This window comes from Leopardus geoffroyi, chromosome B1 (genome assembly GCF_018350155.1).
Source record: "Leopardus geoffroyi isolate Oge1 chromosome B1, O.geoffroyi_Oge1_pat1.0, whole genome shotgun sequence".
Classification (NCBI taxonomy): domain Eukaryota; kingdom Metazoa; phylum Chordata; class Mammalia; order Carnivora; family Felidae; genus Leopardus; species Leopardus geoffroyi.
In genome coordinates, this window is record NC_059327.1 from 149379705 (window position 1) to 149523883 (window position 144179).

At 36.5% G+C, this 144179-nt stretch overlaps 2 protein-coding genes across 13 annotated transcripts; both read right to left on the bottom strand.

Annotated features, from left to right (window-relative positions):
- Positions 1-21542: 21542 nt before the first annotated feature.
- LOC123595905 (UDP-glucuronosyltransferase 2A1-like) lies at positions 21543-71803 on the bottom strand. Of its 5 annotated transcripts, XM_045473846.1 has the most exons (7): positions 47295-47313; positions 46730-46759; positions 40156-40304; positions 35085-35216; positions 26355-26442; positions 24348-24567; positions 21543-22170 (listed from the first exon to the last, which is right to left on the bottom strand). In XM_045473846.1, exons 3-7 carry the CDS (start codon positions 40276-40278, stop codon positions 21891-21893), a joined length of 843 nt encoding a protein of 280 aa, XP_045329802.1. In that variant the 5' UTR covers positions 40279-40304; positions 46730-46759; positions 47295-47313; the 3' UTR covers positions 21543-21890. The 5 variants fall into 5 exon arrangements, with proteins under 5 accessions (XP_045329802.1, XP_045329804.1, XP_045329800.1 ...); XM_045473848.1 differs by lacking the exons at positions 46730-46759; positions 47295-47313 and adding an exon at positions 71655-71803; XM_045473844.1 differs by having other exon boundaries at positions 46730-47529.
- An 11644-nt stretch (positions 71804-83447) lies between these two features.
- YTHDC1 (YTH domain containing 1) lies at positions 83448-119338 on the bottom strand. Of its 8 annotated transcripts, none has more exons than XM_045473849.1 (18): positions 118949-119338; positions 114238-114273; positions 109349-109450; positions 108402-108730; positions 107851-108280; positions 103570-103659; positions 103049-103102; positions 102394-102488; positions 100795-100903; positions 100599-100716; positions 93833-93917; positions 92720-92886; positions 90119-90201; positions 88845-88881; positions 88709-88772; positions 88537-88599; positions 86780-86914; positions 83448-84445 (listed from the first exon to the last, which is right to left on the bottom strand). In XM_045473849.1, the coding sequence occupies exons 1-18, from the start codon at positions 118974-118976 to the stop codon at positions 84221-84223; spliced, it is 2250 nt and encodes a 749-aa protein (XP_045329805.1). In that variant the 5' UTR covers positions 118977-119338; the 3' UTR covers positions 83448-84220. The 8 variants fall into 8 exon arrangements, with proteins under 8 accessions (XP_045329805.1, XP_045329806.1, XP_045329810.1 ...); XM_045473850.1 differs by having other exon boundaries at positions 88709-88748; positions 118949-119337; XM_045473854.1 differs by lacking the exon at positions 114238-114273 and having other exon boundaries at positions 88709-88748.
- Positions 119339-144179: the final 24841 nt, after the last annotated feature.

Consider the following 144179-nt stretch of genomic DNA (forward strand, 5'->3'; position numbering starts at 1 on the left):
ATAAAATATACTAGGAAAGGGACACTTGTTTATAGTCTGTAATGAAACAACAAGGCAGAGTATGGCCTTATTCAGCCTCAACGGGGAACATGCCTATTGGGTGAATCTATGTTTGTTGCTGCTCTGTGCATATCTGTGAGTGACCATGAAAGTGCTACAAGTATTGGTTTGGGGGTTACCAATAAACTTTAGTGAGTAGACAAGTTTGAAAACATGTCATCTGCAAATAATGAAAAATGTCATAGAGCTTTTTATTCTCACACCGATCCAATAAGGTAGGTATGCAAAACCTTTTTTTTTTTTTCCTTCCCATTTTTCTCTCTTTTTTTTTTCTTGTACAACCATATTTTATGGAAAAGGTATTAGTGTCAGGATTGGGGTCTTTGTATATTTTCTGGCTATCATAATACAATGTATCAAAACACTAGACTCTATCTTATCTTGATTTCATGAGCAGTAAGATTATGACCTGAGCTGAAATCAGGAGACAGGTGTTTGATTGAGCCACCCAGGTGCCCCAACATCTGTAGTTTTCATAGATGCTTATTCTATAAGTTTCCCAAGAGCAGTGACTGCATTTATGTCATTCACTCTCCTTCAGTGCAGAGGGTGGAATCTAGCATCTAGCGGATGCAGCACACACATTTGTGGAAAAAGTTATCCTTTCTTACATGTTGGACAGTGAAAGACTGTTTTATAGTGGCTATATCCACATGATCTTACACTTCTTTCACACTTTTCACAACTGTTATGTAGCCCGGAATCTTCGGTGATAGGTGAACTATGAAACACTGTCATGTGAGGGACTGGTGTGAAGAAATTTTACACATTGCCCCATGTCTTTTCGGTAAGATGTCTGAATGTCGGATGGAAGACTCTTTCTAAGGGATTAAAGTTTTACATTAGGCAATATTTTGGCAAGTTTTCAGTAGAGTCCTCCAATGAATGCAAAATTAGTTAATGGGGGTGGGATGGGGAGGAGGGGGTGAGGAAATTCAAAATTCCAATATTTTGTATCAGCCACATGCCAGATTTTCCCATCATTTCACATAATGTAGTGGATCTTCCTGAAAAAGAAAATAGAGAAACAAAGATATATTAGTTTGTGAATTTTTGTTTATATTTCTTAGAAGATATAGTAATACAGTTTCAGATCTCTGTGGGGCAGGACGTTCAACGTATGCCCGTGTTCAAAGTTTAAACAAACATTTAAACAACAAAAATGAAAAGAAGACCCTGTGCGTTAAAAGGTTACGTATTTAATAAAATACTCCCACTTCTGCAGGCTTTCTAGGTTCAAATATTCAATAAAAAGTCATTTTCTTTCATGTGTTACAAATTCAAGATGACTGATATGTTTGTAAGTGAGTATTTCTCTGTGAGCATTTATATGATTTATATTACATTCTAAATGGCTATCTTGTTTTCCATCTCCGTATCATTTGGCTTGTGTCTCTTTTATGATATTTGTGGTATTTTTACTTAACCTTATGGCATTTTAAGTGTGCTTTATTTTCCGTGCTAATGATCCTCATCATTTGACAAAGACACATGTGACTGAGTTTCACGTGGCACCTGGGCCAGCTCAGAACTCACTTTACTCCCCACTGAAAATGGAGAAATGCCCCAAGGTTGATGTGAGTGACTGAATAAGAAGTTGTTTTCTTTTTCTTTTTTTTACTGATTTTTTTAATGTTTATTTATTTATTTATTTATGTCTCATTTATTAACTCGTTTTATTTTTTATTTTTTTAAATTTACATCCAAATTAGCATATAGTGCAACAATGATTTCAGGAGTAGATTCTTTAGTGCCCCTTACCCATTTAGCCCATCCTCACTCCCACAACCCCTCCAGCAACCCTCAGTTTGTTCTCCATATTTATGAGTCTCTTCTGTTTTGTCTCCCTCCCTGTTTTGATATTATTTTTGTTTACCTTCCTTTACGTTCATCGTTTGTCTCTTAAAGTCCTCATATGAGTGAAGTCATATGTTTTTTGTCTTTCTCGACCAACTAAATTTGCTTAGCACAATACCCTCTAGTTCCACCCACATAGTTGCACAAGGCAAGATTTCATTCTTTTTGATTGCCGAGTAATACTCCTTTGTATATATATACCACCTCTTCTTTATCCATTCATCCATCGATGGACATTTGGGCTCTTTCCATATTTTGGCTATTGTTGATAGTGCTACTATAAACATGGGGGCGCATGTGCCCCTTCAAAACAACACACCTGTATCCTGTGGATAAATGCCTAGTAGTACAATTGCTGGGTCGCAGGGTAGTTCTATTTTTAGTTTTTTGAGGAACCTCCATACTATTTTCCAGAGTGGCTGCACCAGCTTGCATTCCCACCAACAATGCAAAAGAGATCCTCTTTCTCTGCAACCTTGCCAACGTCTGTTGTTGCCTGAGTTGTTAATGTTAGCCATTCTGACACGTGTGAGGTGGTATCTCATTGTAGTTTTGATTTGTATTTCCCTGATGATGAGTGATGTGGAGCATTTGTTCATGTGTCACTTGGCCATCTGGATGTCTTCTTTGGAGAAGTGTCTATTCATGTCTTTTGCCCATTTCTTCACTGGATTGTTTTCTGGGTGTTGAGATTGATCAGTTCTTTATAGATTTTGGATACTAACCCTTTCTCTGATATGTCATTTGCAAATATCTTCTCCCATTCTGTCAGTTGCCTTTTAGTTTTGCTGATTGTTTCCTTCGCTGTGCAGAAGGTTTTATTTTGATGAAGTCCCAGTAGTTATTTTTTGCTTTTGTTTCCCTTGCCTCCAGAGACGTGTTGAGTGAGAAATTGCTGCAGGCAAGATCAAAGAGGTTTTTGCCTGCTTTCTCCTGAAGGATTTTGATGGCTTCCTGTCTTACATTGAGGTCTTTCATTCACTTTGAGTTCATTTTTGTGTATGGTGTAAGAAAGTGGTCCCGGTTCATTCTTCTGCATGTCGCTGTCCAGTTTTCCCAGCACCACTTGCTGAAGAGACTGTCTTTATTCCATTGGATATTCTTTCCTGCTTTGTCAAAGATTAGTTGGCCATACATTTGTGGGTCCAGTTCTGGGTTCTCTATTCTGTTCCATTGAGATGAGTGTCTGTTCTTGTGCCAGTACCATACTGTCTTGATGAATACAGCTTTGTAGTATAGCTTGAAGTCTGGGATTGTGATGCCTCCTGCTTTGGTTTTCTTTTTTAAGATTGCTTTGGCTATTCGGGGTCTTTTCTAGTTCCATACAAATTTTAGGATTATTTGTTCTAGCTCTGTGAAGAATGCTGGTGTTATTTTGATAGGGATTGCACTGAATATGTAGATTGCTTTGGGTAGTATCGACATTTTAACAATATTTGTTCTTCCTATCCAGGAGCATGGAATCTTTTTCCATTTCTGTGTGTCTTCTTCAATTTCTTTCATAAGGTTTCTATAGTTTTCAGTGTATAGATTTTTTACCTCTTTGGTTAGATTTATTCCTAGGTATTTTATGGTTTTTTTGTGTTGTCTAAATCTCACCCTGATCTTCCATATTAAATATGGGTCTGCAGCATGAAAAATTTGCATTGATCACACTTCTCTCAATCTGGTCTTCAGTTGCACTCAGCCAGCCACCACAGCAAAGACAGGAAGCTGATTATCCTTTAGAAGTATAAGGAAAGGCAAGCAGAGAAACCCCAGTGGCTCAAAGGTCCTCCCTGATGATGCAGACCTCACCAGGAATCAACATGCCTCCCTTTCCATAGCTTTGCAGACTCATCCTTTCCTGTATATTTTACAAAAGTTATTGCAGGACCAAATTTCTGGACTTTCTATAATCAGTAAAGTGCATCATGAATGAGATGCACTACATAAAATGATGTCTTTCACCTCCACATCCATATCATGTATTTTTATCTGTTCGAGGAAACTTGAAACATTCTGACATGTATTAATTATTATGATTTAATGTAAAGGGAAGGCTGCTTGATAACTGCCTGGAAAGAATGGGAGCCAAAGAACTGTTCCATGATTCAGTCCATTAAGTGTTTTCCTGGATCTAAATTTGTGTCTCTGGTCTCCAGAAAAATAATAAAATGAAAAAACTGAAGATAAATATTACTAAGCATGTGGGAGTGGGTGGTAAGAGAGATTCACTTTCAAAGTGTTGTAAATTTTCCTTTTTATATATTTGTAATTTAACCAAGCGATCTCTTTTGTCACTTTCTAGGCCTAGAATAAATCAGCAGTGCTGTGATTGGTGCCTGTTCAAGAAAAGGCAAACAACTTCTGGAGAACTAAGCTGGAAAACTCTTGTTGTACATGTTTATTTGCATCAGTCTTTTGCATCTTTGCCCCCTTATTTACCCAAAATAAGGGTTCCTTTGCTTCTTTATGACTTTGGATTATTTATTTAGTTTTTTATTCCCACAGACCCATCAACTCAACCGCCCATTCCACTCACCATCCGATTTTCTACTTTGGTTGTTTGCCTCTTGATGCCCTGTTTCTTTCGTATTACCGTGCAAGTCCGTATATTGCATCATCTAAAAGATTATTCTCTATGGCCTATGATTCTTGGTTAATTTTTAGCAGATTTATCTTAGAAACTTTGGTCTTTGTATTATCTCTTTAGTGTTTTTTGTGTTTCAGTTTGGTTTTTGATCATGGATCTGCCCACCTTCTCACTTCATTTACCATCCAGCTTTCTACTTTAGTTGTCATTCAATGCCCTGTTTTCCTTCACATTACCTTTCATGAACTTGCAATGGAATCTCAGAGAGTCAAAAAAGTCCCCAATGTTCTAGGTTTACCTAAAAGAAGAGTTTCTTTTCTATGACCTGTGATTCTTTAATTTTTAGCAGATTTATTTTAGAGACTTTAGTCTTATTTGTATTCTCTAACCCACTGCCTCCAGTAACCTCATACAAAATATATAGTCACAGGTTAATGTTTTAATAACTAAGAGCTTTATTTTCTCAGTAACCTTAATCTGACATACCTTTTAGCTCCTAAGAATAATTATGACATTTACGCGAGGGTAGTTAACTTCCATTTGAAAGGGATATTTTTCTTAGGTTTCCAAAATGTTTATAATACTGCTCAACAAAAAGATGTTCTTTCTATTGAGTCAATTGTCATAAGAGAACACTTTTTTTGGTAAAGTTAAGTTTGGGTAGTTGGTGACATATGCTGGCAATGGAAAGCATCTGTTAAAAAGACCACTCAGGGGATGCCTGGGTGGCTCAGTTGGTTAAGCATCTGACTCTTGATTTTGGCTCAGGTTATGATCTCATGGTCATGAGATCAAGCCCCATATCAGGCCACATGCTGGGTGTGGAGGTTGCTTAAGATTCTCTTGTTCCCTCTCCCTCAGCCCCTCCCCCACTCTTGCTCTCTCTCTCTCTCTCTCTTTCTCTCTATCTCAAAAAAAGAAAAAAAAAAAGACCACTCAGATTAAGAAAAACTAACTTTCTTGGTCTTCTATATAATAGTATACTTGGTACTTAGTACAGTGTCTCTCCCAGTAACAGGTTTTGAAGTTAGGGTCTCTCTCTTTTCTTTCAGTTATTGCAATATGCAAATTTGTTAGGTCCAGGGGCCAGACTGCTGTGTTTCAATTCCATCCCAACATTTCTTACCTATGAGAACTTGAGTAAGTTACCTGAACTTTCTGTACTTCAGTTTTCACATCTGTAAAATGAGAAGAATAATAGAGCCTATAAAAAGAATTTCTATCTGTGTCTTCCACGAGTGAATAAATATGAAGGACATAGAAGATCTCCCGGGAGAGAGTAAGTTCTCAACAAATATTTATCAATTTCCCCTTTAAACAGGAAACATAGGTGAAGCTCAATAAACTTCTTTATTGAATGAATCTGCTCACAGAATCATGACTAGAAATCATTCAGATATGAGAAATATACTGGACCCTCACATTTTGCTTTATTTTTCAAGCGGAAAAAACTGAGAGTAAGTAGTTAATCTAGCATTAGAAAACAGATATTGATAATTCTAATGTAATCCCCAACGTTTTAGATTTACCTAGCAGATGATTTTTAATCCATTGAGAAGGAAAGAGTAATATAAATAATGCCCAGAGACAACTTATCCACAATGAAGCAATTTTCCTTTCTAATGGAGATATTAGATGATTAGATGAAAGAATTAGAACAGATATAATAGTAAAAAAAATTGAATCTAGAAGAGAGATATAAGAACTTTGATTTTGTTTTTTTGTTTTTTTTTTTTACATTTATTTATTTTTGAGAGACAGAGAGAGACAGAGAATGAGCAGGGGAGGGGCAGAGAGAGATGGAGACACAGAATCAGAAGCAGGCTCCAGGCTCCGAGCTGTCAGCACAGAGTCCGACTGGGGGCTCAAACCCACGAACCGCAAGATCATGACCTGAGCCGAAGTCGGAAGTTCAACCGACTGAGCCACCCAGGCGCTCCAGGACTTTGATTTTGAAAGCTGAAAGGTACCTTAGCTATAAGCACATAGTAATTTTTAATTGTAAAGGCAAGCAAATGTAAAGTTCACACAAAATAGTCATTATTTCTTATATACGAAGAATATTTTAAAACATAAAGAGGCTTGGAAAATATGTTTCCTCATAACTGACCTTCATTGATTTTATAAGTATATTTAATGAAGTTTCTTGCTGTAGTGCATTGAAAATAGCTACATATTCTTTGCAAGTTCTTCTATCAAGAGGTGGAGGCTATTTCTCCAATCTTTGGATTGGATTTGCCTCATGACTTGTTTTACCAATAGCAGTGGCAAAAGTGACATAGTATGACTTTTAAGCCTAGGCCTAGAACTTTCATGTGAGCTCTTGTGGACTTCTATCACTGGAAAAAGCACATGCTTGTCTTTGGATAGGCCATATGAAGTGAGAATAAAAGTGTCCTGCTAATTTAGCAAACCCTAGCCATGTGAGTGACACTTTTTTGGACCATTCCTCCTTAGCTGGGGCCTAATGAGTGAGTCCAGGAAAGCCCCAAAAGAGAAACATTCCCTTGAGCCCAGCCTAAATTGCTGGTCTGTAGGATCAGCAAATAATGTTTGGTTTAAACCCTGAGTTTTAAGATGGTGGGTTACACAGCAATAAATAACAGAGACATCAGGATTTATGAAAAACACAGTGCTCTTTAAATAATTAAAACCTTAAGAATATTAATATAGTAGATCAATGTCAAGTGGGGGGACATCTCTAGTGTCACAGAGTTCTAGATTACACAAGTTCTCTTGAATGGTTGATAAATTTTGATCGAGAAACTATTATATATCCATTTCAACACTAAACCTAAGAAAATATAAATTCTCTTTAGTTTAAAAAAAAATATATATATATATATAAACTCTACATCTATATCATCTATGTCTATGTATCTATGTGTAGTATATCTATGTACAGTATATATAAAATAAGGTTTCTTTCCACTTACTTTAGATAAAATGTAATAAATATACTACTGACTTATCTTTCACTGTAAAGCTTATCCCAATTCTTATTAAAGGTCTCAAATACAAAGTCAAAATATAGGAGTAATACAACATATTTGTCACCCTCTTCATACTTATCACTTTGTCATTAAGTTCTGAGATGACAGCAGGTACAAAGGAAGATCACGTAAGCCTTCCACAGTTTTGCATACATATTGCTAGTGGTAAAGACGGTAGACCAAAAGTAGGTTAAATGATTCAGACAGTAACTCACCACAAGGAGAAATGGCATCTCCAAAAATAATAGCAAAGTTATATTCTTGCAGTTTCTTCATAAGTTCCTTGTTCAAAACTGCATCCCTCACAGAGCTTTGGAAAAGTATCAGAATATTTATTTTTTTGCATTTTTGAATCATACGTCCACATTTTACTCTTTGGTAATTCATATACCCACATCTTGAACTTTTCATGACAAGCAAATCAAATTCATTCTTAGTAAATGATGTAGGATACACTTCAAATTTCAGAACAGATGGTGTGGTGGAATCTGCAAGGATGAAACAGTCACCTCATGACCCCTCTGAGCAAATTCAGATAGTATTGTCTTTAACTTGATTTAATGATTATTCCAATCACCACATTAGCACCTTGCCACAGGTCCCACAGCTGAGATAAAAATACAGCAAGGAAAGATAAGTCCATTTCTTAGACATTCTGGTAAAATGAATCCTTTTTTATAAACCTCTCTTAACTTCTGATGCGGCTGTCATTCACACACAGGAATGAATGAATTAAGTAGTTAAAATATAACTGGTACGAACTAACAGTAGAGGTTTCAGTAAGCAAATAAATAAGGAAAAGGGTAGATGATCTTGTATTTGTATGTGCCTCTAATTAATCCCAGTATCACTGGAAATACTGTTATCGCTGGGCTAGAAAGAAACTACCTTGCATATAGGGAATCTTCAGATAAGAAAGCAGCATTGTGTTAGAGCAAATCTATTTTGATTTGAGCATTTCCAAATCAGCTTTCTGAATTTCCTCTTCCATATTTTACACGTTATATTTAGCTCTATTTCATTTCTTTGCCTTTGTTTTTCTGACTGTAGATACTACTACTACTTTTTTTTCTTTTTATCCATACTTGGGTGCCCTTTGAGTCCCACTTAAATTACTTTCATTCATTTGAAAATGCTACCTCCCAATTATGATATTTTCCTTTTCTGAACATTTGCAAAATTCTTATGTTAGTTTTACTTCCTCAACGCTTTGACAAAGTATTTATCCTCTAGGTATCTTCTGAACTTTGTTTTGCAGTCTACCTTCGTAATCCATGTAAATTGTATTTTTTTTTTAATTTTTTTTTTCAACGTTTATTTATTTTTGGGACAGAGAGAGACAGAGCATGAACGGGGGAGGGGCAGAGAGAGAGGGAGACACAGAATCGGAAACAGGCTCCAGGCTCCGAGCCATCAGCCCAGAGCCCGACGCGGGGCTCGAACTCACGGACCGCGAGATCGTGACCTGGCTGAAGTCGGACGCTTAACCGACTGCGCCACCCAGGCGCCCCGTAAATTGTATTTTTAAAATCTTATCAGGAAGTCTCTTCAAATTAGAAGTAGAAAGGGGAAGACTCATGTCACGGAATAGGTTTGTTTTCTTGCTATCAATAATCTGTTGACTTGAAATGAGAGGAGATGCTCTCTTAAAAAGGATTTGGACAGAAGATTCTAAGCAAAGCATTGTCCACAGAGTTGCAACATCCTTTAATATGGCAATGCCCTTTGGTGGATGTTTGATGTGTTACCCAGATTCTCCTTTTGGGAATATAGAAGTTATTCCTCCGCTGATGAGAAGATTGACAGCTCTCGTCTATCAGCTTCCTGTAAGAGCTGCTTCTGCTGAACAGAACTATGTAGTCTAAAGTGATGTCTTTTTCCTGGGGCAGCCCATATCCAATGCCTGCCTCTTCATTTCAATTTGGGGAAACTCTTAAAGGTGATCTTACTTTCAGATTGGGTTGGTTGAGACCTAGCTGAAGCTTCATTGCAGTAGTCTCCCCACCCCTTATCTGCAAGGATATGTTCCAAGAACCTAAGTGGATGCCTGAAATAACAGATAGTACCAAACCCTGTATATGCTATGTTTCCATATCCATACATACCTAAGCTAAAGTTTTAACTTATAAATTAGGCAACAGTAACTAAATAACAGATAGAAAAATTAAAGCAATATACTATAATAAAAGTTCTGTGAGTGTGGTCTTTTTCTCAAAATATTTTACTGTACTGTGCTCACCCTTCTTCTTGCGATAACATGAGATGATAAAATGCCTATGTGATGAGATGAAGTGAAGTGAATGATGTAAGCATGGCGATATAGCACTAGACTACCTTTGATTTTCTGATGATATGTCAGAAGAATCATCTGCCTCTGAACTGCAGTTGACCAGGGGTAACTGAAACCACAGAAAACAAAACTGTGGATAAGGGGAGGGATACTGTAAGTCTCTTTTTTTTCTTTTTTCTTTCCATCTTTTTAAATTTTTTAAAGTGTTTATTTTTGAGAGAGAGAGCACGAAAAGCGGAGGGGCAGAGAGAGAGAGAGAGGAAGACACAGAATCCAATGCAGGATCCAGGCTCTGAGTTGTCAGTACAGAGCCCATTGCAGGGCTCAAACTCACAAACTGTGAGATCATGACCTGAGCCAAAGTCAGATGCTTAACCAACTGAGCCACCCAGGTGCCCTGTCTCTGTTTTTTCCACTGTTCAATCTTTCTTCAAATCCTTCATTTTCACAGACTTTGTTTCCAAGATCACTCTTTAATAATCTCCCTGCAAGCTTATCTTCAGCTTGATAATGGAATCAAGAATGGAATCAGAGTAGACACTGAGATTGGATTTTGGAGCTGGATCATTCACCGCCAGTTGTAACGAGGAAGATATTACTCAAACTCAAAAGAAGTGGAGGACATAGCCAATATCTCCTAGTAGGAACTGGGAAATTATATAGAGAACTATATGCTGAGGGACTGGATTTAGGAAAGTGGAATATAAGCTTGCAGAAGGAAGCATAGTTTTATTTTGGAGCACTCTCTCTCAGGACATAGAATTCAATACCTTTGTTCACACTTCAGGAAGCGGTGGTAATGGCCCACACAAAGTGAAACTGACATGCTGGAAGTGCCATGGGAAACAGTGGAAGAAGGAATCAAAGGGCTTGGAGAAGTGCATATATTAAGATAGAGATGCTACATAAATCTGGAAAATCTGACAATGATTGTATACTGCCTGAAGTTATAAAGAATGCTCAGTGTGGTGTCCTCTGATGGCCAGGTCTGTTTGTAGTTACAAAACAGCTCAAAAACAAGTTGATAGCACTCAATTGTTAGAAGCCAAGTGGTCACAATGATCACAATGAGCAGTAAGGTCAGAGTGGCAACCAGGCAGTCCTAACCCATGTAAAGCTATGGATATGGTTATATACAGCAGGCAGAGCTAAGGGTAAAATATATACGCAGCCAAAAAGGCTTTGAACATTCTATACGTGCGGAATCTGTGGCAAGCCTAGGAGAATAATGGCACAGCCAGACGATGCCATCTGGACTGAAGAATTACATGCATTTGAAAAAAAGAAATCCTGGTATGTTTCAGGACCCTGTTAGAACCCTTGACCATGAGATGCCATGTTAATGCCCACCAGAGAACATCCATCATGGAATAGGTGCTAAACACTAAAGTAGGCAAAATCACTCAGCCAGTCTCTATAAACAACCATTCTAGTGCTGGCCCCAGTAACAAATTAATGAAGTGACCATCGTAGCAGACAGTAAGGCCATGTTTAGGCCTGCACGTATAGACTTCTATTACCAAAGCTGATTTAACTACTATTTAAACTGAGTGTCAAGAATATCAAATCCGCTAGCTATAGAGTCGAACACTGTATCCCTGATATGGAATAGTTGAGGGTGCCAGTTTCCCAAATTGGATCTTTTCCACTCTGGCTATTTTCCCTGACAGCAATAGCCACGTATACCGAGAATTACTTTATCTTTCTTATCTGCATGGGCTCTGTGGAAAGGTCACATTCCATTAACCTGGAATTTTAGCATTTAAAACAGTTGATAAGGCTGAGAGATATAAATTGGTATTAAAATCAAGATAGTTTAAGGTCATGTGTGAAAACTGACTTTTGCGTGTCAAAACAAAGCCCTTTCTCAGTATCTTAATTTTCAGTAGAAAATAGTGTGGGCTAATTTGAATTTGCAAATTACATAGTGGCTATAGTCAGAAAACTGGAGAGACCTTAAGATTCACTTCATTAGTTTACCTTCTTTTAGTTATCATCTTCCTGTGATGCCTAATATTCAATGTCTGAAAATAATTGTTACATATAATTTTCACATTTTCTATTTATTTACAGTAGAGGTCTAGTCTGCCCACAGTAACACCATAAGGACCAGAAATGGAAGTCCAAACCTATTTTTAAGCAGTGCAGACAACTAGGAATAGTCTCAAGTAGACAAATTAAAGCAGAAACTGAAGAAGCTTTGTGGCAAGGGAATATTCTTTTTTTTTAATATTTTTAATGTATATTTATTTTGCAGAGAGAGAGACAGAGCAAGTGGGGAAGGGGCAGAGAGAGCAGGAGACACAGAATCCGAAGCCCACTCCAGGCTCTGAGCTGTCATGAACCATGAACTGACTACATGAACCATGAACTCACCAACCATGAAATCATGACCTGAGCCGAAGTCGGATGTTCAACCTACTGAGCCACCCAGGCACCCCAGGAATATTCTTAATATAGATGTTTGGTGACTTACTGAACTGAGAGAGTGTACACCCTCTTATTTTTCCAGACTTCCTAAGATTAAGAAAACAAAATAAGCACCCTTTTCCCCTAATAAAGAACAAAATAGTTTACACTCATGCCAGGATGCACTTATTAACATTGCACAAATAATACTGATAACAGATAAGTTCACTGGCTGTAGATCAGTGGTTTTTAGTAATTCTGTGGTGAATAACAGATATAATCAAAAGAATGTCTGATTTAGGGAATTAAAAAAAAATGAACCAAAGCATAAAGTTAGAAAATAAAATATGTGATTTGAAATGCCTCACTTTATTATTTGAGTAATGATTTCTTCACATTTTTAGCCCCAATTTCAGAAAAAAGTGCTATGGTATGTTAGCTGGGGGCTGGTGATTTAGATACATGGTCATTTCCTCTAGAGCTCTCCAGATTATCTGAGGAAAAGAAAGAAAAATGTGTGTGTGTGTGTGCGCGCGCGTGCGCATGTGTGGTTGAAAAAGCTAATTAAAGTGTTTTATTTTTCTATTTTATGCTTATTTGGTTGTCTCCTTGTTTAAGGAAACTCATGTCAGATGTCTTCAAGTGTAAGTATATTTTTCATTAAATATGCTGGTTCCTTTGAGTTGGGAGTTTATATTCTTAAACGGGATACATACTTTTCCATATATTTCTCATTCAAAACTATTTTTTAAAGCATGGAATTAGAATTCCACTGAATGCCTAATTACTTTAAGAAAGATAAGAAATGGGAAAGGACGTTTGGTTAAGAAATAATGACAAATTTGTAATTAGGAGATATTCTTTTTTTTTTTTTTTAATTTTTTTTTTTCAACGTTTATTTATTTTTGGGACAGAGAGAGACAGAGCATGAACGGGGGAGGGGCAGAGAGAGAGGGAGACACAGAATCGGAAACAGGCTCCAGGCTCGGAGCCATCAGCCCAGAGCCCGACGCGGGGCTCGAACTCACGGACCGCGAGATGGTGACCTGGCTGAAGTCGGACGCTTAACCGACTGCGCCACCCAGGCGCCCAGGAGATATTCTTAAGGTCAATCATTGGAAAGATCTTTAATGATCTGAATTGCAAAGAAAATACTAAGTAACTGTAATCCTAAGGTTTTGTTATAGTTTAAGTTGGAGTGAGATAATTTTTACTGATAATTTTAATTAGGAAATATACCACACTTATATGTACCAGTTTAAAAATGTTATTTTTTCCCTAAAATTACCTCATACTTTTTATATGAACTTAAAAAAAATCCTGTTGTAAACTTTCCTGGCAGGAACATATCATTAAAGTTTTATGAATTCATTAGAATTCATATCATTAGAGTTTAAATGAATTTAGGCTGTGAGATTAAGACTATTTTGTTATTATAGATCTTAGATCATGAACTTCTTGATCAACTGAGATATTTACACGTCTCTCCTTATAGAAAACTCATCATGAAATAATTTTTGTGAGGAATTGTTAAATCTTTGTGAATTAGTTTCTAATTTTTCCCAATATCTTTATAATTTTTTATTTTGTCATTTATTATTTATGTTACTTAAAACACAGAGAAGGAGTTATTTTTTTTTTTTAATTTTTTTTTTCAACGTTTATTTATTTTTAGGACAGAGAGAGACAGAGCATGAATGGGGGAGGGGCAGAGAGAGAGGGAGACACAGAATCGGAAACAGGCTCCAGGCTCTGAGCCATCAGCCCAGAGCCCGACGCGGGGCTCGAACTCACGGACCGCGAGATCGTGACCTGGCTGAAGTCGGACGCTTAACCGACTGCGCCACCCAGGCGCCCCGAGAAGGAGTTATTTTTAATATCACCTCTGCTGAAAGACTCAGTGCTTATATGTTAAAGAGATGAGATGAAAGAAAGAGCTTTGAGAAAACATAGAAAGAATGAGAAAAGAGAACCTAAATTTTGTTTACAGGGAAAATAGCTTTATATACAACTTATTCATAAAAACACTTTCAATAACACAATATAGCCTACAATTTTGAAAGAATAATTATTCAAAGACTTTAACTTCATTAGATGAATTGCATTTGAGAACTTTCACTATTGAAGGATATGTATAGAGGGAGAAGATCTAAGTAAAATATCTTTAAAGCCACGAGGAAAAATTACTGTAAGTTGTGAAAGAAACAACTTTCCTAAATAGCTCCATATACCATAATAAAATTTAAAATCTAATGTAAATTTCTTTTTGAGGTGATTTATTTTTGAAACACAAAATTCTGGCCATTCCCTTTGAAGGAATTTGCCTGCATAAGGAGGGATTCTAAGGATGGATGTAGCACTATTGATCTCTCCAAACCTGATCAAAGCTGAACTCTAAGATTCAAATCTAGAATTTCTGTTTTCAGTGAGTGATGAAGCTGTAGGAAGTAAATCACATTTAATTAAAATATGGTGAGCATTTGCCAACAAATATTCTTTAAACTAGTTTGAGCACTTACACTTCAATAATCAAAGTACGTTTAGCACTTGAAATGATTTTTATTTATTTTTAATTTTTTTTCAGTGCTCAAAGGCCAAACTCACACTTCCCCCAACTCTGTGAATGGCTACTTGGACATACATCTGAGATTGGCAGTAAAAGTAAGCTCTGTTAGAAACGGATTGTGCACAGAAAATTAGCCAAGGTCTATGGGCAAGGAAGAAACCACAAACTTGAACTGTAGTGTCTCTTTAGGAAAACAAAAGCAAAGTTTCAAGCAACTGGCCTGATGAGTTTTAAGATCTGGAAAAGACATAAGAAGCTTAAGTTTTCTGCCACAAAAGCGGGCAAGAAGCATGAAACAAGTGTATCCATACAACACTGAGAAAGCCCCAGATATAAGCAAAACCAATGTAATGTATCTCTCAGTTGTTAGCAGTTGTAAAAATTGGAGGTGACCGATAACCTCAAATGCAAAACTCCAAGGAACATCAAAAATCAATGAAACATGGCATCACCAAAAGGTCACAAAATTGTCCAGTAACTATCACAAAGACTCAAAATTCTGCAACTTACCCAATCAAGAATTCAAAATAGCCATTTTAAGGAAACTTTATTGTCTCAAAAAAAAAAACATAAATAATTCAATAAAATCAGAAAAATGATACATGAAGAAAATAACACATTTAACAAAAAGATGGAAATAAAAAAGAATCAAATAGAAACTGTAGATCTGGAGAATACAGTGGATGAAATAAAATATATATATATATATATATATATATATATATATATTTAATAGAGACCATCAACAGCAGAATCGACCAAACAGAAGATAGAATTAGTGAGTTAGAAGATAGGAATTTGGACATAAGCCAATCAGAGGAGAATTAAAAAAAAAAAAAATACAGTGGAAAAAATCTATAGAACATCAGTAAAAAGAAAACTTATCTGGGGTGCCTGGGTGGCGCAGTCGGTTAAGCGTCCGACTTCAGCCAGGTCACGATCTCGCGGTCCGTGAGTTCGAGCCCCACATCAGGCTCTGGGCTGATGGCTCCGAGCCTGGAGCCTGTTTCCGATTCTGTCTCCCCCTCTCTCTCTGCCCCTCCCCCGTTCATGCTCTGTCTCTCTCTGTCCCAAAAAAAATAAATAAAAACGTTGAAAAAAAATTTTTAAATAGTTTAAAAAAAAAAAAAAGAAAAAAAAAAAGAAAACTTATCTACATATAAATGAATCATTGGAATTCCAGAAAGAGAAGAGTGGGAGAAGGAGGCAGAAAGTTCATTTAAAGAAATACTAGCTGAGACCTGCTCAAACCAGAGAGAGACTTGGATATCCAACTTAACAAAACTAATAGATCACCCATAACTACAATTCAAAATAATCTTCTCAAAGACATATTATAATGAAGCTGTCAAAAATCAAAGACAAAGAGAGAATCCTGAAAGCAAGGGAAAAGAAGATTGTAATCTATAAAGGAACCTCCATTAGGCTACCAGCAAAATTTTTTCAGCAAAACCCTTTCAGGCCAGGAGGAAGTGAAAGGATATATTGAAAGTGGTAGAAGAAAAAACTGCCAGCCAAGAATCCCCTATCGGGCAACGTTATCCTTCAGAAATGAAGAAGAAATAAAGACTTTACCAGACAAATAAAAGCTGAGGGAGTTCATTATTCCATATTTGCATTGTAAGAAATGCTGAGAGGAGTTCTTTAGCTGAAATGAAAGGAGTTCTTTAAAATAAAAATTACTACACATCCACATTACAAGAAACAGTGAAAAGGAGTACTTTAGCTGAAATTAAATGAAAAAGTCCTTTACCCGACATGTTTTCAATGAAAACATATGAAAATATACAACACAGTAGTCAAATAGTAAATATACATATAAAGGTTAAAGGAAAAGAGAATTAAAAATAAATATGACAACTATAATTTGTTAATGAATACACAATATAAAGAGGTAAATTGTGACATCAAAATAAAAGGGGTGAGTAAAGGGAAGAACTTTTTATGCAATTGACTTTAAGTTGTTATCAGTTTAAATAAATTGTTTTTATTTATAAGATGTTTTATGTAAGCCTAATAGTAACAACAAGGCAGAAACCTATAGTAGATTCACAAAAGATAAAGAGAAGTGAATCAGAGCACACAACCATGGAAAATCACCTATCCACAAAGGTAGGCAGAAAGAAAGCAGTAGGCAGAAAGAAAGTAAAAGGAGGACAATAAAACTACAGAACAGCCAGAAAGCAATTAATAACATGGCATTACCAAATCATTACAAATTAATGATTATAATAAATATAAATGGATTGTTCTCCAATCAAAACACACAGGGTGGCCTGATGGATTAAAAAAAAAAAAAAAAGACCCAGCTAACTATACGGTGCCTAAAAGCTTCTTACTTCCACTTTAAGGATACACATGGGTTCAAAGTGAAGGGATAGAAAAAGATATTCCATGCAAGTAGAAACCAAAATAATAATAATAATAATAATAATAATAATTTAAAAAGAGAGAGGGGGGACAACTACACTTATATTAGACAAAATACACTTTAAACCAAAACTGATAACAAGAGGCAAAGAAGGTCATTATATAATGATAAACGGGTGAGCTCATCAAGAAGATATCACCGTTCTATACACATATGCACCCGAGAGAGAGAGAGAGAGAGAGAGAGAGAGAGATGGAACGCTGGCAGAGAAGGCCAGAGACAGAGGGAGACACAGAATCTGAAGCAGGCTCCAGGCTCTGAGCTGTCAGCAGAGCCCGATGCGGGGTTCGAACCCACTAAGGGCGAGATCATGACCTGAGCTGAAGTTGACGCTTAATCGACTGAGCTACTCCGGTGCCCCTAGGGCATTTTTTGAAATTACAAGTTGTTATGTACTATATGCTAGGTCATTTCTAAAATAACACTGTGATAAAAGTAGTGTAGGTTTCTTGGAAGGAGTTTAGATCAGGCATGAGCCTGGCATGTAGTTCAAAAACAATGAGAAAGCTGATCTTATAATTTTAGAAAAACACTAAGATTGCAGAGGGAGAAGAGTGTTTGTTTCTTTTTCCTAGGTTAGACATAATTCTGCCCACTTATTTTTTAACCAAGTGTTTATCTGTACACTCTTACCCCAGCTGAGAATGTTCGAGTTGTTAACCTTATTTTTTAGAAGAAATTGGATTGATTGGCTTGATCACATTCTGGATGGGCAAGTGAGGAAACATTAAATTCAGGAACCTACGTCCCAACATTTTTGTTGCCATTTCCCACCTGAAACTAGAAAAAGGACTAGCGATTTTGGACTGGCTTTTGGTTTTTCTCCTCTACTCCACAGAGTTTTAGTGGACTCATCATGGCCTATGAATCTCTCTCAGGAGATAAAATAAGTATGCTATTCCCAAATTTTACACTGCATTTGGTTTGGCAAAAGAGGGAATATGAGCAAAGGCAGGAGTTAGAGGTCATTTTAATCTAGAGTCAGAGCTTGTAAACTCAACACTTTGCCAATTCTACACTGGTTAGCAGGTAGTGGGAGTAACATGACTCCCTCTGAAACTTCTTGCAGGTTTCACACTTTATCTAGAAACCGCCCCACCCCCTCCAATGGGAATAAAGCCTGCCTGATGGATGAATTTAGAAATTCTTTTGCTCCTAGCCATACTGCCCAAATTTTATCTTTAATTTATAACATATAACTTCCTGAAAGCAATCCAAAGCAAGACTTGCAGAATTTAAGCAAATGAGTAAAAATATATCTGGTTACACGTGCATTTTGAAATATTACCTCCTTTTGTAGAAAGCAATGTATAGTATGATAGAGTTTAAAGTTTATCTAACTTTCCATAAGATCTGGGCAAGGGCCACTGATTATGTTTGTGTTTTCTTCTGTGAGATTTTTGATTACTGATCTCAATGAAAGCATTGCAATACCATCTTCCCCAGAGCTCTGGGCAAATTCTTCCATTTCCTATAAAGAAAGAATTTCCTCATCTATGATAGAAAGTCAACATGGGATTTTTTCAAAAAAGAAATGGGAGCATATACTTGGAAATAAAGTGTTAATACAAACTCTTATGTCTAGGAGTTCTTGGAAAGGAGACAGGAACTAAAATGAGGCATGCTAGTCAGCATAAAGGATCCCCAGGACAGAGTGGGTAGCTTCCCTTAATCAAAGAATCATGATTTGATAATCTGACAATCACTTTAAAAGTAAAAAGTAAGTGTCTGCATTTCATGGTATCATACGGATTGCTGGTATCATATGTGAAGGGAGTTCAACTGAGCGGATGAAAGGACCGTCTCTGGGAAAAATAATTGACAGGAATTAAAGTGAGAGATTAAGATTTCAGTCTCTCTAGCTGTGTTTAGAGCCAGAATCAGAACAATGGCAGAACTGAAGTGGGATTGAGAAGCAAAGAACCCGGGGAGAAAATAAAAGTGAGATTAGAAGGCACGTAGTGATTCAGTGTAAATTGTGGAACTTACATTTTTCTGTTCCATAGGCACCAGACACATTTTAGTCTCAACTATAACAGTTTAAAATATCATAAATATAGAGGTGCCTAGGTGGCTCAGTCAGTTAAGCCTCTGACTTCAGCTCAGGTCATGATCTTATGCTTCCTGAGTTCAAGCCCAGCCTCAGGCTCTGTACTGACAGCTCAGAGCCTGGAGTCTGCTTTGAATTTTGTGTCTGCCTCTCTTTCTGCCCCTCCCCTGCTTGTGCTCTCTCTCTCTCACTCTTTCTCTCTCAAAAAGAAGCATTAATTTCTTTAAAAAATAAAACACCACAAATACAAAAAAGAAATTCACAAATACTATTCCCTTTAATGTAGGGAGTATGGTAGATCTGAGCCTGCAGGTGAATCATTACTTTTGGTAAAATATGTAGAATATAACAGAAACAAATCCCTCATTGAAAAAGCCAAACAAGTTTAAAGATCAAAACATACAATATGAATGAATGTTTATTCACAACATGTAGAACATTCTTTGTGTTAACATATGTGCTCATGTACAAAACAATTACATCTACCTATTAGCATTTTCAATTAAATTATGATCTACGTTTTAATTGACTAGAAAAGCCAGAAGTCATTCAACTCCTGAAAAATGTGTTCTTATTAAAACTTAAACTGGAAAAAATATAATGCTTCACTGGTTTTATTTAGCCTTTGTATACCTAAAATTATTATCAGAGTTTATATATTTAATATTATGCTTTATAGATTATTTAAATAGGCAAATATTTCTTTTTAAGAAAAGCTTTCATCTCCACAAGGTAGAATATATTCCTTTAATTGTTAAGGTAGTTGTTTTGAATAAACTCGGGAATTGCTAACAAGGTATGCAAATCTTTACTTTAACTCCTTTATATTATGTCATTTTATAACAAAGAAGAAAAGGAATATCTTTAAACTATGATTTTAAAGACTATTATAGGAAAGCACATTATCTAATTGCCAGATAAAATAATTCAGCACTATGATACATTGCTTTGATAGATCTTAAACCAAGCAGCATTAGGGTTTACATTTTGAAACTTTATTCTTCAAAGCATCATAATTATTTTCAAACCTCATCAAATTGAGAAAATATGTTGTTTCTTTATATTTCTTTATTGTTAATTTAACACCTAAGAATTGTTTGCCTTGCTGTTATTTAGGCCACTATTCCTGTAAAACACAGATAATCCTCCAAATGATTTATATTGTTCTAAGATGCAGCTATAATTTTAGGTCTATTAAACTTGGATTATAAATATCAAACTGTGGTAAATCATTTACTGAGCTTGTTTAATACATAATTCCAGTTGGATTAAATAATTCTTCAACCTCAAGGGTAAAGAATTGGCAGATGTACTGGAAGATAGTTTTTTTAGAAAAGAAAGGGAAAGAGAATCCTTACTTCTATTGAAATTCAATTTATTTATTTTTTTTTTTTTTAATTTTTTTTTTTTTCAACGTTTATTTATTTTTGGGACAGAGAGAGACAGAGCATGAACGGGGGAGGGGCAGAGAGAGAGGGAGACACAGAATCGGAAACAGGCTCCAGGCTCTGAGCCATCAGCCCAGAGCCTGACGCGGGGCTCGAACTCAAGGACCGCGAGATCGTGACCTGGCTGAAGTCGGACGCTTAACCGACTGCGCCACCCAGGCGCCCCTGAAATTCAATTTATATCCTCATGCTTACTGCAGATTTCTGGCGAATGCTAGTTATCAAGAAGCCTAAGTATTTGTGCTTGGTATAGTGGTCACAGTACAGTTTTTGAGAGGACCAGGAGAAGTGCTGGGGTAAGGGAAAGGATGAAATGGGAAAACCCACTGCATTTCTGTTAGATGGAGAAATCATCCCCACAGCAGACAGAATTCTGAGAAATGCATATCCCCCCCCCTCAAATTATCTGCAGTGCAGTTAAAGAGTTATAGTTTTGTCTCTTCTTTCCAAACATGGATATTATAAGTAAAATTGGTGGGAAGAGTAAAGGGCAGGTATTAAATTATAATTGTTTGGTTTTGTTCCACCATACCATCTATAATTCTAAGTAATCAAAATCAACTAGTTCTCTAAAGTCACAAAGTATTACGGTACAAATCTGGTACTATTATTATTAATTTTTAAATCAAGGGCAATCTTCAAATCAAAGACAAAAAATAGTGTTTTGTACTCCAAGGGGAACAAAGACTGATGTGTCATATGAAATGAAATTAATGGTTTTAAAACATGATTCACAGCAGTAGAAACTTTGAATCTCCTAATATTTCTATTAGAAGGGAACCTCTGGCTATAGCATGCTTTTTTCTACTTTGTCTAGTTTAGAGAATATGCAATAATTATAACATACTGGATGCAAAATGATGTTAAGTATTTAGAAAACGTTTAATATGATTGGTACTGAAAACAGAATTTATTATTGCATTCCTGAGTTCTCAAACACCATCCTAATTTGTTGAGCTAAAACAAGTGAATGAAGTACTAGCATTTTAGTAGTAGGAACCTCCATGTGTTTATCTTCTCTTTTTAAAGAATAAGGTATTATACATCTTAACTCCAAATCATGTGGTGAAATCCTTGGGTGATTCTTTGATCTTTGACTTCATAAGCTGAGGAATGGACAAGAACTGGGAAAACTAGGAAAGGAATCTGTTCAAATCACTGGCTGGTTAATTCAGATGGGCCCTGTTTTCTATCTAAACTATTAAAGAAAACTATTCTCTCTTGTTCTTCTTCCCTGTCTTACCACATTTCCAGCAACAAAACAGGCAACATTTTGTGACCAGGAATATAGTAGTAGCCACACAGGCCAGCAGGAACCCAATCACATCCAACGAGTGGTACTGGACCCAGGTGAGGTCATGGGAGGTTGGCCGAAGGTGTTTGGCTCCTTTGTGGCGCATGACAAACTCGATCCAGAAGACTGCTCGATCCAAGGGCTTTGTAGGCTGATCATGGTGAATTCTTGATAACCTCATAGCGTTCTCTTTATAGCTAAAGATTGGATACATAGATAGCAATGTGAAAAAATTCATTAAGAACATGAGATACCTAAAATTATGTTTCTATCATTAAAAGGATATTACATAATTATATAAGAAATTGTCATAAATGATATCGAGTACAGAATGCCTATGACAATTTATTTCCTCTTGAGAGATTTCTAGATACGCTGGCCCTATAAGCAGAATTGTTTGTAGTTTAAGTAATAATTGGAAGTAAGGGAGAAAAGACTTGCTAATTGGAAATACCATTAAAAAGTTTAGAAATAGGAATGTAGAGGTACACCTGGTTGGCTCAGTGGGTTAAGCCTCTGGCTCCTGGTTTTGGCTCAGGTCATGATCTCACGGTTTGTGAGTTCAACCCTGAATGGGGCTCCTTGCTGACAGTGTGGAGCCTGCTTGGATTCTCTCTCCCTCCCTCTCTCTGCCCCTCCCCTATTCATGTGCAGTCACAAGCTATCTCTCACTCTCTCAAAATAAATGAAACTTAAAAAAAAAAAAAGAAATATAGAATATGTAGGTTGAGAATACAGACTTTTTTTTTTTTTTTAATTTTTTTTTTTTCAACGTTTATTTATTTTTGGGACAGAGAGAGACAGAGCATGAACGGGGGAGGGGCAGAGAGAGAGGGAGACACAGAATCGGAAACAGGCTCCAGGCTCTGAGCCATCAGCCCAGAGCCTGATGCGGGGCTCGAACTCACGGACCGCGAGATCGTGACCTGGCTGAAGTCGGACGCTTAACCGACTGCGCCACCCAGGCGCCCCGAGAATACAGACTTTTGATCTCATTTGCTAAGCAAGGTATTAGGAATGAGCTAGTGATAGGAAGCAGTATTGAGGGGCAGGCCAAGGATAAGGGGCCCCCTCTCCCCCTGCCTGAGTTTGAGCTGGAGTGTTAGTGGGATGATGCAAGCAAAATGAATCTGTGTTCCTTTTCTTCTTGGGATGTTATTTTCAGTTTGTTGTTGTTGTTGTCGTTGTTGTTGTTGTTCTGATGTGTTGCTAAAATTTGCTAAGTGGACTCTAGTTCTTTTCTGGAGCTGTTTTCTTTCCTGGAGGGCTCTATAAGGTTGACCTTTGCCAGGCAACAGACAGGCTAGGGTCTTCCATCTTGCTGTTTGGACCTCTCAATTGTATTGTATCTTCTTTCTCTTGTTTTAAGTTAGTATATACCAATATAGGATTTAAAAAATGTTTTAATGTTTATTTATTTTTGAGAGAGACAGAATGCGAATGTGGGAAGGGCAGAGAGAGAGGGAGCCACAGAATCTGAAGCAGGCTCCAGGCTCTGAGCTGTCAGCACAGAGCCGGACACAGGGCTCAAACTCACAAACTGTGAGATCATGACCTGCGCTGAAGTCAAGACGCTTAACTTACTGAGCTACCCAGGCACCCCAATATAGAATTTTTTTAATCAAAAAGTAGCATGATCCAATTTTTATAAAATTATTTCTTTTTCTTCCCTATTTATAGATTAGCAAAAGGAAATATCTGAAGTAATATTTCTCTACTGCTAGTTATATCTGCATCAGGAAAGTTATTTTTTATTTTTATTTCTCTATTTTTTGTTATATTGCCTAATTCTTTATACTGGTAATATTTGCAATTTTTAAGAAATAAACAATAAAATTGTTAGTAAAAAATAAAGATCTGCGTCTCTTCAACAATAACTTATTTTCTTTAAATAAACAGTATTTCTTTGAGGTTGTAATCTATTACCTATTAACAGTAGGTGAATCAAAAGGCCTACATAAAATTTGAGAAGTATAAAACAATTGAATCTGATATTAGTTATTTGCCGTTGATTACCTAAAAGTGTCAGCTTAGGGCACCTGGGTGACTCAGTCATTAAGCATCTGACTTCGGCTTAGGTCACGATCTCACGGTGAGTTTGAGTCCCACATCCGGTGAGCTCCAGCCCCACTTTCGGTGAACACGAGCCCTGTTTCAGGTGAGCCCTGCTTCTCTCTCTCTCTCTCTCTGTCTCTCTCTCACCCCCTCCTTTCTCTCCCTCTTTCCTTCCTGAGATTCTCTCTCTCCCTGCCCCCTGCTCACTTGCACCCTCTCTCTCCATCTCAAAAAAGTGTCAATTTAAAAATTGAATGAAACAATTTACTCCTTTTAAAACACCAGATGCTTCTCAGAAAAGAATATATTCTATACTCACGAAGGGTTGTTAATAACTGCCTTCAAAGCGTTAAGTAGATCGGAACTTGTCATTGTATGTAAGTCTACTTTAAGAGCTGCCCCTTTGGCTTTCATACGAACAATATTATCATACTGATCACCAAACATGGGAATTCCCACCATAGGGACCCCATGGTAAATAGCTTCATAGATCCCATTGGTTCCACAGTGAGTGATAAAAGCTCTGGTCTTGGGATGACCTAAGAGGAAAAAACATATCATTATTCAAAGTTGTGAGAGTTTCAGAAACAGAAAATCGTGACACCTATAAACCATTGATTCAATTAGGTAACATATACTTAAATTCAAGTTAGTTAACATGCCATGTAGTATTGGTTTCAGGAGTAGAATCCAGTTATTCATCACTTTCATATAAAACCCAGTGCTCATCCCACAAGCATCCTCCTTAATGCCCATCACTCATTTAGCCCCATCCCTCCTTCCCTCCCTCCCTCCAGCAACCCTCAGTTTGTTCCATTTTTTTATGGTTATTTATTTTTGAGAGAGAGAGAGAGAGAGAAAGAGAGAGCATGAGCTGGGGAGGGACAGAGAGAGAGGGAAACACAGGATCCGAAGAAGGCTCCAGGCTCCAAGCTGTCAGCACAGACCCCTACATGGGGCTTGAACTCACCAAGCGTGAGAACATGACCTGAGCCAAAGTCGGATGCTTAACTGACTGAACCACCTAGGCACCCATTCTATGTCTTTAAAAGTCTCTTATGATTTAGGCAGCATCTTCTACACAATTCTGTGCCATGAGACTATATATAAATTCCTATAAGATCTAAAGAAAGCAGCAATTCGTTATTCCAGGCTAAGCAGCAATTACTTACTCTAGCAAGTAAGTCATTTCACAAACCTCTAAGAAGGTCTGTGTGGACTTTAAATGATGGAGAGTAGTTGCCAGTTGGACAAATTGGGGTGAGGAATTAATAAAAAAAGGATGGAGGGATTTAAAAAATGAAATTCTTGTATGGATAAGGGAAGGAGTGGTGGGAGGTACAGGGTTTCAGTGGGAGAATGTTGGCATAACAGTCTAGGAAGATAAATTAGGGAAAGTTCATGAAGCACTCTGTTTAATAAAATGGGATTTTACATTTGATTTTATAGTAGTATAGAGACATTTATAATATTAGAGATGGTGAATAGGATTCTCACTTTTTTTTTTTTTTTCAAACAGAGGAGGAAAGAAGAGAGGTGGGAGTAAGTGGATATAGAGAACCAGGAGGCTGCTGCAGTATTTTATGCAAGAGTTAATGAGAGCCTGATCTAAAAGTGTGTTGACTCTGACTCTGAGGAGTCATAAATGGGAGAATTATATCTTGATTGTAATTTAGAGCTCGGGAAAGATTTGCTCCTTGACCAAACTCTAGTCAAATTTCTTTGAGCTCTCTTCTCAACTAGGCTCTGATTTTGGAGCTTCTGAATTTCTCTCTGCATTGCCCAATTTTAGCAAGAATCCTACTAAATCAGTTTAGCTAGACTCCCCCAGTTTGGTATCTGATCACCCATATTTATATCTGATTGGTTTCCTCATCCTTCACTTTCCCCAGGTGGTGTCTGATGACCCTGGTCTGTTTTCGGCAAGAATCTGCTTAGGTTGGTGTAGCCAGAATCCCTCCCTTGCCCTGATGTTTCCTCTTAGTATTTTTCTACCCAGTGACCCCCACTCTGCTCCTTGGCTATAAGATCCCCACTTTTTCTTACTGTATTCAGAGTTGAGTCCAGTCTCTCTGCTTCACTGCAAAAGTCCATGAACTAGTATCTATATTTATCATAATGGTCTTGAATAAAGTGTGCCTCACAGTTTTTAACAAGTATCATGAAGAATTTTTTCTTTAACAAGTTCCAGAAGAAATGCGAAGAAGAAATTAAAGAGTTTTTTGCTTGTTTTTAACACAAATTTGTTGGATTGATACGTTACTAAATTATCATTCAGAGGATCCCTCATTCAGCTCTGTTGAGTTTTGCTTCTCTTTGGTCTTACCAAGAAGATCATTCTGGGGAATCCATTCATATAGCCGGGTATTGGGTCCTAATGTGTCTGGTTTCTTTCCTGTGTATCTCCACAGAACCTGTTAAAATAAATACCTTTAATCTATTAGAAGATTTTCAGAAGCACATCCTTTCAAAATGAGACACTTACTGAGAATTAGCCTAGTTCAATGCCTCCCTGTAACAAATGAACAAAATAAGGCCTTAAATGATTAAGTAACGAATGTTTAAAGCACTGAAATGGCAACTATGTTTTCAAATGCTTGCAATAATCCTAATAGACTGTCATCATCAGGGCCATTCTCAGTAGGTGAAGAAACAAAAACAGACAATCTGTATATGGAATAACTACATATTGGTGTTATTAGGCCTTTGTGGTTAAGGGAATTTTTTTAAACAACGTTTCCAGAGGCAAAGGAGAAGGATGTTATTACATTCCCTTTAGGAATTTGTAAGTGTTTTGAACTTTTGTTATAAACTTGACAGTGACATACAAGCAAGTATTGTTGGGGTGCCTGGGTGGCTTAGTTGGTTAACCGTCTGACATCAGCTCAGGTCATGATCTCATGGTTCGTGAGACTGAGCCCCACGATGGGCTCTGTGCTGACACCTTGGAGCCTGGGGCCTTCTTCGGATCCTGTGCTTCCCTCTCTCTCTCTGCCCCTCCTCTGCTTGTGCTCTCTCTCTCTCAAAAATAAATAAATAAAACATTTTTTAAAAAAGAAGCAATGTCTTTTTTATTGTGGTCGAATATATGTAATGATATTTAGCATTTTAGTGTATTATAAGTATACAATACAGTGGAATTAATGTATTATAAGTATACAATACAGTGACATTCACAATATTGTAGAACCATTACTACTATTTTTAACTCAAATGTGTCTGTCCATCATCTCCAACATGAACTCTGTATCATTAAACAATTAACTGCCTATTCCTCCCACTTGGCAGACTTTGGTTACCTTTATTCTACTTTCTGTCTCTATGAATTTGACTGCTCTAGGTACCTCATCTAAGTGTAATCATACAGTATTTGTCTTTTTCTGACTGCCTTATTTCACTTAGCATTATGTCCTCAAGGTTCATTCATGTTATATCATATCAGAATTTCCTTCCTTTTTAAGGCTGAATAATACTCCATTGTGTGTATATGCCACATTTTGTTTATCCATTTATTTGGTGGTTGTGAATAATGCTGCTATGACCATTGGTGCACAAATATCTCGTTGAGTCCCTGATTTCATTTGTTTGGGTTTTTTTTTTTTTGGATATGTAGGTAGGATTGTAAACACTGGGTCATATGAGAGTTTTATGTTTAATTCTTTGAAAAACAAAACTGTTTTTTATAGCTACTACATTATTTTGCACTCCTACCAACAATGTGCAAGAGTTCCAATTTCTCCACATTCTAACACTTGTTATTTCCCAATTTTTAAATAATAGCTATACTCATGGATTTGAAGTGTTATATCTTTTGTGCTTTTGATTGCAATTTCCTTAATGATTAATGATGTTGAGCACCTTTTCATGTACTTATTGGCTATTGTATACATTCTTTGGAGAAATATATATTCAAGTCCTTTTCCATTTTTGAATTGGGTTTTTGTTGTTGAGTTTTAGGTGTCCTTTATGTATTGTGGACATTGATCCCTTATCAGATACATGATTTACAAAGCTTTTCTCCAAATCTGTATGTTGTGTTACTTTCTTGGTAGTATCTTTTGATGCACAAAAGTTCTTAATTTGATGAAGTCCATTTTTTTCTTTTGTTGCCTATGCTTCTGGTGTCATATCTGTGAAATCAAAGCCAAATCCAATGTGATGAAGTTTTCCTCCAATATTGTCTTCTATAAGTTTTATAGTTTTTCTTCTAAAGTTTAGGTTTCTGATCCATTTTGAGTTAGTTTTTGTATACGGTGTAAGATAGGGTTTTAACGTCATTCTTTGGCATGTAGATATCAGGATTTTACCAGCACTTTTTCAGAGACTCTCCTTTCCCTACTGGTCTTGTACCTTTGTTGAAAATCAACTGATCATATCTGTGAGGGTTAACTTTTATTCTGTCTTTCATGCCACTGGTTTATATGTCTCTTCTGCCAGTTCCACATTGTTTAATTTACTGTGGTTTTATAGCAAATTTCAAATTTCAGAGTTGAAAAATGGGAGTCCTCTAACCTTAGCCTTTTTCTTAGATTGTTTTGTCAATTTATGGCTCTTGCAGTTCCATATGAAATTGAGGATTGGATTTTCATTTGTACAAAAAAGTCTGTTAGAATTTTGATAGGCATTGCATTAAATCTGTACATTGCTTTCGATCATATTGACAACTTAACCATGTTAAGTTTTTCTATCCATGCACATGGTATGACTTTACTCATTTAGATATTCTCTGGTTTCTTGAAGAAACGATGTTTTGTTGTTTTCAACATACAAATATTTCACCTCCTTGGTTAGATTTATTCCTAAGTATTTGATTTGTTTGGTTGCTCTTGGGAATGGAATTGTTTTCTTAATTTTATGCTCAGATTGTTCAAATATGTGTGTAAAAACACAGCTGATTTTTGTGTATTGATTCCACAATTTTGTTGAGTTTGATTATTAGCTCTATTAGCTCTTTGTGGATTCTTGGGGATTTTCTATGTATAGGATGATGTCATCTGCAAATAAACATTATTTTACTCTTTTGTTCCAATTTGGATGCTTTTTCATTTCTTTTTCTAGTGTAATATGCCCAGACCATAACTTCTGGTACAATGCTAAATAGCAGCAATGAGATTAGGCATCCTTGTATTGTTCTTGATTTTAGGGAGAAAACTTTTAGTTTCTGCCATTAAGTGTGATGTTAGCTATGGGTTTTCCGAGTTTACTCTTTATCATATATTGAGGAATTTACCCTCTATTCCTAGATTTCTGAGATTTTTTTAATATGAAAGAATGTTGGATTTTATCAAATTCCATTTTTGGGTAAGTTGAAATAATCATGTGATTTTTTTTTTTTCCTTCATAAGTATTAATGTGATGTATTGCACTGATTAATTTACTTCGGCTGAACTACTCTGGCATTCCTGGGATAAATCCCATTTATGGTGAAACACCTTTCAATATTATAGTGGATATCATTTTTTTAAATAATTAATTTTTTTCTAGTGGATTTTATTTGCAAATATTTTATTGAGTATTTTTACATCTATATTTACAAGGGATCTTGGTCTGTAACTTTATTTTCTTTTACTGTCTTTATCTGGCTTTTGTATAAGGGCAGATTTGGCCTCAGAATCATTTAGGAAGTGATCCCTCCTCTTCAATTTTTTTGAAGAATTTGAAAAGCATTAGTTTATTTAATTATTTCTTAACTGTTTGGTAGTATTTACCAGTAAAGCTATATGTCCAGGACCTTTTGTCATTGAGAGGTTTTTGATTACCAATTCAATATTTTGAGTTGGTACAGGTTTGTTGAAATATTTGTTTCTTTTTTAAAGTAAATTGTGTTTTTCAAAGAATTTATCCATTTCTTTTAGGTTGTCTAATTAGTTGATATACAATTGTTCCTAATAAAGCTCTTATAATCCTTTTTATCTCTGTGAAGTCAGTAATCTGCCCAGGTTCATATTAATTATTTGCATCTTCTTTTTCTTTTTTTAATTCCTCTTTGCCAGCCTGGCTAGAAGTTTCAGAAATTTGTTGATATTTTCAAAGAACCAACTTTTGGTTTCATTGATTTTCTTTATTATTTTTCTATTCTGTCTTATTTCTGCTCTAATGTTATTTCATTCCTTCTGGTAACTTTGGGTTTAGTTAGCTTTCTTTTTAGGTGTTCTTTTTAGGTGGTTCTTTAAGGTGTAAAATTAGGTGTTGACTTTAGATCTTGCCTCTTTTTCAATGTAGACATTTATAGCTATAAACTTTCCTCTGAGCACTGCTTTCATTGCATCTCATAAATTTTGGTGTATTGTCTTCATTCATTTTCAAAGTATTTGTAATTACTCTTGGGATTTATTTTTTGGCTTATAAGTTGTAAAGTACAATAGGATATGTTAACTCTGCTCCTTCATAGCTACATCCCCCACTCTCTGTTCCTGATGACACAAGATACACATTTATACATTATGTTTATAAAAATAGATTAGATTAATAATGGCTATGCATTTTTAAAAAATCTTTGAGAAGGTTTTAAAAAGTAGAATACAATTAAATTTTTGAGAAGATTTTAAAAAGAGGAATACAGTGGCACAAAAACAGACACTCAGATCAATGGAACAGAATACAGAACCCAGAACTGGACCCACAAACGTATGGGCAACTAATCTTTGACAAAGTAGGAAAGAATGTACAATGGAATAAAGACAGTCTCTTCAGCAAATGGTGCTGGGAAAAACTGGACAGTGACATGCAAAAAAATGAACTTGGACTGCTTTCTTACACCATACAGAAATATAAACTCAAAATGGATGAAAGACCTAAATGTGACAGGAAGCCATCAAAATCCTCAAGAAGAAAGCAGGCAAAAACCTCTTTGACCTTGGCCGCGGCAACTTCTTACTCAACACATCGTCTCCCGAGGCAAGGGAAACAAAAGCAAAAATGAACTATTGGTACCTCATCAAAATAAAAAGCTTATGCACAGGGAAGGAAACAATCATCAAAACTAAAAGGCAACTGACCAGAATCAGAGAAGATATTTGCAAACGACATATCAGATAAAAAGTATCCAAAATAGTATCCAAAATCTATAAAGAACTAATCAAACTCAACACCCAAAAAACAAATAATCCAGTGAAGAAATGGGCAAAAGACATGAATAGACACTTCTCCAAAGAAGACATCCAGATGGCCAACAGACACATGAACAAATGCTCCACATCACTCATCATCAGGGAAATACAAATCAAAACCACAATGAGATACCACCTCACACCAGTCAGAATGGCTAACATTAATAACTCAGGCAACAACAGATGTTGGCAAGGATGCGGAGAAACAGGATCTCTTTTGCATTGTTGGTAGGAATGCAAACTGGTGCAGCCACTCTGGAAAACAGTGTGGAGGTTCCTCAAAAAACTAAAAATAGAACTACCCTATGACTCAGCAATTGCACTACTAGGCATTTATCCAAGGGATACAGGTGTGCTGTTTCAAAGGGACATATGCACCCCAATGTTCACAGCAGCACTATCAACAATAGCCAAAGTATGCAAAGAGCCCAAATGTCCATCAATGGATGAATGGATAAAGAAGAGGTGGTATATATATATATATATATATATATATATATATATATATACACAATGAAGCATTATTTGGCAATCAAAAAGAATGAAATATTGCCATCTGCAACTATGTGGGTGGAATTAGAGGGTATGGTGCTAAGCGAATTTAGTTGGTCAGAGAAAGACAAAAATCATATGACTTCACTCATATGAGGACTTTAAGAGACAAAACAGATGAACATAAGGGAAGGGAAGCAAAAATAATATAAAAACAGGGAGGGGGACAAAAGATAAGAGATTCTTAAATATGGAGATCAAACAAAGGGTTACTGGAGGGATTGTGGGAGGGGGGATGGGCTAAATGGGTAAGGGACTTTGAGGAATCTACTCCTGAAATCATTGTTGCACTATATGCTGACTAACTTGGATGTAAATTTAAAAAATGAATTAAATTTAAAAAAATAAATAAGAAAAAAAGTAGAAAGTCGAATACAATTACAACTACAATAATACTAGCTTTTGTAATTGCCTTAGTTTTTACCTTTGCTGCACATCTTTATTTTTTCATGATTTTGTGTTCCAGTCTAGTAGCCTTTCATTTCCACCATAAAGACCTTTCATTTCTTGCAGGGGAGGTCTAGTGGTAATGATCTCCCTTGCTTTTGTTTATTTGTTAATGTTTTAATTTCTGACCTCATATATGAAAGAAATGTGCCTGAAATGAAATTCTCAGTTGGCAATTTTTTCTTTCAGCACTTTGAATATATCAACCCATTACCTTTTGGCCTCAAGGTTTCTGTTGAGAAATCGTCTAGTCACCTTTTATGTGTTGAGTTGCTTCCCAAGATTCTCTCATTGTCTTTGTCTTTCAACAACTTGATTATGTATCTTAGTGTGGATCCCTTTGAGTTTATTCTACTTTAAATTCATTAAGCTTCTGGGATTCTTAGATTTGTGTCTTTCATTGAATTTGGGACCTTTTAAGCCATTATTTCCTCAAATTATTTTTGCCCATTACTCTCAGGTACTCTCAGAGTGTGTTTGTTCTTCCACTTTATACTATCCCATAAGTCCTTTAGGCTTTGTTCACTTTTGTTTTTCTTTTTGTCCTTTTGTCTTGATAATTTCAATTATTCTTTCTTCAAGTTTGTTGATTCTTCTGCTGGCTCATATCTGATTTTGAATCCCTGAAGTGAATTTTTTATTTCAGTTATTGTAATTTTTAGCTGTAGAATTTCTTTTTGGTCATTCTTATGATATCCTTCTCTTTACTGATATTCTTATTTTGTTCCTACATCATTTTCTTCTCTTTATCAGGGTCTTCCTTTAACTATTTGAGCATCTTTAGGGCAATTGTTTTCTTTATCTAGTACTTCCAACAGCTAGGCTTCTTCAGGAATGGTTTCTCTCAGGGTGCCTGAGTGGCTCAGTTGGTTAAACATCTGATTGGGCTCAGGTCATGTTCTCACGGTTCATAGGTTTGAGCTCTGTGTTGGGCTCCACAGTGCTGGTGTGGAGACTGCTTAGGATTCTCTCTCTCTCTCTCTGTCTCAAAATAAGTAAATAAACTTAAAAAAAAAGGAACGGTTTCTCTCAATATATTTTGGTCCTTCAGATAGGCCATAGTTTTACATACCTTTGTATGCCTTGTCACTTTTTTTGTTGATGAGAACTGGACAAACGATTTTTGTAATCAATATAATAACTCTGGAAATCAGACTTTTTTAGGCAATTTTTTTTTTAATTTTAGAGAGAGAGCATACAGGCAGGGTATTGGGCAGAGGGGGAGAGAGGGAGAGGAAGAGAGAGAGAGAGAGAGAGAGAGAGAGAGAGAGAGAGAATCTTAAACAGGCTCCATGTTCAGCATGGAGCACAATGCAGGGCTTGATTCCATGACCTTGGAACACGACCTGACCTGAAATCAAGAGTGGGATGCTCAACCAACTGAACCACCCAGTGCCCCTGGAAATAGGATTCTCTCTTTCCTTAGGGTTTGAGGCTTATTTATTTTCATTATTGAAAAGTGTCTCTTTGCTAGGAATCAGACTGAGGTGAATGCTTTAGATCTTCTATATCTAAAGCATTTTTTTTGAACCTGTATCTTTCCCTTGACATGGATATTGCTTTCTAAATTCCATTGTATGTCAGGTTGTTTTGAATGGCCTCATTCCTTAATGTCTGGCTCACAGGCAGAGAAAAGAGGGAAAAAGAAAAAAAAAACAAAAAACAACAGTGCTGCTTCAACTAATGGGTGTTGAAATAATTATGACCAACTTTTGTTTCTACATATCAGTGGATGGAAGGCAGTAGTTAGCAATCAGAATGCAGAATCATAATATTTAGAGGATAAGATCCTTTTTGTTCATCTTGGCTCCACCAAATCACACAGTAATACAGGCAGGTTAGCTGCCATGAGGCTGGGTGATACAGGATCTGAAGCTCCTGCAATCCTGCAATGCCAAAATTAACTACAATTGACCAAAATTAATTACAATTGATCAGCCAATATTTCTCCGCAAATTGCAAGTGCTCAGATAGACTGCAGAGTTCTAATACAGTTACTTCAGAGTTTTTGCTAGTATAATTGCTGTTTAGGTGCTTCCTTGGTGCTTCCTACTTTACCTTGATGTCACCTCTAAACATATTTCAATACAATTAAAAATTTAATACTTTTATGAAGATTTTTAAAAATTAAATATTTAAATGGGTACTGCTTCCACAAACAATTTTCCAAAGGAATTTAGTTATGAATTTAAGCACTGTCATGATTGTTTGGAACTTAAAAATACATGTAATTGTCTATTTTGACTAAAGCTAGAAAACAAAAAAATATCCCTGGTAGTTTAAGAACATTATTAAGTTATAACCTAGAATGTTATTAACTTAAAAGTCAGATTTTGCTAGGAACATCATAGAGTGAACTGCACAAATTTTTTACTGTATTACTAAAATTTTTAACTGTTTAAGAGAATCCTTATTTAGGAGTATTCTAGGAAGCTAAGCTGTCAGTTCCAGGCTAAACCAGGACCTGGTTCAAAACCATCAATTAAAAGTCCCAATTATATATAGTCCCAATTATGTCCCAATTATGAATTAAGTTCATATTTTTAAAATATCTTTTCCTTTACTATCATATTCATTATAACTGGCATGTGTGCCTCAGACTTAAAAATAAACAAGAACAAAATAAGATTAGATTACATAGAAGCCTTAAATCCTAGACATAGAGCCAACAGATTGCTTCAGATTAGTGAATGATTTATTTTATCCTATTAGTAAAAATAAAAATACTACAATATGTGTTCCTGATAGTAATGCCAAGTTTAAAGCAAGATAATAATCAAATGTTTTTAGTGGCCCTCTCTAGCATTTAATACTTTTTCCTCAAAGTTCAGTTAAATTGATATTAACAATACTAATAGCTTTTCTTAACATTCGTTAAGTAGATTTTTAAGGAGAACTTCATGGATCTTAAAATGGCTGCCCCTCAAAAAAAGATAAGATTATCCAACCTTCTGTGGAATCTGGGCAAGGGCTGATGCAATTAGATTAGACTTTTCTTCTGTCAGGTTTTTGATCATTGAACCCAGAGTAAATACCACAACTCCATCCTTTCCAGAGCTTTGGACAAACTCTTCTAACTCCTGTAAAGAAAACAGTCTTTGTAATAATGAAAATTTAGAGCTTACAAGAACAAGAAAGCCATGTAACTTTAGCACTGTGTTTGAAGTATTGAACAGTTCTGTCTTTCCATGTTAACCATTTTGGAGTATGAAGTATGATCACTGGTTATCAGGCAAATAAAAATAATTTACTTTGGAGGTTCCCTTCCAATGTGTTCTAAACACTTTTGAGGTATGTTTGTGTGTGCCTGTGTTTACAAATTATTGACTAGGTGTTATCTCCTGCCATGTGCTGAGGTCTTTGGATGCATTATTTAACTTAGATATATGGTGAACTTAAGAGATACGTATACATTTCCACATGGGAGAGCTGTTTCAGAGAGGTTAAGTAATTTGTCCAACGCTACACAGCAGTAGCCGGCAGAACCAAATTTCTATGTGAAGCTTGTTGACTGTACAGCCAGTGACCATACTTAGTACTCTCTACTGCCTCTAACATCCTCTCCATAATGCCCCAAATGTGGCATTTGATTACTGCTTTAAGTTAAATTCTTCTGGTACTTCACTTTATATTTAGCCTTGGATGCTAAGAAGATTATCATGAACTTTTATGTTCATTCACAGCCAGAATAATGATATGCTAATGGCATACTTACTTTTTTTCTGTTTCTAAATTTAAATTTTCTTTTGATTACATTTGTGCTTTATATAAGCTTCCAGTACCACATTTAGAAATCAGGTAGCCATACAACTTATCAGATAAGTAACACAGAAATACCTATAATACCTGTAAGTGACAATAATATTATGGAAATATATGGCTTTGCATTAAAGAAAAAAATGGCATATTTAATCATGTTGAAGTCAAAAGCAATCTTTTTATCCCATTTTTAAGTACTAAATAAACTAAGCCAATCAAGTAAGACAAGAAAAAAAAAAATGTATGATGATTGAAAGGGGAAGACAGGAAAGAGATTCATTTTAAGGAATTGGATCACATGATTATGGAGGCCGACAGGTCCAAAATCTGCAGGATAGGCTATCAGTCTGGAGACTCAGAGAAAAGCCAATACTGTCTTTCAGGTCTGAAGGCTGTCTGCTGTCAGAATTCTTTTTTGCTTCAGAATGGTCAGACTTTTGTTTCATTCAAGCCTTCAGAGGTTCACCAACATAATGGAGAGCAATTTGCTTTACTCAAAATCCACCTATTTAAATGTTAATTTTATCCAAAAATTACCTTGCAGAAACACCCAGAATAATATTTGACAAAATATTTAAGTATTTGGCCCAGGCAAGCTGACACATAAAACTAACTATCACACTGTGATGATAGATGGATTGACTTAATATGTAAACCCAACAGTCTCTTTAATTTTCGATTACAGCAAAATCTTCCTGAGAAATCGGCAAATATTTTATAATGTATGTAGAAGAATATCTTTCATAAATAATTAATGAACTTTGGAAAATAAAAGGAAATACTTGGGAGTACCTCAGATAATAATATGTAATATGTAACATGAAATATGTAAAATGATTGTTCTGATCTCCTAGTAGATGATGTGAACAATAGAACAAAAGTAGTAAGACCAGAAAAAGAACTGAGTATATGAAAGCCTGCCATGGGATAAGAGTGATGTCGGAAGTTAGTGAGACAATCAGTGAGGAAAAAAATCACACTGAGTAGATTATTAGGAGTGGTGTAATAATATACAAATTATTGAGACAAAAAAGGGAAGTGAATATTTATCTCCTACATATATTTATATGATATTGTAATAATAATTTAAAATCTAAATAAGCCTGTTCAAGCCTTTAACTGACTGGATCACCCACATGATGGAGATCCACCTATTTGTTAATTCTTTAATATGCAAGCATTTTCACAAAATTTCATTCCCTGGATAATTTAGGTGTTTAGTTTTGGTATTAGAATATTGCAGGATTTTCAGTAATATCCCTAATTATAAAAAGCAGATTAAGGACACTAAATGTATGATACCTACAAATAGAAGAGTCTATGTGAATGTACAAAGCAACCCATAATGAGGATGAAAAGTGAAATAATCATGAGGTTTGAGGCTCTAACAGAAAGAAACATGATGACAAAATCTGATAAAACTTGATTCTTTCCACAAATAATAACCACATTTGTGTGCTGTTTTTGAGTTAGTGTTTGTACACTTTTGTAGTGTCCCTGGGGTCCTACTATGCTCTGGTGGGAAGAGATAGGGGAAATAAGATTGCATTGGAGAAACATATATTATTGGTGAAATAAATAATTATGTAAATACACACAAACATAGATTATGTAAACACATATGGTATGTTATGGTATCAGTAATAAGGCAATAGGAGGGTTCTGAATAGTACTGAATTATTAAGATATAGCAAATACGCCTATAAGTAAATCTTACACTATCCTCACAGTTTTTTCTTTGTCTTTAGAATTGAATCTATACAGCGCATGGATATTTTACCAAAAACTATGAAATAACATAAAGAAGGCTCAGAATATTTAAGTGATATCTTATTTTTTAATGTTTGTTTATTTTGAGAGAGCAAGTAGGGGAGGGACGGAGAGAAAGGAAGAAAGAAAATCCCAAGCAGATTCCATAAGGTCAGCACAGAGCCCAAAATGGACCTTGATCTCATAAACTGTGAGATCATGACCTGAGATAAAATCAATAGTTGGAGCTTAATAGGCTGAGCCACCCAGATGCCCCTAAGTGATTACTTTCTAAGCAAAAGCAATAGTTTAGAATAATATAGAATGGATTTCCAATATTATTTAAGTTGTCAAAATATTAATTTATATAATAAAATAAAGTAAAACTTCCTGTTACATGGTTTAAAAATTCCCAAATATTCTCAGTCTCTTCGATGAGTATTCCACATACTTTCTGATCTTACTGAAAATTGGATTTTGCCCTATAATCCTTTCAGTATACTCTATTCATTCTACCATACTTATATCAGTCAGGGTCCAGATAGACACTTGATCTGTGTTCTCCTCTCTTCTGACTGTATTTCCAACTGTTTCCTTTACTATGCCTTAAAAAAGTATCTTCATCTTTATGTTTTTAATCTGTGCTATCAATAACCCATGATTCCTAATGCCAATTGTCAATCTTTTAGGAACAGCCCCCGTTCACAGAGGCATCTAGTTCATAGTCTTATGCTCCACCGCAACTTCTGTTTTTACTCTGGGTAACTTAATGTTCACGATAAGCACCCAATATGAAATCATGTTTTTTTTTATCCCTTGACATCCCTAATCTAAGACCATTGCTTATTTAAAAGGCAAAACCATGGAGGCAGTAAAAAAGTGGTGATCCCAGGGATTTAGGGATAGGGATAGATGAATAAGTGGAGAATAGGAGATTTTTAGGGCAGTGAAACTGTTCCGTATGATACTATAAGGGCCGATACATGACATTATACATGTATCAAAACCTATAATATATATAACATAAAGAGTTAACTTTAAGTTATGGAAATTGGTTGATATTGATTGTAACAACTGTGCCCCACTAGTGTGGGATATTTATGGTGGAAGAAGCTGTGTGTAGGAAAGAGGCAGGAAAGGGTGGGAATTCTCTATATTTGCTGCTAAATTTTGCTGTGAATGTAAACGGCTCTAAAAACAGTGTATTAAAATTAAAAGAAGAAAAACACAAATACTGCCTATCCCCTGAGATTAAGACACTGTATTCAACAGCTGCTTACTTAACATCGCATTGGTACCTCAAATTTAGCATGCCCAAATATGAACACATTATTTTCCCTCACAGCTGCTCCCCTTTAATTCTTCACTTTAGTAAATGCCACTATTCTCTGCTAAATTGCCTGTAAGAAACCAACAAAGACATATACACAGAAACAACAAGCCAAGGATTCATTCTCAAACTCTCTCCCTTAATCCCCACCTCCAGCCAATCACCAAATCATAATGATTTTTTTTTGTAAGTACTTCTTAAATCTCTCTACTTCTACTTAAAAATTACTATCATATTATAGTTTGGATCTCTATAATCTCTTGCAGGAATTATTGCAACTGTATCTCAGCTCATTTCCCTGTGTTAAATCTTGCTTCATTCCAAACAATTCAATAGTCAATGTTTATGAAAAGGTAAGCTGTATCACATTGCTGTTTAAAAATTATACACTGACCTTTCATTGATCTTAAATTTGAAGAATACTTAGTATTGCCCATTTGTTGTTTTTTTGTGTTGTTTTTTTTTTTTTTTAATAAACTGTCTCCTGATAACCTTTTCAGTCTAATTTCTCTTCTTTGTTAAAACCAAACAGTTCATCATTGTTGAACTTTTGCCAGGTTTTTTGGATGGGCCATTATATCTCTATTTGAAATATTCTCAAAGTATTATAATTTCCCCACTATTATCCATTTCTAAGACTAGGTTATGCTAAATAACATGCAGCTCCAAAATCTCAGTGGCCTAAGACAACAATTTATTTTTTCTTATGTTGTATCCTTATCTATTGAGCTGCAGCTGGTTTATCCATTCTTTAATCGGGAACTCAGGTTGATATATTATCTAGAACACTACCTGTAGCTACTATCTGTAGCCCTTTGACATAACAAAGGAAAAGAGAACTCTGTAGTAACCAGATCTGACAATTAAATAGTGGGCCTAGAAGGGATACATACCACTTTAGCTCAGTCTCATTGTGCAGAGTACTCCATGGTTCCACTATACTCAGGGGCTAGGAATCTCATCCTTAGCAAATATGTGGCATAGCTGATGAACAACATCACTAGTGGTTGCCATGATAATGTTATAAGATACCTATGGTAGTATAATAGTCTAAGAAAATAATGTCCATTAATTGCTGTGTCTATGTTTTCAGCTTAGAGATTAAACATTATAAATAATAAACTAGAAATAATTCCAGGAGATAAAAAGTTAAACAATCAAAAATAAACACACTTATTTACCTTCGGTAGGGGCTTTGCAGGTTTGCAGTGCAGTCCTCCAACAAATTCAATGTTAGGTAAATAAGGGTAAGGAAATTCAATATCCCAGTACGTTCGAATCAACCACATTTCAGCTTTCCCCATAATCTCACATAATGTGGCAGGTTTTCCTGAATAAAAACGAAGGATAATGGAAAACAAACTGGTATATTAAATAGGAAATGTTTGACCATCTAATTTTCTAAGAAAAATCTTTAAAGAACCAATATTGGGCCCATGCAAACCATACAAAATCAATTCACCTTTTCCCCCTGAAAACACATAATAGTGAGATTTTGAATAACCAAGCAAGGATTTAAGTCTAGAACAAGACCAAAAGCCTGCTGCTTTCTCCTGCCAACGGAGTCTGTCTCTTCAGCTAAGCCTGAGCCCTACTTCATGCTCAGAATTGGCAAATACTCTCAGCAAAGGGTAAGAAACAAGCAGTGATCCTTGGCTCATTGTAGTAGGGTCTCTGACTCTTCTGGAATTACAATTTATCTCATTCTTGTTGCTCCAAAAGCCTTTTGATTTCTTTAAAAACTTACCTTTGAAATTCATCTGTCTTCTCGTGTTTTCGAGTGTGCTGTAAACACCTAATCACACCCAGCCAGGAATAGAAATCTTTCAATACATTTTTGAAAAGTCTTATCTCCTTTGCTATGCAAAATTAAAGTTCCTGTTTCACAAGAGTTTGTCCTCTTTGGTGCCAAAATATTAGCTATTCTGACATATTTAGTTGACTGACAGCAACAAAGGAGTACCTTTCAACTGATGTGGCAACCAATTGAACATTAACAGAATAAACACTCAAATTAGTGGCTGAATTAAATGATTTTCCTTATTTAGGAGCCAGAGCTTTATTTCTGAATTCTAGTCAGTTACTATGGTATAAGGAAACTTACCCAGAGGTTTTGTGTCCTTTTGAAATATATATTCAGTATTGCTGATACGAGGAAATTGTAACTATATAGTTTTCCACCATAAAGCCTTTTAAATATTCTCCTTGATAATTCTAAATATGCTAAAATTTTGATCAGAAAATATGAGGGATTTTGAATTGACCAGGACAATCTATCTGTATAGGCAATCACAAACAAATCTCAGTAATTTATGGGTTTGATTCTGGTAATGGCAATGGTATTGAAAATCCAACTTCAGGGCCGCCTGGGTGGCTCAGTCGGTTAAGCGGCCGACTTCAGCTCAGGTCATGATCTCGCGGTCCGTGAGTTTGAGCCCTGCGTCAGGCTCTGTGCTGACAGCTCAGAGCCTGGAGCCTGTTTCAGATTCTGTGTCTCCCTCTCTCTGACCCTCCCCCGTTCATGCTCTGTCTCTCTCTGTCTCAAAAATAAATAAATGTTAAAAAGAAAAAAAATTTAAAAAAAAAAAAAAAGAAAGAAAGAAAATCCAACTTCATACTCAATACATACTCCATTTTAGTGACTTCCTGGTGTCAGCCACGGATGTAATCTTCTCTTTGTGTAATGCTTCACTCGCCCCACCTTTTTTATAACAGTTTTGCAATTTATATGCCATACAATACTTCCTTCTAAAATACACAGTTCGGTAGTTTTTAGTATATTCATAAAGTTATGCAGCCATCACCATTATTTAATTTTAGAATATTTTCATTAGCCCCTCTAAAAAACCCTGTATCCATTGGCAGTCATTCTGTTTCCCCTTCTTCGCAGCCTCTGACAACCACTACTCTACTTTCAGTCTGTATTGGTCTGTTCCAGAATAATCTCACTCATTTCATATAAATAAATCACAAATGGTCTTTTGTGCTCCCATTTTTCACTTAGCATAATGTTTTCAAGGTTCATCCATGTTGTAGTCTATATCAGTTCATTACTTCTTATCGCTTAATAAGATTTCTTTATATGGATATGCTTCATTTTCTATATCCATTTACCAGTTGATGATCATTTAGGTTGTTTTCATTTTGGGCTACTATGAATAATGCTGCTATGAACATTCATGTATATGTTTGTGTGGGCATATGTTTTTATTTATTGTGGATACACAGCTAAGAGTAGAACTGCTGGGTCATAATGGTTGATTCACTTCCTCCTAACAAGATAGTATCTTTTTGCTGTTGAATCTCCATTCCTGAGATATTAATTTAGGACACTTAATGCAATTTATTGAAATGAAGTCAATATAGTACAAGGGAAGTAAAAATAATTGATTTGGATAAAGAGATTTTTAGAAACCATTGTCTCAAATTTGGAAGTCAAAAGAAACCACAGCATGCCTTTTTGATGTCATACTGAGACACTGTTAAACAATAAATGATGGAAGAATTATTTAATTCTTTAGAAGAATGTGCCTATATTTCACTTTTTTATTACTGATTCACTATTTACTTTTGAGTCCACATATAGTTAGGTTAAATGTTAGCTTGCATATTTCTGTCTGGTAGAAAATATCATCCCCCAAATTATGATTTTATTGCTCTATATGACATTAAGCAGTTTTGTATCTAACTTTAGTAGTATTACCCTAACATTACTTTTTCCCCCCAGTTGTTTACAAGTAGCTCCTCAAAATATATTTGAACCACACTTGCATTCTTAACTGGTTTCCTCCTCAATGATTGAATATATATATACATATATATATATATGTATATATATATGTATATATATATGTGTGTGTATGTATATATATGCATACATATACATATATATTTATGATTCATTTAATGATTGTATAAGAATTATGGGTTGTATTTTTTCAAAAATAATTCAAAAAATACTTGGAATACATTACATAATGAAGATCCTAAATTCTGAATAACCCTAAATAAAAAATAACTTTATTCTACTAAAGTAATAGAATTTTTAAACTTCTGAGTCAAAGAAATGTTTTCCGTCTACCTATCAAGCCTTCACATTCTTCTTTCTCAGATTATTGATATATTCCCAAAAAGAATATTTTAGGGTGCCAAGAGCTAAGAATCAGAGACAAAGTCATGTTCCATCAATGATGGTTCACTATAAAAGAGGTTCCAAAACTTCATGTTAAGTTTCTGGAACCAGAAATAAACAGACAACTTAGATCCAGCAACAGATCACTCACCGCTTTATTCATGACTCAGAAAATGTCTCCAAGATGAGATGCTGTTACCTTTGCTCAGTTTTGCCTTTTGCTGTTTGGCCCCTGACCATGGGTAAATGATGGGCATAGCAGTTTCTGTCCACATGTTTTAAGGGCCAAATCTAGAAGAAATAAGCACCTGCTTCCATCCACAGAAGGCCCAGAAAAAGTCACAGTGCTGTGTGTTAGATCTTATACTGTCCTGAACTAATCACTGGCATATATCTTGGGCAGCATACTTCATCAGCAAAGGCAAATGCTGTTTGATATCGATTATACGCAGAATCTAGAAAAATCAAACTCATGATAAGAGAGATCCGATTCGTAGTTGCCAGAGGCAGAGTGTAGAGTGGACAAATGGGACGAAGGTTGTCAAAAGATGTCCATTTCCAGTTATAAGATAATAAATAGTGGGGAATATAGTGTACAACATAATCATTATAGCTAAGAATACTATTTTGTTTATTTGCAAGTTTCTAAGAGAGTAGATCTTAAAAGTTCTCACCATAAGGAAAACAATTATAAGTATGTGAGGTAATGGGTGCAAACTTATTATGGTAATCATTTCACAGTAATACATCTCTCAAATCATTGCGATGAGTATCTTATAAAATGTTATACCTCAACTGTATCTCAGTAAAAGTGCAAAAATTCATAACAAGAAAAGAGTTTTGGTTATCACCTATTACTCATGATCTTATTGGAGCAGTCAGTCAATGGAATACGCAGCACACACACATACACACACACACACACACACACACACACACACACACTCACAAAATCACACAAAAACAAAAAACAACCCTCCAAAACAAACCAAAAAGTGAGATCAACTTCTGAAAGAAAAAAAATGACTGTCATTACTTACTGACTTTTTATGAATTGTCAGTCTAATCTAAATCTAACTTAAATACTAGTAGAGTTGCTAAGGGATCATATTTAGGTTGCTGAATTCAAGAGTGAAATACAAAAGCACCAACGGATCTCCTTTATCTTTATAACTATAAAAAAGAGATATTAATGGTAACTAGACTATAAAAATAATGCTAGAAATAAGAGTTTTAGCAAAGAATGATAAAATATTAGATTGTTATAAAAAAGATCTGAATAAAAATTTGTTTTGAAAAACTTTAGATGTTCAGGAGGTCAGTTTTCCCCTGATTGATCTCTGAATTCAGTGTAAACTTAACTCAGCAAACACATAGAATGCTTCATAAACTTTCCGTAAAGTTCATTTGAGAGGAAAGATGCAGAAGGCTATCTACAAACATTTTATAATAAAAAAACATAGTAGGAATTTATACTCTTAAGCTCCAGAGATATAACTGAGGAATCTTATGTGGGAGTTTTTTTCCTGACATTATTTTGTTCTGGCATTGAGAAGAATGAATAGAGAGAAACCTAAAAGCAAAGTGAAACTAATATGTATAATGTGAAAATGTCTCCCATCACAAGGAAGTGTGATTCAACGGTAATAGTTGATAAGTTATTTGGCCATGTTAAAATTTACACTTAAGGTATTAATATTCTAAATCTTTAGGGTTACATAGAAAAACTTCATACATAGGGAGGGTAAGTGATTATTTTGTTATTGTTAAGATGCCAGTAGTAATGCCCAGGGACCAAGTTGTTGAGAAGAGTGATTTTGCTTTTAAAATATACTTTAAAGAGAAAGACAGGGATGTAAGATGTCCAAAATATGCAGACTTGTAAATTGGAAGACTAGGCAAGCATAAAATAATAATGAAGATACTTTCTATTCTTATAGCTTTTTTTTTTATGTTTATTTATTTTTGAGAGAGAGAGAGAATGAGTGCACAAGCTGGGAAGGGGCAGAGGCAGAGGGAGACACAGAATCCAAAGCAGGCTCCACACAGAATCCGAAGTAGGCTCCAGGCTCCTAGCTGTCAGGACAGAGCCCAACACGGGGCTCAAACCCACAAACTGCGAGATCATGACCTGAGCCAAAGTCGGTGCTCGCTCAACTGACTGAGCCACTCAGGCGCCCCTATTTATATAGCTCTTTGTAATGTAAAACAAGACAAGCCGTAACAGCAACAACTTCCTAACCTTTTGGAAAAAAGAATTATTATTATTATTTTTAATGTTTATTTATTAGAGAGGGAGGGGGGAGGGGCAGAGAGAGACAGAGACAGAACCCAAAGCAGGCTCCAGCCTCTGAGCTGTCAGCACAAAGCCCAATGAGGGGCTTGAACCCACAGGCTGTGTGGTATCATGACCTGAGCTGAAGATGGGACACCTTAACCAACTGAGCCACCTAGGCGCCCCTGGAAAAAGAATTATAATGGAACTTCCCATTGAACTAATCTATAGTATGGGAATGTAGAATATAAAGAGGTAAAAGGAATTGCTGAAATAAGAGAGAAACAGTGTGCTCAGGGTCAAAGCTCACAATTTGACCTCTAATGCAATTTTGAATAGAACAAAAAAAACAAAACAGTGAGATTTAAAAATCTGGAAACATGGTCTTTTAGGGGGAAAAAAATCACATTTTGCCATTGGGAGAGAACTGCATATGAAACCAATATATATTTACTTATTTTCTAGTTTTGTGCTCATCACATGCTAAACCCTGCAACCAGCAATAAAACCTAAATTGGATGCAAACAGAAAGCCTGAGAAAAAGCAAGTCGATCAGGAAAAAAAAAAACAAAACAAAAAAAAAAACCAAAAAACCAGACTGTATAAAAGCAAAACTAAACAAGATAGGAATAGTCCAGAATTATGTCAAATTCAGCACACAGTTTTCTAGATATTCCAAAAACATTAGTAGCAGCAACCAGGATTTATGTGTATACATAGAGAATATTCTTCCTGTGATAATTTGTAAAAAATCAATCATCCAAAACCTGAAAATATTTTTGTTTTGTTTTGTTTTGTTTTGTTTGTTTTTTACTTAAAAAGCTTGGGTCCTCACTTAAAAATATTTTTTTAAGGGATGCCTGAGTGGCTCAATCAGTTAAATGTCTGACTTGGTCTCAGATCATGATCTCACAGTTTGTGGGTTCAATCCCTGCATCAAGCTCTGTGCTGACAACTAGCTCAGAGCCTGGAGCCTGTCTTTAGATTCTAACCCTCTCTCTCTGTCCTTCTGCTACTTGCACTCTATCAAAAATAAATAAAACACATACAAAAAAAATTTTTTAAATACCTTTTTTAAGATTTTATATTGTCAGGTAAATATTTACATTTTATTTTTTAAGTGTTTATTTTGAGAGAGAAAGCACACAGGGGTGAGTGCATGAGTGGGGGGAGAAGCAAAGAGCGAGGAGAGAGAGAGAGAATCCCAAGCAGGCCTCGGACTTGATCTCATGATCACAAGATCATGACCTGAGTCACAATCAAGAGTCAGATGTTTAACTAACTCAGCCACCCAGGCACCCTCTTTCTTATGAAGTAAGAATCTTTAATGCATGCAAATATATCTTACCTAAAGCCTTGCTGTAATAGTCATCCCATTCCGGAAATACAAAATACAAAAACATAATATCAGCCACTATGTACAGTAACCAATTCTCTAGTCTCTGTACAAAAGTCATGCGGTCTGTCAGTCCTGATGTGATGCCAGGAACATATGAAGAAGGGATAGGAAGCTGAGCACACAGTCTCTCAATGATATTCCCATAAGAAAATCGAAAAGAGTATATAAATGGAATATTGAGGAGCTCAGCCAACAATTCCCCACAAAAGCTTAAGGGATCAGCTAAACAGATATCAAACTTAGCTGCTTGTAGCCTGCTGAGTAACTCCTTATTTGTGATAGCACTCTCACACATTCTTTTGGCTGTCCTAGAAAACCTGTAGACAAGTTCTGTCAGTTTTCCTTGCATGCTCCACAATGAAAGTTTTGGCAGTTCAAAGGAAACATCATAGAGAATACCATTGAGCTCTTCCATGAGAGTTTCTTTAGTTACTGGAAGTTGAAGGATCTCCACATTAAAGGGAATCTTGGTATGATCAAACAGATAACTTGGTGAAGGTACCAGGACAGTTACCTCATGCCCCCGAAGCTGGAGTTGATCCAGGATAACTTTTAAATTAATCCAGTGACTAAAATCCAAGGGCCACACAAGTATTTTCCCAGTCCTTCCAGAGTCGAAGAAATACAGATGCAGCATGAAAAGAACCCAGAAACCTTTTACAGTCCTCATGATCAACTCTTGTTCTAACTAAACCGAGGCTTAAACCAAGTTCATGAAGTTCACAATCCCACAGATCTCTTTCGTGACTTTCTCAATCAATTTATAGTAGGTTGAGCTGAACTTTGGAGTACATAGTTGGTTTTACCAAATGCAGCTGTTTTGTTTTAAAAAAAAATCAATACAGTTGGAGCGCCTGGGTGGCTCAGTCGGTTAGGCATCCAACTTTGGCTCAGGTCATGATCTAGTGATTCGTGAATTTGAGCCATGCGTCAGGCTCTGTGCTGACCCCTCAGAGCCTGGAGCCCACTTCAGATTCTGTGTCTCCCTCTCTCTGCCCCTCCTCCACTCGTGCAAGCGTGTGTTCTCTCTCTCCCTCACCCTCAAAAATAACCAAACATTAAAAAAATGTTTTTAATCAGTACAAACAACGAAATGAGTTAGGAAGAAAATAGAATGAGAGTTTTAAAACTTCTTTTAAATTTTTTTTTTTTAATGTTTATTTATTTTTGAGACAGAGAGACAGAGCATGAACAGGGGAGGGTCAGAGAGAGAGGGAGACACAGATTCTGAAACAGGCTCCAGGCTCTGAGCTGTCAGCACAGAGCCCGACGCGGGGCTCGAACTCACGGACCATGAGATCACGACCTGAGCCGAAGTCGGATGCTTAACCGACCAAGCCACCCAGGCGCCCCTAAAACTTCTTTTAGAGGATATGAAAACAAAAAGGCTTAAACACAAATTGAGAATAAATTCTAAATGATGTTAAAATCCATCACCATGTGAAGCATATTCAATTAAGACTGGGTATTTTGGTAACTTTTTCTCTGGTATCTTAAGTTCCTTAGAACAGAATGGTCTGTGTAGTATTTTTCTTACGGACAACTCTGCTAGGAATTCTAGAGGAAAGAGGTTATCACCTACTTCCAGAAGCAGAGTATATGTGCCAGAGGCATTAGGGCAGGGAGAAAATTTAAATCCAAATGTTCTCATGCTGAATTCAGTGCCCTTTCTGCCAAATCACATCTATCTTTAAGAAAAAAAATATTTTTTTTCTTTTGCTATTACTTCATATATGAATTCAAGTTCTGATTCTAGATCAGATTCATATTATGTTGAAAAGAAACAGAATAAAGGCAAGTCATGAAGAAGATACCTTAATAATCTTATTCTTCCTTCCAGCACATTCAATTCTATTTTCTTTACTTTCTTGTTCTAACAAACTTTTTATAATGTAAAATTCTATTTTCTTTTTTTTGCTTGGATCCCTACACCTGGAAACCACCACCCCATGTAGAAATGGGTCCAATGATATTTAGGACAATAACTTTACCAATAATCCTTTTGCTTAAAAAGTTGATTTTAGGGGCGCCTGGGTGGCTCAGTCGGTTGAGTCTGACCTCGGCTCAGGTCATGATTTCACAGCCCATGGATTCGAGCCCCACATGGGACCCTGTGCTGACAGCTCAGAGCCTGAGGCTGCTTTCGATTCTGTGTCTCCCTCTCTCTCTGCCCCTTCCCTACTTGTGCTCTGTCTCTCTCTCCCTCTCAAAAAAATAAAAAATTTTTTTCTTAAAAAAATTGATTTTATACAAGGAATTAGTCAGTAAGAAATATATCATAATAACATTATCATTTCCAATATCATAAGAATATCTGACTAATAAAAAACAGGATTGAGCAATTATTCAATTGATCACCATATCTATAAGTTCTACTCCCAAGTTATATATTGATCTGTTCTTCTCTGTCAGTTGTTACTATCACTTTAAACCTAGCCATTTTCATATCCAACTTGGATTTACTGCAATAGTTTTCTAACATCCCTACTTTCATTTTTACACTCTCATAACCTGCTTTATACAAAGAAACTTTCCTGACTTTCAAAAAGTTTATTTCAGAGAATGTCAGTCTTGGGTAAAATATGTTAACTCTCTTTTTCGTATATCTTAAAATCTGTATTCTCTGAAATGGACCCATGAATCCTGACTGATATTCTAATCTTATGTTATTCTACTTTATTCCTCCATCCACATCAGCTATCTTTGAGCTTTTTGATTATTAGCAATTGTTTTCTGAAGTGGTATCAGCAAGAATTATGGACTCCATCAGGAAGCCTGCCTACCAGCTTTTGGGGACGTCTCATCTTCACACCTCCCTTCCCCAGCTAGGCCCACAGTTGTCCCCAACACTGCATGTACCTCACTCCTATTAGCTTGATAGCTCAAGGTGCATGACCCCATTGTGGTGAGACTAAGCCTTTGTAGACAGATTTTGGGCAAGTGAAAAAGGCTAGCCTGAATCTGTGGGATTGGGAGAGTTTACACAAACATTTCAGGGCTCTGCCCTAGGGAAAATGGGAAGCTCTCAACACTAGGTCTGTTTTTGTGGGTTAGGATAAGTCATACAATCTGAAGACATCCCCTCAAGAGGGAACAAGAAGTAAGGAGCAGACATATCCATAGTAAAGGACTGAGAAAGCTAGTTGGACTGACGGGTGAAGGTGTTTTTTTTTCCCCCAGAGCCAGTCAGCAAACCCTGGAGGGAATGATCACTTCTTTAATGTGAAAACTGACACAAGACTTCAAGGAACAAGAAAAGTCAAGGAAATATGACACCACCAAAGAACACAAAGAAATGCAAATCTGTGAATTGCCTGCAAAAATTACAAATTAGATTGTTCGAAGGAAGCAGAGTAAGCTTAAGAGAACACAGAAAAATCAATGAAATCAGAAAAACAATATATGTATACAATGGGAGTTTCAATACAGATAGAAATCATAAAAAAATGAGCCAAAGATAAAGTTAGAAAAAAATTAAAGAGGATATTTTGCTTATATGAGGACCAAACAAACAGAAATATTGGGTCTGAAGAGAATATAATGAATGAAATAAAAAAATGAATACAGATCATCAACAGCATACTCTATGAAGCAGAAGAATCTGTGAACTCAAATACAAGTTATTGAGATATTGGAGGAGCCAAGATGGCAGAACAGCATGGAAGTTTTTTGTGTGTCTCGCGTCCATGAAATACAGCCAGACCAACACTAAACCATCCTATACACCTAAAAAACTAATTGGAGGATTAACACAATAATCTGCACAACCTGAACCACAGAATTCAGCAGGTATGTGGCACGAAGAGGTGAACTTGAGGGAGAGAGAAGCCGGTGGAGGGCAGGGAGCCACTTTTGCAGGCAGAGAGAGGATGGAGACTTGGGAGGGGGAGGAATACGGGAAAAGTACCCCTCCCCAAAAGCAGCTGGAGAGAAAGTGGAAAATTAGAAACAGCCGCAGGGACTAAACTAAAAAGGGAAAAGGAGAAAGGAGAGGGTTTAAATTCCATTGAGACTGTAAACAAGGGGAGCACAAAGTCTGCAACTCCACAGCTCGATACCTGGCGGTGCTCTGGTGAGAAGGGTGAATCGCCAGGAACAGAGTGGGGTCTGGGAGGTTCTCAGGCCACACGGGGAAAATCAGTTCCACTGCTGGAAGGACATTTGGTGGAGACTACTGAAGCCACCGGTCGCAGCAGACCCCAGAAAACAGCCACATTCGCTGGTGCTGGAACAAGGTCGTTAAGGGTGAAGCCTGGTGCCAGATATGTGTTGTGATTGTCCATAATCCCTGAAAAGCTGCTGCTACACTATCTCGCAAACTTTTTATGGGGCAGGCAGACACCTGGCCACAGTCTTGGGGCACGGGCAGCAGCAGGGTCCCACAAGCGTTCCTGGGTGCAGCCAGCTTTTGGCCATTGCTCAGTGAGACCCTCCCACAGAGGGGCAGAACGGGTCAAAGCCACAGTCCTTCAGAAGTAAGAGACCAGGGTAAAAACCGCATTTGATACAAAACTTGGGAGAGAGGTACTGCCTGGGTGGGGCCTGGTCACGAAGAGTGAAAAAGCAGGGAGCAGATGAAAGCTGAAGACAGAGGACAAGTGCGCGATTGCTGATCAGGGAGAACATAGATCCGATACTAGAGACTGGGTAGCTGTGTGACGTCATTTTCACCTCTCCCGCGCATGCGCATACACACCTATGAGCACCACAACAATCCACCCCCGTGGACTAGCAGTGCCATCTAGTGGCGAATGGAGCAGTTACAATGAGCCCCGCCCAACGGGGCCAACCTCGTTCTTCAAGAACACAAGTCTCACCACCTACTTAGTTTATGGACTATAAAGCGCTACATAGTCTGACTTCTAGGGGAAAACGAAGTAATTTCACTCCTATTTCAATCTGTAGGTCCATCTATTCAATTTTCTTTCTTTTTTTTTCTCTTTACACTATTTTTCTTTTTCTTGAATACAGAAAGAGAAAAATTCATTTTTATTTTCAATTTTTAATATTTTTAATTTCTTTACTATATTTTTTACTTTTGTGTAAATTTTTCCAAACTCTCTTACTTCCATCATTTTATTTTAGTCTACTTCAGTGTATTCACCTTTTCAAATTTTCAAACGATTTCTTTTTTTTCTTTTTCATTTCTATTCTTTTTCTTGAATGCAGAAAGAGAAAAACTTCATTTCTACGTTCAATTTCTATTAAAAATATTTTCCTTTAACTTTTTTACTATATTTTTTGCTTTTATGTAAATTTTTTCAAATTCTATTTTACTTCCATTATTTTATTTTAGTCAACTACAGTGTATTCACTTTTTCAAATTTTCAATCATTTCTTTTTCATTTCTTTTCTTTTTCTTGAATACAGAAAGAAAAAATTTTTATTTTTAGTTTTTATTAAAAATATTTTTCTTTAATTTTTTTCTACTATATTCTTCACTTTTGTGTAAATTTTTTCAAATTCTATTCTACTCCCATCATCTCATTTTAGTCTACTTCAGTGTATTCACTCTTTCAAAATCTCAAATGATTTCCTTCCCCCCCCCTTTTTTTCTCTGTCTAATCACTATCAACACCCAGACCAAAACACACCTAGGATCTAGCACCATTTATTAGATTTTCTGTGTGTGTTTGAGTGTTTATTTTTTAACTTTCATATTTTTTTATTTTAATTTTTTCATTTTAATTTTTCTGCCTCATTAATTCCTTTTCTCCCTTCAAAATGACAAAACGAAGGAAGTCACCCCAAAAGAAAGAGCAGGAAGAAACGACAGCCAGGGATTTAACCAACACAGATACAAGCAAGATGTCTGAACCAGAATTTAGAATCGCGATAATAAGAATACTAGCTGGAGTCAAAAATAGATTAGAATCGCTTTCTACAGAGATAAAAGAAGTAAAAAATAGCCAGAATGAAATTAAAAATGCTGTAACTGAGCTGCAATCATGGACGGATGCAGCAGCAGAAAGGATGGATGAGGCAGAACAGAGAATCAGCAATATAGGACAAACTAATAGAGAATAATGAAGCAGAAAAAAAGAGGACGATTAAGACAAAAGAGCACGATTTAAGAATTAGAGAAATCAGTGACTCATTAAAAAGGAACAACATCAGAATCATTAGGGTCCCAAAGGAGGAAGAGGAGAAATAGGTGTAGAAGGGTTATGTGAGCAAATCATAGTGGAAAACTTTCCTAACCTGGGGAAAGACACAGACATCAAAATCCAGGAAACACAGAGGAGGACCCCGTGAGATTCAACAAAAACCAACCATCAACAAGGCGTATTATAGTCAATTAAACAAAATACTCAGGCAAGGAGAGAATCATGAAAGCAGCAAGGGAAAAAAAAAGTCCCTACACAACAAGGGAAGACAAATCAGATTTACAGCAGACCTATTCACAGAAACTTGGCAGGCCAGAAAGGAGTGGCAGGATATATTCAATGTGCTGAATCAGAAAAATATGTACTCAAGAATTCTTTATCCAGCAAGGCTGTCATTCAAAATAGGAGAGATAAAAAGTTTCCCAAACAAAAATTAAAGGAGTTTGTGACCACTAAACCAGCCCTGCAAGAAATTTTAAGGGAGACTCTCTGAAGGGAGAAAAGATGAAAATATATAGAAAATACATACATACATACATACATACATACATACATACATACATACCAAAAGCAACAAAGATTAGAAAGGACCAGAGAACACCACCAGAAACTCCCAACTCTACAAGCATCATAATGGCAATAAGTTCATATCTTTCAGTACTCACTCTAAACGTCAATGGACTAAATGCTCAATCAAAAGACATAGGGTAATAAAACGGTAAGAAAACAAGATCCATCTATATGCTGTTTACAAGAGACCCACTTTAGGCCTAAAGACACCTTCACATTGAAAATAAGGGGATGGAGAACCATCTATCATGCTAATGGTCAACAAAAGAAAGCCAAAGTTAGCCATACTTCTATCAGACAATCTAGACTTTAAAATAAAGACGGTATCAAGAGATGCAGAAGGGCATTATATCATAATCAAGGGCTCTATAACTAAGAAGACCTAACAACTGTAAACATTTATGCACCAAATGTGAGAGCACCCAAAGATATACATCAATTAATCACAAACATAAAGAAACAAACTCATCAGTAGTAATACCATAATAGTAGGAGACTTCAACACCCCACTCACAGCAATGGACAGATCATCTAATCAAAGAGTCAACAAGGAAACAATGACTTTGAATGACACACTGGACCATATGGACTTAACAGATATATTCAGAATATTTCATCCGAAAGCAGAAGAATATACATTCTTCTCCAGTGCACATGGAACGTTATCCAGAATAGACCATGTACTGGGACACAAATCAGCACTCAGCAAGCAAAAAAAGATCGAGATCATACCATGCATATTTTCAGACCACAACACCCTGAAACTTGAAATCAACAACAAGAAAAAATTTGGAAAGGTAACAAACACTTGGAGACTAAAGAACATCCTTCTAAAGTATGAATGGGCCAACCAAGAAATTAAAGAGGAAATTAAAAAGTATATGGAAGTCAATGAAAATGATAACACCACAACCCAAAACCTCTGGGACACAGTACAGGCAGTCATAAGAGAAAAGTATATAGCAATCCAGGCCTTCTTAAAGAAGGAAGAAAGATCTCAGATACACAACCTAACCTTACGCTTAAGGAGCTGCAAAAAGAACAACAAATAAAACCCCAAACCAGCAGACCACATGAAATAATAAAGATTAGAGCAGAAATTAACGCTATCAATACCAAAAAAATAGCAGAACCGATCAATGAAACGAGAAGCTGGTTCTTTGAAAGAATTAACGAAATTGATAAACCACTAGCCAGTTTGATCAAAAAGAAAAAAGAAAGGACCCAAATAAATAAAATCAAGAATGAAAAATAAGAGATCACAACCAACACAGCAGAAATGCAAACAATAATAAGAGAATATTATGAGCAATTATATGTCAATACAATGGAGAATCTGGAAGAAATGGACAAATCTCTAGAAACAGATACACTACCAAAACTGAAATAGGAAGAAATAGAAAATTTGAACAGACCCATAACCAGTAAGGAAACTGAATTAGTAATCAAAAATCTGCCAAAAAACAAGAGTCCAGGGCCAGATGGCTTTCCAGGGGAATTCTACCAAACATTTAAGGAAGAGTTAACACCTATTCTCTTGAAGCTGTTCTAAAAAATAGAAATGGAAGGAAAAATTCCAAACTCTTGCTATAAGGCCAGCATTACCTTGATTCCAAAACCAGACGGAGACCCCACCAAAAAGGAGAACTATAGACCAATTTCCCTGATGAACATGGATGCAAAAATCCTCAAAAAGATATTAGCCAACCAGATCCAACAATACATTAAAAAATTATTTACCACGACCAAGTGGGATTTATACCTGGGATGCAGGGCTGGTTCAATATCCACAAAACAATTAACATGATTCATCACATCAATAAAAGGAAGGACGAGAACCTTATGACCCTCTCAACAGCTGCAGAGAAAGCATTTGACAAAATACAGCATCCTTTCTTGATAAAAACCCTCAAGAAAGTAGGGACAGAAGGAGCATACCTCAAGATCATAAAAGCCATATATGAACGACCCAACACTAATATCATCCTCAATGGGGAAAAACTGAGAGCTTTCCCCCTAAGGTTAGGAACAAAGACAGTGATGTCCACTCTCGCCACTGTTATTCAACATGGTATTGGAAGTCTTAGCTTCTGCAATCAGACAACACAAAGAAATAAAAGGCATCCAAATCGGCCAGGAGGAGGTCAACCTTTCACTCTTCGCAGATGATATGATACTCTATATGGAAAACCCAAAAGATACCACCAAAAATTGCTAGAATTGATTCATGAATTCAGCAACGTTGCAGGATATAAAATCAATGTACAGAAATCAGTTGCATTCCTATTCACGAAAAATGAAGCAACAGAAAGAGAAATCAAGGAATTGATCCCATTTACAGTTGCACCAAAACCCATAAAATACCTACGAATAAATCTAACCAAAGGGGTGAAAAATCTATACACTGAAAACTACAGAAAGCTTATGAAAGAAATTGAAGACACACACAAAAAAAGGAAAAAGATTCCATGCTCCTAGATAGGAAGAACAAATATTGGTAAAATGTCGATACTACCCAAAGCAATCTACATATTCAACGCAATCCCTATGTAAGTAACACCAGAATTCTTCACAAAGCTAGAACAAATAATCCTAAAATTTGTATGGAACCAGAAAAGACCCCGAATAGCCCAAGCAATCTTGAAAAAGAAAACTAAAGCAGGAGGCATCACAATCCCAGACTTCAAGCTGTATTACAAAGCTGTAATCATCAAGAGTATGGTACTGGCACAAAAACAGACACTCAGACCAACGAAACAGAATAGAGAACCCAGAAATGGACCCACAAATGTATGGGCAACTAATCTTTGACAAAGCAGGAAAGAATATACAATGGAATAAAGACAGTCTCTTCAGCAAGTGGTGCTGGGAAAACTGGACAGCGACATGCAGAAGAATGAACCGGGACCACTTTCTTACACCATACACAAAAATAAACTCAAAATGGGTGAAAGACCTCAATGTAAGACAGGAAGCCATCAAAATCCTCCAGGAGAAAGCAGGCAAAACCTCTTTGATCTTGGCGACAGCAACTTCTTCCTCAACACATCTCCGGAGGCAAGGGAAACAAAAGCAAAAATGAACTACTGGGACCTCATCAAAATAAAAACCTTCTGCACAGCGAAGGAAACAATCAGCGAAACTAAAAGGCAACTGACCAGAATGGGAGAAGATATTTGCAAATGACATATCAGATAAAGGGTTAGTATCCAAAATCTATAAAGAACTTATCAACCTCAACACCCAAAAAACAAATAATCCAGTGAAGAAATGGGCAAAAGACATGAATAGCACTTCTCCAAAGAAGATATCCAGATGGCCAACTGACACATGAAAAAATGCTCAACATCACTCATCAGTGAAATACAAATCAAAATCACGATGAGATACCTCATACCTGTCAGAATGGCTAACATTAACATCTCAGGCAACAACAGATGTTGGTGAGGATGCTGAGAAAGAGGATCTCTTTTGCACTGCTGGTGGGAATGCAAAGTGGCATAGCCACTCTGGAAAACAGTATGGAGGTTTCTCAAAAAATTATAGAACTATCCTATGACCCAGCAATTGCACTACTAGTTATTTATCCAAGGGATACAGGGGTGCTGTTTTGAAGGGGCATATGCACCCCAATGTTCACAGCAGCACTATCAACAATAGCCAAAGTATGCAAAGAGCCCAAATGTCCATCGATGGATGAATGGATAAAGAAGAGTTCGTAGGCAGCCTAAATCCAGCAGAAGAAGAGAAATAATAAAGATCAGAGCAGAAATAAACAATATAGAGTCTAAAAAAACTGTAGAGCAGATCAACGAAACCAAGAGTTGGTTTTTTGAAAAAATAAACAAAATTGACAAACCTCTAGCAAGGCTTCTCAAAAAGAAAAGGGAGATGACCCAAATAGATAAAATCATGAATGAAAATGGAATTATTACAACCAATCCCTCAGAGATACAAACAATTATCAGGGAATACTATGAAAAATTATATGCCAACAAATTGGACAACCTGGAAGAAATGGACAAATTCCTGAACACCCACACTCTTCCAAAACTCAATCAGGAGGAAATAGAAAGCTTGAACAGACCCATAACCAGCGAAGAAATTGAATCAGTTATCAAAAATCTCCCAACAAATAAGAGTCCAGGACCAGATGGCTTCCCAGGGGAGTTCTACCAGACGTTTAAAGCAGAGATAATACCTATCCTTCTCAAGCTATTCCAAGAAATAGAAAGGGAAGGAAAACTTCCAGACTCATTCTATGAAGCCAGTATTACTTTGATTCCTAAACCAGACAGAGACCCAGTTAAAAAAGAGAACTACCGGCCAATATCCCTGATGAATATGGATGCAAAAATTCTCAATAAGATACTAGCAAATCGAATTCAACGGCATATAAAAAGAATTATTCACCATGATCAAGTGGGATTCATCCCTGGGATGCAGGGCTGGTTCAACATTCGCAAATCAATCAACGTGATACACCACATTAACAAAAAAAAAGAGAAGAACCATATGATCCTGTCAATCGATGCAGAAAAGGCCTTCGACAAAATCCAGCACCCTTTCTTAATAAAAACCCTTGAGAAAGTCGGGATAGAAGGAACATACTTAAAGATCATAAAAGCCATTTATGAGAAGCCCACAGCTAGCATCATCCTCAACGGGGAAAAACTGAGAGCTTTTTCCCTGAGATCAGGAACACGACAGGGATGCCCACTCTCACCGCTGTTGTTTAACATAGTGCTGGAAGTTCTAGCATCAGCAATCAGACAACAAAAGGAAATCAAAGGCATCAAAATTGGCAAAGATGAAGTCAAGCTTTCGCTTTTTGCAGATGACATGATATTATACATGGAAAATCCGATAGACTCCACCAAAAGTCTGCTAGAATTGATACATGAATTCAGCAAAGTCGCAGGATACAAAATCAATGTACAGAAATCAGTTGCATTCTTATACACTAACAATGAAGCAACAGAAAGACAACTAAAGAAACTGATCCCATTCACAATTGCACCAAGAAGCATAAAATACCTAGGAATAAATCTAACCAAAGATGTAAAGGATCTGTATGCTGAAAACTATAGAAAGCTTATGAAGGAAATGGAAGAAGATTTAAAGAAATGGAAAGACATTCCCTGCTCATGGATTGGAAAAATAAATATTGTCAAAATGTCAATACTACCCAAAGCGATCTACACATTCAATGCAATCCCAATCAAAATTGCACCAGCATTCTTCTCGAAACTAGAACAAGCAATCCTAAAATTCATATGGAACCACAAAAGGCCCCGAATAGCCAAAGGAATTTTGAAAAAGAAGACCAAAGCAGGAGGCATCACAATCCCAGACTTTAGCCTCTACTACAAAGCTGTTATCATCAAGACAGCATGGTATTGGCACAAAAACAGACACATAGACCAATGGAATAGAATAGAAACCCCAGAACTAGACCCACAAACGTATGGCCAACTCATCTTTGACAAAGCAGGAAAGAACATCCAATGGAAAAAAGACAGCCTCTTTAACAAATGGTGCTGGGAGAACTGGACAGCAACATGCAGAAGGTTGAAACTAGACCACTTCCTCACACCATTCACAAAAATAAACTCGAAATGGATAAAGGACCTGAATGTGAGACAGGAAACCATCAAAACCTTAGAGGAGAAAGCAGGAAAAGACCTCTCTGACCTCAGCCGTAGCAATCTCTTACTCGACACATCCCCAAAGGCAAGGGAATTAAAAGCAAAAGTGAATTACTGGGACCTTATGAAGATAAAAAGCTTCTGCACAGCAAAGGAAACAACCAACAAAACTAAAAGGCAACCAACGGAATGGGAAAAGATATTTGCAAATGACATATCGGACAAAGGGCTAGTATCCAGAATCTATAAAGAGCTCACCAAACTCCACACCCGAAAAACAAATAACCCAGTGAAGAAATGGGCAGAAAACATGAATAGACACTTCTCTAAAGAAGACATCCGGATGGCCAACAGGCACATGAAAAGATGTTCAGCGTCGCTCCTTATCAGGGAAATACAAATCAAACCCACACTCAGGTATCACCTCACGCCAGTCAGAGTGGCCAAAATGAACAAATCAGGAGACTATAGATGCTGGAGAGGATGTGGAGAAACGGGAACCCTCTTGCACTGTTGGTGGGAATGCAAATTGGTGCAGCCGCTCTGGAAAGCAGTGTGGAGGTTCCTCAGAAAATTAAAAATAGACCTACCCTATGACCCAGCAATAGCACTGCTAGGAATTTATCCAAGGGATACAGGAGTACTGATGCATAGGGGCACTTGTACCCCAATGTTCATAGCAGCACTCTCAACAATAGCCAAATTATGGAAAGAGCCTAAATGTCCATCAACTGATGAATGGATAAAGAAATTGTGGTTTATATACACAATGGAATACTACGTGGCAATGAGAAAAAATGAAATATGGCCTTTTGTAGCAACGTGGATGGAACTGGAGAGTGTGATGCTAAGTGAAATAAGCCGTACAGAGAAAGACAGATACCATATGGTTTCACTCTTATGTGGATCCTGAGAAACTTGGCAGGAACCCATGGGGGAGGGGGAGGAAAAAAGAAAAAAAAAGAGGTTAGAGTGGGAGAGAGCCAAAGCTTAAGAGACTGTTAAAAACTGAGAACAAACTGAGGGTTGATGGGGGGTGGGAGGGAGGAGAGGGTGGGTGATGGGTATTGAGGAGGGCACCTTTTGGGATGAGCACTGGGTGTTGTATGGAAACCAATTTGACAATAAATTTCATATAATAAAAAAAATAAATAAATAAAAAAAAAAAAAAAAAAAAAAAGAAGAGTTCGTATATATATATACATATATATATATATATATACACACACGCACACACATATATATATATACACATACACACACACATATATACACATATATATATATATACACATATATACATATATATACACACATATATACATATATATACACATATATACATATATATATACACATATATACATATATATATACACATACAATGGAGTATTACTCGGCTCAAAATGAATGAAATCTTGCCATTTGCAACTGCATGGATGGAACTGGAGGGTATTACGCTAAGTGAAATTAGAGAAAGACAAAAATCATATGACTTCACTCATATGAGGACTTTAAGAAACAAAACAGATGAACATAAGGGAGGGGAAAAAAATAATATAAAAACAGGAAGGGGGACAAAACAGAAAAGACTCATAAATATGGAGAACAAACAGAGGGTTACTGGAGGGGTTGCGGGAGGGGGGATGGGCTAAATGGGTAAGGGGCACTAAGGAATCTACTCTGAAATCACTGTTGTACTATATGCTAATTTGGATGTAAACTTTAAAAAATAAAATTAGGGGCGCCTGGGTGGCTCAGTCGGTTAAGCGTCCGACTTTGGCTCAGGTCACGATCTCACAGTCCGTGAGTTGGAGCCCCGCATCGGGCTCTGTGCTGACAGCTCAGAGCCTGGAGCCTGTTTCGGATTCTGTGTCTCCCTCTATCTCTCTGACCCTCCCCCGTTCATGCTCTGTCTCTCTCTGCCTCAAAAATAAATAAGCGTTAAAAAAATTTTTTTGTAAATAAAATTAAAAAATATAAAAATACGTTTTTTTTGTTGCAAAGTAACTACTATAATTGAGAAATAGTGTGTGAAAAGATTTCCCCCCACTCTAGTAGACATAATTTCAAGGCCCCCTCTATATTGCCCCATTCATGGTATAATACCCAACATTTTTTTCTCAGGCCTTTTTGCTTATATGGAAATGATAGGTACTTTAAAACATACTGGATGTTAGAGTTTGCTTACAGATTGTTGAGAAACTACATGAATACGAACTATCTCATTAAAAATGCAGATTATGTATAGAACCCTGTATCTTAAGTGTTTTCTGTTTCAAGTAGAAGTACTTTCTCTTAGATTTTTCTTTTTACTTCGTAACACTTGTCATTGTCTTTCAGGTGGAAATGAGGTATAGTCAGCATCGTTGCAAATGCACCTACATTCCTGTATATATTATGCATTTGTGCATAATTAACCTCATTATAAACTAAAAGCCACATAAATAATACAAACTGTCCCTGTGATAACTGTGCATATCATAATGTATCTAAGTGCTGGATGTAAATGTGGATAAAAGCATCAGTGAAACTGAAAATATTTTAACGTTTTCTGCTCTGCAACAACAACAATTTTCAAAGCTTTAATCACTTAGAAATTAAATACCAGAAAGGTATTTAATAATACCAGGCTTCCTCGGAGCCTTCTCCGGTAAGAAGATAAGCTAGTATTTTATACGCCAATTTGGATGCCTTTAACATAACGTAATTTCTAAAAGATCCAGTTTTATAAATCTAGAATAATGGTTAAATACAAGGCTTTACCAACAATTCTGTTCAAATAAAAATAAAAGTGCAAACAGTCAAAATCTAAATTAACTGTAATTATTTTCTCCTAAGTGTTGTAACCCTTGTGGGAAACAGCATTTCTGGCAGTGTTCCCACAGGACTTGAATATAAAGCAAACCTAAAGCACAAGCAAAATTGCTTTTATTTACATTGTCCTTGAGTTAAGCACCTATTCTTTATATTTGCATACATATTAATCATTTGTGTTAAGGGAATTAAATTACTTTAAGTGTAATTTTATTCCACTGTATTTTAGCTTGATAAGTAGTTTTTATAAGTTGACTACAGTGGCTTAAAAACATGGAATTTAAGTAAAATCTACGCTGAAAATAATACCTGTAAACCACACTAAAAATAACAGAAAATGGGTTAGGTAGTATATTTGGTATACAAGGTAAAGTTTTAACAATATATTCATCATACAGTGTATAATGTTATTACCAAAAATCACTTTAATAATAAAATAATTTTATGTCATTGTTATAACTGCATTCAGAAATTAAAAATGTTTTTAATTGTGTAATTTTTAAACATGTGTTTTGACTATATTAAAATGTAATAAATACAGTTTTATTCTAAAAAAAACTGATCTTTGCAATTCTTAGACCATATAATCAGATACATAAACCTATGTCCAATCATACATGATCAAAGAATCCTCTTATTCACTTTAATTTTGCAGTTTCACATAAAGCAATATATATACATAGAGTTAGGAAAAAACATAAACATAAAGATACATTGAACAGAGTCACAAAAATCCCATTATACATTGCAAAAACTACAATACTATCCATGTGGTTGTTTCTTCAAGATCAATCCTAACAGCTTTCAAATGTCTAAGTTGTCCAAAAAAATTTAAACACAAAAACTCCAAGCGGTTACACAGAATGACAGGATTGATGTAACTTTTTTCATCTTTATAATCTCTGTGTTAATACTGTTTATTTCCAATATACAGCTTACAGTCAGAATTTTGTAAGCAACATAGAGGTCAAAGACAAAAATCAAGTGATTATGAAGTTAATCTTGAAAATAACACAGGGAAGATGGGTCCATCTACATCAGGAACTGTGTAGGAGTTTTAATTTCCATATGGAATGCAGTATCTATTAAGGATAAGTAATACAAATATTAAGATTTCTTATATTTTTAAAAGTATCTTTAGAATTTTAAGTACATTTTTAAAAATATATGTTCTTAAAATCCAATAATATTCACAAAAATTACCAGATAATAATAAAAGTCACTCCAGGGACCTCTACTGGTGAAGCTTGACATTTATCCAGTTAGCAAAGAAGAAATGTTTACAGGGTCCAGATTCAAGATCACAAAGCTGAAGCTGAGACACAATAAACTGAAAACTGGCACAGCAGATATTTCAAATTTCTCATTTTTTAGCATCCCAAAGATTCTGTACCTTTGGGTACTGCACCATGATACAACTCAGATGAATAATTTTAAAGTGAAGTCTGTGAAATGGGGGTTATATGAAGCCCTGACAAAGATAAGCATGAAGGAGGCCCACCGAATCTTCAGCCCCATTGATCTCCAGAAGTATAATCCAAGTAGACATACAAGCAGGCTAGATTCTTTGTATCAGTAGTAGTAGCCCAGTCAGAGTTAGAGGGAGTCATTCTGTTAGGCCATGTGTAAACCATCTCTGTACCCATCACCAATCTGTCGAAAGAGCCATCAGACCAGCTCTAGAGTCACCAGTTATTTGGTGCCTTTCCTATGGTGGATATTTATTTTACCAATGCAAAACATGGAAATGCAGTTTATTGGGTTTAATTGGCCATCTTTTTGTATGTTTTTTGTCTCTTCAAGTTTGTTGTTGTTTGCACGTACTGCACACATTGTCTACTGTGGTGTTTTTTCTACTGACTCTTCTTTGGTGAAGACAAGTTGCAAAGGGTAAACTTATTATATAAAAAATATAGAATTCTGGGGTCATGGATGACAGGGCCCAGAGTGGCAAAAAAACAAAGATTGATTATACGATCAAAAATAAGATCATATAAACTAGCAACAATTAATTAGAAATACTAAGTCAGAGATGAACTTTGGAGCTATGACTGATCAATCATAATGAGGACATGCAGGTTTTGAGAGTCAGAATGGAATGAAATAAAAACTGGGGCAAGGGGACACCTGAGTCGCTCAGTTAATTTACTGTCTGACTCTGTTTTGGCTCAGGTCACAATCCCAGGGTTGTGTGATCAAGCACCACATCAGGGAGCTCCACGCACTGAGTGTGGAGCCTGCTTAAGATTCTCATTCTTTCTCTCTCTTTCTCTCCCCCACTTGTGCACTCAATCTCTCTCTTTCTTAAAAAAAAAAAAATGAGGGCGGCTCAGTCTATTGAGTGTCCGACTTTGGCTCAGGTCATGATCTCATGGCTGAGTTCGAGCCCCACATCAAGCTCGCTGCTGTCAGTGCAGAGCCCGCTTCAGATCCTCTGTCTCTGTCTTGCTCTGCCCTTCCCCCATTTGTGCTGTCTCTCAACAATAAATAAAACATTAAAAAAATTATTTAAAAAAATTTTTTAATTGAGGCAAAGACATTGAAATCAATCCCAGATGCTGCAATAAAATATAGGATAGGTGATCAATGCTAGGAGAACAATTAGAAACAAAAAAGCCTTAGAAGTACAACAGGTAACCATCAGAGCTCTAATGTAGGCGGTCAGCATGTAACACCTCTATTTTAATCAGTTTACTGTAAATTCCTAGAGCCTTTAGGTCTAGGGGGCTCTATCAGTCAAGGTTCAGTCAGGAAAACAGAAAATTCACTAATTCCATCTACAGCTGATCTTGTTCGCTCTTCTATTCACCCATTCAGTTCAGTTTCACTTCATATAATATTAAATTTCATATAATAAATGAACTTCTGATTTCTAGAATTTTGGAAAAGTTAGTTTATATATCTTTCTCAACTCATTCCATTCTTATATTAACTTACCCTTTCATGTCTAAACACTTTTTTTCTCTGTGTACAATCTTTAGGTGCAAATCATCCTATTTTGTATAGTTGTTATCTCATGTGGTTTTCATGAATTAATCTTCAATAGGTACTGATCTCTGCAAACACTGCACATGTCCTGGATTGTGAAAGCATCCATTCAGAATGTTTTTTTTCTGACCTCCTTTGCTGCAGCTTAACGTGATCACCAATTTCATTATAATTTAACTTTTTTAGCCTGAAGTCACTGCTTTCTACAGATAGTGTAAATTTTGATGCCTGTTAAGGCACTTACCTTTTTAAAAAATTTTTTTTATTTATTTTTTTTAATGTTTATTTATTTTTGAGACAGAGAGAGACACAGCATGAGCAGGGAAGGGGCAGAGAGAGAGGGAGACACAGAATGTGAAGCAGGCTCCAGGCTCTGAGCTGTTAGCACAGAGCCTGACACGGGGCTTGAACTCACGAACTGTGAGATCTTGACCTGAGCCGAAGTCGGACACTTAACCGACTGAGCCACCCAGGCGCCCCAAGTTTTTCTTATTCTCCCCCAAAACCACTTTTTTATACTTCCTACAAGCATCTATTCATGGAATTTCCTTTTATTAAACCTAACAATCGGTGGATATCCTTTCGTGGTTTCATACTTGGCTGTGTATGTTGTTCTATGTTGTCTTTTCTTCAGGATGTATATGCATGTGGTTGAAGCAGAAGTGGAAAAGCATGGAGTCCATTAAAATCAACTCAGTCCACTACACTGAATAGAACTCTTAATGTACATGTTTGGGGGAAGGATATTCCTTTTAATTAATGATTTTTTAAAATTTTCTTGCACTATAGTCAAGAGTTGTTTTACATAGATACGTTAGAATTTGTTGAGGTTTTATCTGTGACCATGTCTAAGTTCAATTTTACAAAATTTTTCATCTGCACTTGAAAAGAATGTACATACTTCCTTTGAGCTACCGAATTCAACTGATGAATCTTGTTACTTGTTTTGCCAAAATACTCAACTTCCGGTGCGCCTGGGTGGTTCAGTAGGTTGAACATCTGACTCTATGTAGCAGTCGAAAGATCATGCCCCACGTTGGGCTCTGCAATAACAACATGGAGCCTGCTTGGGATTCTTTCTCTCCCTCACTCCCTGCCCCTGCCCCACCCCCCCTCTCTCTCAAAATAAAAAAAATGAACTTTTTTAAAAAAAATCAACTTTCAACTTTTGTTACAAAAACAATTTTCATACTAATTTATTGTTTGCTTGATTTACTAGTTTCCAAGGTATACTGAAATCTTTCAATTTTTCTTATTTGTTAATTCTTAGTGAATTACTTCTATCCACAGAAATGTTTTTCTTTATTACATTTCATACTGTGCATCTTTTATTCTACTTTGATATTAACAGCACTACATTAATTTTCACTTAGTACTGGCTAAATACAGACACATATATAAAACAATTCAAGGTCATTCTGTATTAGTTATTTTCATTTTAAACAAAAATAAAAGGTGGATTAAACAATCTTTCTTAATAGATGAGTTTACTTGATTCATACTTAAATTAATGTAAAAGTAATACATTAAATGAAAATGAAAGCAACTACATTAAAATACTAGTTTGCACTTATCTGTAACAATTTAACATTTAATTACCATGTTTTTTCTCACTGCATTCTCTTTTTCCTGCCTTTTTATTAGAATGATCAAAATGTTTCTATTCTCTTGAACTGGCAATAAAAGTTATACTGTACACATATTTTTCTCAACTCTAAGAAGGGCCTAGAAACAGTAACATCCCAGCAACAATGAGCACACCCACAACCCAGATCTTAATTTCTGTATATTACTCCTCAAAAAGAGGAACCATGGCTTCCTGGACAAATGACTGATTTTAGTTCAAGGCAAGAAAAACTACAAGATGAGCATCTTGAAGTACATTAAATGATGGGAACACATCAAAAGGGTAGTGAGCAACTGGAGAGGGCTCCAATGAATCAAATCTGGAATAATTTGAGCGTAAAAAAATTAATAATGATAGTTTTGGATTAAACTCCATAGAATAAATCAAATATCCATAAATCTATACTGACAGAAACAAAAATAAATAAATAAAGGAAAGGGGAAGCTCTTCCTTATGTTCTAATTCCAATTAATAATTAATGGATACTAAAAATAGAGGGCAAAAGTATGATGACAAACAGGGTATTTACACAGTTTCGAGGTATCTCCTCACAAAATACTTAATTTCAAAAGGAAAAATTGTAACTTTATAGTGCAGAAACCTGCAAACATCATCTTAATCAAGTGATCAGTTAATTTTACCATTAATGAGATACATTAACATCATATGAGTCATGAAAATCATAATGAAAAGAGCATATCACTTCTGTCATATTCTTGCCAAAAATGCACAACTGGAATTTAATCATAAAGAAACATCCAACAAACCTAAGCTGGAAGTCATTCTATAAAATAACTGGCCAATAATTCATCAATAGTGTTAAAATTAAGAAAGACAAAAACAAAACAAAACAACAACAACAAACACCCCAAAGGATTATCTCAGATTAAAAGAGACTAAGGAGGTATGATAACTAAATGCAACATATGATCCAGGACTAGATACTGGTACAGGAAAAAATATATATACATATCAGCTTCTAGACACTTACACTTGTGGTCCATACACTTCCACCCTCCTTAATCCACCCCCCCTCCCCACACTGACCACAAAAAAATTAAGAGTCCTTTTCTAAAGGAAATGAAATAAACAGTCCAAGATGAAATAAAGTAACCAGAATCAATGTACCACATCTAAGTATAAAGCCTTTTTCATTTTGACATTTATAGTACTTAGCAATGTCTAGTAATATACACATACTTAGCATAAAAGTCAACATCAGTCAAAAATAAAAATCTCAAATTAAAAAAAAAAAAAAACTAGCCAGTTAACAAGTCCTTCACTGGTGCAGAGAGATCCCTGTGAGTCAAAATGCATGCGCACGCATGAGCGCACACACGCACACACACACACATACACACACACACACACCCTCAGGACACAGTGAAAAAGGATAACTTTAAAAAGTGAAAGGTTAACTGTTTTAGCAAATATAGATATCCAAAATATTCATCCATATAAATGATATACTGTAAAACAGAACAGAAAAAAGGGAGGACTCCTATATTTCACACCTCTTATGCCCCACCTCGTATCTCTTCAGCCCATTTTTCTCCTCCAGTTTTTGCTGTGGCAAGGAGCTTCTGCACAGTTGTAACCTAACAGCATAGATCTCTCAGCTTCTGCACTATGACTTCTTTGGCACCACTGCATACTGCTGAAGAACCTCACCTACCACTCACATGTATATAATTGCAGTATGTTCAGTAGGAGTGCTCGCCTATACTTCAGGTAGTCGGGTCCCGGCTGGATTAAGTCCCAATTGTTCACAGTGATGATCAGCTTGGTAATGTACTTTCCTCCTTTATCTGGACTTTCCTGGTTTACCTTTCCCTGTTCCCTACTCCTGTAACCCCTGGATTTCTCAAAATAAACTACTACATTCTGATCCTCATTTCAGGCTCTGTTTTCGAGGAGAACACAGACTGAGACAGTCTGTAACAGAACTGGAAATAAGAGCAGAGCCACAAAGTAAGACTTGGGAATTGGACAATTAACTTGTAACTGGCAATAACAATCTCATTGCTGATGACATGAGCAATAACTATAACATGAGTGATAACTTCTAGAATTCAATGAAATCAACAACTTATGATTCACACAGGGGAGTAAAGAACTGGGAGATGGTAAAGTACTGATTTATGGACAGTACGGACACAATGGTAATTAAATACTATATAGACTGAAAATGGCTTTTGTTTACAGTTTTCTATGCCTTGTAAAAAAAAAATGACAGCGTCAGTTTAAATAAACATCAAATCAAAACATGCTGTCAAAGTCAGAAGTTCTCACTGGCAGTGTTTAGACTCTTTTCTTCTGAAGCAGCAGAAAAGCAGGTTTAGAACTGCAAAGGTAGCAGAGCTACAAAGGAGACTCAACTCACAACTTCAACAGGCCTTCTGTGCAAGAGTCAGGGCCTAGAAAGAAAAAGAATGAAACCCTGGGAGACTTGGGGTGAGGGGAAAAAGCCTGAAAATCCTGAATCTCCCAGATTCTTCTGGGTTCTGCTCTGGGGGCAGTTTGGTAGAGAAATTTCTATCAGGGGACACAGTAAGGTTTCCACTCACCTAAAGCTATGACTTGCTCATTTTGGACTCCTCGTATCAGTGGGACAATGGGCAAAGAAAATAGTTATTATTAGTGGGAACAACTAACTTTGACAATTACCCTGATCAGGATCACAGTTACATGGTAGGAAAAACAGATTTTTCCAAGACCCAGGAGATGTAGAGGAGTGCCTAAAATTCAGAGTGGTAGAAATCACTGCCTAATGATAACTCTTACGAGTTTACCTGCAGCAACCATGATCGAAGAATGCTAAGGTAACTTGGGGATGAAGGCTCATGTCATCCCATCAGACTAATAGTTCAGAATAGCCGAACTGCAGGCCCAGAGAGAAGGAAACAAGAAATTTGTAAAAGGGGAGGAGGATGATAGATACTTTATTATTCCTTCAGGGCCAGATGCAGTAGCTAGGACCAAAGCCTGTTCCCACTAATTCCCTTTGGTAAAGGGGAATGAACTTGGCCACCATATTGAAAACATTGTAACTGTACTCAATAGAGGGCACCAAGGGATATGAAAATTGCAAAATGTGGACTATAGTTATCACTCATTTTGCCCTACCTCACCTCTCCACTGCTTTCTACTCCCCAACCATCCTTCAGCCACTGCCATAGTCAAACCAACTTCCTTAAAGAGATAACCAGACACTAGCCAGCGGTCCTGAACAATCTTGCTTTCTGCCCTGGAGTTTCTCTGATGCGACCGTGGGATGTCTATGAGCAGCTATGTTGACCACATGCATCCAAATACAGCAGAGAGTTACTGGCACCTTACACCAACCTTGACAAATGGGGAACAAGAGCCAATAATACATTCTCTCCTTCCTCTACTATTTTTTAGGTGGCCTAATTAATCTAAGAAGCATTCTACATACCACCTGAAATGGTCTCAGGAGGATAGAAACCAACTCTCCACAGTACTGACCAGGCTGGTAACATACCCTGGTACTGGCTTTCCCTCCTTCTTTATGTCACTTTCCTTGTCCTACACTCCTATTTCATGGAATCAGTTCTAGAAACAAAACACTAACATGCAAGTCCTTTTCTTAACTGCAGCTTTCTGGGGTAACTAAGCTAAGAGACACATTCTTAGAAGAGAAAAACACACAGTGGCTGAAATTGAAATAGGTGAAAACAAAAGGTATGTTGGAACATAATATAAGGAAATCTCTTAAAATATATAAACAAAAAACAAAGATGACAGAAAATGTGAGAAATGAGATAAAGTGAGTTATTAATAAAGTAGAGGTCCAACTAAGATCAAATGAAGAAAAAAAGAACTGAGAAAATAAAAAGCAGCAAATTATTAGGAAACCAATGCAATGAAGTTTCCCAGAACACAGACATGTATGTAATCTTCAAAAAGAAACAGCCAATGGAGAGCCAAGCTGGATGCATAAAATATTCATTACTATGAAATTTTAAACGAGGATAAATGGAAGATCCTAAAAGATTTGAGAAGAGGAAAATTTTGATGACCATAGGAATTGCACTGCCATCAGCGTATCATCAGCAACAAGAAATGCAAGAGGACAACATAACAATGTCTTTATATTCCAGAAGGAAATGGATTTTTAATATAGAATTTTACATCTCTCCAAATTAACTATCAAGTATTCAGAAAATAATATAATTTGAAATATTTTAGGAGTTACACTCGTATCTTTCCAACGTCCGTCAGGATATACTAGGTTATGCTGCAATAATCACTCAAAACTCTTCCAGGCTTAAAACAATAAAGGTGTATTTCTCCCTCATGTTATATGTCCACTGCAATTATATTGAGAGTTCTGTGTCAAATAACCCTCATTCTAGAAATCAGACTGACAGAACTGTCACTATCTGGAACACTTCTAGTGACTCTCAGACAGGAAAAGAGGCTTTTCACTGAAAAGTTAAACTTGAAAGCAAGTTAACTTTTAGGCAGCAGAACTATACAAACCTACAGTGTGCCTAGAAGTTGGGTGGTGTGTGCAGTGGGGGGAAATACATGCTATACAGCACTAATGACTATTATACTTTCTCAGGCAGTTACGTGAATTTACTTCAATAAAACAAAACTCTAAACCAAGGAACAAAAAAGAAACTGGAACCACCGAGCAGTGGACTCACAGGGCAACTGCTGTGCCAAGTGTAGGGACCATCAAGTTGGAAAAGGATGACACATGGCTCGCAGAAGACTTAGTTAAAAATGAGTGAAAAAGACGACTGAGAAACTGGAAAAAAGTGAGGATATGATGAAGAAAATTATGGGGTGGGGGTGCTGAGGAGGAGGAGGAAGAAAAGGGGTGAAGAAAGAAGAAAAAGGAAGAAGGGAGAAAGATGGGGGTGGGGAAAGAAAAGAAATCCAATTAAAATTTACCCTAGGAATATTAACCATTCAGTAGCATGGGTGTCACAACATGGAACATGTAAAGAAGTAAACGGTATTATTTGGCTTTGGAGTAATAGTTGCAATATACAAAGCAAAGAAAACTGTATTTATTGACTGTTAAGAATCAAACTATAAAGACAGAAACTTTATGCTTACAAAGCAATACAAATGTCACTAACCTTGAAAATGTAAAAGCAGCAGCGTATTTTAGAGTAGTTAGGTAAAGGCAGGAGGTTAATGGAGGTAGAGAGGTAGGTGGAAGGATAGAAGAACCAATGTCCTGATCTTAAAAATGAAGAGACAAGTGACACTGTCTCTTAAAAAAAAAAACAAAACAAAACAAAACAAAACAAAACAAAACAGTGGTTGCAGTTTCTCAGTGGAGAAACTGAGACTAAAAAACTGGAAGGATTTGAAAGGAAGTAAAAAGGTTTACAAGGGTTAGGTAAATTTATTCAACACACATACATTATCCAAACTTTAGAAGTCTTTTTGTTTTTCTTTTTAAGTTTGTTTATTTTGAAAGAGTGCCCCAGTGAGCAAGCAAGGGAGGGGCAGAGAGAGCGAATCCCAAGCAGGCTCCACACTGTCAGCACATCCAGAGCTGGACTTAGGGCCTGAACCCATGAACCGAGAGGTCATGACTTGAGCTGAAACCAAGAGCCAGACATTTAACCGACTTAGCCACCCAGGCACCCCTAAACTTTATAAATCTTCAAAGAGCTACATACCCTTATCTAGAGATGTGATAACCATCAGTAAAAACCAAAACTGAAATGGTTAAATAAGGCAGATTGTCAGAAGATACTTCTTTTTCTTTTTTTTAATGTTTTTTTTATGTTTTTGAGAAAGAGAGACAGAGAGTGAGCGGGAGAGGGGCGAGGAGAGAGGGAGACACAAAATCCGAAGCAGGTTCCAGGCTCTGAGCTGTCAGCACAGAGCCCCATACGGGGCTCAAACCCACGAACCATGAGATCATAACCTGAGCTGAAGTCAGGCTTAGCCAACTGAGCCACCCAGATGCCCCACTTCTTTTTCAATAAGCCCATATATACCATTTGATCTATCTAATCACAATTATAAATTCCCAGGATTTTGCTAAGTTGTGTTTATTTTTTTTCCTTTCCCCAGTGAAATATTATCCTTGAAGTACTGGACAAGAATGTTTAGTTGTTAATCTGAACTATTCACTATGGTACTGGAAGTCCTAGCCAATAAGAAAATTATGTAAAAAAATAAATAAAATTTGGAACACAGGAGGAGAATTTGCCATCATTTGTGAGCAATGTGGTATTGAAGAAAATCAAACACAACAAATAAAAAATTATCACAGATTATTTTAAATTCTCTAGGATAACCAAATATAAGATCAGTATTAAAAATCGAAGTATTTCCTGAGAAAAAAAATCAATCATAAGGTATTGTAGAATTTGCCACAATAAACAGAAACACAAAATAAAGAATGATTTCTCAATGATAAATCATGTTGGAACAATTATGTGGTGAGATCTCAATACCATATCCTCACAAAAACAAATTTCAAATTGAATATTACATCTTTAAATGCAAAAAACAAAAAAAAACCAAAACTTTAAAATTTAAAAATATGTAAAAAAAACTTGAGATGAAAGCAGCAGAAAATCAAGAACTCATAAATAAACTACTTACATATTTAACTATATGAAAGATTTTAAACATTTATATGAAGGAAGATACCATAAACAAACAGAAAGCCTATCATTGGTAGAGAATACATACCACAAACCATTAATATTCATGTGTATTATTCATATGCATAAAGCATAATAAAAAAGTAAACTCATAAATATATGAGCAGAGACTGCGAAAAGACAATTGCCACAAAAAGAAATATAAATGGTTAAATGAATTATGAAAAGATGCTCAAACTTATAAATAATTATAGAAATACAAATTAATACAAAAATGAAAATAGTGTTTTTCTCTTGTTAGAATGGCAAGAATTTAATGGCTCTATATTTTCCAGTACTGATAAGAAAATATAGTAAATGGGCAAGTCTCAGAGACTGTGTAAACTGTACAACTATTTGGAGAATGACTTGACAATACCTACGAAAATGTAAAATGACCAAATTGTATCATTCAGTATTTTATGAAAAATAGTGTAAGTGTTAAAATATATGTGCAAGAATATCCATTACAGCACAGATGCAATAGCAACATTTAGAAGTTCTCTGCCCAAGGATAAGTAAATAGATAAAGACATTTTGGTTCATCTATACACTAGAAAATATGAAGCTACTAAAAAGAAAAAGGGATGGCTGGGTGGCTCAGTCAGTTGAACGTCTGACTTCTGATTTCAGCTTGGTCATGATCCCAGGGTAGTAGGATCAAGTCCTGAGTCGGACTCCATGCTGAGCATGGCCCCTGCTTAGGATTCTGTCTCTCTCTTTTCCCCTCTCCCCCACTCGCTCCTCTCTCATTTTCTAAAATAAAATTAAAAAAAAAAAGAAAAAAGGCAGTCAATATGTACTAACTCAGAAGTATGTTCGTGATATACTGTTGAGTGCAAAGAAGCTATCTACAGAAGTATTTATTATTCTCTAACACAATAATCTTAAAACATAAGTATACAGATGATTACAGAAATATAGGGAAAAAAAGCCTGGAATAATAAATAACAAACTGATAACACACTACCCATGGAAATGAGATTCGACTGGAAAGTGAGACTCCCATTTTATGTATTTTAATTTAGTATTTGTTCAAGGGGCATGCACTACTCTTGTAATTTCAAGAGATAATTACAGTACTTTTTCTACAGTTATTACTTTACATAAAAAAAACCATTCCCAGCAAATAATTCCTGGCAATCTAGCTCTAACATAGCTTTTGAATACACTTTCAACTATAGTCCTCTCCCATGTTCCAACACTCCACCTTACATGTAGCATTTCTAAATCTCACCCATTTTCCCCAAACAATCCTGCTTCATCATCTGAATTTATACTCATATTCTTCTTGCTTATATACTTTATCTCCATATAAGATTTAATCTCGGGGCGCCTGGGTGGCTCAGTCAGTTGAGCGTCCAACTTTGGCTCAGGTCATGATATCACCATTGGTAGGTTTGAGCCCCCGGTCAGACTCTGTGCTGACAGCCCAGAACCTGGAGGCTGCTTTGGATTCTGTGAGACACAGAATCTCTCTCTGCTCCTCCCCCGCTCATGCTCTCTCTCTCAAAAATGAATAAACATTAAAAAAAAAAATTAAAAAAAAAAAAAAAGATTTAATCTCCTTGAAGGCAGAGATTGTCCTTTTATCTCCCAAAGTGTCCCACTGAAAATGTTTAATATGTTGTTAAATTGAATTAATGTAAATTTACAGATATGCTATACTGAACATACTTTGAAAATCTGCACTAGTTCATATTTGTTCACCATTTTTTAAGGGAAGCTCTAAGAAAACTAGATAGAAGTGTTTTTATAGGAGATAGTTCAAGACAGTGACACAGAAAAGATCCTGAATTTGCCTCCTCCCACAGACAAACCAAGTCTACGGCTACATATGTAATAATTTCCTCCGAGAAAGACCTGAAAACTACCTGAGTAACTCCTCACATTGGGCAATGAGAAAGATGCGACATAAAGGCAGAGTGCAGAGCCTAAGACCCAAGCTCGCGATAAGCCCCACCCCCAGTGCCGTGAACCACAACTGGGAGGGAATGCACAACCCTGAAGCTTCTTCCTGAGAAGCAAAGGGTTAGTCCCCCAAATTAGACACACCAACTTTTAAGACCCCCAAAACATATGCCTTGAAAGCTAATGGGACTCCCGTCCACAAGCCTCAAAGGACTGTAACAAACTAGAAACAGCTCTTAAAGGACTTATGTGCAGACTCACTCACCACAGGGCCTAGCGCAGAAACAGCCACAAAGCACAGAAGCAGCCATCTGAGAAAAGGTACCAGACCTTATGTGAAAGAAATTCATTTGCTGACCTTAAAAGCATTGGCCAGAAGGGCAGGGGCTTTTGGGGATCTCTCAGGGGATGGAGTCTGCTGGGATCCACTTTCGACATTTTCCTCCCTCTCTTCTTGTCATCTTCACACTCTCCCTCTACCACTCCCCAGAGTGCCAGTATCTCCCAGAGGGAAGTTTTTACATTCATCTGGTGCCCCGGTTTTTACATCTGTTTTTACATCTGATTTTACAGCTGCAACTCAGGTGAAACCCCTGGCTCACTTGGCTCTGGGAGGCCTGTGGGGCTTGCATTCCTGAGTACCATGGGACTAAAATAACTGGGAAGGTGGTTGTTAGCAGATTCCAGTCCCCATAGTACTGCACAGATAGCAGACAGAAAGACATCTGTGGACTTTCTGAGAAAGAAGCCTATGTACATAGGAGCTTTGGCCTGAGGGCTAGGCTTCTGGTCTGGCACACTTCTAGAGGCCTATGGAGATGTTCTTAGGGAACTGTTAAAACTAATAAATTCAGTGAAGAGTATACAAAATCAATATAAAAAAATCTGTTGAATTTATATACACTAATAATGAACTACCAGAAAGAGAAATTAAGAAAACAATTGTATTTACAATGCATCAAACAGAATAAAATACCTAGCAATAAATTTAACCAAGGAAATGTGAAAGAGCAGTCTACTGAACACTATAGACACTGCTGAAAGAAACTGAAGATCCAAATAAATGGGAAAGATATTCTGTACTCACAGATGGGAACTGTTAAAATGTCCACACTACCCAAAGCAATGCATAGACTCAATGCAATTCTTATCAAAATTACAATGACATTTATCACAGAAATAGAAAAGTAATAAAATTTATATGGAAACACAAAAGACCCTGAACAGTCAAAGCAATCTTGAGAAACAAGAACAAACCTGGAGGCATCAACTCCCTGATTTCAAACTACATTACAAAGCTATAATAATTAAAATTGTAAGGTACTGGCATTAAAAAAAAAAAAACAAAAACAAAAACAAAAAAAAAAAAAAAACACAGAATAATGGAACACAATCCAGAAATCAGAAATAAACCCATGCATATATGGTCAATTAATTTACAACAGAGAAGCCAAGAATACACAATGAGGAAAGAACAGTCTTTTCAATAAATGATGCTGGGGAAACTGGACAGCCACATATAAAAGAATGAAACTAAAATCACTATTTTACATCATACACAAGTTAAGTCAAAATGGATTAAAGACCTGAACTTAAGACCTGAAACGATAGAACTCCTAAAAGAAAACACAGGTGGCAAGCTCCTTGACATTGGTCTTGGTGATGATTTTTTGATAGGACTCTAAAAGGAAAGGCAACAAAAGCAAAAATAAACAAGTGGGACTATACCAAAGTAAAAAGCCTCTGCACAGAAAGGAAACCATCAACAAGATGCAAAGTCAACATACAGAATAGTAGAAAGTATGTCTACGTACAGAAAGTAGAAAGAAATCATGCATCTGATAAAGGGCTAATATCCAAATAAAGAATTCACACAGAGCTCCTGGATGGCCAGTTGGTTGAGGGTCTGACTCTTGACGTTGGCTTAGGTTATCATCTCAGTGTCCCAGGGTTGAGCCCTACATTGGGCGCCATGCTGAGCATGGAACCAGACCGCTTGGGATTCTCTCTCCCGCTGCCCCTCTCCCCTGATCACACTTTCTCTCTCCAAAAAACCAAACAAAACAACAAAAACAAAAACAAACAATCTAATTTAAAAATGGGCAAAAAATCTGAACAGACATTTTCCCAAAAAAGGCATACAGGTAGGCAACAGGTACATGAAAAAGTACTAACATCACTAATGATCAGAACCACAAGATATTAGTCACGCCTGTTAGAATGACTATTATCAAAAAAGACAAGCAATAGTAAGTGTTGGTTAGGATATGGAGAAAAAGGAACCCTTGTGACTGTTGGTGGGAATGTAAATTGGTTATAGCCATTGCGGAAAACAGTGTAGAGGTTCCTCAAAAAATTATATAGCTACCATGTGATCCAGCAATTCCACTACTGGGTATCTATCCAAATAAAACGAAAATACCAGTTCAAAGATATATATATGCACCCTCATTTTCGCTGAAGCATTATTCACAATAGTCAAGATATGGAAACAACCGAAGTATCAATCAAAGATAAACAGATGAAGATATGATATACACACACAAAAAGGACTACTACTCAGCCATAAAAGGAGTATTTATCTTGTCATTTGCAACAACATGGAGAAACCTTGAATGTATTATGCTAAGTGAAACAAGTCTAACGGAAAAGGACAAACACCATAGGATTTCATTTATATGTGGAATCTAAAAAAACAATCAAACAAAACCTAGACTCACAGATGCAGGAAACAGATTGGTGGTTGCCAGAGGTGAAGGGGGTGAAGGTGGGAGATGACAGGGGTGAAGGCGATTAAGAAGTACAAAAAACAATGTCCAACTCTTGACTTCGGCTCAGGTCACGATCTCATGGTTCATGGGTTCAAGCCCTAAAACTGGCTCCTCGAGGAGCCGGCTTGAGATTTGGTGCAGAGCCTGCTTGAGATTCTCTCTCTCTCCTCTCTCTGCCCCTCTCTCTCAAAATAAATAAAAATAAACTTAAAAACAAAAGAAGTACAAAGGTCCAGTTATAAAAATAGTCATGGAGATACAATGTATAGCATGGGGAATATAGTTACTAACAATGTATTAACTTTGTAAAGTGCCAGTGACTAGACTTTGGTGGTAACCATTTCGCAATACACACAAATGACAAATCACTATGTTGTATACTTGAAACTAATATATGTCAATTTGCCTCAATAAATTTTTAAAAATATGATTGTGGGCTACTGAGTTAAAACAACGAGGCTCAAAGCCTGACTTTATTGCATGCTGGCAATAAAGTCTGAGGCACCTACCAGAGATGATGTGAGAATTAAATGTGACATCATAAAAGCTCTCTTTTGCTTTTCCTCCTTTACCTTATTTTTTACTATGCAACTCCAAAGTGCTCTGAGCACCTTTCTGCCCCCATCCACACTTGGGTCTCATGAGTCCAGTCGTAAAACCTATCCCTGTGTGATTTCTAGACGAACAGAAATGTACTTTAACAAAATCTATTTGTCCCTATTAATCCTGCACCCGCACCCTCTACTTTATTCAGATGATCTCTTCCCAAATAGTTTTTGTTTCTGTAAGTCTCTGATCATGTTTAAAGGATCTTTAGGGGGCGCCTGGGTGGCTCAGTCGGTTGAGCATCCGACTTCGGCTCAGGTCATGATCTTGCGGTCTGCAAGTTCAAGCCCCGCATCAGTATCTGTGCTGACAGCTCAGAGCCTGGAGCTTGCTTCTGATTCTGTGTCTCCCTCTCTCTGCCCCTCCCCCGCTCATGCTCTGTCTCTGTCAAAAATAAACTTAAAAAATAAAAAATAAAAAAATAAAAAATAAAGGATCTTTAGGTCAAGGTCCAGTGGAAAAAAAAAATTCCTCAAAGATTAAAGAAAGTTCTATTCTATGGGGGGCCTGGGTGGCACAGTCGGTAAACTGTCCGACTTCAGCTCAGGTCATGATCTCATGGTTCCTGAGTTCGACCTCCACATGAGGATCTCTGTCAGCGCACACACAGCCTGCTTCAGATCTTCTGTCTTCCTCTCTCTCTCACTGCCCCCCTCCCGCTCGCACACACTCTCTCTCAAAACTAAACAAACATTAAAAAAAAAAGTTCTATTCTATCATGCAAGATATTTCTGGCTTTGTCTTCTTGTTTGTTGGATTTATCTTATCCCAGTTTCCTGAAGCTGACAAAATAGTTCTAACAACTTCAGGCTTGTCACATAATTCAGTCCCCTAGGGTGAAAAAGTATCTATTCTACTGTCTCTTTCCTAAGAGCAAGTAAATCTCTTTTCCAGAAATCCTCAGAAAAACTCTCATAGCATTCATTGGCATATGTATGGTAAACTGCTCAGTTCTAAACCAAGTCTTGGGAAAAAGGAATGCCATGCCCAGACTGATTTAGGAGTTCCTGTGGGAAAAGACGAACACAAGGCAGAGCGAGTTATTTCTGAACCACATGGGTTATGGGCGGGGGGGGGGGGGGGGGGGGGGGGGGGATACTTCAGTGATAATCAAGAACTGTTAGGATAACGGAGCCATACAGGAAACCAGTAACGTTCACCATAACCGTTATTTAAAATTTATTAATAAAAGGAGTCAGTGGAATCTGTTCTCAAACTCTTCAACTGTGTGTCCTCATGACAGTGGTAACAGACAGCTGCTATACTAAAGGTAATGTATGTTTCTAAAGATGTCTGCTTGCAAAGTATGAGAATAGCCCACTTTTGCATGAAGTTTTCTACACAGGACATGGGTGTGATTTTGAAATAAGATATGACAAAAATGGGATTTAATCATACCCAAAATCCCCCAAAGAAAGTCTGTATACAGTACATATTTTATATGCGTTTAAAGTTTGAAAACACAAAAATAAAAAAAAAACACACATTAAGTATTGTGAGCTGAAAATTAATCCCAGTAACATTCTATCTCCACAGATTTCAGTTAAAAACTCTCTCAAGTTAAATAGACAAAAAATACTTCATCTAGAGAATGTTCCCATAAAAACCACTTAAGTCTTAATTTGTACCACGATTCTCATACACTTCCGAAATACCACCACAAATGAACTGGGAAGTAGGCATGTTTGCATTCTATAAGCCAGTTACGTGCCAAGTGATCCAGTATTTCCAGCCAAAAACTAAGCTTACATTTCAAATCAGAGTCCCCTGGAAACTTTGAGAGGCTAACTGTAGCCTCCTGTGTTCTGGCCATATAATTTAAAAATAAAGTTCCTTTCAGTGGCATCAGTGGAAGTCAAATCTAGAACAATAATTTACTGACCTGTTACACCCTGAGTACTGTTAGTAGGATTGAACAGTCTTTCAGATGCCACACAAGAGACAGAAAAAACTGAAAGGGAAACACAAAATATAAGATTTAGGGTCACGGAAAGAGGCAAAAATATTAGATGACCTGTAGTACTATAAATTAAATTCATAAGATTCCTATCCCCACTACAATGAACTTGAGGTCTGAAAGTTTGCCCCTCCTCTCAAAAAAATAAAATTTTGCCCCCATAGTACCATATGCCTCATTTTTAATTTGTGTATCAAATTGCGTTAGGCATTTTCTATCCAAACCAAACAATTCTAAAATTCAGGACAAAATGACTTACGTGTCACCCTTACCTTGAGGTCAGGGAACTCTAGCAAAGTCAGTGAAATGCTGGCAACAATTCTCATTTCCTTCTTTGTATTCCATACATCCGACATCCCTTGGGATCATTTACAATAGTATGGCAAAGCAGAATCTATGTCCTTCAGAAGAGTGACCAATGCATTCTACAGCAGGAAAAGAGATATCCAGGAAAAGGAAGCTATGCCTATGACAAAATATTCTCAGTGAGTGAAAAGTGAAGACATTCAGATGTTAGTTCTGTATGAGATCACACATGAAGTTTTATCAGATATGTTACTCTGTCCACCATTTGGAAGCCATCCTTCCTGACAGAATTCCTCTGGAGCTGACCATTATCATCTCCTGCCTCTTTTGCCTCCCACACTGGTTGGTCAAAGAACCCCACTTCCCTGGACACACATTAGGTCAGAGCTGGCTCCATGAAACTAGCATGGCTATTCAGAGTCCTTTTGAGGAAATGCTATAGAAACATAGTGGAAAACTGGTCTCTCTCTTTCTGACATTGAGAAATACATGGATAATGGAAGCCTGGAGATGGTGATGGACATTTATAGAACACTTAAGACTATGACTGGGGCACTTAGGTGGCTCAGTCAGTTAAGCACCCAACTCTTGATTTCTGCTCAGGTCATGATCTCACAGTTCATGAATTCAAGCCCTGTGTCAGGCTCTGTGCTGACAGGGCAGAGCCTGCATAGGATTCCCTCTCTCCCTCTCTCTCTCTGTCCCTCCTCCACTTGTATTCTCTTCCAAAATAAACTAAAAAAACTTTTTAAAAAGAAGACTAAGAATAAAGCATAGAGGGAAAGCAAAACCAAGAGAAGTGATACACCTGAATTCACACTCTTGAACTTATGCTCTAGCCAATAAAATCCCAGACTGATTTTTAAACTTTGAATAACTGAAATTTCTTTTACTTGAACCTATGTTATATGTTACTGATTAGAGATTTTTAGAATTAACATCGTAGAGTACATAGAAGAAACCATGCCTCTCCCAGTAAGAAAAACGATCATGTCTTCAACTATTTACTATTATGATTCCTTTGCAGAGAGGAAAAATTATAAAGCAATCTTTCACACTATGTTCCTGTCAGTTTTTTCATCCAAACAAAAAAAAAATTAGAAATCAATTCTTGTGAAGATTAAATGAGCTAATGTAAGTATACAGAATGCCTAATAATTAGTAAGAACTCAATAAATGTTAATTTTTTAAAATAAATTAACTGGATAGCAAGCTTATAAAGCATAGGTTAACATCTAAGTGACTACACACTCCAGGAATAACTTCTCCATAGTAAGAAAGCTTTAAGAAAATGTTTAATATCCTTAGGAGAACCTAGCACCCTGGTTTTAAACATGTATTAATTTATGTTCTCTTTCTTTCCAAAACAGATGAGGTGACTTCTTTGGAAAGACCAAATTAGATACAATATGATGGACACTTGCTCCATCAACTGCTACCTTTGTACTCTTGGGCAAGTTTAATCTCTATGGGCCTGTCTCCCCATCTATAAAAACAGTAAGGGAGATGTTACAGAAGGATGAAATAAGTAACGGAAGCACAAAGTGCCTTTTTACACTAAGCACTCGATGATTTACAATTTATTACTATTATTTCAGGAAAATGACTTTAGTATTACCTAATTTTGCATAACTGGTTATTTCTTAAAATAACATTTTTGGTGATTCCTCTAAATCTTAGAAATTTTCAGTTTAAAACTTGAAGAAAACCATTAGCTATTAACTTCTGTACCTTATTGATGAATACCAACAAATGTCAGTTATATTATCAACTGTTTTAAGTCCAATTAAAGGCAATGCTGCAACCAGAACCCAGGTTTCCTAACCTCCCCCCCCAAACCCCAGCTAAATGTTCTTTCTTCTCTACTACACTGCACATACTTAAAATAAATCCTTAGGCTTTACTTCTGAAACAGGTAAATAAAACTACTAATTATGAATGCATGGAAAAAACATTCCAAATGCCAGGGAGAACATAATACAGTGAACATAAAAGCAGTATCCTGGTAGCTTTAAACATCTTTCAAGAGTGAAATTCCTGCATTCCCCTTTTTAGACCAATACAGATTAAGTTTCTGTAAAACTGTGATCATGATTTGGTACCCAGTGCAACAGTAAATGCAACACTATGTAAAAAAAGAAAAAAAAAAGTGGCCAAATATTTAAATATCCCAATGCCTGAAAAATTCAACTTAATAAAAGTCAAAATTTCAAGTATAACTCAAGAAGCTGAAATACAAAAAAGGCTTTTATACACTGTTTTGTGTGGCCCTCTGTTTTATATAGCTTGTTACCACTAGGAAGGATTGATGGTTAATTTAAAGTATGTAACTGTAACAAGTTAAATTACAAAAGTGTATTTTAAAAGTAAAACAGAAAAACATCTGTAAAATAATTTATTCATCAAAGATGAAAACAGAAAAACCTGAAATAAGAAAACAATCCTACGACCAGACTAGATCCAAAAATGTTATCAGATGAATAAATACTTAATCAAATACTAACTCAATCACACACCATCAGTTCTTATATTAGAAACAGAAGTAGGCTTTTAAAATTAATTGGCCCAGATCAATCATTTCTGCTAAAATATGCAAAAAATGGGAGGGTGGGAATCAGGGTTCTTATAGTACCCAAACATAAAGCATCATTTTATGTCCAGTAATTCATAAGAACACAAACTGGCATCCAGACAAAAATGAAGTACAACAGGTAAGTGTCAATCTTTACCAATTTATTTTATACAAAACAGTAGCAATGTAGAATATGGAATATCTTCCGCTGCCACACACATAAGTTGTGAACATTCCAAGCCAATGTATACAGTTGGAGGGGAAGGCTAACGATAGCATCAACCATGCTACTGAACATAGGAATTTTTTTATTTAAAAAGATTAAAAATTAGATAGCAATGTCTTCTTAATATTGCTCTCATCATTGAAGACCGAAGAAAAATAAAAAGTGACTTTTTAAGATTAAAAAAAGAGGGAAAGGGAGAAACAAAGAGGCTGCTACAACACTGCCATACTGTCAAACCATCATACTTCAATATTTGCATACTTGATAGCAGCATTATTTTTACTGAACCGTGTGCAACTACATTTAGAAACACATCAAAGCAAAATATCATGGCAGTCATCAATCAAGATCCAAAAGAAAACAAACAAAAAATAACTCTAGGATGAACACACTATAAGTAGATGAACATTTATGGAGAATGAATCAATATCTACATTCTTGGACTGTTCCATTCTGCTCCTTTAATAGAAGTGTCAACTCAAATTGTCAACTGTGCATTTTTGGAGGATTTGAGTTTTTCCAGTTCGTATTATACTGCATGCTTGGAACAAAAAGGGATATAATAAACCCTTCTACACAATGAACTTTAAGTAGACCGCTGAAAATAAATTTACTACTTGTAAACACACACAAAAAAAAATACAAGATTTTCTTTATCTTTAAACAATCAGTGCTTCCAAAAGCGCATTATCTTCTATATCGACCTCTCTCCCCTCGGTCTCTGTCCCGGTCACACAATCGCTCTCTTTCTCTCTCTCTATCACGTCCTCTATCTCGTTCTCTGTCTCTTCTGTTATCTCTAGGGCGGTCTCGCTCCCGCTCCCGATCTCTTTCACGGGGTCTACTTCTCCGACCACTGACAACAGCTTGTGTGCGACGAAGGAAATCATCCACTCTCATGTCATAATCATGCTAGAAAATAAGAAATGGATTAGGTATGTCAAAAATCAAACGGAACTTATGAGTCCCCATACTGTAATTACTGTATAGTATGGAGAAACAATCTACAGAAATGTACTAATGCATTAATTCACAGAATGTAATTTTGACACTGCTTAGAAAAAGATTGTGACACCTAACTAGTCACCCACAACAGTGATTATTCAAACCTTGTTGCAACAACTCACTTCAGGAAGTTTCTTATACAACTCTAATGACTTTTCTAGCCAATTCTTTTTACTAAGATTTAAGCCAAAATAATCACCTAGTGATGACGATCAACTATCATGGATGCAAGCCTGATGCCAACTATGCTAAATATCATCCATGTTTTTCTCCAACAGGTGAACCCTACTTTTTTTCCTCCTTTGACTCTACAACCTGAACCAAGTCTGCCCTCTTAAGGTAAAACTAGGAGTTGTTACATTCCAGATTTTCTTTCAAACTAAACCATTGTTAATGACAAGCAAGTTTCGAAATTTGATAGACTTTCAAGAGAAGAGGGACATCTGGGTGGCTCAGTTGGTTAAGCATCCGACTCCTGATTTCAGCTCAGGTCATGATCTCACTGTTGTGGGATCGAGCGCCACATCGGGCTCCATGCTGGGTATGGAGTCCTCTGCCCCTCTCCAGCTCGCTCTCTCTCAAAAAATACAAAAAAAATTTTATTTAAAAAAATTAGAATTTTAAGAAAATATGTACTTTAGTAAGATTGTGAGGTCTACTCCACATAGATCTAAATATACATTAAAGGCCGGGGAGAACAAGAGAGGGTAAGATGAGCAACTGTCTAAGTGAGGTGCAAGGTGTCATTGTGACTACTTCTAAGCTTAATCCCTGCTCTAGCTTTCTACTCTTAGTTCTCAACTCACCTTTACTTACTGAACTTGGTCTTTTTCCAAAAGTCAGCTTAAATATTCAGATTATTGTGTTCAAAAACACAATTCCACCCTCACATACCTTGAATACATGAATATTATACTAGCATAAAATATATACACTAACCAAAAAATTACATACAGATGCATAAAACTTAAAAGGACAATAATCTTTTCGTAAAAGAATCTTAGAAAGAACTCCTATTTTGAAAATTATGTAATCATTTATAAAAAGTACCACAACCCATCTAGCCAACTAAGTTTTCATCATACATAAGCCGTATATTTCTTCCTGTATTACTGAAAAAAAAAAACTATTAACATCTACTAGTCAGTTAGGATTCTCAGATTGTTTCACTGAATATTAAAGATCCTAATAGGATTTGATTTTGAAAAGTTACTGTCTTTATGAGAATAAGAAAATAAATAACAGACAAAAAGTTATCTCAAAAACAGGCTAGGCCACTACTGCTCTGACTGGCCCTCTCAAATATGCATGCTCTTCATCTAAGTGGGAAGATAATGTTTATTTGGCTCAGCCAAAAGACTCATCACCTCAAATTGGTTGGGCGGGGGGGGGGGGGGATGACAGAGGGTTGAAGAAGGTGTCCAAACTGTACATCCTACTTTAACAACCTAACTACGTAAGACTACCAAACTTATATACAAAGGAATTATGCTAACAAGTGCCAGGAGACAATTTCAGTTTAAAAATGAAAGTATTATTAGGGAAAGGAAAAAAAAAAAAAAAAAAAGGAATATCAACCATTTAATAAACAAACTCAACCCAACTAGTATAATGGAAAAAAAATCCCATAAATCTCAAACTAGAACTGTCTTTCATTCACTGTTTTGAAGAGATCAAAAAATGCTTTTCATATCAACCATATCAAATTATTAGAAGCAGTAATTACTAAAGGAAAATTATCCATCTGCCTTTCTTAACATCTGTTTGTTATTTGTTAGCATTCTCTTATGAGTCAGATAGCGGAGGTGAATTGACAAAATTTATCAGAGAAACAAGTAACTAAATAAGACCAGAGATGATCGGTTAACTAACTTAATACATACCATCCAATCTATGAAAATTGAGTCAGAATATACAGAAAGCTTAAAAATACCTATTTACAATAAAAATTACACAATTATTTATAACTGAAGACCCCAGTACAGAAAGAAAATCTAATTCATCATATCCCTAGGACACTATTACCTAAGAGTTATATGTAGAAGTTGCCTCCACTTGAGCAGTTTGTTTGATCAGTGAAAGAAATAAGTCTATTTAAATAATCCAAAGAAATTAGCCATTCTTAATAAAAACAAGTTGTGAATTACTCCAAAACAGTATGGAGTAAGAATATCCCCACATTTAAATTATCTACAGAATTCAAGGTAGTTCCTTCACACTTTTGCCTTCTCATACACTTACTACTCGTTTATCTCTGTATCTTGCTTCATGTGGTACTGGGTGATGTCCTGAGTAAGGGGGATGAGCTTGAGGAGGTGGAGCATGGTGCTGATAGTAAGGATGGTGTGGAGGTTGTTCCATTCCAGGATAAGGAGCCTAAGAAAAGAAACCACTTCCATAAGCATCTACCAAATATCCGTGTAAATAAACCATTTTTAGAATTCCACTATCCAAACAAATAATTTAATAATCTGTACTACCCATTTACTTCCACAGAATTAGGGTTTGTCAGAATACCCTCTTGTTGTGCTTGTTGGAAATTTGTGCATAACAAACTAATTACACATCCTTGAAGATTTAACATGTTTGGGGCTCCTGGATGGCTCAGTCGGTTAATCATCTGACTCTTCATTTCCACTCAGGTCATGATCTCCCGGTTCGTCAGTGCAAGCCCTGCCTCAGGGTTCCATGCTCACAGTGTGGAGCCTGCTTGTGATTCTCTCTCCCCCTCCCCTGCTGGTGCACGCACCATGCACCCACCGTGCACTCTTCTCTCCCTCTCTCTCAAAATAAATACACCAACTTAAAAAAAGAAGATTTAATATGTTTACACTTTCATGTCGTGTCATTTAAATACTAATAGAACACAGTAAACCCTTAATCAGTGCTTACAATGAGCCAGGCACTGTCCTAAGCACTGAGGGAGGCACCAACAACTGGTTAAGTAACTTAAGATCACACTGCTAGTAAAAAGGTGGAGCTGGACACCATAATCAGGCATCCTGGATCTAGAATCAATCATCTTAATCTTAACATCTACCCTTAAAAAAAAAAAAACAAAAACAAAATCTCCAGAACCTAAGGAACTTTTAAATGCCATTATAAAATGTGTAAGAGCAAATCAAAGGTTACTTTCCTAGTTAGTGCCAAGAGAGTATTTTGACATTTAAAAATTTTCACAGAATCTAAGGAAAGCAATCTTATTAATCCATCTATCTTGTACACAGTACCTTAAGTGCAACAAGTCAGATGAAGAGGCCACATTACAGGCAGCGTTAAAAAAAAAAAAAAAGATAAGAACTATTTAAACTTCTAAGTTTTTTATTTCTTGGGAATTAATTCTTCAGCTATCCTCAATACCTTAAAAGATACTCTTAAGAAGAATATTCAGCTTTCTTACAGGAAAAAGAATTTAATAGTTATGAACAGCATTTAATTAACCTTATTTTACAGAAAAAAAATTAATGAGTGTTGGGATCAAGCACTTTACTAAACTTCACATGTATTTTATAAATTATTTTGACAATCCCATAGAGTAAACACTGATATTCATTAAATTTCAAGCCACAAAAGGACAGGCACAATGTCGATTTCATGCACCAACCAAGCCTAACGCAGAGTGCCTTGCACAGAATGAGTACATTAATTTGATGAGCCAAAGAATGGACAAATACCCTCTGAGTTTTACCGATAAAGAAAACTAAGAAAGAAACCTATTATGAAACTTGCCCAAGATCACAGAGTTAAGAAGGGAAGGTATCTGAACCCAGGCAGTTTGCAGTACTAGCTACTACAAAAATAAACTATAACACTTACTAATTAAACTTGTACTACTAACACAAATCAAATTACTCACTAGTTTTTAGTTGTAAAAATAGATTCCAACAATTTATTTAATGGGTAACTGTAACAGTCATCTTCCAAACAAGCATTCAAAATATATGAAACTGCAAATGAAGTGAAATAATTTGCAAAAAAAAAAAAAAAAAAATACAAACCATTCCTTGCCAAGGTGGTGGTGGTCCCATGTTATGAAATTCCCTCACATAATCATTGTAGGACTAAAATGAAAAATAACAATGTCAATAATAATAAAAATCAAACCCAGAACTATAAAATAAATCAGATCCTGGTTTTATGAACATTAAATGTATAAAATGAAATGCTTACCCCATTTAAAAACACATCTCGGCGAACTCCTGAAAATCGTCTGTTGGGAATAAGATTTGTGAAACTAAATTCAGGTAATTCATAAACTAGTTCTAAGAATGTAATTTGAAACTAAGCAAGAGTGAACCCAACTTACCTGTCTACTTCCTGGTATCGTGGATCCTTTAAATACCCTGTTCAAACATCAAGCATTTTAGTAAATCAAATTTATATTTTTTATTATGGCATTATAATTAAACCTTCCTTACCACTCATTTCAATTCTTTCCATGAAATATAGTGATGCTATTAAGTGATGCTATTATTGTATTATTCCATTTTCAGATTTTCTTCTTAGATTACAAGATAATCTAGAAAGTAACTAATAACTTACTGATACCACAGAATTATAAACTGCTAGAGAGGTTTTCATATGAATCTTCTAAATCCACACCCCAATTCTCGCTAGATAGAAAATTTCTTCATTCTGCTCCATAAGAAAAGTAAGGGCAGAGGAATTATCTTGAGGACACTGTAATAGGACTTCCTTAAAAACAAACGTTTACTTTCCACCTTAGGTATTCACAAGCTCTAAGTCAACCACAGACAGTTTTTAAAAATGCAAACTTAAGGGGGAGAAAACAAGTCCCAAAAATGAAGATGTATACATTTTAAGTGAAAGAACCATGACAAAAAAAGAAATATTCTTTCTCCCCATCTTAAAAGATGGAAGGACTCAGCAAATCAAAATGTAAAAACATTTGAGTGCTCATGTTTCTGAGGAAAAACTAATTTCACTCTCAGGAATATCCATTTTGGAGAAGAATGAGGTTTATCAAGCCAAAAAATGCTGTAATGTTCACTAATACCAACTTTCAAATTGCCTAATTTTTGTAAGTGTATTATAAGTACCGTCTCTTAAACTCTGCCTTTTTAAATTCTGATAAGACTAGCTGAAAGCTGCTTTCTAGATTATAAACCAAATATTTCTCATTCCTCTCTAAAAACATGTGAAAGATTTTTATTTAAAAAAAAACATAGCATAACTTCAGTTTCCAAATAAAGCTATATACCACATGAAATACTAAGTATTATAGAAAATGAAAAACATAATAAAGTGTAAGATGGCTGCTTTCCCTAATCATCTTTAATCTTAAAACACATGTGCAGTTTCCATTTGTGAAATAATTGTAAATTAGCAACATCAGGTAATTAACAGATGATGATGAGTCACACTAAAATAGATAACCTTCACGAAGTAGAATTTAAGTGACAACTATTGATAATTTCCTATGATTTAAGCAGTCATATCCTAAAGTTTTCTCACTTTTAGAACTACAGGATTACAATAAATGTTTTTGTGTCGTTGTTGTTGTTTTTGTTGTTGTTTCATAATTTTAAGTCAAAATCTGCAGGATTATAAAATATTAACCTGGTCTCTGGTGAAACTCAGGGGCATAGTCAATCCTTGGTTTCTTTCTGCTGTTATGAATATCATAATCTTCTGGTCGACGCCTACACAAATTAGACACATTAGAAATTAAACCAAAAACTGCTGGGAGAACAAACAGCAATGCAAGAGTTTCTGACAGAAATAAGTACAAAGAATAGCCCATTATTTCCTTTAAAATAACATCCTAATTTCTGGTGAGCAAATCTTAAAATTTCTAAATTTTAATTCCTCTAATTACTACAGAAATCAATCCTTGAATGTATTGCTGGAAGTAGATATGCTCTATAATCTCATGCTATCATGAAAAACTTGGAAAGAGCTCAAAATATGTAAATCACATTTTAGTATTCTAAACAAAAGTAAATGAGCTGCTCTCAAACTAACGTAAACATCCAATTTAACAAAACACTTTCCCAAATAAAGTCTCCATTCACGTGAAAAAACAAAGAAAAAAAAAAAAACTATCACCATTACACAATAGGTAACTCTAAAATCTATATATTCAAACTTATTAATACCATCTTAGAAGACGTCTACACAGAATTAATTATTTCTTGCTTTTTTTGCTTTGCACAAAATTATGCTTTTCACATGATCATACAGAAAATTTGAAACTTATTCCAAGTGACTTTACAGGAAAGTTTTGATAATCTTAATACTTGGAAAAACTAACTTCTATAGTTAATAACATTTAAAAATTAAGGGAATTTTTTCCAGAGACAATGCCTTAAAATAAAACTGGAAAGTAATGGAGCAATTTAACAGAGTTCATAAAACGAGTTCAAAGTATATATTCTTTAGAAAGTGAAATTTTACTGTCTGCAGAGGGCTGCTCTTTATGGTCTCCCATAAATCTCAATGGCTAATGTAATACATCATTAAGTACACTTCACTTTATTTAGCATTTAATAAAGAGCTACACAAAATAAAAACAAGAATTCCAAGTTTTTTTGGCAATAAATGTATCTTTTTACCCTTACTGTCAAATAAAAAGTCTATATAATAACCTGGCATCACTAGTTTTCCAGCTGTTTCTTTGAGTTATCAACTGCTTTCATTAACTTTTCCAAGACAAGTTCACTCAAACTGCAAAGTGCAATTACCCCAAGCCCCCGCCCTCCCCAACAAAATAAAAACAGTTGCATCTACAATAAATAAGACTAAGAAAATTAAAAGCTGGTTTAAAAAATAAACATACCGCTTTCTTGTAGTTTGGGGAGTGCATTTACGACCGGTATAAAACATGATAGAAACAGTTCATATAGTAGTCCAACTACTGACTTTAAGCTGTAAGCCATACATATATGGAGGCCCTGGCAGGCTTGAGAGAAGGTGTAGTGGTGTAATAAGTATAGTTTGCAGTCCATTGCAAAACTGAGGTAAAAACTTCACTTGTATATATTGTATTGCACTGGAAACCTCTTAGCTTAAACTTCAAAAGACATCTTGGTGTTCAGTCCTTTAAGGCCAAAAGTAAGGGGGCTCTGCCAGGTGTCCTCCTACCTACTTGACAGTGTCCTTTTTAAGCTCAAAGAAATGGGGACTCTTGTTGGATTATCTGTACCTACCACAGGATGTTTCCACCAAAAGGAAACTTAACCAAAGGTTTCATCCCATCAACCATACATCCAACAGTCTTTAGCAGAATATTTTAGATTTAGCTGTATGCAAATCTACACAGGGGAAGGTGTTGGGTAGAAGGGCTTAAATCAGTCCTTTGCAAAGACTTCTCCAATTCTGTAACAAGTTAAACCCCCTTTTCCTGGAAAATGCTGCTTAGTTCATAAAGTAGTGATCAATAACCATGACGATCCTCTAAAAAACATTTTAAGTCCACAGGTACTGCCAGCATCTGGAAAAGTTGTAAACAGACACAGCAACAGCCCTTCTTTTCGGTTTGTTGCCGGGTCTCCCAGGGCCACTTGATCCCCTTTGGAAAGAACCTATTGTTTTCAGAAGCTCAGCAAGATGTGTGAATTCACTGGGTACATGTTAGAGAATATCTGGCAATGGGGTTAACACATCACGGTGATAAAATTTGAAACAGTCCCAATAATGCTCCTCTTGAATATCAAAATAACTTAAAATATTTTATCCTCTAAATGAGGCGTCATCTTCTGAAAAAACATTAGTGATCCTTTATAAAAGTCCCATATCTGATAAGGCTTATCCAGAGACACACCTGAAAGAAAAGGCTTTTTACAAAATATTAACAATTTTTGCAAATAAAGACTTCCTTCTCTCTTCCTCCTTTCTAGCCTGTTCTGAGCAACAAAGGCCTACCTCATTGCAATTGCATACATTGTATTATCAGAAAACTATCTAATTTAAACTGGTTATCACTCTTTAGCAAATAATTTTTTTCTGCATAAGGAAAGATCCCCATTTTCCTCTTGAAAAATGACTGAGACCAAGGTGACCATGTGAAATCCTCAATGAAGCCACAAACTAGTCCATGCAGCTTGATTTGAGGATTTTCTCTTTCTTCTTTACCGCAGGACAAACTTTTGACGAATCACATTCCTCCATCATGTTATTCTGATACATGTGCCTATTATCAGTCCAAAGAACGTTTCTAACCTTCCCACATCCCGGACTGGTTCTCGACGGGATGGACGTCCTCTTGATCGGGGCTGAGAATGCATTCTTCTCTTGTGACGCATTTTATGAATGACCTGATACAAGTCAATACTTTCATCAGGGGGAAATAGAAGACAAAGCTGGGTTCCACATTCAAGTTCAATTTCCTAGAACAGGAAAGTAGTAATTTACAAGATGAAAACAGGAGAAATTTTCAATAGACTTCTTGTATTTTCCTGAAGTACAAGAACAAAAACTGACTTGAAGACTTCCTTCTCAAAGCTGATGATCATACAGGATTCCAATAAACTTCCTTGAAAGGTTTTAAAAAACCTTTCAAAAGTGTTTTATGTATTTATATACGGGTAAAAACTAAAAGTATATAATCTGCAAAGTTAAATACACAAATGCAGTTGCTTAAAACTCTATGACAATCATCCTCTGCAAACAAAGGAATGTTTCTTTGTGCAAAATACAAAAATATCAGGACAAAGTTATCTACCTTAACTCAGCGGAGGAAAAACATATTAGTGTGTGCCAAAATACATTACAAAACTACATTACAAAAACTACAAAGGGAGACTAATGTATGGCTTTTTAAAATGAAGATTTATTTTCAACCACCAGCAATTTCATTTATGAGTAATGAAAGCACACCGCTTCTGGTTCAAAGTTACATGTAGAAGATTCGGGTTTAAATCACTACACTTATAATTTCATTTGCAGACTTGAAAACCTGGGTGCATATACTTTTCATATAGCTTCCTTCTGATTAGAAAACTTCAGCAAAGATGTTAAATGGCATTTCTAAAATTATACCAAGTGCAGTAAATAACATAATGAAAACCAACTAAAATAAGGACCAGAATTTCTCATCAAAAACTTTTCTTTCAATTGTATTAAGTACCATATAAAGCTACCTATCTTTCAACATTTATGGAGGTCTTACTAATTGGTCAAAACCACAGTGATTGTGAATTCCAAATAAGAATATTTTCCCTTAATCTTTCACACGAATTCTTTCAAAAATGGCTTAAAAATGTCCTTCAATAAAATTCTCTAAAAGGAATGATTAAATGTATGTGTTTTAAATAATCAAGTAAGACAACAAACCTGTCCATCACGTCCAATCTTTACTGGTTTATGTTCATTCCAAGGATTGGTGAGATGAGCTGACTTAGTGAAGGGTAATTCACGCCTAAATACAAAGTAATACCAATTATATTCTTTTGCAGAATCCTTTAGGGACCTTGTATTACTTCAGCAGTTAATCCTGATTTAAACGTGACTAAAATTTAAAGAATTACTCAGGCTAGAAGCATTCATTCCCCAGAGAGGGAGCACCTTTAAGAGAAGGGTTCTTTCCACATTCTCCAGTGTTCTCAAAAATAAGCTAAATAATACAGTGTGTAAGAACATGAGCTTGGAAACCAAGACAGTTTGGGTTTAAACCCCAGCGCGTGCTCGCTCGCTCTCACGCGCTCTCTCTCTCCCTCCTCTGAGCCTGAGCTGAATTCTTCAGCTTATAAACAATGGTATCACCACCTACACTTCATACCTGTTTTTAATAGTGTGCAAATGGAACGACATATAACATGCTTAGTTAGCTCGTTTCTGTGTAAACAAACCGCATTTTTTATTAACTAATCAACAAAGAGCTGAACCTTCATCAGACAGTTAATACCAAATGAAAGTAAGTGTCCCCTATCCTTCATTCAGAACTGCTCTCCCAGATTCCAATGTCCTCTCCTTTTGAGGAAGACAATAGTTCCCTATCACCCATGGAATGGCTCTTGACAATACAAATGTTTATACGTACAAATTCGTATGTCTGCACATATGAATTATGCCCTCCACTTAGGTGAGTACTTATATAACTTAAAGAAACTCAGGCTCTAAACTCTGAGCCACAGGGCAAAATGGTCTCACCAACTTAAAAGAGACAGCCTGTATTTTTATATTCTTTATCAACCTAGCATAATGCTAAATGCAATTCATTCCTATTAATTATCAAGGAATAATCAAGTTAACAGCACTTAACAAGGCTTTATCTATGTGTGTGCAAAGTAATGCCAAATTAAATAAATGCGTTAAAGAATTATTTATTGTATCTACAATACACATGAAACTGCTCAGCCCAAAGACATACAAAGATGAGTAAGATAAAGAGCTGCTTGTATTCGTAAATTTCTTCCACAGCTATCAAAGAAGAATAAACGAGCACATGAAAGTTTTGCTGGTCACATCTATTTTGGAGAGAAAGAAAATAATAAAAAAATGCTTCCTGGAAGAAGTAGCATATGGAATATGCCTGGAAGAAAAGTGACCCAGGAAAAGCCAAATGTAAAGAGCTAAGGAAGGGTTACGTTTGAAGCAATGAGAGCTTGAACAAAGGTATAATGGAGACGAAAAAACACAAACAACCTGGTCTAGTGGATAAGCTATATAGCCATTTGTTCTACTCTTACACCAATTTTCTTAAAGATGAATATAGGATGCTGAAATTTTATAACTTCTTTAAACTTTGGGAAGAGTAAAGTGTATCTAAAGTTAACACAGTGGCATGCTCTGTGGTGGTGATCATGTGAATATATGGGGGAAGTGGGCTACGAATGATGGAAATACCCACTAGGTATTTCTAAAAAGCTTGAATTCTTAGTGTAATAATATACATCTTACTTCACACACCAAAAGTGGCTCAAGAATGTATACCTATATGTATACAAATATATACACACACTTTTTTTTTTTTTTTTACTTTTCAGCTCTCAGAAGTTAAAAGAAACAAGTCTATACCAAAGCCTAGGGTATCCAGAGGGAAATCTCTAGTAACAATTCTTTGTACTTTAATACTTTGTTAGATTTTTCCCTCTAAATTGCCAGTTAAAAAACAGTTACAGGAGAGGAATAAATAACCTACAAGCCACCAAAATACAGGCAGTTACAAATTGTTCCTGCAGAAAGTTATCACTGTTATTTAAATATTAGCAATGAAATACTGAAGGACCAACATAAAACCACACACTGAGTTGGGTTGAGTCACTTGGGATTAAGCTTCTCGATGGCATTGGTTCTAACTAGATTCTACAGATATTTTTTTGTGTGTGTTGACAAATACATACCTACCAGAGTATCACCAAGAACTATGAGGCCCTAAGCAAAATAGGACTCAGAATGTATTTAGAGAAACTACAGGACCACAGTCATCATAGTTATAGAATAAACATCCTAAAAGTTACCTTTTAAACTGACATGTGTAATGAAGACAACTACAGATGACCAGCTTTATTGTGAGTAATTCAAAGAACATGGAAGTAACTCGCTGATTTAAGGGGTTTGGTTAAGTGGGACAAATTTAACAAAAGAACATACAACTGTACAAAGGCTCTTATGTACTATATAGAGGTTTGGCTACTAAAGTTAAAAGAAATAATGGAGAAATTCTAAAAGAAAAGAGAAAATGGGCTAATTGGAATGAACATGGAAGGGGTGAGTATAAAATAGCATCAGTAGATGCTAATTTAATTCTGGACAAATGACATTTTATAGAGTATAGCCTTATTTAGAGGTAATTCCCAGTGATAACTTAAGTCACTTTTTATGGCTCCTCTCCTATCTGCTAACACGCACCATGTGATCTTAAACTTCAGTGTGCCTACAAAATACATGAGCCATCAGAAATTCAAGAGGTTTGAGGTGTGTCTTAAGATTCTGCATTTTAACGATCAGATAGTACTGACACAAGTGGTCGAGAGACCACACCTGAATAAACTTAAGTCTAGTTATTATTAAATCCAAAGGGTGCTTAAATAAGTCTACCAAAACTATCATATCTGAAAAGAAAAAATATTGATAACAATTACTATTACTGATAGAAAGCCTTCAGCATTTATATTTAAAGTTTGATCCTCTTAACTGAACCAAACGTAATTCTCATTTTATACACAAAACTTAAGAATACAATAGGGGCGCCTGGGTGGCGCAGTCGGTTAAGCGTCCGACTTCAGCCAGGTCACGATCTCGTGGTCCGTGAGTTCGAGCCCAGCGTCAGGCTCTGGGCTGATGGCTCAGAGCCTGGAGCCTGTTTCCGATTCTGTGTCTCCCTCTCTCTCTGCCCCTCCCCCGTTCATGCTCTGTCTCTCTCTGTCCCAAAAATAAATAAACGTTGAAAAAAAAAAAAAAATTTTAAAAAAAGAATACAATAGACTTACCCAAGGAAATACCCACATAATATTACATGCCCCTCAGAATTCTTCATTATAAAACTACTCTTGAACTAAGTGATGAGTATTTTAAAAATTAAAGTTGTAGTTTTTCTTTATGAATATTCTTGAGGATATAGGAGTACTGATGCATAGGGGCACTTGTACCCCAATGTTTATAGCAGCACTCTCAACAATAGCCAAATTACAGAAAGAACCTAAATGTCCATCAACTGATGAATGGATAAAGAAATTGTGGTTTATATACACAATGGAGTACTACGTGGCAATGAGAAAGAATGAAATATGGCCTTTTGTAGCAATGTGGTTGGAACTGGAGAGGGTTATGCTAAGTGAAATAAGTCATATAGAGAAAGACAAATACCATATGTTTTCACTTTTATGTGGATCCTGAGAAACTTAACAAGAACCCATGGGGGAGGGGAAGGGAAAAAAAAAAAAAAAAGAGAGAGGTTAGAGTGGGAGAGAGCCAAAGCATAAGAGACTCTTAAAAAATGAGAACAAACTGAGGGCTGATGGGGGGTGGATGATGGGTATTGAAGAGGGCATCTTTTGGGATGAGCACTGGGTGTTGTATGGAAACCAATTTGACAATAAATTTCATATATTTAAATAAATAAGTAAATAAATAAATAAATAAATCATCAATAAAGAGAAAAAGAAAGAATATTCTTGAGGTACATTCTTGAGGTACGTGGGTGGTTTAGTCAGTTAAGTGTCTGACTCTTGAATCCAGCTCAGGTCATGCATGATCTCATGGTTTGTGGGAACGAGCCCTGCATCAGCATCTGCGTTGGCATGGAGCCTGCTTAAGAGTCTCTCTCTCCCCTTCCCTTTGCCCCTCCCCCCACTGGTGCACACTCGCTTTCTCCCTCTCTCTCAATAAATAAACATGAAAAAAAAAAAAAAAGAATATTCTTGGGGCACCTGGGTGGCTCAGGCGGTTAAGTATGCAACTCTTGATTTGGCTCAGGTCATAATCTCACTGTCATGAGATCAAGCCCCACATGGTGCTCTGTGCTGGGCATGGTGTCTGCTTAAGATTCTCTCTCTCACTCTCCCTCTGCCCCTCCTGCACACATGCTCTCAAAAAGAAAAAGAGAAAGAAAGAGAAAAAGAAAAAGAGAAAAGAAAAGGAAAAAGAAAAAAGAAAAAGAAAAAAAATTCTTTCCAGGTCAACATAAACTTAAGTACAATAAAGAAACTTTACTACCCAAAATTCTGTACAAAACGTTAGTATTTTGGGTTTGTACCTCTTGTTAGTGAACACATATCAAACAAGTTGGTAAAATAGCCAATAAGTCAGTGAGGAAGACAATACGTGAATAAATTAAGCTCACCTTCTGAAATTAAAAAACAAATTTCCTTATCAAGAATTGGGAAATGAAGGTTAATAGAACAAGTAACATTCAAAACAAAATTAGCTGCAACCAATTTAAAATGGGTAATTATTTTGTCTACTAATCCTAAGACAACATTATCTCCAAATACTTTCCAGTAACACCAATAATGTTTCTAGTCATAAAACCACAGACTAACAAACTTCTTTGGTTTTTATAGTTATAGACATCCAAATAAATAAGTCTATCTCTGCTAAGAAATAGCAAGCACCTTGTTTTCCCAAAAAACTGCCACCAGATCTTTAAATTTTATAATCTTAATTTGATTATAATAGAAGTATAACTTAATTATGACCTTAATTTCTAAAGAGCCATAAATTTTTATTTAAAAATCCTGGGTATAATGGAGTAGGGGAATTATCACCGACACCCTCACCAACCTAACACTGCATTCCAACATTATAATTATGCAATTTTTCATTTGTTTTTCCATGTTGTCACATGGATAATTACTTCTGTGTATTACATTTAAGCGACAAACCATAATTCACTTAACCAGTTTCCTATATGGAAGAATTTAGATTGCTTCCAATTTTTCCCTATAGAAAGTAATGATGGGATGAGAAGTAATGATGATATATTTTTATCCAGTTTTGCTACTCTATCAACAATCAACCTAATATACTATTTTCACTATATTATTGCTTATGTATGTTCACAGTTCTTCACTTTCCCATACATAAAAGTTTAACTCCTTTGGCTGGCCCACATTACTGTTCATCTCTATCTTTTATCATCTGTTTCATTAAAAAAAAAAAAAAAAAAAAAAAGGACTCCCTACCCCACTCACATACCTTCCCCTCCCCCCCCCACCGCTTTACCATCTCCTAAGCCCCATGGCTTCTGCTTGTGTTTCCATGCTCTTCCTAGTCTGCCTTCCAGACCAGATATGAATAGCATTTTTCACTCTTATCCAATTCTTCCATCCTCATCAAAATCCGACACCTAAGCTAATTTCAACTTATAAAAAATACATATGGTCTGTTTCAAGTAATATTTTTTTACTGAAATTAATTTTATAGGCAATAGATGTGTACATGCCATATAAAGTTCACTCAAATACTTAGTTTTTTATGTTAAAATAACTTTCTAGGCCCAAGATGTAGCCGCTCCTGCTGGATGTGTCATGTCAGCAAACAGAAGCTTAGGTCTAACTTTTGTGTCCCTGTATGTGCTCAGCTTGACCAGAAATGCAGTATATCCAATCAGCCAATCCCCAAACACCAAGCCACCTTGAGTCTGGGCTTTCTCACCCCAAATGAGGTTGACAACGTAGCCCTAGCTAGTAAGATACTTTCTATTTGTCTCTCTCTTGTTCTTTATCCTATAAAAGCTTTCTGGGATGCCTGGGTGGCTCAGTTAAGTGTCCCACTTTGGCTCAAGTCATGCATGATCTCAAGATTCTTCAGTCTGAGCTCTGCATCGGGCTCTCTGCTGACAGCTCAGAGCCTGGAGCCTGCTTCAGATTCTATATCTCTCCCTCTCTCTGCCCCTCCTCTGCTTGCACTCTGCCTCTCTCTCAAAAATAAACATTAAAAAAAATTAAAAGCTTTCTGCCTTCTGCCCCATTTTGCAGCTCTCCACAGGAGAGTGTCCATTTCATGAAGTGTTAAAGTTTGTATCACCTAAATTTACTTCTTTTATCACTTTCTAACAATGCATATTCAGTAAGAACATAACAATAGTTGTAATAACTCAGTTATTTCTAATAAACATATTTAAATCTTAATTACCATTTTCAAAATATAATACCAACTAAACATGTTTTGCTATTTCCTTAAGAAAAAGTACTTGTTCACAACTAAATTAGTTACCTCCAAAATATGAGCCAAGTTAAACAGTGGCTATTTTCCTATACCAGTTACTAAATGACACGTTAAATCACTAAAATCACATAGATCTATCCAGGTAACATTCCAAGCAATTGTCTAATTCATGACAAACTTACTGCTATATTACTAATACAGAGTACAAATAAACTACATAAAACTCCTGACTACATAAACCTTTGCCTTTACATCCTATAGGAGATATAAAGACAGTGAACAAGATAAGCAAAACGTATTGATGTTTAACTTTACTTTAACACTGTTAATTTTTTTTGGATCCAAATCAGCCTAGGAATGAGTCTGAAAAAAGAGTGTAATCATCAGAGAGAATAAATTAAAGCTAAAAAACTGTGGAGTTTTAACATTAGTCCCAATTGGCAGCCATTTAGTGCAGATTTAATTATCTACACTAGAATGTATAATTTACCTGCAAATCCAGTCAATTTTAAAAACTCCTCCCAACATTTTAGCATTCATTCCTGCTGGAAGCACCCAATGTATAGGAGATCCTCCATGATGTGACTCTGAAGAAAGTCTTGCAAATCCTAAGGGGATCAAATCACAATAAATAGGTGCCTAATATAAATGATGTTTTTATATATCCAAATTATTTTTATCCTTACCTTGAAATTTTCCACTCTCTCTGACAGAAAATATTAAGATAACACTCCTTGCAGATCTGAATGCAGCATTTAATTTCTTCTCATTTACTGGCAGTGTGGACCAAACACCCTACACAAATAACATAAAGATCACAGACTGAAATTAATGCAAATCTTTCACCACTGCAATTGTATCTGCAAAAGACCAAGGCTACTGATACTGTTGTATTTTAAATTTAAGTAAGCTATAATTAAGAAAGGTCTTACTTATCAGCTGTCAAAATAATGTGCTAATTTATTAAGAACTCAAGAAAAATATGGAGAAAATTCCCAACCTTAACAAAATCATTAAAGCTTTTGGGGGAAGGATGTCATATCTTATGAGATAGAATTCTACATAATAGAAACAATCACCTAGAATTATTTTAATTATCACAATGATTTACTGTGGGTAAAAACATGTTTGAAGGTGAATCACAGCATGTACATTTTTCTCCTTAAACTGCTTAATCAAAATAATTAAAAATACTATATTGGTAAATTATAAGAAGAAAATTTCTGTCTGGTTTCTAGCATTTCTCATTTTTCCTATTTAAGTTCAAATTTTTAGACATTAATAGTTTGACTAAAAAAAGCCTCCGTTGTACACAGAGCAAGAACAAAGCTACTAATTTCTAAAGCATTGTAATCTATTACTTGTTCGTGAAAAGATCAAAAGAAATAGCATGGTAAGGTAAGGCAGAAGCTCTAATTCAGTCAGTCTAGTCTTATAAACTAGATCTCATTCACACTAAGTGCTTAATTACTTCTGCCTAAATTCACTCTAGCAGAGAAACAGAATAAACTTCCACGAGATAGCTATTTGGTATATTATTCCATCTAGTTTGATGGATAATGACAAATATAAGACAGTAATACTGACAAAATATGGTTTGAAAAATTGTTAATTTTCTAAAAATCAGTAGAGGCTATAATGATTCATTTTAAATCAAGAAAAGGAAAATTTTGTAAAACGGTGTAACAAATATAGGTATTTTAAAAGAAAATTCATATCTTACAACATCCTAACAGCAACTGGACATATCCTTTTTGTAAAGCCTTGCTTGGGTGGGCCTTTTAGCTAACTCTTTATCTTTTCTTCTAAATCCAAGTGATATAAAATAAATAAAATAAGTCCAAGTGATGTCAGTTCTAAAAATAAAAGAAACTCCCCATAAAAGAATGATTTCTTTTCAACAACCTCAAGGTGTAAAACCAGCATCAATATAAAACAAAAAATGGTTGTAGAAACTTTTAAAACGTTACTTCAGTAAGTTAGCATTTGAAAACAGAAACACAAAAATCCAAAAAAATACTCTTTTACAGTACGAAGTATAAAACATACATAATTCTTCAATATCAAATATTCTGACTTCTAAAATCACCTTCAAGACTGAAAAGAAAACTCCAATTACTATTAGGTCGCTAACATGGCCACAAAGCAGACCTTAAGTGGCAAGTGGGCTGTGGATCTTTAAAGCTCTAATGAAAATCACAGTATACCACTCAAGATACTCAAGTCTACCTTCACACTTAAAATTTTCAAGACTGGGATAGTTTCAACAGAACTGATGCTAATACCTTAGCTTTGGCAAGAGACACATTCTCATGGTTGTTACTCTTTATGAGAAAAAATCTTGCATCCTGTAGGACATATTTGAGTTTACTGGTTTGATCTGAAAAAAAGAAACCCAAACTGATTAACCAGAAGCCATTATCACAGACGTGTAAGCTGTACTAACTGAAATTAGCCCTCTACAACCCAGCTAAACTTTTAAAATTCATAATCACCCATTCAACCTGGAAAGCTAAGCCACAACACATAATAGAGCAAAGCTAAGAAAAGACACCAGCATTCTGCAAGAAGTTAAACCTAATCTAGTGATGTTCCGATATATCAGATTCATATTTAAGTATGAAAATGGCTACAAATTTTATAGATTTCTTTTCCAAAATCATTCATTTAAATAGACGATTATGCTATTAAAAACATATATACTATCCACGGTGTCCAAAACCATAAAATATCCTGAGATTTTTGTTACTGTTCTAAAAGGTATGCAGTAAGAAGTAAATGTGGAGCTGTCTCTATGTAAAACTACAGCATTAATTTTTTCTTTAATGCAATATATCAGAACATTACTACATTAAAACCAACTATTAATGGAGAACTAATAAGGCAAAATAATGACTTTATGCAGCATGCAATGAAAACAATTTCAAATTTAAATGATACCTTTTCGGACAGCACGAACGGAAGATGATAATTTCTCATGCTTCTTTTCTGAACCTGTATTTAGCCAAAGTACATTTGTTCAGATTGAGCTTTAATAGAGATAAGACAAAATTTCTACAGTCTTGTCACATAAAGTTCTCATTCAAGACAAATTATTCTTCCTGGCGCACCCACACACACAAAAAAATACTTCTCAATGTGTACGAGTGTTTTGTTTTTTGGGTTGTTTGGATTTTTTAAAAATAATGTATATTTGAACAGTTTCCCACTCAGAAAACTAGTCACTGAATCATCATCTTCCAAGAAAAAAAAAAAAGTGAAATTCCACTTAAGCAGTAACAGAACAGGATTAAAATAAGAAAAAGCTTAGTTTTCTCTAGAATTATTACACTGAACATGCCAAAAATCAATACTAATGAACATCAACAAGTTCACACTAAACTACAGCCTCCACACTTTCTACAGCAAATTACATCAGAATCAGTCAGATATGACCACAAATGAAAGTAAAATGAGGATACCTGCATAGGACTCTGATGCAGAGCTTCCACTTCTATCAAAAACAATTGGAGAGATGCCTCTAGCTCTCTTCCTTTCCTTCTTTTTCTCATCTAAAAAGAATTCAAATGAGATTTTTAAAAACATTACAAGACAGGTACTCAAACAAGAACGTATCACGTGCCTGGTTTCTGCACAATCTCTAACAGTCATTGCTAATCTCTCCCCTGATCCCTCAATTTCCTCAGCAGGTGTTCCATTTCAAAGGTATTGTTCAAACACAGAAACATGTTTCTCCCACCAACTTAAATTAAAAACACATGGCCATAACTGAGAATGACTTATCCTATATATAAAGGTAGTCCTTTGAATAAAGTTTTCCAAGAGGGGGGGAAATCTGCAAATACAACTTTTGTTTCAGTAAAATATACTGTTTCTTTCTACATATCAGGTACCACTGTTCCAAGTCTCTCTCTAAAAAGTATACTATCATTCTTCATTACAATTCCAACTCTGATTCTTAGGTGTCTGATGAGCCCTAGAACCCAAAGCTTTTCAATGTAAAACAATTAATAATAATACACTAGAGTAAGTTGGTGATTGCTTTTCTGGTTGCCACTGCTTGCTCATGTGTCTTCGAGTTCATTCTTCTTGTCCACTTCCTTCTTGGATTACTGGTCTTTTCTTCAAATTCAATTTAAAGTTTATTCCTAAAATCTTACTGATAGCCTATGTATTTCTACTAGAAAGCTAGGAATCTTCAGTGGATCCAAAAAGTTTACATTACCGGTCAGTTAAGAACCATTTTAATTTGGAACTTCATTAAGCTTAAAAACAAAGACCTAAAATGGATTAGGCTCTCCTGTCTCTGTTTATTGGTATTTTAATTATACCATTATAAGCTCTTTTACTTTTCAGCTAGGAAATAAGAAGGAATAAATATGGAGAGAAAATGCACGAATTTATTTGTATAAAAACAGCAGAAAAATGATCAATGATCCCGCATAAAATTTTATATTATAGAATGACTATAAAGAGTTACCTACTTAAAAAGATTTAGCTAAATTATCTCCTTAATCCTCATAACAAACTCATGCAACACTTAAAGCCATTATTCGCATTTATTAAAAAAGGAAACAGAAAAGAGGAGTGGTTAAGCAACATGGCCAGGGTCCCAGTCTCTGGGTGCAGAACCTAGTTCAAATGCAAGTCGTCTTTAAGCCCTGAGCTCTCTTCTTAGGAGCAAACAGAAAAAGTATTTTACTACTGAATGGGGCTTCCAGATCTAACTAGTCTGGAGATGGAAAATCCCAAAGACATTCTAAATTCCTTTTCTTTTAGTTTAAGCATCTTTCCCTTTTTTTATGTTCTGCGGCCTCTCCAAATAGGCGTAACAATAAGCTTGTGAGTGAGGCTAGTTTTCCTACTGGAGGGCTGAAAGAGAAGAGCAAAGCAGCACATATAAGCACAATTACAAAGCCAAGCCCATTTAAAGCTAGCATCCCTCGGGGGCATAATGGTATCTCAAATAACCAGCTATAGATAAAAGCATTTGTTTCCAGGCTTGCCTGCTTTAAATGATACCCAACTTTCAAAAGTTTTAAGAATCCTTTCCCTCAGGGCAAACTAGAAGACTTCAACTGAACAGACTGAAGCTTTTTAGTATAAAATGGCTGAAAATCTCACCCAAATAGATGAGAGTCAGGAGGTTCAAATCCTAAATCTCTCTCATACATGTCTGTTTTGTTCACTGACTACACATTCCTACATAGTGCCTGGCACTCAGCAGAAACCCAATTCGGTGACTCAATGAATAGGAAATTCACAGAGATTAAAAGTAAAACCTTGTTAAATTTTTATTTAAAAAGTCTAGCATGTTTTATCATTTTTTTTTCTCTTTGAATATGTAGGAGTCTAATAAGCATTATGAACTGATCACTAATGATAATACACCTCTTGCTGCTGCTTAAAAACAATACTTTATGGTTCAATCTCACTAACATGATACAGGAAAAAAGAAAAAAGAGAAACAGAGTTAAGACCCTGCCCAACTGTTACTTATTTTTAAGAGAAAGCTTCTAAACTTTTAAAATAAATACCATTAGAAATAACTCCCACTGCTCTTAAGAGTTTATGATCGACTCTTCCAACTACTATTTTCAGATCAAAAGAACAATGAAAGTCATCTAACAAATAAACCTTTAATGACCACCAAATGTCACTTTTATAAAGAAGTTACCAAAGATTCTGAGAAAAAAATAAGGTAAAATAAACTAGAATCTAGAAAATTCATGACACAGAAACTAAACTGTGATCCCCCATGTTTAAAAATAGACATCTCCTAATTAGGGAGTTCCAAATCCACCCCCATTTTTCTTTCACACATTATGATGAGAAACTACTCCATGATAAAGAATAACTTCCTGCCCACAATACAGTCTCTGAAACATGTCCCACATAAGGGATCTTCCAAAGACAATAGTTCCTTTTAATAAGGAAAGTAAGAATTCCAGGTATCTCTTTTATAATAATAAATCTCTTCTATAAATAGTTTTGATATCAAGGTTCATGAAACTATTGGTTACCACTGAATTTGAAATGTCTTATCCACAAAAATATGAAGTATTATTAAGCACCTTGATACAGTATCAGCATCTAAGAGCTTATTATAACTGCAGATTGTTTCAAGTCCTACCCAATTTAAATAAGTCACCTTTGTTTGACTTAAATAAGACATACAAGAAATATTGTTCATAACATGGATACCAAAGATGGCTATAATAAAATATCCTCTACCCCACAGATGTTTCTTACAGTCGTCACAATAAATGAACAAACATTCATTCATATTGTCAATGCACTTTTTGTTTCCCATCCATTATTATAACTTACAAAAAATACATCATCTCATCAGTTTGCAAAAAGTATAACGGGAGAACAGAATTAAAGATTCTACAAATTTTGGGGCCCCTGGGTGGCTCAGTGGGTTAAGTGTCTGACTTCGGCTCAGGTCATGACCTCACAGTTTGTGAGTTTGAGCCCAGAGTTGGGCTCTGTGCTGACAGCTTAGAGCCTGGAGAGCCTGCTTCAGATTCTGTGCCTCCCTCTCTCTGTTCCTCCCCCACTCACACTCTAAGTCTCCAAAAAATAAATAAACCTTAAAAAAAAAAAAAAGATTCTGCAAATTTTTATATCAAACTTAACTTCCCATCAATTCAGTTTAACTCTTTAAATCTCTTAAAATCCTGTCTAAACTCTGAAACCTAGAATTCCAGTAAGCAAAAGGTTGAAAGCACTTCAGTTGCCAATCACTAGAAAATAGCTGGCCATTTGCTCTATCACCTATACAATTTTAAGAATGTGACTTACTAACAATGTACTATCAAAATGATAAAACTCTATTAATAATGAAATTGTAACTATTCTGTAATAACAAAAGAATAGAATTGTTCTTATATTCCAAAGTTTAGTTCATTTAGTATATATAGCAGATCTGGCTGCATTTTGACATAAGACAGTCATGACAGTATGTGTAACCATCATATAATGGCAAGGGTTCTTTTAAGTACCCTGACATCTCCTTGTTGTACTCTGAATTTTCCCCCAAAAGATGGTCCCCTCTTAGCCTCATGACTGCAACTACCTACCATTCCTATATTTACATCTCATTGATCAGACAGGGATAAAGTGGTAGGACATGTAGTATTGAAGGAATAACCCAAGACAACTCTTAACCAATCTCCCCACAAGAATCTTACACTCTTATTTTCCACCTCTTGTACTTTTACACCAGCCTTTGGGAGACCTTGCAAGTCTGTCAATCCACAGGTACAGAACTGGAAAAACAGTGTGTGTTCCCAAGAGAAAAAGAAAGTTGTTTTGATTTCTATTGCCAAATGACAGAAATCTACAGGTATCAGATATAGAAATACTGTAATGCCAACCAGACAGGTTCCATGTCAGTATCAAGTAGATCAGGTATCAGTGTTTAAACAAACTGCTGACAGGTATGAAAACCTAAGAATTTATAACCTTAAAACCTGAAATACATTTCCATAGAGAAACAATCAGACTTACATTCATTTAGAATACAATATGAAGTTGGGAAACACATTTACTAAGATATGTAAACCTTACTCAAATGTATTTCTAATACTCAAAGGCATATAATTGTAAAAAAATCATGAGACAGTCTTAACATCCCACATCTCAAAATATTTTATAATTCAATTTAAGTATGTTCAAAAATAAAATCAGGTCAATTTTTTTTCTTAAGAGAAACTTACACATACAAAGAGTAGTACCTGATCCATCTGTGCCTGAACCAGATCTGACAGATCCATCTGTGAAGGAAACGGATTCAGAATCAGAGTCGCTAGCTTCACTTCGAGTGTCATAATCATTTCCCTCTTCCTTCTGGTCTCTCTCATCCTGTTCATATTCTTCTTCTTCCTCCTCCTCCTCCTCTTCTTCCTCCTCCTCTTCCTCCTCCTCCTCCTCCTCCTCTTCTCCATCTTCGTCCACTTCTTCATCTTCCTCCGCATCTTCTTCTACCTCTTCATCTTCTTCCACATCTTCCACCCCTTCCTCCTCATTCTCAGTGTTGTTGCCTTGCTCATCAGAAGAACCACTGCTGCCAGTCTCATGGTCAGAGCCATATTCTTCAGAGTTAACTTCTTCCTTAGAAGACTGGCTGGATCTGCTTGCACGTCTATCCACTTCAAGCCCAATTCTCTGATGTTTAAAGAAAAAGGGAATCAGCAGTCATATAACAGATAAAGTCAGACTGAATAAATAGTTCTAATGCCTCAAAAAGAATTGCTTTCTGTTTTATATCTGCAATAACATTTACTACCTCAGAACCATCTGGTGTAGGGGATTTGGTCCTCCTTTCGGGATCCCTTTTCCGGAGACAAGTTTTTTCAGGCTGACTCTTATAAGGTTCTCTAGAAGCACTGCTTGACAAACGAATCTTCCGATCAGCTTCTAGACGCTTGCTTCTTTCAGATCTTTGATATTCCTCATTTTTATACTCTGCAACTGACTTTCCCTTGGTACTAACTATTCTTTTGTTATTGCTGACAGATGAGCTCAGTGGCTTAGAAATCAACTGTCTTGAATGAAGAGAAGGCTTTTGCCGCTTGATGTCAGTAGATTCCATTCGGTCACTTTTTCTTTTTGATCCTTAAAAATACAATTTAAAGAACACATGTAAGTGTTTTATGTCTTCTATTTATTTCACCAAAGATTAACAGAGAGTATGTATCAGAGAGAAAAAAGAGCTCTTATCTTTAAAATGTCTTCTGAAATATTTTTACTGCAAAGTTAATCATAAAGAAACCATAGTTTGCAAATACTGGAATAAATTCATGTATTTGAGAAATTTCACACGTTTGAAAAGAAATAGATTACTTTTATTCATATTGAACTGGGTACCACAGTTTGTTATGAATGCACACTTTTGGTGTTAACTGACCCCAGGAACAAGAGCAAAAGCAAAGTCACTTTCTTAATAAAGTAAATCTCTATTTAAACTTTTTAGGGACACCGGGGCAGCTCAGTTGGGTAAGCATCTGACTCTTGATTTTGGCTCAGGGCACGATCTCACAGTTCATGAGTCTGAGACCATGTCAGGCTCTGAGCAGACAACACTGAGCCTGCTTGGATCCTTCTCTCTTCCTCTCTCTCTGCCCCTCCCTGGCTCACTCCCTCCCTCTCTCTCAAAATAAATAAAATATTTTTTAAAAATTTTAATAAAAAAAAACAACTTGTTTTAACAAAAAAATTTAAAATATTACATACCCTTTTTCTCGTTTTTATCTTGTTCACTCTCTGGATTATACAGTTCATCATCCTGTTCTGGTACTTCAGTCAAAATGTCATCTAGAACATTAAGTTCTCCATCTGAAAGCAGGAAATTAAAAATAGGGAAAAATCATTACCATTAAGCATGTATCTTTGACTATGTTGGGTCTACGTATATATGGAAACATAGCCGTCAAAGATCTTTTATTTCAGGATCAAGACACCACAGTAATTCTATAAAACCATACAAGATAAAAGGACATGATACAGAACTCTGGACTACAAAGCCAGGAGTAGTGTATACCCACTCCATAGCGTATGAAAGGACATAGTGGAGTACAAGAGAAAACGTTAAAAACTTCTATTTCTGTACTTCAACCTCTAATTTCTCATTTTTGTAACTGCTTTAAAATGTGCATAAAAAATTAGAACAGAAATACTTGTGTGTAACATAAACACACACCTACCAAGGATGGTGAGTACTCCTCACAACCTACTTATTGATTACCAAGAAAAAAATAATTTTACAGTGGAGAAACCTGGCAGATTCTAACTTAACCAAGTAATCAAAATTAACATCACCAGCAGTATGTCAAATCAGTATTACAGACTTGGCATGATGCACTAAGAATAAAACAATTCTGTGATATTCCCAGCCAAAATGCAAACTCTGGGGGTGCCTGGGTGGCTCAGTCGGTTAAGCATCCGACTTCGACTCAGATCACAATCTTGAGGCCATGGGTTTTGAGCCACGCATCAGGCTCTGTGCAGACAGCTCAGAGCCTAGATCCTGCATCTCCCTCTCTTTCTGCCCCTCCCCCTCTCACGCTCTTTCTCTCTCAAAAAAAAAAAAAAATTAAATTAAAAAAATGCAAAAAAAATGCAAACTCTGAACCTATACTTAAGGAAACATCAAACTGAAACAAAGGGTCATGAAATAATACAAATCCGCTAATACCAATCCACTAAGAAACTACTCCAGATTAAAAGACTTTAAGAGACACAATAACTGAACAAGGCACACGAATGGGAAACTAGTGAAATTTAAATAAGGTCTGTAGAGTATGGTACCACTCTGTTAATTTCCTGATTTTGATACTACTATAGTTAAATTAAAGAAAATCCTATTTCTTAGGAAATACACACTCAAGTATTAGGGACGAAGAAGCACCGTGTCTAAAACTGGCAAACAGTTCAGGAAAAAAGTGTGTCTGCATATGCATATATCCACATATATACACAGAGAGAAGAGAGAATGAATTCAAGAAAAACGATGTGGTAAAAAGTTAACATTTGTGGAATATAATTCAAAGATAAAAAAAAATTTTTGTACTATTCATTTATCTATTCTGTCCAAAATATGTCAAAATAACATTAAAAGTAAAAAAAAGTATTGATGTGCTACACAATCAAAAACGTTTGAAACTGCTGGTATCAACTCTGAAAAGTGTAACTTGTTCAGTCAAGAGAACTACTGACTACAATTAACATGCTGAATGATCACGAAAACCTACAACTCAGTTTTGTCACTGCATCCCCACATATACAACAGGACAAAGAAAGTTCTAAGAAACACATGCAAATATTTACCACCTTAAATTGATTTTTTTTAAATACACTAAAATTAATGGTAAATACTTTGAACACTTAAGTATTCTGGTGTCAAAAATATCTTTCCAAATTCAAGGTGTGGTAAAGACAAATGTGAACTCATAAATGTTGATGGGTTAGGACAATTACATTTATGGTTCAAGCCAAAAAGCAAAGCCCGTTCAAAAGTACAGCAAGCATGGAGCCACCTGGATGGCTCAATTGGTTAAGCGTCCAACTTCCTCTCAGGTCATAATCTCACAGCTCGAGCCCCACATCGGGCTCTCTGTCAGCACAGATCCCCTGCTTTGGATCCTCTGTCCCCTTCTCTCTCTGCCCCTCCCCCGCACACGTGTGTCCACATACACTCTCTCTAAAATAAACATTTTTTTTAATTAAAAAAAAAAAAGTATAGGGGCGCCTGGGTGGCGCAGTCGGTTAAGCGTCCGACTTCAGCCAGGTCACGATCTCGCGGTCCGTGAGTTCGAGCCCTGCGTCAGGCTCTGGGCTGATGGCTCGGAGCCTGGAGCCTGTTTCCGATTCTGTGTCTCCCTCTCTCTCTGCCCCTCCCCCGTTCATGCTCTGTCTCTCTCTGTCCCAAAAATAAATAAACGTTGAAAAAAAAAAAAAATTAAAAAAAAAAAAAAGTATAGCTAGGGTTACTTTTTTATATATATAGCAAGGGTTATTAACCTGACCTGAGGTCTATAAACAATTAAATCAGACTAAAATATCTCCAAAGGAAGACAGAAATCAGTGACTGAAGAGAACTAAAACACAATGTAGGCATGATAGGAAAGTAAGCAAGGTTACTTACATAGGATACAGGAAAAAGTAACATCTCAGTATTTGGAGTCAAACACAGTTTCTGTGTAAGAACATCAAAAGTGACACTGCCTGGAATGGCATAGCAATTCCTTTCTTTGGGTGGTTAAGAGTATACTTTACTGTTTTTCTAAAATATATACATCATATGAATTTTTATTTACTTCTAGCTCTCTGATCAGTAAAACACTGGATCCAACAGATGTTCACAGAATTAACTATATTTCTGAACAACAACAATTATCACAACGAAATAAGCAATTAAGTAAACAGTGCTACACACATCTTTTCATGAAATCACTAATTCCATTAGTAGAAAGAACAACCCAAAAGCCTGAACATTCACCTTAAATTATATACTTTACAATGTGCTAAACCTAACACAGAATGAACTGTACAGGTTAATTTAAATCAATGTAAATTTCAGGCATGAAATTAGATCATGGTTTCCCTATTAAAAAAAAGGTCATTATTGTTTTAAAAAGCCTTAACAAATAAGTGTATTAATCAAATGTAGAGACTGGTTGCAGTTTTAAAAAGCAGCTACAGGGGCACCTGTGTGGCTCAGTCAGTTGAGCATCCCGCCTCGGCTCAGATCACAAACTCACAGACTGTGAGTTCGAGCCCCACACTGGGCTCTGTGCTGACAGCTCAGAGCCTGGAGCCTGCTTCGGATTCTGTGTCTCCCTCTCTCTCTGCCCCTCCCCTGCTCATGCTGTCTCTCTCTGTCTCAAAAAATAAATAAAAACATTAAAAAAAAAATTTTTTTTAAAGTAGCTACAAATTTTTAACACAACAAAAATTAACCAATGCTTCCTTTTTTTTCCTTTTAACATTTTACCACTTTCACATATATCCTATATACATAAATGAATCACCTAAGGTATGTTTTATCATCCATTACTTCAGATAAAGAAAAGGAAGCTCAAAAGTGCCAGGTGACCAAATTCACTTGTCTAGAAACAGTTGGGGGTACAAGCCTCCAGTTCAGGTTTTCTAAAATCTATAGTTAAATTAGAAGGGAAGTAGTAGTAAAATCTTTAAACAAAGTATAAGGGCACAAAAAAAATGCAAAATATTATTAAAAAGTAACGTGCACTAGATTAATTTCAATTAATGCACCAGAAAGCCCTGTATGAGTGACACTGTAACATCTTGAAATTTACTTTAGGATCAAACACTACATTCTCATTTGATGGTCTACAAATTTTTATGTATTATACTCCGTGACATCAATAATCTAACTGTGGTTTTATCACAGTATTGGCAAACTAAGGCCTGCAGAACAAATTTAGCCTATGGCTTGCCTTTTTTAACCAGTAAGGTAAAAATAAGAATGGTTTCTGCATCTTAAAGGTTGTGTTTTAAAAGGGGGGGGGGGGGACAGACACACACAAAAAAATATGTGACAAACCCTTCTGTGGCCCACAAAGCCTAAAATGTCATTGATTATATAACCCTTTACAAAATGTTTGCCAACCCCTAATATAAATGACATTTTTTTAATGTTTTTTTGAGAGAGAGAGAGAGAAAGAGAGAGAGCACGCATGAGCGCACACGCACGTGAGGACAGGCAGAGGAAAAGGGAGAGAGAGAATCCCAAGCAGGCCCCATGCTGTCAGCACAGAGCCCAACACAGGGCTTGAGCTCTCAAACCATGAGTTCATGACCTAAGCCAAAACCAAGAGTCGGACGCTTAACTGACTGAGCCACACAGGCGTCCCTAAAATGAACTAATTATAAAGAAAATGAAGATTATTTAAATATTCTCAGAAACTACCACTGCTGAATACTAATCATCACTGGCATATCCTTTTTGGAAAAAAAAAAAAACAGTTCTAACATAAAATAACACCCACTAGTTCTCTAGCATGACCTTTAAACTACCTTAACAAATTTAATTTTTATTTTAATTTTTTAAATAAACCTTTAATAAAGAGTTTTAAATCACTCTTTGCCCTAAAATTATACACTAATATACTGTATATTCATATACATTCAATTCCTTCATAGTAGCTTGACAGCACCCAACCTAAGAATATTAATACTAAAATGAACAAAGGTTAGTAAATGTCATTAAGAGTTCCATGAACATACAATTCATATACTACAAAAATAACTCATAGAAGTATATACTTCTATGAGATAAAGCGCTTCACAATGTTTTTTGAAAAATCTACATAAAGAATACGGTATTTTTTTAAAGCGATTTTAAAAACTCAAAAACTGTTCAAGTTTTCACAACAGAATGAATTTTGTCACAATGAATTAGCTCAAACGAAACAAAATTACTCATTAAACAGTATTTCTATTTACAGCTAAAACTCAAATCCATTCAAAGTTATACCCTAACAACTTGCATGAATCTAGCTCTTGGACACTGTTTTGAAAACTTTAAGGATTTAATATAAAAATCCAGACCTTGCATTTTTTGAACGGACTATTTGGTCATTAGGGATCCAGATTCTCACCTGAAAGCAACCAGCTGGAGCAGTCCTGATAGTCTTCTGTTAAGACACAGAGAGGTAGTAACATGTCAAGGCTTTACAAGAGACAATCTGGGTTTATGCCGGATGAATACGTGCATTTACAAATACTGCTTGCACACAGAACGTGCTTGCTCTTTTCCTTTTGTTTAACCTAATACCTACCATTAACTATTAAAGAAGTACTTTATCTGCTGGACCCTAGTATGCATAAAAGCCTGCAACTCATGAATAACAATGTTAAATAACTGCAAATAAACTTAATATGCATGATACTTTGTGAAAGAGTAGAAACAGTAAGGAGGACAATCGTACTCAACTCTAGTTGATTAACTGCCTTGACAAAATTCAAGCACCATGTTGTCAGATCTTCCAAATTTTCAAGGATTCCCAAACTCAGATTTTCTTGTGGACTTAAATGATGGACTTAAACATTGTCTCAAAAACAACACAAAGCGGCTTGCTGCTAGCTTGACTCCTCTGTGGAAGTGCAATCATCTGTGAATGTTTTGCATTCACAATATATGATGTATATGAACCTCATTATCATCACTGGTGCAAACTAGCACAATCTTAGTTACCGTCACAAACTATTACCAAACTGAGTTTTCCAGGGATATAGGAGGCAAAAGAAAATAAAAACAATCATTGTTTTAAAGCTTGTTCAAAAATTTTCAAGATGTTAGGACTAACAAAACTTCTTTTTTATTGTTTTATTGGGGGATTTTTTTTAAGTTTATTTATTTTGAGAGTGCGTGAGTGAGGATGCGCATGAGTGAGTACACACAGGTGTGCATGGGTTAGGGATAGAGAGAGGGAGACCGAGAATCCCAAGCAAGCTCCACACTGTCACACAGAGCCCACTGAAAGAGATCGTGACCCAAGCCGAAATCAAGAACCAGAAACCCAACCGACACGGCCACCCAGGTACCCCAGTTTGTTTTACATAATCATGGGAAAATGGAAATCTAACTGGCTTTCAAAGTACTTTAACCACCAGAAGGTTAGGTATATAACAAGAATTCTAGAATGCAGCCCACAGAACTGAAGTGACATAACAAAAATCTCACAACTATGCATACAAGTGTAGTGCTCTTTCCATTATACCAGAATTACACTTTAACCTTGCAATTCCTGGCCCAGGAAGGCCACAAGCCTTAACTCCAGGGATATCAGTGTAGAAAATTAACCTTTATCTGAGAAAGCAGCCCATTGTTTTGGACCTGGAAACTTCTGGGTCAGGAGATACAAAGTGCTATTTATTTGAGGGTCGGGAACAAAGACCTAGAGTATTTAAAGAAAACTGGCCAGTTAAGTATACTACACATTTTGTTTTATGTCACAGAACACCGAAGTAGATTATATCTTTTAATTCATTTAATATAGTTTTAGTCGGCTTCGACAATGAAGCAAAATTTCCTGGAACCTACCCTTCTGTTACATTTTACATTAGACCAGTCTCAGTTACTTTGTCATTCAAAACTGTCATTCCTCTAAATGAAGTGTAGAGACTTGCATTTCCCATCACATCCAAATTTTATGCTCTAAGCATAGTAAGCGTACAATCTGAAGTTTAAGGAGAGTATGCAAAATTTTTTTTATCCTATTTCTATTTGGGTAAAACAAATACATTGGGTTATCAAATACATACTCTATGCTTTCTAAAGCCCTAACTAAAGTGAACCAAGAAAGTCAATCTTTTTCTAAGGACTCACTATAGACCGGGCTGAAGTATGTTCATAAAATATGTGTATGTATATATAACTGTGTGTACATATTTATGTGCTCTTGCCTGTGTGACTGTGTGTATACATACACAATTTAAACTGACAAAATCCTTAGCTTTGGATAGCAGAGGCAAATGTCTCATGGTCAGTTATGAACCAAGTCCAACCTTGCAAGTCATTTCTTCAAGGCACTGAGTCATGATTACTGTACGTCAGGAACCTGGTGAGTAAGATAGACCTACTCTTAGCCCTCATGGAGCTTTCCGTTCAGTAATGTAGAAAAACATGTTACTTATGAAAGTGGTAAATCACTTTCCACATTTTGGATAAACTTTTACACTGTTTTTCGGAGAGAACTTCGTAAGACCTTAAGAAATAAAACGCATACAAGGTATTTAAAATAGAAAAGATTTGTATTCCTCATAAAGTATTAGTATCATTCAAATCTATTTTTTGGACAAATAATCACCACAGGAATCAGAGGGAGTTGGCAATTTGTCCAGTTATATAGGCTTCAGGTTCTAAATATGGGTATTATAGAAGTATAATAGAAGTTAATGTCTATTTATTACATAGCCAATGTAGAAAGCCCAATAATCCAACGACTCTATAAGCAAGTCTTTTAACTGTTCTGTGACCAACAGCAAACGTCTGCAATTTAAATTCATTTCTCACCAAGATTTTACATCATTCGTGAAATCATTTAAGGCCTGTGAGAAGTCTAAGATTCTTAGAGGGCTTAAGTTTATAATTTCATAATGTTTTGCATAAGGTAACTACTGACAAATACTTCATTTCCCACTTTTTCTTGCAGAAGTATAAGGAAGAGTGAATTAGGTATTCTAATTCTGGCTATTTTTCTGGCTGTGTAACAATGATAAATAAAGTTAAGTGAGACACCCTGGAACTCAGTTTCTTTATTTGCAAAATGAATTATTCTGGAAATCTTCCCATTACAAAATTAAATAAGCAATTCCAATAGGTTTTATATTTGCTAGCTTTCCCACTAGAGACCATCTTTGAGCTAATCTATAAAGACAAGCACTAATATCAAAGATTTAAGAGATATAAACTCCACTATGGGAATTAACTTTTTTTAAAAACTACAAAAACCTGAGTTCTTTCAAAAGTTGGATGACTACCCTAAGTACTGCTAATAGGTGGCATTACGTGTTCTTAAGAACTTTCATCACTAAATCCATCTCTAAAACAATTTTTAAAACATCACCTACTTTCAGGGCGCCTGGGTGGCTCAGTTGGTTAAGTGTCCAACTCTTGATTTTGGATCGGGTCATGATCTCACGGTTCCTGAGATACATGGGCACTTTGGGCTCTGCGTTGAATGACAGCGCAAAGCCTGTTTGGGATTCTCTCTCTCTCTCTCTCTCTCAAAATAAATAAACTTAAAAATTACTCTTCTTCCAAAATGCACTTTACTGTATCTACTCTATTACTAATTTAACAACTGTGTTCATTTTAACAATGAATTCCTGAGAAGTACGGACTTTTACTCATTTTGTATTTGGTTTACCTTACCGATCACAACCAGCACTCACTCCAACACAGAGCTCATAGATTACATTCTGATGCAATCAAATGTCGACTGAATGAATTCTTATTGATTGAAATGATCTACTGTAATAACTAAATTTACTACTAATTAAAAGCAGTCCCTTTTTTGTCACTAACACCTTGCAACCCGACCTTCACATTCTTTTCGTGCTTCTCAAAGGGGTGCATTTTTTAAGACTTAGGTCAAACTACGACAACCTAATCACTGAATTGAATTGGTTTAGGACAGCCCCAATTTCTTAAAGATACTTCCACACACTCCAGGCTCCAAGCTTGTCCCTATCCTAGAGCAGTTTAATGAAGCATGAAGACTCATCTTTCTCTTAAGGAGAAAAACTAAAGAGATCGTGGGCCTAATGCAACTTGACTCTAGAATCCATTCAACAAATCCCCGCCCCAAGTTGGTTAGCCACACTGAAGAGGAGATCTGTGAGGTATATACAGGGCAGCAGCAGCACCATATTTTTGTTTACTATAACCTTCCCAAAACAATCATGATAATCTTAAGGTTAGAAAAGACCCTAAAAGCAGCATCTAAACTAGACCACTCTCCAGACAGGTATTGATCCAGGATATACATAAACATCTGTAGCACTTGGGAGGTCAGTTTTTCAAAAGACATGACATCCCTTTCTACCAACATCAGTTTTTCCTATATTTACTGTAACTGTATTACTCCTTCAGCTCTCTATAAATTACACCCATTTGTTCCTGGTTGTACCTTCTGGGAGCTAACACAACGTGTTTCTATCAAAATAGTGGCTAGGATTTTTTTTTTTTTTTTTTTTTTGCCATGTCTAAGTCATATAATTATTGCTTCAAACATCATGTTTTCCAAAATAAGTGTTCGAGGAACCAGAGGGGCAATTCTTGCCACTTTGCCTATTTAACAGGAAGAGCCACAAATTACTTGTAGATATTTCTCGAGATTACTAATCCACCTGTACCACTTCTTAAAAATGCTCACTTACTAGACTACCAGCTTTGGCCGTGACATTAAGGATTTTCGAAATTTTGCCTAAAAGAAAGGGTCGTTCTGAAAATACGCATTACACCCGCATAATCCTACCAGGAAATAAACCCAAGGGCCTGCCACTAAGAACAGGCCCTCTCAGCCGCGCCCAGGACTGCAGAACGGAAAAAGAAGAGAATTAGGATCAAAACACAAAACAAAACAAAAAAACCCAGGAGAGATGAAGTGCTGCTAGGTGGTTCGGAGATCGAGGACGCAAGAGCAGGCCTAGTCTCTTCCAGCGGGTGCAAGTGTCTCGGTTGGGACGGATCGGCTCCGCGCGGGGCAGGCTAACCTCCCCAACCCCCACCCCGCAACGACAACCACGGCTCCATCGACCGATTCCCGAGTGTCGCCTCCGCCCGTCACCTTTCTCCGCACTAACCTTTCTCCTCCCGGCTGTCGGCCGCCATTGCTCCCCTCCTGTTTCCGCTGCTGCTGCTGCTGCCGCCGCCGCCGCCGCTTCGACGCGACCCGCGCGGGCGCCGCAGCCGCGGCAGCCGTAGCACGGGCACGTCCGTCAGTCCGTCCGCTGGGCTGCGCGCTTCGCACCTTGGCCTCTACCGCTCACCTTTCTCAACTCACCCTTTTTCTCCTCGCTTCTTCCCTTTTTCCCTTTTCTCCTTTCACTCCAGCCTCTGGCGCCCTAGGCCCGGCCTTCCCGTTGGGGCTTGGGTACGGGAGAGGGGAGGGGGAGGGAAGGGAAACAGATGGCGACGGCGGGCGGCGCTAAAATGGAGCCTGCTTCCTGCTTGAAACAATCCCGCTCCCGAAATGCCCTGCGCTGTTTACGCTTCGTTCCTCCCTGGGACCGTCACAGTGCGGAGAGGGGCGGGAGAAACGCGGGGTGGGCGAGGGAAACGTGATAACGTCAGCACGTCGCTTCGTCTCCCACAGCCCGGATGTCCACGGATTGAGTCTTCTTTTCAGCGATTAGATCGCCGAAATTACGGTTTATTGAGCACCCCGTAGCGATGCGTACACCCTGGTGGCGCTGTTTTCTCACCTGAAAAGCCTACTGACGGACCTTCCCGAGGACAAAAGATGCTTCTGGTTGTTACGCGGATCTCCTAATTCTGGAAATCGGAGACTTAGGATAAATCTGGGCGGGTCCCTTTGCCGCCGCCACTTTGTACTCTTAGTGCCAAATAGACTTTCATAGTTGGTGCCCTAGGGTTAGCCAAAAGCAGCGCAGGATGCAACCCGCTCACTTGTCACAAAAGCCTACTAGTTTTGCTGTTAATTGGGGAAATTAATTCTATTGTACTTTAGTATAGCTTTGTAATTCATGTAATAACATATTTGATTTAGGTATTTATTGAGGCGCTGGGGTACACAGTTGATTTAAACAGAGTATTGAGAAATTGAAACTACTGAAGTGACCAAAAATTACTCAACTACATAATGTGGTAAAATCTGCAAGGAAACTTGCATAAAGTTTATGGTCCAAAGGACTGAAAATGTCATTTGGCTTTACTGCTCGGTAACTGAGTTTACGCGGGAAGGAAATTTGGAGGGAAAAGAAAGTAACATTGTTATATAAAAACAAATAGCATGTTCGAAGACAAAAATCTAGAGTCTTGGCTCTTGATGGCCATTGTAACAAATTGAGAAAAGTCAATGGGAAGAATTTAAAGAGGGCTTGTAGAAAAAAAAAACGAAAGAAAAACAGTAAATATAAAACTCAGCTATGTTATCATCAGATGCATAGGAATCAAGGGTAAACAGGACAGTATTTCTGCCTTTAAGGAATTTTCAGTATAATATATGGAAGAAATAAGTTAGCAAGAAATTACACTCTAACGATAATTGCTGAAAATTGTGTGTTCCTACTGTGCGCCAGGTATTGTTCTGAGAATTTGACCTACACAATCTGATTTCATCTTCCAAAACCCCAATTAGATTATATTACCTTATTTTACATACAGGGAAAGTGAAGTAAGAAATTGAAGTGTCCAAGGTCACCAGTAGCAGTAATTAATATGGCTCAAGTTCAGGAGATTTACCTCCAGCCCTCCAATTGATAATACTCCCTCAAGTAAACTCAGAATGTTACTGTAACCTTCAGGGGCATGTTACTCAGACTGGTGGGGTTGCAGAATAGAGTCAAGGAAAGCTTCCTGGAGAAGGAATTAAGCCTACTTGAAAACTAAAAGACTATTAATAGTCTAGGTGAGGAGAGAAAGGGCAAAGGTGATAAAAGGATGTTTTTCAGGAAAAAAGGTCCTACGTAACAGAGCTACCAATGGTTTGGTTCAGGTTGATATTAAATAGGTAAGAAAAGGCTGAATGAAGAAAAGTGTTATAGGGGTGCCTGTGTGATTCCGTCAGTTAAGCATCCGACTCTTGATTTCAGCTCAGGTCATGATCTTGTGGTTTGTGAATTCAAGCCCTGCATCAGGCTCTGCACTGACGGTGCGGAGCCTGCTTGGGATTCTCTCTTCTCTCCAATCTCTCTCTCTCTCTCTCTCTCTCTCTCTCTCTCTGTCCCTCCCCCATTCTCATGTGCTCTCTCTTTATAAATAAATAAATAAGTTATATAATGTCCTACTCAATTATTAATTCAGTCAACTAGTATTCATTAAAATGCTACTCAGTCCCAAATATTGTTACAGACTCTGGTATTAAGAAATATATTTAGTATAAAATCTTGTTTCTCTCTTCAAGAAGTTGGATTCTACATTCTAGTTAGGGAGACAAAGCATAAGTAAACAAATTAAAAAATGTGATGAATTCTATGCAAGAAACAAGTAAGAGGCTATTATGGTGAGGCCAGCTTGGGGAGGAGAGCTTTCTATGAGAAAAACTAGAAAGGCCTTGGTGAGGAGTTGAAGTTGAAACTGATACCTAGTAAGAGGTGGAGGTAAGAGGTCTTCCAGGCAGAGAACAGCACATACAAAGGCTCTGAGGGAGAAAGAAGCCATGTTATGGTCAAGGATCCAAAGAAAACACCAATGAGCTGGAGTCCAGATAATGGATAATGAGAAGACAAGTGACTGAGATATTGTTTGAGGGACAGGCCACATCTTAGGAGTAAAAGCCTAATCGGGACCTAGCCTAAAACAAAAGCAGTACAAGATTTGAGAAGAGAGAATTTCAAGGTTGAGCCCACGAGAGGGTAGAAATGAAAACACCTCGGACTGTCTAAAAATTCACACCTGCAAAATGTAAAACCAAAGCATACATAATTTCAAAGTGATCAACACTTTCAGAGGAAGACAATAAAATCTATTTTATTTATATCTCTGAGACATATTTTTCACAATATTCAACATTAAATCAGGCCAAGTCTAGGTCCCATAATGCAGGTTACAAATTGGTGCTTGCTGATCTAAGACTTTCCTTGAACCAACACAGTGTTTGTATGGTTTTGTTGAAGTGTAATGCTTTCAGACACTTTTCAATTAGACATGACCTCCACCACCACTCTCAGTTGCCTTACCCCTGTCCAATATTACTGATTGAAGTGTCTATGTATCAAGTGTGTGGACTCAGGGGCGGGGTGGAGGGGGATGGAGGCAGTTTGATTCTTTTGCTCTGGGAAGGTTATATAGAGTGAGGAGTAAGGGAGACTAAGTCCCAAGTCTTAAAGATTACGGATCTAGAGATGGCAAATGTACAATATGAACCTGCGACATCTTGCTATACCGGAAAGCAGTAATCAAAGAATTCTAGGATCCTGTCAAAATGACTCAGAAGAGTTGCTAACTAAAGTGGCTCCCACTGGCCAATAGGCCAATGGCCAAGTATGAGCCATTTTGAGCATAGGTGAAGATAAAACTGCATTGAAATATGTTTCAATCCATAAATTCCCTAATAGTTCCAAAAAACCCCTCAGTCCTCTTCAGATAATGCTAGGGAACAAGTTCATTATTTTGAAAACTGGTAAACAAAGAGAAATCTTCATATATCTTGTTTCCAATTAAAACTGTATCTTGGGGTTACCAATCAAATAATTGATAAAGGAAAGTTTCTCTGTGGAAGAATTACAGCTAATACATGGCCAGAGTAAAAAATCACAGAACTAGGACATTAGAATTTTACAACCATTAATGAAGTACAGATCAAGGCAATGATTATTAAAGGCTACTAATTTATATAACAAAGAATCAGATCTTAGTGCCTCTTGATGGAAACACATTATCTATGAAATAATCTTGCCAAAAAACGAAACCCAGGAGAATGTCTGTCAGCATTTTTCAACCAGAGATGATTCTGCCCCCATGGGATATTTGGCAATTTTTGAAAAAAAATTAAGGTTGTCACAACAGAGGTGTGACATGCTATTAGCGTGTAATGGGTAGAGGCCGAGGATGCTGTTAAACATCCTATAAGGCACACAAACCTATAAAACTCCCACACACACCCCTACCCACTAACAAAGAACTGTCTTACCCAAATGCCAATAGTGTTCATGCTGAAAAATCATGCTCCAGAGAATAGGCAAAGCATAGGTGAATATTTTAAGCCATCCCATGCAAATACCATTAGCAATAAGAAACTCTACAGGAGTGGGGCGCCTGGGTGGCTCAGTCGGTTGAGCGGCCGACTTCGGCTCAGGTCATGATCTCGCGGTCCGTGAGTTCGAGCCCCACGTCGGGCTCTGTGCTGACAGCTCAGAGCCTGGAGCCTGTTTCGGATTCTGTGTCTCCCTCTCTCTGACCCTCCCCGGTTCATTCTCTGTCTCAAAAATAAATAAACGTTAAAAAAAAAATTAAAAAAAAAAAAAAGAAACTCTACAGGAGTATTATAAGAAATGTTAAAAATATAAAACAATTATAATTCATGAATGTTATAGGTTGAATTGTGTCCCCCAAAAAAATATTTTGAAGATCTAACCTGAAGTACCTCAGAATGCAAACTTATTTTGATATAGGGTTGTTTCATATGTAATTCATTAAAATAAGGTAATAGTAAAGTGGAATGTGCCCTTAACCCAATATGACTGGTGTTCATATAAAAGGAAAAGAGACACTGTAATAGAGACACACAAGGAAACATGTGACAACAGAGACAGAGATTGGGTGATGCAGCCAAGGAACTTCAAGGGTAACAGGCAAAAACCAGAAGCTATGAGACAAAGAATGATTCTCCCCTACAGGTTTCAGAAGGAGCATAAATAACCCTGTCCACTCCTGGATTCAGACTTCTAGCCTCCAGATCTGTGAGAATAAATTTCTATTGTCTTAAGCCACCCAGTTTCTCATACTTTATTACAGCAGCTCTATGAAACTAATACCTTGGACCTTATTTAGGGACTAATTTGAATACATGAGTACACACACATACATATACTCATACTCACATGTACCTACCAACAAGCTTTGAAAACTTTGAATTATAATTTTAAAAACTTGCTGTTAATTTTTTTAGCTATAATAAGTTATGTTGAAAAAATACTTCTTTCAATTTCATGACACATACGAAAATATTTGCAGATGAAATGATACGGTATCTAGAATTTGCTACAAAATACACTATATAAGAGCAGGGGTTATAGATGGGGGTCATATATAAAACAAGTCTGCTCATGGGCTGGAGATGGGTGATGGACAGACATACTCTCCTCTCTACTTTTTAAAAAATATATTTGAGATTTTCTGTAATAATTTTAAAGAAAGAGCAAGAGAAACAGCCAAAAAAATTGAGGTTATATCAAAATGCCATTTTCCCTAATCCATAATTATCCTATCAGAGCTAAATAGTAATTGAAAATAATCTTCACTTATGCCTTGTAAGTTTGTCTTTTTATAAAATAACACAATCAAGAAGTTTAGCATAACAGAACACAATATTAGCAGGAGAGCTAAAAACATTCAGTAATAAGATGAATAAGTTCAGGGAATCTAATATACAGGATGGTGATTATAGTTAATAGCACTTTATTGTAGGGGCACCTGGATGGCTCAGTCGGTTAAGCAACTCTCTTGATTTCAGCTTAGGCCATGATCTCATGGTTTGTGAGTTTGAGCCCCGAGTCAGGCTCTGTGCCTGCTTGGGATTCTCTCTCTCCCTCTCATAAGCATGCACTCTCCCCCCACTCATAAGCATGCACTCTCTTACTCACTCTCTTTCAAAATCAACAAATATTTTAAAAAACAGTACTTTATTGTATACTTGAAATTTGCTAAGAGACTTGATCTTAAGTTTTCTTATCACACCCAAACAAACACAGCATAACTGTGTGAGGTGATGGATGTGTATATATTAACTTGATTATGATAACCATTTATAATATATATGTATACCCCATTGTACACCTTAAGTATATACAAGTTTTATTTGTCAATTATACTTCAACAAAGCTGGGGAAAAACAAAGTTAAAAAAAAAAAAATGGCCTTTCAAGGGAAAATGGGTCTTTCTGGCCTGACCAGAAAAAGGAAAGGCCAAAGGACTTGAAAATCCTCAGGAGGAGAGCAGAAAGCTAGAAAAGAGAATCAGAAGCAAAGCTTTAGAGAGGGAATGTCCTGAACCCATCCAAAGTAGTATTATAAAAATTCAAAGATAGCTTGATGGGAATCATTAAATATATTTAAATATGTGTTCTGCACCCCCTTCTAGAATTTGACTGAATTCATATCTGGTTCCTAGTAAGACTAGGTCTTTTCTGGTAAAGAATTGCTTGAAGCCTCTTCTGAACTGCCAAAGAATGAAAAAGGATCACCTTAACTATGCCACAGTAAATGCTGCTGAGCTATTGAATGTATGCAGCAGAGTTCTTGGTGTAGCACTAAGTTCTCGCCGGCACAACCCAGCATATTATAGAGTCTTAAAATAACGCTTGACTAGCATTGACTTAGAACTCACCTTTCACATGTATTATGTCATTTAAACTTCACAACCAGCTTGTGAATCAGATTCAATAAACATTTTTAATAAGAGCAAAATTATATTTTTAAATAGAAAAAACTCGATAAAAATAAGAATACTATTTAAATATTGAGGGCACTTTACATTTTGAAATGTATTAATCTTCTGATTTGAAACCAGGTACCTGAACACTTTTTCCTGCATCCATATGTCAACATCAAGTTTCTTTTAGTTTTTATGCATCCCACAGAAGGCAGCCTTGCCTCCTTTAACAGAAATTATATTGATTTAATTCTCACAATAGGAAACAGATTTTCAAAATATAAGTATTAAAAAAAAACACAAAGTTTTGCACAGCTTTTAAAAAATAATTATCTACTCCTTGGATGTTTAAAGAAATCTGGGCTTCCAAAACTGTTCTGCTTACTTCTCAATAATATTGGTAGCTCACATTATTGAGTACTGACTCTGTGCTGGTCAGTTCTGAATGCTGGCTATATTTTACCTCAATTCATCTAACCCCAGAGGCATTACTGTTTTCTTTATTTTACTGAGAAGATAAGTTTCTTTTAAGTAATGGTTTGTCTTTAGGGTTTTTGCTTTTTTCCCTTTTTTCCTTCTCTTTTCTTCATAGCATCTTGGTACAGGGATGTGCTGTATATCTCTGGCTGTCCTAACCCATTTTTCACACTCTCCACCCTACTTTGTACTTTAGAAAGCTGATCCATATGGACTGCCCAGTTGGTTCCCTTCCTTGGTTTTGGTTGATTTCAAACAATGGAAGGCACAAGCATGAGATGTGAAAATAGGAGGAAAGTAAGAAATGAATTGTTGATTTTCATGACTCCCTTCATGCAGGGTTACCAGAGGTCAGCTCTGTCCCTGTATCCACGGCCCCAATTCCTAGCAGTCAATACTATCCTATCTGGGTTCTGGTAACCCCATCCTCAATTTGCTCATTCTAGTGTAGGGTCGTGCTATGGACTGAATTGTGTTCCCCAAAACTCCTATGTTGAAGCTCAAATGCTCCAACGTGTGTACTTGGACATAGGGCCCATAGAACCCAGGGACAGCCCCTGAATACCAGTGTCTCTGCTTCAGTGTCATTCATTCTCAGTATTTTGCTTGTTTGGGGGGCTATAATAGGAATCGAGGCTGACAGAGCTGGAGCGAGTTGGGGAGCTGGAACTCAGGAGTTCTACAAAACCAGTAGCAAGTGCTGTGAAAGGCACAAGACTAAAAGTAAAAGGGACTCAAGGTACTAAGAGCCTCTCATGACACACTTGGACTAGCCCAGAGAAAAAGAAAAACCTAGAAACCCAAGGTTCCACAGAATTAAATCTGTGAAGCAGAAAAGACCCAGGGTTTGAGCTCAGCTCAGTTCTCCAGCTCTGAGGTTGCCCAGGTCTGGGAAATTCAAGGACTGTACCTGATAGTGTTCTACTTTTCAGTTCTTTTTTAAAAATGCTGCTTTTTCCCCCCTTCTTTCCCTTTGAATGGGTACAAATTTAGGTCTCTTTAGCTGAAAGACATTCCTCCTACACTTTCCCCCTCTTAGCCAGAGACAGCACCCACAGGTGGTGCTTGGTCACTCAGGTACTGGGGACAGCTGGATCACTGCTTGGACTCTGTTTCAAGGAGGGATGGTAAATATGTAGCCTCCCCTGCCCCATCCTATTCCCTTGCCAGCTTCTTTCGTCGTTACAGAGTTTCATTGAGCCCAGCTGCAGCTGCGTGGCTGTGTGGACATTGTCCTCTGGATAGCCATAAGATACACCTGGGGCTGGAGTCTGTTTTTTCTCCTCTGCCCAACAGGATGTCATCATGGGAAATAGGGAAGAGAATGTGGGGAGCCAATCCTTATGTCCCTCTCCACCTACCACTCTCCTACATTCCCCATCTGTGTGTCTCTTTTGCTCAAAAGGAGAGGAAGAAGCAATAAGGAAGGAGACTTTATATTACTTATCCATTTCTAAATAAACATTTGTTACTTTTAAAAAACAGATAAACAAAAAAGCAGGGAATGGGTAGTCTCTTTAACATATGCTGCTAGGGGCGCCTGGGTGGCGCAGTCGGTTAAGCGTCCGACTTCAGCCAGGTCACGATCTCGCGGTCGTGAGTTCGAGCCCCGTGTCAGGCTCTGGGCTGATGGCTCAGAGCCTGGAGCCTGTTTCCGATTCTGTGTCTCCCTCTCTCTCTGCCCCTCCCCCAGTTCATGCTCTGTCTCTCTCTGTCCCAAAAAAATAAATAAACGTTGAAAAAAAAATAAAAACAAAAAAACAAAACAAAAAAAAGACATATGCTGCTAGGAAAACTAGATGTCCACTTGCCAAAGAATGAAATTGGGCACCTATCTTATACCATACACAAACATCAACTCAGAATGGATTAAAGGCTTGAATGTAAGACCTGAACCATAAAACTCCTAGAAGAAAACATAGGGGTAAGCTCCTTGACATTGGTCTTGGCAATAACTTTTTGGACTTAGCAACAAAAACAAAAATAAGTGAGTGGGACTACACCAAACTAAAAAAGCTTCTGTACAGTAAAGGAAATTATCAACAAAATGAAAAGGTAACCTATGAAATGGGAAAATCATATATCTCATAAGGAGTTAACATTAAAAATATATTTTTAAAAATGTATACAATTCAATAGAAGGAGAAGCAGAAGCAGAAGCAGAAGCAGAAGAAGAAGAAGAAGAAGAAGAAGAAGAAGAAAGGAAGAAAAAAGAAAAAAGAAAAAAAAAACAGTCCATCTGAAAATGGGCAGTGGAACTGAAAAAAACATTTCTCCAAAAGAAATAGCCAACAGGTACATGGAAAAGTGCTCAACATCACTGATCATTAGGGAAATGCAAATCAAAATCACAATGAGGTTTCACCTCACACCTCATAATAGAATAGTTATTATCAAAAAGACAAGAAATAACAAATGTTGGGTAGATATAGAGAAAAGGGAACATTTATGCATTGTTGGTGGGAATGTAAATTGGTGCAGCTACCATGGAAAACAGTATGGAGGTTCCTCAAAAAATTAAAAATAATACTACCATACGATCCAGCAATTCTGCCTCTAGGTATTTAACTGACGGAAATGAAAACATTATCTTGAAAAGATATCTGCACCTCCATGTTCACTGCAGCATTATTTACTAAAGCCAAGATGGAGAAGCAATCAAAGGGTCCATGGATTAATGAATGGATAAATAAAATATGGGGTATAAGTGTGTGTGTGTACACAATAGAATATTATTCAGCTATATAAAAAAAAGAAGAAAATCCTACTATTTACAACAACATGGATGGACCTTTGAGACACTATGCTATTAAAATAAATAAAATATGGGCCACTGGGTGGCTCAGTTAAGTGTCCAACTTCGGCTCAGGTTATGATCTCACAGTTCGTGAGTTTGAGCACCATGTCAGGCTCTGTGCTGACAGCTCAGAGCCTGGAACCTACTTCAGATTCTGTGTCTCCCTCTTTCTCTGCCTCTCCCCAACTCGTACTCTGTCTCTGTCTCTCAATAATAAATATACATTGAAAAAAATAAAAAATAAATAAAATAAAATAAGTCAGGCAAAGAAAGACAAATACTGTATGATATCATTTATATGTAGAATCTAAAAAAAAAGCTGAACTTATAAATACAGAGCACAGATTAATGGTTACCAGATGCAAGGAATGAGAGGGTAGGAAAAATAAGGACAGGTGGTCAAAACGTACAAACTTCCAGTCCAGTTGGGAGACAAAAAAGTCTTAAGGATGTAATGTACATCATGGTGACTATATGTAATAATACTGTATTGCATATTTAAAAATTGCCAAGAGAGTAAAGCTTAAAAGTTCTCATCACAATAAATAAAGTGTGTAACTATGTGTGGTGATAGACATTAACTAAATTTATTGTGGTTATAATTTCACAGTATATACATATATCAAATCATTAGATTCTACACCTAAAATGAATATAGTGTTATATATCAATTATCTCTCAAAAAAACAACAACAACAACAACAACAACAAACAGTAAAGTATGCAGAAGCACAGAAAAAGTGATAGATAAGCCAAAGACCATGAATAAAAAAATCTCCAGGGTCAAGAATGGAAGACAAAAGTGCTGTTAGTGGCATGAAGAGTAGTCAAAGTTAAAAAAAAAAAAAAAATGAAACAACACTAACTCACCATAATGATGGATTGATTCTAGGAGAAGGAAATGAGAAATTTCCACCTCTGAGAGATATTTGCTAGAGATTAAGTCAGTAACCGATTTGCTACTGATTAAGTCAGTGACACTTATGAAGCAATCAGAGCTATTTCTTATATCCAAATTATGTTCCAGTTGTTTATTTTTTGTGTTTGTGGCATTTGCCTAAAAGGCTGTGTGTTGGGCACCTCATTTCTCCTTGTAAGGATTCCAACATGCCTCCTAACCATGACATCTTTCTACCTTTCTTTTATTGACTTCAATTTTACTCAGTGTTCTATAAGTATGTATATTTGTAGAAAGGAAAACTATTTATGTATTTTTTTTGAGATATCACCCAGTTTGTCTCATGTGACCACTGCCTGTTCTGTTGTCCCATGACACTTGGGTTTTCCTTGTGTCCAAACTCATAGCCATCTCTTGGTAAACAGTAACTCACCTTTAAAACCGCCATCCTATTTTTTGAACCCAATTGGAATGCATACAATTTGAGTGACAAAATGGTACAATTCTTTATAAAGTGTTTATGAAAACAAATGATAAACAATTTTTAAAATCTTTTGAAAAATTAGAAATGTCTGGTCCTTATACTATCTATAGCTTTATCCTCCCATTGTATTAAACAAGGAGCTATTCAACCAATATTTGTTGAATATAAACATGAAAACGAAATCAAAAATACTTATTTTTTTCAGTATATATTTGAGATTTCTAACTTGAAAATCTAAATTGAAGACAGGCCCATTATATCAAGGCTATAGGCTGTACATGGGTGAGCTTTATACATATATATGTGTGTTGGGACAGTTAGGGAAACTACAGATGAAGGCAACTGATACTTGGACAATAATGTCCCAAGGTAGCTATTCAATATTTACTGAGTAATGATAAAAGCACTATAAAAAATGCGTTATGTGCATTTGCATTTAACCCTCATTTGACAGATTACTAGATACAAGTTCATAGCTAATAAATTGCAGAACTAGAGTCTGAACCTGCCTCTTTTGATTCTAGGATCTGTGCACTTCACCTCTATCCTTATTGCCACTGATAATAAGATTAGAAAAATGGTGGAAGTCAATCATTTGAAGAACGAATTCTACCATAAGTAATATATTTGTATGTGGGTGTCTTTGAAGCTTCATAAACAATAAAATTCTAATCATGCTATGAATATCACAATTCATAGAAGAAACTATTGTATTGTAGAAGAAAGGTAGAAAGAATCAATTCTGTCATACCAGTTTGAAGGAATTTATCTTCTAGTACAGTAAAAGTAGTAGACAGTAAGGTAAGGGGGGATCTTGACTCCTTTAACCAGGGGTGAGCTGGCAAATATTTAACAACTGGCTCTCCAGAACAGAAATCTTCTTTCTAGTGTTTGCCAACTTCTGTGGCATAAATACTTCCACTATCACCCATTTCAAGCTACCAATGAGACATCACATCATTGAATACATAGTTAAGAAGTATGCAATAATACCATTATATATTATTTCCACTCTGCAGAAGCAATGGTTGTAAACATAAATAACCTCAAGAACATAGGTAATACTAAATTTTAATTGAAAAATTAGGAAATAGTGAGTTTTGGAATTTGTTACTTTTGTTTTTAATATAATATACTTAACTATCCCTTTATATAATCTAACTTTTAATAATCCCTGTGCTAAACAACAAGCTTGCAGAATTTCTGAGAATTCTAAAAATCTAACAATTATAAGACAGCTCCAGCACCCTACTGCCTTTAACTGCCCCTCAGATAAATAGCTCTCGGTACCCATTTTTGTATGTTATAGTTACCTCTTGGCCACGGCTAAAGAAAATGAAGTAGGAATAGGAACAAGTCTAAAGTCACTTCTCTCAGGATTTGGAATTCGGGAATAAGAGTGGGAATCATTTTCTCTGCGTGACTGAAGCTATAACATGAATGTTTAAAGCTAAACATTTCTTGACCATAATGTGGACTGAATAGCAGATAAGACCAAAACATTATGTCCCAAAACCTTTGTGATACAGCAAAAGCAATCATAAGAGGGAAGTATATAGCAATATAGGTCGACCTCAAGAAGGAAGAAAAATCTCAAACATGCAACCTAACCTTACATCTAAACGTGCTAGAAAAAGAGCAACAAATGAAGCTTAATGCCAGCAGAAGAGAAATAATAAAGATTAGAGCAGAAATAAATGAAATAAATGATATAGAATCAAACAAACAAAAATCCAGTAGAACAGATCAATGAAACCAGGATCTGGTTCTTTGAAAAAATTAATAAAACTGATATACCCCTAGCTAGACTTATCCAAAAGAAAAGAGAAAGGACACAAATAAGTAAAATCACAAATGAAAGAGGAGGGATCACAACTAACACCACAGAAATACAAACAATTATTAGAGAATACTATGAAAAATTAATATGCCAACAAACTGGGCAATCTGGAAGAAATGGATAAATTCCTAGCGACATATCAACTAACAAAATTGAAACAGGAAGAAATAGAAAACTTGAATAGACTAATAACCAGCAAAAAAATGAATCAGTAATCAAAAATCTCCCAACAAACAAAAGTCCAAGGCCAGATGGCTTCCCAAGGGAATTCTACCAAACATTTAAATAAGAATTAATACCTATTCTTCCTCAAACTGTTCCAAAAAATAGAAACGGAAGGAAAACTTCCAGACTTATTCTACAAGGGCAGCATTACGTTCATTCCAAAACCAGACAAGGACCATACTAAAAAAGAGAATTACAGGCCATGAACATGGATGCAAAAATTCTTGACAAAATACTAGTAAGTCAAATCCAACAGTACATTAAAAGAATTAAAAGAATTAGTCACCACAATCATGTGGGATTTATTCCTGACTTACAAGGGTGGTTCTATATTCACAAGTCAATCAACATGATACACTACATCAATAAAAGAAAGGATAAGAGTTGTATGATCCTCTCAATAGATGCAGAAAAAGCAAAGACAAAGAAGAGCATCCATTCTTGATTAAAACCCTCAACAAAGTAGGGATAGAAGGAACATACCTCAACATCATAAAGGCCATTTACGAAAGACCCACAGCTAATATCATCCTCAATGGAGGAAAACTGAGTTTCTTCTCTATGGTCAGGAACAAGACAGAGATGTTCACTTTCACTGCTGTTATTTAACATAGTAGTTGAAGTCCTAGCCTCAACAATCAGACATCAAAAAGAAATAAAAGGTATCTAAATTGGCAAGGAAGAGATCAAACTTTTACTATGTGCAGATTACATGATACTCTATGTAGAAAACCCAAAAGACTCCACCAAAAAATTGCTAGAACTGATACACAAATTCAGTAAAGTTGCAGGATACAAAATCAATGTATAGAAATCAGGTGCATTTCTATACACCAATAATGAAGCAGCAGAAAAAGAAATCAAGGAATTGATCCCATTTACAATTGCACCGAAACCGTAAGATACCTAGGAATAAACCTAACCAAAGAGGTAAAAGGTCTGCACTCTGAAAACTATAGAAAACTTATGAAAGACATAGAAACTTATAGAAACCTATGAAAGATGACACAAAGAAATAGAAAAACTTCCCATGCTCATGGATTGGAAAACCAAATATTCTTAAAATGTCTATACTACCCAAAGCAATCTACACATTTAATGCAATCCCAGCATTTTTCACAGAACTAGAACAAACAATATTAAAATTTATATGGAACCGCAAAAGACACTGAATAGCCAAAGCAATTTTGAAAAAGCCAAGCAAAGCTGGACACATCACAATTCTGGACTTTGAGTTATACTACAAAGCTGTAGTTATCAAGACGGTATAGTACTGGCACAAAAGCAGATACATCAATCAATAGAACAGAAGAGAAAACCCAGAAATGGACCCACAGCTATATGGTCAACTAATCTTCAACATAGCAGAGAAGAATATCCAATGGAAAAAAGAAAATCTCTTCAGCAACTTGTGCTGGGAAAACTGGACAGCAACATGCAACAGAATGAAACTGGACCACTTTCTTACACCATACACAAAAATAAAGTTAAAATGGGTGAAAGACCTAAATGTAAGACAGGAAACCATCAAAATCCTACAGGAGAACACAGGCAGTAACCTCTTTGACATCGGTTATAGCAACTTCTTACTAGATACATCTCTGGAAGCAAGGGAAACAAAAGCAAAAATGAACTATTGGGACTTCGTCAAGATAAAAATCTTCTGCACAGTGAAGGAAACAATGAGCAAAACTAAAAGGCAATCTTTCAGATGGGAGAAGATATTTACAAATGACATATCTAATAAAGGGTTAGTATCCAAAATATATCTTAAAAACTTAGGAAACTCAACATCCAAAAAACAAATAATCCAGTTAAAAAATGGGCAAAGACATGAATAGACATTTTCCAAAGAAGAAATCCAAATGACCAAGACACGTGAAAAGATGCTCAACATGACTCAACATCAGGGAAATGCAAATCAAAACCACAATGAGATATCACCTCACACCTGTCAGAATGGCTAACATTAACAACACAGGAAACAACAGATGTTGGTGAGGATGCTGAGAAAGGGGAACCCTCGGGGCGCCTGGGTGGCGCAGTCGGTTAAGCGTCCGACTTCAGCCAGGTCACGATCTCGCGGTCCGTGAGTTCGAGCCCCGCGTCAGGCTCTGGGCTGATGGCTCAGAGCCTGGAGCCTGCTTCAGATTCTGTGTCTCCCTCTCTCTCTGACCCTCCCCCGTTCATGCTCTGTCTCTCTCTGTCTCAAAAATAAATAAAAACGTTAAAAAAAAAAAAAAAGAAAGGGGAACCCTCTTACCCTATTTGTGGAAATGCAAACTGGTGCAGCCGCTCTGGCAAGCAGTATGGAGGTTCCTCAAAAAGTTAAAAGTGGAACTATCCTACAACCCAGCAACTGTTCTATTAGGTATTTACCCTCATTTACCCACAGGATACAAAAATACTGATCTGAAGGGATGTATGCACCCTGAATTTTATAGCAGCATTATCAACAATAGCCAAACTAGAGAAAGAGCCCAAATGTCCACTGATCGATCAATGGATAAAGAGGTGGTATATCAGATATAGGTAGATATAGATATAGATGATATAGATATAGATATATAATGGAATATTACTCTCCATCTCTATATATACACATTTATATTATACAATTATAGAATATTACTCAGCATCCCTCTCTCTCTCTCTCAAAATAAATAAACAACAACAAAAAAAGAACAAATGCAAAGAGAAAAGCAGAAATGGGAAAACACACATCTTGTTAGACCTATAGTAATCTAGTTTTCAATTGGAGTTCTTCCTGAGGCCTGGCTGCATTTTACCCTTGGACGTGGATAGAGAACCTCGTCTTCTGTTAAATTAATCAAACAGGGAGGCTATTAAACTGAGGCACCGCGATCACCATGGAGGCTTTCATAAGCAAATCAAAACCTAAGCCTGTAAACGCTTCAAGCCTTTCAAATCAAAACCTTAGGACAACCAATGACAAACAACCAACTAGTCTTTAAGCTATAGCCAATCAAACAACTTCCTTTCTTTGCTTCCACGCTTTCTTTCTCTACGTGTCTTTCCCCTAGCTTCTATCAGTGGAGGTCTCTTAGTCACTTTCTGATTTGGCACTGCCCTTTTGAATTCATTTTTGCTCAAAAAACTCTTACACTTTTTAATATGCCTCAGTTTATCTTTTTAACACTGGTAACAATGCAAGGTTGTATAGTCACTTTGAAAGGTAGTTTGGCGATTTCCTACAAAACTAAAAACATACTTTTACTGTATGATCCAGCAATCGTGCTCCTTGGTATTTACCCAAAGGAGCTGAGAACTTATGTCCAGACAAAAACCTGCACATAGAGGTTTATAGCAGCTTTATTCATAATTGCCAAAATTTGGAAGCAATCAAGATGTCATTCAGTAGTTGAATGGATAAATAAACTGTGGTACATCCAAACAATGGAATATCAGTTGACACTACAAAGACATGAGCTATTAAACCATGAAAAAACATGGAGTAAACTTGAATGCATATTGCTGACTGAAAGAATCCAATCTGAAGAGGCTACAAACTATATGATTCCAAATATATGACACCTGTAAAAAGCAAAACTATTAAGACAGTAAAAAAATCAGTGGTTGCAAGGGGGTAGAGGGGGGAGAAGGATGAATAGGTGAAACACAGAGGATTTTTAAGGCAGTGAAACTACTCCACATGATACTATAATGATAAATACATTTGTCCAAACCTGTAGAATGTAGTGAAAAGTGAACCCTGATGTAAACAATGGACTCTGAGTGATAACAATGTGTCAACGTAGATTCATCACTTGTAACAAATGTTCCACTCTGGTGGGGGATGTTGATGAGGGAGGCTACCCATTTGTGGAGGCAGGGGGTACATGGGAAATCTCTGTACCTTTCTCTCTATTTTACTGTGAGTCTAAAACTGCTCTTAAAAATATCATTAGGAGACTTCTTACTTGGGTAAGTTTGGATTTCAATTGTGCCAGGCTTTCTGAAGTAGCATTCAGGCCACATTTTCAGGAACATTTAAAAAAATTTGCGGGCTAACTCCACTACTGTTGTGCATGTGTGGCTGTGTATGCCTATGAAGGACCTCAACACAAGCTGTAAATTAATGCTTCCATCTAAAGGGATTTGACCAGAACAAGCGTTCTTATGCCAATGTAAGCAGAGAAAGGTATAATAAAGAGAAGGAAAGAAAAAAAAGCATTAAAAACCTAAGTAGTTAGGGGTGCCTGGGTGGCTAGTTGGCTCAGCGCCAGGTTTCAGCTCATCTCATGGTGCCTGAGTTCAAGCCCCACATTGGGCTCACTGCTGTCAGCCTGCCAGTTTAGGATCCTAGGTCCCCCTCTCTCTGCCCCTCCCCCACTTGCATTCTCCCAAAAGAAATAAAATAAGTAAAATAAATTAAAAGCTAAATAGTCAAATTGATACTTAGTTAATCATTGCATTTGTTTTTCCAGGGCTATGTTACCTTTTGGAGAAAGAAAAACAAGGTGGAAGGCAGAATGAAGGTTAGAATTAATACGGGCAGGCAGAATTTCTATAGGGTATCTAGTCTATTCTCCTTATTTCTGTCTTAAGCCTTAATTTTATCTAAAGTTTAAGCAGCCAGTCCTACCTTCTCCACTTCCTCCTCTCACTGCCTCCTTGTTTTGTTTTTATTTTTTTCACAAGTATTTATTGAACGTTCATTTTGTGGCAGGCACTGCTCAAGACATTGGCTTTTGTGCCCAAATACAAAGTTTGAACTTGATCCTCTTGATTTGGAGTTTCCAAAGTCAAATCTCGTACTGTGCATAAGATCCATAAGGAAACTTTATTGAAAATGCAGCTTCTTAGTCTTAATCTTAGAGTTCATGTTCAGGGGCTTGACATAGGCCTGATAATCTGCCATTTTAGCTAGCATCTCAAGTGATTCAAAAGAACAGCATTGTTCGGATTTACATTTTAAAATAAGTCTATTGGCTTCTGTGTATCTAGTAATTTGGTTTGTGGGCAACCCAACTCTGCAAATTTTGACCTCTTTAAGACTCTGGAATCAGGCTCTCTATTGTAATCTAGACTCTGCCATTTAGGAGCTATTGACCAAATGAACCTGTTTCCACTCTGTGTCTTAATCTCTGAGGGTATGTGGGAATCAGAACACTTCGCTCAGAGAGTTACTGTGCAAGTGTCACAAGTAGAGCACGTGTGGTATCCGGCACACTGTAGCAAGTGCTCAAAAACCAGACATTATTGTTCTTATTATTGGTGTTGTTGTTCTTGCCGTTATTATTGGTGGTAGTTTTACCATGGCTTTGTTTTTTTAGAGGGAAGAGGAGTAGGACATAAAGTTTTGCCCACAATAAGTGGTCAGGCTTCTTGGGCCTGACTAGATATTTACTTGGGTGGAAAGAGAAAAGAGTTCACACTGCTTCTATTATCTAGAAATAAGGTGGAGATTTATTTTGTTAATACTAGTCATTTTATTTTAAACTTCCCTTGTATTTACTTATTAAATCCCTGTGTAACATGCCCTACCATTATTGCTGCTCTGAAACTTTCTTCTTGTTGCTTATTTTAGTTTATTTAAAATTTTTTTTTAATGTTTATTTATTTTTGAGAGAGAGACAGAGCATAAGCAGTGGAGGGGCAGAGAGGGAGACACAGTACCTGAAGTAGGTTTCAGGCTCCGTGCTGTCAGCACAGAGCCGGACACGGGGCTGGAATTCATGAACTGTGAGATCATGATCTGAGCCGAAGTTAGAGGCTTTAAGGACTAGCCACCCAGGCATCCCTCTTGTTGTTTATTTTAAAAGAACCAAAATTATATGTAGCTCAGAGAAGAAAATAATATCTGTTCTTGACAAGCATCTAAAAGATGTCATTAACAGAGATAATGATTATAAAAGAAGAATCAGGATTGTAAGCAATATAAATTCAATTTGGGCCAAATTCTTCACCACTTACATACACCTAGGACCTTATTCCTTTTTTTTTTTTCTTTTTTTTAAGAGAGGGAGAGAGAGCATGAATAGGGGAGAGGGACAGAGGGAGAAAGAGAATCTTAAGTAGCCTCTATGCTCAGTGTGGACCCTGACATGGAGCGCAATGCCACAACCCTGGGATCATGACCTGACCCCAAACCAAGAGTTGGATGCTCAACAGACTGAGCCATCCAGGTGCCCTGGACCTTATACTCTTAAATGCTAAAATATAATTGCATGCATTTTTTCACCGAATCCTTGTAATAACCATGTGAGGAAGATATTCATATAATCTCATTTTTAACGATGAAGAAACTGAAACAGGTTAACTTATTTGGCCAAACAAAAGTATGTAGAACTCAAACTTGAATCCAGAACTAACCAGTCTTAATCTCATGTTAGCCTGCATACCAAACTGCCTCCTAGTCATGGCAGCCTGGCAAGACCCGGTAGGGCCACAAAGTGGCTTACAGGATTAGCTCTTACCTCTAGTTGTTTCTAGAGGTTGAAGAAAAAAAATAAGTGACATTTTTTAGAAACTGCCTTGCAGTCCTCGTAGTCCATCCTCTGAATGACTGACCTTAGCTTTGATCTACATCGCATAGTCTTTTTTTTTAAGGTTGATTTATTTATTTATTTTTTTTTTAAATTTTTTTTTTAATGCTTTTATTTATTTTTGAGACAGAGAGAGACAGAGCATGAACGGGGGAGGGTCAGAGAGAGAGGGAGACACAGAATCGGAAGCAGGCTCCAGGCTCTGAGCCATCAGCCCAGAGCCCGACGCGGGGCTCGAACTCACGACCGCGAGATCGTGACCTGGCTGAAGTCGGACGCTTAACCGACTGCGCCACCCAGGCGCCCCAAGGTTGATTTATTTTTGAGAGAGAGAGAGAGACAGTGTGCGAGTGGGGGAGGGGCAGAGAGAGAGGGAGACCCAGAATCGGATGCAGGTTCTAGGATACGAGCTGTCAGCACAGAGCCCGATGCTTGGCTCGAACCCAGGAAGCACGGGATCATGACCTGGGCAGAAGTCAGACGCTCAACTGACTGAGCCACACAGGCGCCCCTACATTGCATAGTCTTTATCCCAAAGGTGTCTACAAGTATATTCAGAACATACTGGTGTGGTCCCAGGTTTACAAAATTTTCAAACGAAAATATGATGACTGAATTATCTTGTAGAAAGGATACATTTGAATAAACATTTTGAGTTTATTTGAGCAAAAATCAATTCAATTTGGGTAGTGCCAAGCCAAAAGTAGGTAGGGTGCTCCATCTATAGGAGCTGGGGAGAAATTTTATAGGGAAAAAGCGGAAGCGATGTAAGGAAATTATTGACTGTAGCTTAAAGCCTAATGAGCTATTTGTGATTGGTTGTCTTTAGCTTTTGACCTAGTAACCTTGAGGCATTTACCAGTTTAGGGTTAGGTTTGCTTACCTGGGCCCACAGGGCATTTAGAGCCACCTCAGTCTAATGGCCTTGTTTAATTCATTTGACACAGGCAAGTGTAATTTATATTAGAGGGAAAGGCATTTCTGTACGGTTCCCTTATCCTCCTATAAGGAATGGAAATAACAAGCAGAAGACCACTAGATTCACTGTTCAGGATTAACAAAAATGAAAACAAAACAAAGCCACCCTCCCACCTTCCATTTCTTCCCAAGAATTCGCTGAACAATTGGAAGCAGGAGATATGCGGGTCTTCCACTGTTTATGTGGGTTTGAGCAAATCTGTCTTAAGATTGAAGGACAGGCTCCCTCAGATGATTACCCGCATTACTCCTAAAAACAAATGCTTTGGAGGGAAATTGGTTAGAATAGCAACAGTGGCTTAAGGTGAACAGCAGAAGGGAAATCTTTTTAGTGCCCTGAGTTAGAAAATCATTTGTAATTTTCCCTAAAACCAGGTTGAACTTAATACACAAATTTAAATGTTTGCTCTGAAAGACATAGAGGACCTTTAAGAAAACAGTTTTTGGCGAAAGTAATGATAGATAAATCAGTGGAAAATAAATTGAGCCCTTTAAAAAAAAGCTAGGCATTTACTCCTACCTCATTAAATCTTAATTTTGACAATGTTGATGAGGGATAGAAGCAGAAAAGTGTTCACCTTTAGCCCAGAAGGCTGACCTATAGCTTGCATAGATCGGATAAGGATCAAATATGTACTGGTTGCTACATTCTTAAAGGGTCCCATGACTGTTTACGTAATCTCATTGATAGTTAATATGGAACTGAATGATAAGCACCAAAGAAATCTTCCAAAAGTAGTTTTACGAGTAGAAATTTGAAGAAGACATTTAAGATCTAATACTCCCTGCATATCCCCTCCCCCTTGAACACTAAGCATATAAGCACTAGCTACATACAGCAAAAGTGCAGCTCTTTCTACCTGATGAGGGAGTGTGAGGCAAGCAGAGGGCAAAGTCCGGGCTAACGGCACCCCCGCCCAGGTGGGACATGTATGATATTCCTTGGACACTCCCAGCTACCCCAAAACAGGAAAGGACAAATAAACAAAGGTTAAACTATAGGAGTGTCCACCAGTTTACAAGAAAGAGGCAGTCCCATCTGTGGTCTGAAGTCCAGGAACTCCCTACTGTCTTAATGTTAATGCTTTGCTAGAGGGAAAAACAACTTTAGCTTGAAAGTAGGTAGGCCTCTGATAAGTCTTTAGCATGTGAAAGTCTCTTTGGAAACTCCCTCTAGACTTTATCTCCCCGACTCCCTAAAACGGTTACCCCCCCAACACTTGCAGTGCAGCTTTTTCTGCCCATGGATCCTGTCCCTGTGCTTTAATAAAATCACCTTTTTGCACCAAAGATGTCTTCAAGAATTCTTTCTTGGCCTTTGGCTCCGGACCCCCCACCACCCCAAAACTTCATCACTACCCACAAGTCCTGCCCCGCGCTACTTAAATAAATTTACTAAGTTGCACTGCAAAATGTCCAAAGATTTCTTTCTTGACCATCGTGCTCAACAATCTCACAACAATGAGATTTTTAAATTGATGTGTCATAATTGCACCGTATAATGAGTTGTTGGATATGGTTCACTTGCAGACTGTTCTACCTAAGTTAAGCAGAAATTTATTACTGGGTGTGCGATGGCTTAAACTCTTTGGAATGGCAGGAACTAAGTGAACTTCTTATAAGAACTTCCACTTGCCCGCTAATTCCTGATTCCCGAGGCAGCACTGACACCGGGAAGTCATCAAACTAAGAGGCAGAGACAGTCAGAATAATGCAGGCTCCTGTTGTGTTTGCAGCACCAAAAACAGCCCCTGCTGTGAGTCCTGTGTCTGTGGATCCAGTGTCCCTGACTGGTGGAACACAAACCCATCCACAGCCATAACAGTGAAGGCATCTGGGAAGTGTAGTTTTTACCTTCCAACCTCAAAGACACAGAAAGATTAGAAGTAGGTTCATATGAAGTAGAGCACTGAATCATAAATTATTCAACCATTCTTTGAATTTTGATTTTAGATTGATACATATTTTCAATTTTGTATACAATTTAAATATTGATACATATTTATCATTTTATGATAATTAAAATAAATTCCTAGAAGTGAAATTTCTACGTCAAACAGTATGAATTCTGTTGAAGTTTTTCATAATTATTGCAAAATTGCCCTCTTGGAAACTTATATCAGTTTATATTCTTTACAGCCAACTTTGTCAATCATGATTAATGAGTTTGTACTTTTAAAAAGAAAAATGACGCATCAATTAAAAACTAAGAATTTCAGAAGTGCCTGGCTGGTTCATTCAATGGAGCATGTGACTCTTAATCTCAGGGTCGAATGTGCAAGTCCCACATTGGGGATAGAGTTAAACAAAAAACAAAGCTTAACTAAGAATTTCTTTTGCTAGTGAGTTTGAACATTTTAATTCTCACCATAAGTGAATTACAGTTACTCGTTGCCCTAGTATTTCTCAACAATGCATTTATTCATTATCTGAAGTAATGAGAAATGTAACATTTGTTTTGCTCATCCAAACAAATTTTGGATGTTTATTGTAACTTTAAGATCTAGTGACCTCTTACTTTAGCCGTTATTGGTAGGTAGACAATCCTTTGTCTGTCTTTCAAGTAAGTATCAAGGAAAGTTTCTTCTTTTACTGTCTCTAAAATTAAACTTCATTGAGCCTATAGGCTTTAACTTAAAAGTAAGAGTATGTAACTTGATTATGATGCAGTCACCTCAATTTGGGTGGAAATGCTAGACTTGAATGGTAAGTGTCTGAATATCTATCAGTATAATTTGATGAGGTCTGTGGTTTACTTGTGCATGAGTCCAGGCTCTGAATGTCTTGCCACTAACAGTAAGAGTTCTGAAAGGAGAGAAGTTCTGTAAGGAAGAGCTCTTTGATTCAGGAAGGTCTGAAAGGTCCAAACAGACAGCTGTCATTCCATCTGCTAGAATTGGCTGATGGAGTCACTATCCTTTCCTGATTAATGTGGCTGGATCAATTCTGGGGACCCCTTGGCCTGTCAGGACAACAGTTCACACATCTTTTTCTCCTAGCAGGCAGCATGTACAGCATCCAGACTGAAATATTAAGAGATTGATTGATCGATCCATCAGTTGATTGATTACTTACTATTCCTGGGGCTAACAATTCTCCCTTTTCTTCCCACATAAATATAGGGTGATTTAGAGGAGGAATTAAAACGAAGCCTTGTTTTATTCATATGTAGTGATTTAGAGGGGAAAGAACTTGTTTTAAATCCACCCTTGAAACTAGAATCTTAATTTTTTGCTAGATTGAAACAAGACTCCATACATATGCATTACCCCTAAATAGCTATCTTTAAGGCTGGCTATTTACACAAGACTGTACACAGGTCATCACTCTCCATCTAGTGGCAAGATAGGCTAATTGAAAGCAAGTTCCTAAGAAGCAATAGTCTGACACTTGAGTGTTAGAGCCAAATATTTTAAAAGAGAACAGTAAGTGTTGTAGTGTCAAATAAAGCTCACCACTGTTTTGTTAAATTCTGACATAAATAAAAACTCTAGGGACTCCTGGGTGGCTCAGTCCATTGAGCTTCTGACTCTTGATTTCAGCTCAGGTTATGACCCCAGGGTCATGGGATTGAGCTCTGCATGGGGTTTAAGATTCTCTCTCTCGCTCTGCCCTTCTCCCCCTCTCCCCCTCTCCCACTCTCCCCCCCCCTTTCTCTCTCTCTCAATAAAACAAACAAACAAACAAACACACTATGTGAAATAATCCATGATTACAATTTTGACATTGGGTCAGGTCATCTAATTTGGAAATAAAAAGAATACCCTTGCCGGATAATAAACAGAATATTCACAACTGCAGGCTTTTCTTGAAAGTGTTTTAACATCTTAAATGTTTTATGATCTTAAAAAATCTTGTTCATAATAAAATGTGAATAGAATTTTAATTATTGCAGGGAGAAGATTTCAAAAATATGCTACCAACCAACTTAGGACAAATCAACATCAGAATTAGGTCATTGGGCAGAGAGTTTTGGTATTTAACTAAGTACCAAGAACTTTGCAATCTGGAGATATTAACCAGTATATGCAAGAATTTGGCAATCTGGAGATATTAATCAGCATACGATGGTACGTATAACTAGCAAAGGTAGCTGATAGTCCCACATTGGGCTAACATTCAGCATTGAGACTATATCAGGTAGTTACAGTGGGCATCTATCTCTTCCAATAAGTTCAATATTCTATTAGGATTAGTGTCCATGCTATCTGGTTATTAAATCATTTAGATATTACTCCAGATCCTAAGGGACACAGGAAAAAAATAACAAAGTAGAAGGAATGAAAGTACTATGAAAAGAAAGTAAGCAAATGGATAAATCTTTAAAAAAGGAAACCAAATGAATGGATCAGACCAAATAAGAATTTCTAAAAAGCATAATAAATAATAGAGAACTAAAGGAAAACATTAGAAACATGAATCAGGAAAATCAATTATGAAGGACCAATTGAAGATACTGAATATGAAAAATCTGCTAGATGAAATAATACAGTAAAGGCACTATCAGATATACCTTGCTACTGTTTTGTGGATACTGTTTATCAGACTGAATGT

Bases quoted from the DNA above. Each gene is read 5' to 3' on its own strand.
- YTHDC1 (XM_045473849.1), bottom strand. From the start codon at position 118,976: ATGGCGGCCGACAGCCGGGAGGAGAAAG. The intron at 114,274-118,948 runs GTTAGTGCGGAG...GTGTCTTAACAG, and splicing joins CGACAGCCGGGAGGAGAAAG to AAGACTATCAGGACTGCTCC. The intron at 93,918-100,598 runs GTAAATTATACA...CTTTGTATTTAG, and splicing joins AAAATTGACTGGATTTGCAG to GCGTGAATTACCCTTCACTA.
- LOC123595905 (XM_045473844.1), bottom strand. From the start codon at position 47,450: ATGAGGACTGTAAAAGGTTTCTGGGTTCTTTTCATGCTGCATCTGTAT. The intron at 35,217-40,155 runs GTAAATAAGTGT...TTTTCTTTACAG, and splicing joins CTGCAAAGCCCCTACCGAAG to GAGTTAGAAGAGTTTGTCCA. The intron at 24,568-26,354 runs GTAAGACCAAAG...TTTTCCTCTTAG, and splicing joins TCCCCAGAATGATCTTCTTG to GTCATCCCAAGACCAGAGCT.